This window comes from Martes martes, assembly GCF_963455335.1.
Source record: "Martes martes genome assembly, chromosome: 1".
NCBI lineage: Eukaryota > Metazoa > Chordata > Mammalia > Carnivora > Mustelidae > Martes > Martes martes.
Window position 1 is genome coordinate 156,566,261 of NC_137888.1, and position 144,179 is coordinate 156,710,439.

At 43.3% G+C, this 144,179-nt stretch overlaps 1 protein-coding gene and 1 pseudogene across 2 annotated transcripts; both read left to right on the forward strand.

Moving 5' to 3' along the window:
* Nucleotides 1–15,481: 15,481 nt before the first annotated feature.
* Nucleotides 15,482–83,309, forward strand: LOC308347404 (cytosolic 10-formyltetrahydrofolate dehydrogenase-like; annotated as a pseudogene). Its single transcript has 15 exons — nt 15,482–15,507; nt 29,415–29,559; nt 31,391–31,510; nt 34,154–34,266; nt 36,512–36,662; nt 37,818–37,888; nt 40,916–41,063; nt 42,404–42,491; nt 69,631–69,724; nt 72,069–72,187; nt 73,429–73,530; nt 76,297–76,435; nt 80,001–80,149; nt 81,257–81,455; nt 83,254–83,309. The product of its transcript is annotated as a cytosolic 10-formyltetrahydrofolate dehydrogenase-like (transcript).
* A 26,961-nt stretch (nt 83,310–110,270) lies between these two features.
* LOC308356706 (zinc finger protein with KRAB and SCAN domains 7-like) lies at nt 110,271–120,796 on the forward strand. Its single transcript, XM_080825896.1, has 5 exons — nt 110,271–110,802; nt 114,380–114,548; nt 116,040–116,131; nt 116,450–116,576; nt 118,279–120,796. The coding sequence occupies exons 1-5, from the start codon at nt 110,389–110,391 to the stop codon at nt 119,733–119,735; spliced, it is 2,259 nt and encodes a 752-aa protein (XP_080682022.1). The 5' UTR covers nt 110,271–110,388; the 3' UTR covers nt 119,736–120,796.
* The last annotated feature ends 23,383 nt before the right edge of the window (nt 120,797–144,179 follow it).

A 144,179-nucleotide genomic window follows, 5' to 3' on the forward strand; every position in this document is an offset into this window, starting at 1 on the left:
ACCGTCTTGATGATGACGGCTTTGTAATAGAGCTTGAAGTCTGGAATCGTGATGCCACCAACTTTGGCTTTCAATATTCCTCTGGCTATTCGAGGTCTTTTCTAGTTCCATATACATTTTAGGATTATTTGTTCCATTTCTTTGAAAAATATGGTTGCTATTTTGATAGGGATTGCATTAAATGTGTAGATTGCTCTAGGTAGCATAGACTTTTTCACAATATTTGTTCTTCCAATCCAGGAGCATGGAACATTTTCCCATTTCTTTGTGTCTTCCTCAATTTCTTTCATGAGTACTTTATAGTTTTCTGAGTATAGATTCTTTGCCTCTTTGGTTAGGTTTATTCCTAGGTATCTTATGGTTTTGGGTGCATTTGTAAATGGGATTGACTCCTTACTTTCTCTTTCTTCTGTCTTGTTGTTGGTGTAAGGAAATGCAACTGATTTCTGTGCGTTGATTTTCTATCCTGACACTTCACTGAATTCCTGTACAAGTTCTAGCAGATTTGGAGTGGAGTCTTTTGGGTTTTCCACATATAGTGTCATATCATCTGCAAAGAGTGATAGTTTGACTTCTCCTTTGCCAATTTGGATGCCTTTAATTTCTTTTTGTTGTCTGATTGCTGAGGCTAGGACTTCTAGTACTATGTTGAATAGCAGTGGTGATAATGGACATCCCTGCTGTGTTCCTGACCTTAGCGGAAAAGCTCTCAGTTTTTCTCCATTGAGAATGATACTTGCAGTGAATTTTTCATAGATGGCTTTGATGATATTGAGGTATGTACCCTCTATCCCTACACTTTGAAGAGTTTTGATCAGGAAAGGATGCTGTACTATGAAAAATGATTTTTCAGCATCTATGGTTCTTGTTCTTTCTTTTATTAAAGAAAATGTATCACATTGATTGATTTGCGGATGTTGACCCAACCTTGCAGCCCTGGGATAAATCCCACTTGGTCGTGGTGAATAATCCTTTTAATGTACTGTTGGATCCTATTGGCCAGTATTTTGGTGAGAATTTCTGCATCTGTGTTCATCAAGGATATTGGTCTATAATTCTCTTTTTTGACGGGATCCTTGTCTGGTTTTGGGATCGAGGTAATGCTGGCCTCATAAAATGAGTTTGGAAGTTTTCCTTCCATTTCTTTTTTTTGGAACAGTTTCAGGAGAATAGGAATTAATTCTTCATTAAACGTTTGGTAGAATTCCCCTGGGAAGCTGTCTGGCCCTGGGCTCTTGATTGTTGGGAGATTTTTGATGGCTGCTTCAATGTCCTTACTGGTTTTGGGTCTGTTCAGGTTTTCTATTTCTTCCTGGTTCAGTTGTGGTAGTTTATATGTCTCTAGGAATGCATTCATTTCTTCCAGATTGTCAGATTTGCTGGCGTATAGTTGCTCAGAATATGTTCTTATAATTGTTTGTATTTCCTTGGTGTTGGTTGTGATCTCTCCTCTTTCGTTCATGATTTTATTTATTTGGGTCCTTTCTCTTTTCTTTTTGATAAATCTGGCCAGGGGCTTATCAATCTTATTAATTCTTTTAAAGAACCAGCTCCTAGTTTCATTGATTTGTTCTGTTGTGGTTTTGTTTTTTGTTTTTTTTGGGTTTCTATTTCACTGATTTCTACTCTGATCTTTATTATTTCTTTTCTCCTGCTGGTTTTAGGCTTTCTTTGTTGTTCTTTCTCCAGCTCCTTTAGGTGTAGGGTTAGGTTGCATATTTGAGACCTTTCTTGTTTCTTGAGAAAGGCTTGTACCGCTATATATTTTCCTCTCAGGATTGCCTTTGCTGTGTCCCACAGATTTTGAACCGTTGTGTTTTCATTGTCATCTGTTTCCATGAATTTTTTCAATTCTTCTTTAATCTCCTGGTTGACCCATTCATTCTTTAGAAGGATGCTCTTTAGCCTCCATGTATTTGAGTTCTTTCCAACTTTCCTCTTTTGATTGAGTTCTAGCTTGAGAGCATTGAGGTCTGAAAATAGGCAGGGAATGAGCCCAATCTGTTGATACCGGCTGAGACCTGATTTGTGACCCAGGATGTGATCCACTCTGGAGAATGTTCCAGGTGCACTAGAGAAGAATGTGTATTCTGTTGCTTTGGGATGGAATGTTCTGAATATTTCTGTGATGTCCATCTGGTCCAGTGTGCCATTTAAGGCCTTTATTTCCTTGTTGATCTTTTTCTTGGATGATCTATCCATTTCAGTGAGGGGAGTGTTTAAGTCCCTTACTATTATTGTATTCTTGTCGATGTGTTTCTTTGATTTTGTTATTAATTGGTTTATATAGTTGGCTGTTCCCCTGTTAGGGGCATAGATATTTAAAATTGTTAGATCTTCTTGTTGGACAGACCCTTTGAGTATGATATAGTGTCCTTCCTCTTTTTTTTTTTTTTTTTTTTTAGGACAAAACTACACACTAATATTTTTATTTGGTAAAAACAAGTATTTTTCAGGGGCGCCTGGGTGGCTCAGTGGGTTAAACCCTCTGCCTTCGGCTCAGGTCATGATCCCAGGATCCTGGGATCGAGCCTCGCATCTGGGCTCTCTGCTCAGCGGGGAGCCTGCTTCCCCCTCCCTCTCTCTGTCTGCCTCTCTGCCTACTTGTTATCTCTGTCTGTCAAATAAATAAATAAAAAATCTTTAAAAAAAAAAACAAGTATTTTTCAGTTATTTTTGTTTAAATTTACTTATTAGTTAATAGACAATGATTTAGATAATCTACATATATGCATTTTAATAAAACAACATTTTTCACTGTGCATATTATTTCTGGCCAGTATAACTATTTATTTCCTGATTATTACTGAACGTAACTTAATTTTTTAAAAATTTTTTATTTATTTTTAGCATAACAGTATTCATTGTTTTTTCACCATACCCAGTGCTCCATGCAATCTGTGCCCTCTCTAATACCCACCACCTGCTTCCCCCAACCTCCCGCCGCCCGCCCCTTCAAAACCCTCAGGTTGTTTTTCAGAGTCCATAGTCTCTCATGGTTCACCTCCCCTTCCAATTTCCCTCAACTCCCTTCTCCTCTCCATCTACCCTTGTCCTCCATATTATTTGTTATGCTCCACAAATAAGTGAAACCATATGATACTTGACTCTCTCTGCTTGACTTATTTCACTCAGCATAATCTCTTCCAGTCCTGTCCATGTTGCTACAAAAGTTGGGTATTCGTCCTTTCTGATGGAGGCATCATGCTCCATAGTGTATATGGACCACATCTTCCTTATCCATTCATCCGTTGAAGGGCATCTTGCTTCTTTCCACAGTTTGGTGACCATGGCCATTGCTGCTATAAAAATTGGGGTACAGATGGCCCTTCTTTTCACTACATCTGTATCTTTGGGGTAAATACCCAGTAGTGCAATTGCAGGGTCATAGGGAAGCTCTATTTTTCATTTCTTGAGGAATCTCCACACTGTTCTCCAAAGTGGCTGCACCAGATTGCATTGCCACCAACAGTGGAAGAGGGTTCCCCTTTCTCCACATCCTCTCCAACACACGTTGTTTCCTGTCTTGCTAATTTTGGCCATTCTAACTGGTGTAAGGTGGTATCTCAATGTGGTTTTGATTTGAATCTCCCTGATGGCTAGTGATGATGAACATTTTTTCATGTGTCTGGTAGCCATTTGTATGTCTTCATTGGAGAAGTGTCTGTTCATATCTTCTGCCCACTTTTTAATATGATTGTCTTTTTGTGTGTGTTGAGTTTGAGGAGTTCTTTATAGATCCTGGATATCAACCTTTTGTCTGTACTGTCATTTGCAAATATCTTCTCCCATTCTGTGGGTTGCCTCTTTGTTTTGTTGACTGTTTCTATTGCTGTGCAGAAGCTTTTGATCTTGATGAAGTCCCAAAACTTCATTTTCGCTTTTGTTTCCTTCGCCTTTGGAGACATATCTTGAGAGAAGTTGCTGTGGCTGATATCAAAGAGGTTACTGCCTATGTTCACCTCGAGGATTCTGATGGATGCCTGTCTCACATTGAGGTCTCTTATCCATTTCGAGTTTATCTTTGTGTACGGTGTAAGAGAATGGTCGAGTTTCATTCTTCTACATATAGCTGTCCAGTTTTCCTAGCACCATTTATTGAAGAGACTGTCTTTTTTCCACTTTATATTTTTTTCCTGTTTTGTCAAAGATTATTTGACCATAGAGTTTTCGGTCCATATCTGGGCTCTCTACTCTGTTCCGCTGGTGCATGTGTCAGTGTTTATGCCAGTCCCATGCTGTCTTGGTGATCATAGCTTTGTAGTAAAGCTTGAAATCAGGTAACGTGATGCCGCCAGTTTTATTTTTGTTTTTCAACATTTCCTTAGCAATTCGGGGTCTCTTCTGGTTCCATACAAATTTTAGGATTATTTGCTCCAGCTCTTTGAAAAATACTGGTGGAGTTTTGATTGGAATCACATTAAAAGTATAGATTGCTCTGGGCAGTATAGACATTTTAACAATGTTTATTCTTCCGATCCAAGAGCATGGAATGGTCTTCCATCTTTTTGTGTCTTCTTCAATTTCTTTTAGGAATGTTCTGTAGTTCCTCGAGTACAGTTCCTTTACCTCTTTGGTTAGGTTTAATCCGAGGTATCTTATGGTTCTTGGTGCCATAGTAAATGGAATTGATTCTCTAATTTCCCTTTCTGTATTTTCATTGTTAGTGTATAAGAAAGCCACTGATTTCTGGAGAGTGGCTTTGTATCCTGCCACATTACTGAATTGCTGTATGAGTTCTAGAAGTTTGGGGGTGGAGTCTTTCAGGTTTTCCATATAAAGAATCATGTCATCTGCGAAGAGAGAGAGTTTGACTTTTTCCTTGCCAATTTGGATACCTTTTATTTCTCTTTGTTGTCTGATTGCTGTTGCTAGGACTTCTAATACTATGTTGAACAAGAGTGGTGAGAGTGGGCATCCTTGTCGTGTTCCTGATCTCAACGGGAAGGCTGCAAGCTTGTTCCCATTGAGGATGATATTTGCTGTGGGTCTTTCATAGATAGATTTGATGAAGTTCAGGAATGTTCCCCCTATCCCTATACTTTGAAGCGTTTTAATCAGGAACGGATGCTGGATTTTGTCAAAAGCTTTTTCTGCATCAATTGAGAGGACCATGTGCTTCTTCTCTCTTCTCTTATTGATTTCTTCCATCACATTGATTGATTTGCGAATGTTGAACCATCCTTGTAACCCAGGGATGAATCCCACCTGGTCATGGTGGATAATCTTTTTCATGTGCTGTTGGATCCTGTTTGCTAGGATCTCGTTAAGAATCTTAGCATCCATATTCATCAGGGATATTGGTCTGAAATTCTCCTTTTTGGTAGGGTCTTTGCCTGGTTTGGGGATCAGGGTAATGCTGGCTTCATAAGAAGAGTCTGGAAGTTTTCCTTCTGCTTCCATTTTTTGAAACAGCTTCAGGAGAATAGGTGTTATTTCTTCTTTGAAAGTTTGAGAGAATTCCCCAGGGAATCCGTCGGGTCCTGGGCTCTTGTTTTTTGGGAGGTTTTTGATCCCTGCTTCAATCTCGTTACTAGATATCGGTCTATTCAGGTGTCAATTTCTTCCTGGTTCAATTTTCGGAATTTATAGTTTTCCAGGAGTGCATCCATTTCATCTAAGTTGCTTAGATTATTGGCATATAATTGTTTATAATAACTTCTGAAGATTGTTTCTACTTCCTTGGTGTTAGTTGTGATCTCTCCCTTTTCATTCATAATTTTATGAATTTGGGCTTTCTCTCTTTTCTTTTGGATTAGTGTGGCCAATGGTTTATCGATCTTATTGATTCTTTCAAAAAACCAGCTTCTAGTTTCATTGATATGTTCTACTGTATCTCTGGTTTCTACCTCATTGATCTCTGCTCTAATGTTGATTATTTCCCTTCTTACGCGTGGAGTTGGTTTGATTTGTTGTTGATTCTCCAGTTCTTTAAGGTGTAGAGATAGCTGGTGTATTCTGGATGTTTCAATTTTTTTGAGGGAGGCTTGGATGGCTATGTATTTCCCCCTTAGGACCGCCTTTGCTGTATCCCATAGGTTTTGGAGTGAAGTGTCTTCATTCTCATTGGTTTCCATGAATTGTTGAAGTTCTTCTTTGATCTCCTGGTAGATCCAAGCATTCTTAAGCAAGGTGGTCTTTATCTTCCAGGTGTTTGAGTTCCTTCTTAACTTTTCCTTGTGATTGAGCTCTAGTTTCAAAGCATTGTGATCTGAGAATATCAGGGAATAATCTCAGTCTTTTGGTATCGGTTGAGCCCTGATTTGTGACCCAGTATGTGGTCTATTCTGGAGAAGGTTCCATGTGCACTTGAGAAGAATGAGTATTCTGTTGTTTTAGGGTGGAATGTTCTGTATATATCTATGAGGTCCACCTGGTCCAATGTGTCATTCAATGCTCTTGTTTCTTTATTGATTTTTTGCTTCGATGATCTATTTCTGAGAGAGGCGTGTTAAGATCTCCTACTATTAATGTATTCATATCAATATGACTCTTTATCTTGATTAATAGTTTTCTTATATAATTGGTTGCTCCCATATTGGGGGAGTAGATATTTACAATTGTTAGATCATTTTGGTGGATAGTCCCTTTAAGAATGATGTAGTGTCCTTCTGTATCTCTGACTACCGTTTTTAGCTTAAAATCTATTTTATCTGATATGAGAACTGCTACCCCTGCCTTCTTTTGAGGCACATTGGCATGAAAGATGCTTCTGCATCCCTTCACTTTCAGTCTGGGTGTATCTTTAGGTTCAAAATGGGTCTTTGTAGACAACATATGGATGGGTCCTGTCGTTTTATCCAATCTGCAACCCTGTGTCGTTTTATGGGTGCTTCTAGGCCATTCACATTGAGAATGATTATTGAGAGATACGTTTTTATTGACCTTGTGTTATCTTTGAAGTCTTTCTTTCTTTCGATTGTCTCTATATTTCTGTTCAATGCTATTCTTAGGGTTTTTCCTCTTTTATAGAACCCCCCTTAATATTTCCTGCAGCATCAGCTTGGTGGTTGCATAGTCTTTTAAGCCTTGCCGGTCTTGGAAACGCTTTATCTCTCCATCCATTTTGAATGTCAGTCTTGCTGGATAAAGTATTCTTTGCTGCATGTTCTTCTTATTTCGTGCCCTAAATATATCTTGCCAGCCCTTTCTGGCTTGCCAGGTCTCTGTGGACAGGTCTGACATTATTCTGATGGGCTTTCCTCTGTATGTAAATAGCTTCTTTGTCCTAGTGGCTTTCAAGAGATTGTATCGACAATTATGATTTCTCAATTTTACTATCAGGTGCCTGGATGTTTTTTTGGAATCTATAATCTTGGGGGGAGACCATTCTGCCTCTAGTACATGAACGCTGTTTCCATTCGCGCGATTGGGAAAATTTTCATGAAGAACTTGTTCCACTATATTTTCTAGACTTCTTTCTTTCTCCTCCCCTGCAGGTATTCCAATAATTCTGACATTGGAACATTTCATGGTATCATTTAGTTCCCTGATTCTGTTTTTGTGGCTTCTAAGCTGTTTGTTCCAGGCTTCCTCCTGATCCTTTCTCTCTATCTGTTTGTCCTCCAGATCACTAATTCTATCTTCTGTCTCAGTTACCCTAGCTTTTAGAGAATTTAGATTAGATTGGAACTCATTGAGAGCATTGTGAACCTCATCCCTGGTGGCTTTCAGCTCTGCCCTAAGATTGTGAACATCATCCCTGGTTGCTTTCAATTCTGCCTTAATCAATTCTGTTTGGTCATCCATGGCTTTCTCCAACCTAGCTATTGCCTGGATAATTGTTAGCCTGAATTCTCTTTCTGACATATTGTCTATGTTGATAGCTGTTAGCTCTGTTGCAGAAGGCCCATCCTCTGTATTTTTCTTCTGTTGGGGATTCTTCCTCCTAGTCATTTTGGTGAGAGATGACTGAACAGATGTAGCTGGATATATCGAACATGGTGCAGTCAAGGTGCACCCTGGAACACTTCTGAGCATTCAGGATTCCCCACCCAAATGAGAGAAAAAAGAAAAGGAAAGGAAAAAAGAGAGAGAGAGCGAGAGACAGGAAAAAAAGGGAAGATAAAAGAGAAGGTTCAGCCCAAATTGGCCCCAAGGTAAGATTTATGAAGTATACAAACAAAAACAGAGAAACTAAAGACTGATAAAAGTACATGACAAAAGAAAAAAATATATATATACACATATAAAAGCAAAAAAAAAGCACGAACCTCATCAAAAGGAACCCCAAGTATAGGATGTATAGACTATCAGGACAAACACAAATACACAGAAACACTGGCGGAAGAAAAAGATGGGAGCATGGTTATAGATTCTCAGTGTGGGCGAGGAAGGTTATTTTGATTCTTCCTGGATGTTATCTTGATATCTTTGTTAAAGGACTCAACTTTCCTAAGATAAGGGGGGATTAAAAATTGGTTTACCTATAGGGGGTAGCATTGATTGGAGAAAGGGGGTTACCTTGAAGTTTAACTCTATATGAATATTAGAAAATAAAAATAAAAAAGGAATTACTAGACTAAACTAAACTAAAATTTAAAAAAAATTAAAAAAATAAAAAAGCTAAAGGAAAACACAGGTGTGTGTATCAAAAAGTTCAGGTTAGAAGTTTATTATGGAATTTGATGTACTGGACATCTCACTGTGATGGTAAATAGGTTAAAAAATTATCTATATAAAAAAAGAACAAAAAAAGAACCAGAATAATGGGAACGAGTTAAAAATAAAAGTTGTATCTCTGAAGTAGTGGTGGTTGTTCTCTTGTAGTCTTTTTTTTTTTTTTTCTTTCCTGGTTTGTTTTCTGGGGGAGGGGTCTGCCACGTGGGTTTTCAGTCAATGATGTTCCCTGAGTTAAGTCCTCCCGCCCCCCTCAAGGGGGTGGGCTCTAAGGAAACCGGTTATTTCAGGCTTTTGTTCTCTGGAGGTTTTTATGTTTGTTCACTTCTTTTCTCTCACCTTGACAGCTTTTAGAGGAAAGCAAACTGCACCCCGACCTCCCTCTCAGAGAGAAGCCTCAGTCTGCTCCCCTGTGGGTGCTGCAGAGCCCATATAAATTCCCCCTTGGCCACTGGCAGAGCAGGTTCCTAGTTGCAGTCCCTGGGGACGCAGGATCTCCTGCTTGTATGCAAAACCATGGCAGTAGCGGCTATCTGGACAGCTCCAGACCGCCAGAGAGGTTCCTAGCAGCAATCGCACACTGAGATTTTCCCGCTGGCTGGGGCTGGGAGTGCCTGGGCTTTTCCGGTCCAAGAGCACAGGGCTTGTGTGCACCTCTCCCAGGGGAGGGTGTGGGGTGTGAGCATCTCAGGCTGATAGTAGGTGCGCGTTCTGCCATCTGGTGGGGCTCCCAGCCCCTCAAGGGAGCGGGACTCCAGGCGTTTTCCGGCACGCTGGCAGCTCAGGGACCAAGACCTGGTTTCTCTGCCACACTCTCTCCGGCTCAGCGCCAGGGGAGGCTGTCCTGGGTCCTGGGACTTAAGCCCCTTTCCATAGCAGCCCCTATTCCCACAATTTCCCCCCGGGAACCTTTGCTCTTTTTGAGTGCTTTCAACCAGACTCCAAGTTAATGCTGGTCCCCAGACGCAGGGCACTCTCATATTGGGGTATTCCTTTCCAATTCGTCGCCTCTGGTGGCTCCCCCCCCGCTTTTGTTTATCTTCTGATATCAGTCCGATGTTCCCACTCTGCTTTACCTGCCCACTGGCATCTTCTGCCCCCCGTAGAGATCCAGACGTGTATAATTCTGATCTCAGGCTGATTTCATGGGTGATCAGAGTTCTTTGGTAGGTAATCAGCTCACTTTAGGGTACAGGTTGAAACGGCGCCTCCTCCTACTTCCCCACCATCTTGTCTCCCCTGAAAAGAAATAAATGTTAAAAAAATAAATAAATATAAAAGAAAAGGCCCCAAATTGCTAAAGAAATGTTGAAAAAGAAAAACAATGTTGGCGGCATCACGTTGCCTGGTTTCAAGCTTTACTATAAGCTGTGATCACCAGAACAGCATGGTACTGGCACAAAAACAGACACATAGACCAGAGGAACAGAATAGAGAGACCAGATATGGATGCACAACTCTATGGTCAAATAATCTGTGATAAAGCAGGAAAAAATATCCAGTGGAAAGCATACAGTCTCTTCAATAAATGGTGCCAGGAAAATTGGACACCTATGTTTAGAAGAATGAAATTCGACCCTTCTCTTATACCATACACAAAGATAAACTCGAAATGCATAAAAGACCTTAACCTGAGGCAGGAGTCTATCAAAATCCTTGAGGAGAACATAGGCAGTAACCTTTTCGACACTGGCCACAACAATTTATTTCAAGATATGTCTCCAAAGGCAAAGGAAATAAAAGCAAAAATGAAGTTTTGGGACTTCATCAAGACCAAAAGCTTCTTCACAGCCAAGGGAACAGTCTACAAAATAAAGAGGCAACCCATAGAATGGGAGAAGATATTTGCAAATGACACTGAAGGTAAAGGGCTGATATGCAAGATCTATAAGGAACTCCTCAAACTCAACCACACAAAACAGATAATTATGTCAAAAAATGGGAAGAAGCCATGAACAGACATTTCTCCAAAGATGACATACGAATGGCTAACAGGTACATGAAAAACTGTTTATCATCATTAGCCATCATGGAGATTCAAATCAAAACCACATTGAGATTGCACCTTACACCAGTTAGAATGGACAAAATTAACGAGACAGGAAACAACAAGTGTTAGAGAGGATGTGGAGAAAGGGGAACCCACTTACACTGTTGGTGGGGATGCAAGTTGGTGCAGCCACTTTGGAAAACAATGTGGAGATTCCTTAAGAAATGAACAATAGAGCTACCCTATGACCCTGCAACTGTACTACTGGGTATTTACCCCAAATATACAGATGTCGTGGAAAGAAGTGCCATATGTACCCGAGTGTTCATAGCAGCAATGGCCAGAATCGCCAAACTCTGGAAAGAACCAAGATGCCCTTCAACGGACGAATCTATAAAGAAGACATTGTCCATATATACTATGGTGTATTGTGCCTCTGTCAGAAAGGATGAATGCCCAACATTTGTATCAACATGGATGAGACTGGAGGAGATTATGTTAAGTGATGTAAGTCAACAGAGAGAGTCAAGGATCACATGGTTTCACTTACTTGTGGAGCATAGGGAATAACACAGAGGACATTGGGTGAATGAGTGGAGAAGTGAGTTGGGGGAAATTGGAAGGAGAGATGAACCATGAGAGACTGTGGACCTTGAGAAACAAACAGGGTTTTGGAGGGGAAGGGGTGGGGTTTGGTGAGCCAGGTGGTGGGTATTATGGAGGGCACGTATTGCATGGAGCACTGGGTGTGGTGCATAAACCGTGAATTTTGCGATATTGAAAAAATGAAATAAAATTAAAATATAAAAATAAATAAATAAATAAGTAAATAAATAAAATAGATTGTCAGGAGATGCTAAGGATATGTCACATCCTAGAATGAAATCTTGACTTTTTTCCTAGCTCAGCAGCTGTAAAGCCAGGCCCATCCTCCTTAAGTAAGATACTTGTGTACATGATTAGCAAAAAGTTAAAACAGAAATGACTATGTTAGACAAGATGAATGTGTAGAGTACAGTAGGGATGTCCAGCCTGCTCCAGGTTAGAGAGGTGTTTGAGTAGCAAGAGTTCCAATAGGCAGGGATGGATCTCCCTGTGTATATGTTCCCTGGGACCCGTGTTATCCTGGGCTGTATCCTGAAACCCCAAACACGTTGTTATGTGTAGTTGTCATTCCTTCTAGCCTTCAAGGTGTGCTACTCTCTCTACCACATAAACTGGTCCCTAGGAAATTTGAAACAGGTCCAGCACCCATGTCACCCCTTATCCAAATAAATGCTTTTCCACACTTGGTCTACAGAGCATAGGCACATGAGAATTATGCAGATGAATAGGTATAAGGTTTTATGATAAGTTCTGAAAAAGACACAAACAAGTTTTCTGGATAGGAAATAGAGGTGAGGAGAAAAATTAGGCATGAGGAGACTTGCCACATCCAAGTCTGGAGGAAAATAGAACATGAGTCCTTCCATCAACTGCCCTTTGAGGACTGTGCCCACAGGGATTGAACCACAGCCTTAAACCACCTGCCTTTGGGGAAAATTGCAGAGCAGGAAATGGGGATGGAATGCTGTATCTGTGGTCACCCAGTTGGCTCCAGGATTACAAAGGTCAGGGCTAGATCTTCATTTCCCATCTAAACAAGGCCCATGCATGGTCCAGCCTGAGAGGAAGATGGACATTGGCCAATTTTAAGAAAGCTATTCCCTGGGGGCATCTGGGTGGCTCAGTGGGTTAAAGCCTCTGCCTTCGGCTCAGGTCATGATCCCAGGGTCCTGGGATTGAGCCCCGCATCGGGCTCTCTGCTCAGCAGGGAGCCTGCTTCCTCCTCTCTCTCTGCCTGCCTCTCTGCCTACTTGTGATCTCTGTCAAATAAATAAATAAAATATTTTAAAAAAGAGAGAGAGAGCTATTCCCTGTGGCCAAGCATTTGCTTCTTAGGCTCCAAAGAACCAGATCCAACCATGAAGGAAAATATGGTCAATGGCCCAGAGGGTTTTGGTCTAAAAAACCCAGGATGGAGATGAGGGATCCTACTGGTGAAGCTGTTTCTTGTTAAGGTGTACCTCTTGTGGAGGTGTACCTCCCCCACAGCAGTAGGACTGCTAGGAGTAGAGGCCCAGGAAAACACCCCCTTAAAAGTAGCCTGGCAGGCCATGGTCCTGGGCCCTCAGCTGTAAGTCCTTGGCCTTTGGTATGGCCAGCCCCTGGGCATGTGACTCGAGGCAGTAGTGTCTCCAAGCCCAGTGGTATTTATGAGGTTGACCTCAGTGTCAGAGCCTGGCTGGGGAACCATTATACATGTGACATACAAAAGTATGAATTGGCAATGTTATCCATAAGGTTTCTGGTCAACAGACTTAAGAATAGTTAAGTTTTGAGGGAGTCAAAATGTGGATACGTGTATTTTCTTTTTACTGTTAGGGTCACTGTCTCTAATCCCGGCATTATTCAAGGATCAAATGTATATGCAGAACTGGTTTTCACCATGTCCATCATTTCTAAGCTATCCAAGCCACCATCATTTCTCATCTGGAATACTGCAATGGCCTCTTAATCTCCCTGCTTCTACTCTCACCCACCTTCAGACTGTTCTCAATAGAGCAGCCAGAGCAAATTTAAAAAAAATTTTTTTTAAATTACTTTTCAGTGTAGTAGAATTCATTATTTATGCACCACACCCATGCTCCATGCAATACATGCCCTTCACAATACCCATCACCAGGCTGGCCCAACTTCCCACCCCTCACCCCTTCAAAACCCTCAGGTTGTTTTTCAGAGTCCATAGTCTCTCATGGTTCATCTCCCCCTCCAATTTCCCTCAACTCCCTTCTCCTCTCCATCTCTCCATGTCCTCTGTGTTATTTCTTATGCTCCACAAATAAGTGAAACCATATGATAATTGACTCTCTCTGCTTGACTTTTTTCACTCAGCATAATCTCTTCCAGTCCCGTCCATGTTGCTACAAAAGTTGGGTATTCATTCTTTCTGATGCAGGCATAGTACACCATAGAGTATATGGACCACATCTTCCTTATCCATTCATCCGTTGAAGGGCATCTTGGTTCTTTCCGCAGTTTGGCGACCATGGCCATGAACATTGGGGTACAGATGGCCCTTCTTTTCACTACATCTGTATCTTTGAGGTAAATACCCAGTAGTGCAATTGCAGGATCATAGGGAAGACAGAGCAAATTTTTAAAATGTTATGTCATCGATGTAAGCTTCCACGTGTGGTTTTTTCAGAATGACCAGGGGCTATGAGCAAGAAATCCACAGAATTTGTAGAACAAGTTTCTTGGCTACTTTTGTGTCTAATAGCTAATAAACTTTAGATATGTGGCAAGAAAAGAAAAAGGTAAGGTCATGTCACTCCTCGGTTCCATAACCCTACAATGCTATTCCTGACACATCCAAAGCCCTTATGGTCTATAAGGTCTGAAATGTGCCCTCCACCTCCCTCCTGATTCAAGGACTGTGCTCCTGATGTTCCCTCTATTAGGAATACTCTTCCCCCAGATGTATTTATTTATCATTGCATCCCCTCACCTGAAAGTACGCCTTACGAGGCAGCGAGTTCATTTTCTTCACTACCTCATCAGCAGCGTCTAAAACAGTGATGTACCAGGCACCCCATAGTGCCGTCTTTATATGCTACCGGTAAATAGGAACTGATTCTGGCTTTGCGGCTGAAAGGCGTGGCATATGTGGAAGGAAAGACGACTTTCCTGGAGCAAGGAATGTGACTTCAGGGAGCCTCTCAGATGGAGAGAGGCTGTCTGGCCCCCAAGCTGATAGATTCTTCTTCCCGGCCTAACCAGGTCTCCTCCCCAGGCTCCAACCCTTCTAGCGCCCTTTAGAGTCAATTGGCTGAACTCTCGGAGCCCTTTCATCCTCGCAGCCAATGACAGGGCAAAAACTATGCGGGAGGCGGTCCCACGGTTCCAGCGAAGCTGGCCGACTCCTGACGGGTGGGTTGCTCCCACCTCCAGGGCACAGAGATTCCGAAACCTCCAGCGGCCTAGAAGGGCCAGGGGGTCAAGTTGAGAGTTAGTGGAGAGTCAGTGACACAGTTGCGTCTCCGCTGTGTTCCGAGATGTGAGTCGGGACCTTTGGATGAGGGGTATGGAGCAGCCTGGCGTCTGGGTTCTGTCCGTGTTCTGGGAGAGGGTGGGTGACACCGGCCGGGACCCAGGCTTCTGCGCAGCCGCCGCGGCGACGGGGAGGAGGTCTCTCTAGGGGTAGTCGAGGGCCCTCGTTGGCGCTGTCCCTTTGTCTGGGGTCTCATCTCCCACACCGCGTAGCCGCTCGCTCTGATAGGGCTGACAGTGGTTATAGAATTTTGCCATCCCCGCGCCTAGCCAGCAGGCCGCCCTGGTAATAGGGGTCTAGGGCCCAGCCAGGCTCCAAGGACTCCACAACCCCAGCTTGAATCGGATCACCAGACCAGTCCCCTTTGTGTTCCCAGTGAGCAACAGAGTTTTGCAGGAGATTACTCATTCATTCATTCAGTATTTACTGAGCACCTACCACTGACTGCTAGGGCCGGGGGGTGACAGTGTATACAAAGCAAAGACGTTTTCTGGTAGGGAAGAAATGGAGCAAGCTTGAAGGGCTAGAAGCCAAGTCTGGAAATCTGGAGAGGTTGAAAACACAACACAGATTTTGAGGGCTAGGAATCCTAAGAACCAGGTAATCATTAAAAATAAGCAAAGAAACCAGGAAACATTCACCTTTTATCCTCCCTTTAAAGACTTAGTTTTTCCTCTCTAAAGACACTTGACTCAAAGTTTCCTTCTCATCTCCTTGCTGTAAACTTAGGCTGGAAACCAGGATTGCAGTTGGAATGCATTTTGCAGTTAGAGAAGGATATGGAGACGTCGATATCAAACAACAGGTGAAAAGGAGCAGCTGTAGTTTGATGGAATGAGGGTTACCTTCAGACACAGAAGATTTGTTTCTTACCAGCCATACGACCATGTCATTCAATCTCTGGGAGCTGCATTTCCTCATCTTCAGAATGGGAATGATCATCCTTGCTTTTCATAGTTCTATAGGAAAGGAAGTTACCCAGGGAAGGGACACCACCCTGAGTGTCTGCTTGGAGTTGAGCTCTCAGAGAACGCAATCTTCTCTCTTCTGTTTACAGTGATAGGACACCCTCTTAGGAACTTCCTCACCAAACCCAAGGAAGAGATCAGGCAAGATTTGTGCTGGGCAGATTCTTCAGAGTGAGGCTGTGCTGGCCAGGTGAGACCTATACTGTGAAATTAGTTATCTGGGGACAGGAATCCTGCTGACTAGAGGAAGGCCCATGGCTGAAAGGGAGCATTTCCGGATGGCTATTTATTGAGGAGGAGAGAACCAGAGGAGTGGGAGTGAGGTCTTTGGACCTTGAGGAGTACAGTTTGGGGATGGGAGGAAAGGTGATATAGTTGAACTCAAATTTGGATGTTAGGAGACTTGAATTTGAGTTGCAGCTTTCTTCTAAGTTTGTTTCCCCATCAATATGTTTTGATAGAAGACACTGGGAGATCTGGGTGATTCCTTCCAGCTCTGACATTCTGAGAATCTCTGAGTAGTTAAATAAGTCAGTCTAGAATTGGGGCCCCTGGATGGCCCTGTTGAGACAGCATTGCCAAGACTGTATATATAGTGTCATGGTGTTCAGATAATATGAAGGACAAAAGGGATGAACAAGTGGAGAAGGGATGGTGGTGGTCATGTGTGAAGGGTGCAGTTCTTATCACCCCTACACCCAGATAGAATCAGAATCTTGAACTTGTTTAAGATTTCAAATCACACAACATTTACTGAACCCTCTTTGTGCTAGGTACTTCGTGGAACTCCACCCATGAATACCATGGGCCTTGCTCTCGGGGGCTTAGAGCTTAATGTGTACTTGTGAGGAGGAGTGACAGAGACATACACCCAATTCTAGTATAAGGCAGCCCTAGTTTATATTACAGATTTGTTACGGAGTTTTTTTGTTTTGTTTTGTTTTGCTTTCCTTTTTTTTGTTTGTTTGTTTTTGTTTTGTAAGGACCTATTTTATATTTTTATATATTAGCAAGAGGCTTTCATTGAGGTTAAACAAAAACCTTATTGTTTAACCCTGCTCCCCTTCCCCCAGGGGATTCACTTAAAAACAAGTCCCGGAAACCAGCTCCAGGTAACAAAGCCCAGATACAAAGGTGGGTCAGGCCAGGTGGAGACATCTGATCAGTAGGGGTTTGCATACTGTCTCCCTAGCTACCAAGGAGTATGGGCCCCCGCCCTTTGGGAACCCTTTTGGCGCCAATCCTAATCAAGGTGTAATAGGCTGATTCAAATGTCTACTAGGGTAAATTATAATTCAATTGGTCACCTAGCATCACTGTGGAGTTTCCTGTGTGTTACAATCTCATTGGTCACCTGTGCGTGGCCAGGCCCGACCGCATGGCCTTTGCCCTTAAAAACTGGACTGAAACAGAGAAGGGTCGCCCTCTCTTTTAAGAGGTGCGGCCCCGAATGTTCGGTTAGATTCTTGATGCTTGGCGTGAAATAAAGCTTTGCTTGACCTTCGCTTTGTATCAGTCTCGCTCCTTTAATCACGGACCCGTTATTGGGGCATAACAGTTTTTTTTTTAATAAAGATTTTTATTTATTTATTTGACAGACAGAGATCACAAGTAGGCAGAGAGGCAGGCAGAGAGAGAGGAAGGGAAGCAGGCTCCCCGCTGAGCAGAGAGCCCAATGCGGGGCTCGATCCCAGGACCCTGGGATCATGACCTGAGCTGAAGGCAGAGGCTTTAACCCACTGAGCCACCCAGCTGCCCCTGTTTTTTTTTTTTTTTTTTTTTTGAAGTACAGAAATTTCTGTGTGGTCAAGTCTATCTGCTTTTGTTATGATGTCAGTCTTTGTTTTATGCTTAAGGCATAGGCCTTTGTTTCCTGAGATCAAGTAGTCCCCCGATATTTTCTCCCAGTTTTTTTTTCCTTTCAATTTATGTATTTCATTCATCTCTCTTTGTGGAATTTTTCAGGTATTTCCTCTTACTCGTCACTCTTTTGCAGCTAATCAGTAACCAAGGACCATGTGACTACTGCTATCAGAAACCCAAATAGGCAGGTGATGCTGATGAGTTAAAGGAATGCAACCTCTCAAGGTAAAACCTCTTTCTCTCTCCTTCTGGGAATAGGACTGTGCCCTTTGGTAGTTTCTCACAGCCTGAAGGGAATGGTGCTCCTAAGATCAGAACACCCACCCATCAGTCTCAGGGATTTATAGATCAGAGATTTGTGGGGCCTCGTTTGTTCTCATCCATCTGCTAGTTGTCTCTGAGATTATGCCTTTGTTCACAGTTGCTTCAATGTCCCTAGTGTCCTGCTGGCCTCGTGATCTCATCTGTGCCTCCTTTTACTTCTCCAGCCAAGAGTTCACCTTCTCTCTTAGTGCCTGGGAATTCTTCCAGGCTTTCTGAGGGAATTTCCCATCCAATCAGGCAGAGGACAACTTGTTAGGTTTCCTTTTGACCAACCTCTCCTCAGACTGACCCTCCCTGATCTTCTGATAAGTCTTGCTTCCCTCTCAGTTCCCCGAGAATCACCCTGGGCTTCCTTATGGCACATTCTTGTGCATTTCTCTTTTCCCCTTCCTGCTCTTCTAACCAAAATCTCTATCTCAGTGAGCTAATATATTTGCCCAACTCCCTTTGTCCCCTCTGTCTTATTCTCAAATTTGCTTTCCTGACATATTCTTCTTCTTCTCATCTAAAGTGTTTTCCTACATCTTCATCTTTCTTAGTGACATTGCCATTGTTGATAATCAGACCTGGATCTGATAACCTTGAATTCTTTCTTTCAGTCATCCTCTGTATCCAGTCTAATACAAGTTTATATTTTCCTGGAAATTGCTGGATTTCATCATTCTTTTTCCTATCATTTGTTCATTCATTTCCCATTCATTTGTTCATTCATTCAGCAAACACTTACTGGACACCTAGAGAGTGGCAGACCTTCTAATGGTCACCCATCCTGCATTCCTAAAGTTGTCTCCCAACTCATTTCCTTTCCTCCATTCTTTTTTTTTTTTTTTCACTTCTAATCTATCTGGGCTAATTTTCCTAAATCATTTTTTAAAAAAACATGTTTAATTTAAGTATAGTTGCTATACAATATTATACCCTAAAGCGTTCTTTTCCTAATTCCACTTTTAGGTAGGATGATATGATATCTATTGTCCAAACTGGAATATTTTCATGAGTTAAGGGGACCACTATTAATAATGATGCTGGAATGATGCTGGGAACTGTATTCTTGACAAGTGAGAGTGAGAGAGGGGAACAGCAAGGTAGAAAAAAGAATATAGAGTGGGGAACTCTATATAGAGTGACCATCAAATTTACCCATACATGCCCACAATTTCAGTGTTCTTGCTTATATCGCTTCATGCAACTTAATTCTTTCATCTGTTCATTCAAAAAAATTTTTTTGGTGCCTACCTTGTGCTTGAAACTATGCTAGATGCTGGGAAGACAAAGGTAATCAAAATGGACAAAATCCCTACCATCATGAAGCTACGTGGTAGTGTAATCTCCCACTTATTTCTGAGTACACTGTCTTTCCCTCCCCAAAAATCTTCTTTTAGAGGAAACTGTGTTCTTGACAAGTGAGAAACTCTCTTTAGTGTCTCTTGTATGGCAAGTCTACTAGAAACTAACTCCCTCAGCTTTTGTGTATCTGAAACGTCTTAATTTCTGCTTCATTCTTGAGAGATAGTTTTGACAGGTATAGAATTCATAGTTAACATTTTTTTCTTTCAAGACTTTAAATATGCCATCTCACTGCTTTCTGGCCTTCGTGGCTTTTGAAGGGAAATCAGCTTTTAATTTTATGGAGGATTCTTTGTATGGTATGGGTTAGTTCTCTCTTATTGCTTTCCAAATTCCTTCTTTGTCTTTGGGTTTCAGCAAGTTGACTATCATGTGTCTTGGTGTAAATCTTTTTGAGTTCATCCTCATTGGAATTCATTGATCTTCTTGGATGTGCTTATTCTTGTGTTCCCTCAGATTTGAGAACTTTGGGACATTATTTCTTTTTTTAAAAAAGATTTTATTTATTTATTTGATAGAGAGAAATCACAAGTAGGCAGAGAGGCAGGCAGAGAGAGAGAGGAGGAAGCAGACTCCCTGCCAAGCAGAGAGCCCAATGCAGGACTTGATCCCAGGACCCTGAGATCATGACCTGAGCTGAAGGCAGAGGCTTAACCCACTGAGCCACCCAGGTGCCCTGGGACATTATTTCTTCAAATATTTTTTCTGCCCCTTTCTATCTCTCTTCCTCTTTAGAACTCCTAAGATGAGAATGATGGTAAGTTTGATGATGTCCCTCAGACTCTGTTCCTTTCTTATTCATTCTTTTTTCCCCCTCTCTTCTTCATACCGGATAATTTCAAGTTCACCAATCCTTTCTTCTGCTTGCTCAAATCTGATGTGGAACCTCCTTAGTAAATTTTTTTTTTTTTAAAGATTTTATTTATTTATTTGACAGACAAGAGACCACAAGTAGGCAGAGAGGCAAGGCAGAGCGAAAGGAGGAAGCAGGCTCCCTGCTGAGCAGAGAGCCTGATATGGGACTCGATCCCAGGACCCTGGGATCATGACCTGAGCTGAAGGCAGAGGCTTTAACCCACTGAGCCACTCAGGTGCCCCCTCCTTAGTAAATTTTTTATTGTAGTTATTGTACTTGTCAGCTTGAGAATTTCCTTGGTAAATTTTAAAAATTTCTGTCTTTATTGATATTCTCATTTTTTTTTCATACATCATTTTCCTGATTTCCCTTAGTTCTTTGTCCAATGTTTCCTTTAAATCATTGTACGTGGGTGCCTGGGTGGCTCAGCGGGTTAAAGCCTCTGCCTTCGGCTCAGATCATGATCTCAGGGTCCTGGGATCGAGCCCCACATCGGGCTCTCTGCTCAGCGGGGAGCCTGCTTCCTCCTCTCTCTCTCTGCCTGCCTCTCTGCCGACTTGTGATCTGTCTATCAAATAAATAAATAAAATCTTAAAAAAAATCATTGTACGTATTTAAGACAGTTGACTTAACATCTTTGATGAATAATTCTAATATCTGGTCTTCCTAGAGAATGATTTCTTCCAGATCCCATAAATCAGCTATATATGCCTGTTTCTTTGTATGTTTTACACTTTTTAATTCAAAACTGGACATTTTGAAATTTTGACATTTTGTAATTATGAAAATGTAATTGTCTCACTCCTCAGTGATTGCTAAATCTTGCTTGTGGAGAGTTGGAGCCATCCATCTGTGGCTTTCCCAAACTCTCTTTTCTCTTTCTTTTTTTTTTTTTTCTTTTGTGAAGTGTGTATTCTTTGTTGTATGTAGAAATTAAAGTTTCTGTTGTTATCTCTGTGGCCAGCCAGTGACCAAAGATTTCTTAAATGTCAGTGTCCCACAAGAGCGGAAAGAGTAATGTCTCTTTAAATTCCCTGAAGTTGCCTCAGCCAGTGGGAGTTAGGGGGGATGGGTTAAAAACCCTAGCATAACAAATAATATAGAGGACAAGGGTAGATGGAGAGGAGAAGGGAGTTGAGGGAAATTGGAAGGGGAGGTGAACCATGAGAGACTATGGACTCTGAAAAACAACCTGAGGGTTTTGAAGGGGCGGGGGGTGGGAGGGTGGGGGAACCAGGTGGTGGGTATTGGGGAGGGCACAGATTGCATGGAGCACTGGGTGTGGTGAAAAAACAATCAATACTGTTATGCTGAAAATAAATAAAAAATTTAATTAAAAAAAAAAAACCCTAGCTGCCAGCATTTTTGCTGACCCCTCGGTGATCAAAAAGAGCATCAATACTCAGATCACACAATATGCATATACAGAAGACAAGGTCCTTATTGCCCACACTGGCTCAGAAAGCTGCATCAGGAACAAAGCCAGCTTTCCCCACTGCCTCCTAACACCAGGATGGGGACTAATACATCATGAAAGGTTGAAATTATTGATGTTTACAGCCTCTTCATCACATTCTTTCCTGGATGTTGCAAGTGTTTGACTAGACTCCAGAGCTTTGATTTGGGTGATTCTGCCAGTTCAACAGTTGTTTAGGTGGAGGGATGGATCTTTGGAGCTTCAGCTCTACCATCTTCTGTCTATATGTAGGTTTTTATTTATCTTGAGTAAATACCTAAGAGTGAAATGGTATTTCACTTGTATAAACAGTATATGTTTAATTTTTAAGAAATTGCCAAAAAAAAAAAAAAAAGAAATTGCCAACTGGGGAATGCCTGGGTGGCTCAGTTTGTTAAGCCATTGCTTTTGGTTAAGGTTCTGATCCCAGGGTTCTGGGATTGAGTCCCGCATCGGGCTCCTTGCTCAGAGAGGAGCCTGCTTCTCTCTCTGCCTCTGCCTGCTTGTGCTTTCTCTCTCTGACAAATAAGTAAATAAATAAATAAAATCTTAAAAAAAAAATAAAAAGAAACTGCCAACTGCTGTCCAAAATGGTTTCCAAAGTACTATTTTAAACCCCACCAGCAGTATATGAATTCAGTTGCTCTACATACTTACTAATAATTGGTATGGTCAGACTTTTGTTTAATTTAATTTTAGGGGTTCCTTTTGTTTTTGTTTTTGTTTTTTACATTTTGTGTTTAAATTCAGGTTAGTTAGCATATACTGACTGTATTACTAGTTTCAGGGGTAGAATTCAGTGATTCTTCTGTTGCATATAACACCCAGTAATCATTATATCACGTGCCCTCCTTAATACACATCACCCAGTGACTCCATCCCTCACCCACTCCCCCTCCAGCAACCCTTAGTTTGTTTCCTAGAGTTAAGAGTCTTTTATGATTTGCCTATCTCTCTGTTTTTTTTAAAATTTAATTTCTTTTCAGTGTAACAGAATTCATTGTTTATGCACCACACCCAGTGCTCCATGCAATATGTACTCTCCATAATACCCACCACCTGGCTCCCCCAACCTCCCACCCCCCGCCCCTTCAAAACCCTCAGATTGTTTGTCAGAGTCCATAGTCTCTCATGGTTCATCTCCCCTTCCAATTTCCTCAACTCCCTTCTCCTCTCCATCTCCCCATGTCCTCTGTGTTATTTCTTATGCTCCACAAATAAGCGAAATGATATGATAATTGACTCTCTCTGCTTGACTTATTTCACTCAGCATAATCTCCTCCAGACTCATCCATGTTGCTACAAAAGTTGTGTATTCATCCTTTCTGATGGAGGTATAATACTCCATAGTGTATATGGACCACATCTTCCTTATCCATTCATCCATTGAAGGGCATCTTGGTTCTTTCCACAGTTTGGCGACCGTGACCATTGCTGCTATGAACATTGGGGTACAGATGGCCCTTCTTTTCACTACATCTGTGTCTTTGGGGTAAATACCCAGTAGTGCAATTGCAGGGTCATAGGGAAGCTCTATTTTTAATTTCTTAAGCAATCTCCACACTGTTCTCCAAATTGGCTGCACCAACTTGCATTATCTCTCTGTTTTTATCTTATTTTATTTTTTCTGTCCTTCCCATATATTCTGTTTTGTTTCTTAAATCCCACACATGACTTAAGAAACAAAGGAGAGGACTGTAAGGGAAGGAAGGGCAGCAGTGTCAGGGGATGGGGTAAATGGGTGATGAACATTAAGGAGGACATGTGATGTAATGAGCACTGGGTGTTATATAAGATTGATGAATCACTAAACTCTGCCTGTGAAACTAATACTACACTATATGTTAATCACTTGGTTTTAAATTAAAAAATCCACGTGTGAGTGAAATGATATGGTATTTGTCTTTCTCTGACTGACTTACTACATTTAGCACAATACTCTCTAGTTCGATCCACATCATTGCAAATGGCAAGATTTCATTCTTTTGGATGGTTGAGTAATATTCCTATGTGTGTGTGTACACATACATATCCTGTGTCTTCATTATCCAATCATCTATCAATGGACATCCAGACTCTTACCATATTTTGGCAATTGTGGACATTGCTGCTATAAACCTTAAGGCGCATATGCTTCATATCACTAATTTGTATCCTTTGGATAAACACCTTGTGGTGCAACTGCTGAGTCATAGGGTAGTTCTATTTTTAACTTTCTGAGGAACCTCCATACTGTTTTCCAGAGGGCTTCACCAGTTTGCATTTCCACCAACAGTTTGCATTTCCCTTTCTCTGCATCTTCACCAACATCTGTTGTTCCCTGACTTTTAATTTTAGCCACTTTGACTTTCGTGCGGTGGTATCTCATTGTGGTTTTGGATTGTATTTCCCTGATGCCGAATGAAGATGAACACTTTTTTCATGTGTCTTTTGGCCATTTATATGTCCTCTGGAGAAATGCCTGTGTCTTCTGCCCATTACTTGACTGGGTTTTTTGTTTTTTTTGGGTGTTGAGTTTGAAAAGTTCTTTATAGATTTTGGATACTAGCCCCTTTTTCTGAAGAAAGATTTTATTTTCTCATGAGAGAGAGAGAGGGAGTGCACAAGTAGGGGGAGGGGCAAAAAGAGAGGGAGAAGCAGACTCCCTGCTGAACAGGGAGCTTGGCGTGGGGCTTGATCCCAGGACCCTGGGGTCATGCTTATCCAACTGACTGAGTCACCCAGGTGCCCTGGATACTAACCCTTCCTCATTTGAAAATATCTTCTCCCATTCTATAAGTTGCCTTCTAGTATTGTTGACTGTTTCCTTTGCTGTGCAAAAACTTTTTTTTTAAAGATTTTATTTATTTATTTGACAGACAGAGATCACAAGTAGGCAGAGAAGCAGGCAGAGAGAGAGGGGGGAAGCAGGCTCCCTGTTGAGCAGAGAGCCTGATGTGGGGCTCGATCCCAGGACCCTGAGATCATGACCTGAGCCAAAGGCAGAGGCTTTAACCCACTGAGCCACCCAGGCGCCCTCTGCAAAAACTTTTTATCCTCACAGAGTCCCAATGGTTCATTTTTCTTTTTGTTTCCCTTGTATTTGGAGACGTGTCTAGCAAGAAGTTGTTGTGGCTGAGGTCAAAGAAGTTGCTGCCTGTGTTCTTCTCTAAGATTTAAAAAAAATATTTTATTTATTTACTTATTTATTTATGTATTTATGAGAATGAATGGAGAATGAGAGAGAGCAAGATAATGAGCGAGAGCATAAGTGGGGAGGAAAGAGATAAGCAGGCTCCTCATGAGCAGGGAGCCTGATGCAGGGCTCAGTCCTAGGACCCTGGGATAGTGATCTGAGCTGAAGGGAGACTCTCAACTGACTGAGCCACCCGGTGCCTCTCCTTTAGTATTTTCATGGGTTCCTGTCTCACCTTTGGATATCTCATCCATTTTGAGTTTGTTTCTGTTGATGGTGTAAGAAAGTGCTCTAGTTTCATTCTGCCAGGGCTGTCCAATTTTCCCAGCACCATTTGTTGAAGAGATTGTCTTTTTTTCTATTGGATACTCTTTCCTGATTTGTCAGTTTAGTTGACCATCAAGTTGAGGGTCTATTTCTAGGGTCTATATTCTGTTCTGTTGATCTATTGGTCCGTTTCTGTGCCAGTACCATACTGCCTTGATGATTACAGCTGCATCATATAGGTTGAAGTCTGCATCATATAGGTTGAAGTCTGGCATTGTGATACCACCAGCTTTGGTTTTCTTTTTCAACATTCTTTTGGCTATTCAGGGTACCATGCAAATTCTAGGATTATCTGGTCCAGGTCTCTGAAAAATTTTAATGGCATTTTGATAGGGATTGCACTGAATGTATAGATTGCTCTGGTAGCATAGACATTTTCACAATAATTATTCTTCCATGAGCATGGAACATTTTTCCATTTCTTGTGTCTTCCTCAATTTATTTCTTAAGTGTTCTACAGTTTTCAGAGTAGAGATTCTTTACCTCTTTGGTTAGGTTTATTCCTAAGATATCTATCTTATATATAGATATATAGATATCTTATATCTATTCTATCTATATCTATATCTATCTATATATATAGATATATCTATATCTATATATCTATATCTATATCTATATATCTATATATATAGATATATAGATATATATAGATATCTTATATCTATTCTATCTATAGATATAGATATAGATATAGATATATAGATATCTTATATCTATTCTATCTATATCTATATCTATATCTATATCTATATCTATAGATAGAATAGATATAAGATATCTATATATCTATATATCTATATATATAGATATATCTATATAGATAGATATATCTATCTATATATATATAGATATATATATATAGATATATATCTATATCTATAGATAGAATAGATATAAGATATCTATATATCTATATATCTATATATATAGATATATCTATATAGATAGATATATCTATCTATATATATATAGATAGATATAGATATAGATAGAATAGATATAAGATATCTATATATCTATATATATAGATATATATAGATAGATAGATATAGATATATAGATAGATATAGATATAGATAGAATAGATATAAGATATCTATCTTATGGTTTGGGGTGCTATTGTAAATGGAATCAATTCCTTAATTTCTCTTTGTTCTCTCATTGTTAGTGTAATGAAATGCAACTGATTTCTGTGTATTGATTTTGTATCCTGCCACGCTAATGAATTGCTATATGAGTTCTAGCAATTTTGGGGTGGACATACATAAAATATTATGTCATCTGCAACAAGAGAGAGAGTTTGACATCTATTGTGTTCCTGACCTTAAAGGAAAAGCTCTCAGGTTTTCCCTGTTGAGGATTCTGTTTGCTATGGGCTTTTTGTAGATGGCTTTTATATTGAAGTATGTACCCTCTATCCCTATACTGTGGAGAGTTTTAATCAAGAAATGATGTTGCATTATATGTCAAATGCCTTTTCTGCATTGACAGAGAGCATCATATGGTTCTTTCCCTTCTTTTATTGATGGGATGTATCACATTGGTTAATTTGTGAATGTTGAACCACCCTTGCAGCCCAGGAATAAATCCCCCCTGGTCATGGTGAATAAGCCTTTTAATGTACTGTTAGATCCTATTGGCTAGTATGTTGGTGAGAATGTTGGCACCCATGTTCATCAGGGATATTAGTCTGTAATTATCCTTTTTGATGGCATCTTTGTCTGGTTTTGGGATCAAGGTAATGCTGGCCTTATAGAATGCGTTTGGAAATTTTATTTCCATTTCTATTTTTTGAAACAGTTTCTGAAGAATAGCTATTAACTCTTCTTTAAATGTTTGGTAGAATTCCCCTGAGAAGCCATCTGGCCCCGGACTCTTGTTTGTTGGGAGATTTTTGATTACTGATTCCATTTCTATGCCAGTTATGGATCTGTTCAGGGTTTCTATTTCTTCTTGTTTCAGTGTTGGTAGTTTATATGATTCTTGGAATTTATCTGTTTTTTCCAAATTGCCTAATTTGTTAGCATGTAATTGTTCATAGTATTTTCTTATTATTGTATTTCTTTGCTGTTGGTTGTGATCTCTCCTCTTTCATTCATGATTTTATTTATTTGGGTCCTTCTTCTTTTCTTTTTGATAAGTCTGGCTACAGGTTTATCAGTCTTATTCTTTCAAAGAACCAGCTCCTAGTTTCATTGATCTGTTCTACTGTTCTTTTGATTTCTATGTTCTTGATTTATGCTCTAATCTTTATTATTTCTGTTCTCCTGCTGTATTCAGGCTTTATTTGCTGTTCTTTCTTCAGCTCCCTTAGGTTTAAGGTTAGATTGTGTAAGGTTAGATTGAGACTTTTCCTTCTTCTTGAGGAATGACTGTATTGGTATAGACTTGCCTTTCAGGACCACCTTTGCTGCATCTCAAGTGTTCTTCATTTTCATTTTCATTTGTTTCCATGAATTAAAAAAAAATCGTCTTTAATTTCCTGTTTAACCCATTCATTTTTCAGTAGGATGTTCTTTAACCTCAATGTATTTGCAGTCCTTCCAAAGTTTTTCTTGTGGTTGACTTCACATGTGATTTGAAAATATACATGGTATGCTCTCAATCTTTTTTTACCAGTTGAGGCCTGATTTGTGACCCAGTATGTGATCCCTTCTGGAGAACATTCCATGTGCATTTGAGAAGAATGTGGATTTTGCTGCTTTAGAATGAAATACTCTGAATATATCTGGTAAGCCCATCTGGTACATTGTGTCAATCAAAGCCCTTGTTTCTTTGCTGTAATTTTGCTTAGATGATCTGTCCATTGCTGTGAGTGGTGTGTTAAAGTTCCCTAATATTAGTGTATTATTATCACTGAGTTTCTTTAGTTTTGTTTTTTTTTTTTTAAGGAATGATTCTGTAATTTTATTAGCTTTTTAAAAATTTTTATTTTACTTTTTTGGTGTTCCAAGATTCGTTCTTTATGCACCACATCCAGTGCTCCATACAATACGTGCCTTCCTTAATACCCACCACTAGGCTCACCCACCTGCCTCCCCTCCAAAACCCTCAGTTTGTTTCTCAGAGTCCAAGTCTCTTATGATTTGTCTCCCCCTCTGGTTTCCCCCAACTCACTTCTTCTTTCCTTCTCCCAATGTCTTCCATGTTATTCCTTATGCTCCAGAAGTAAGTGAAACTATATGATAATTGACTCTCTCTGCTTGACTTATTTCGCTCAGCATAATCTCCTCCATTCCCGTCCATGTTAATGCAAAAGTTGGGTATTCATCTTTTCTGATGAAGGTATATTACTCCATTGTATATGTGGACCATATTTTCTTTATCCATTTTTTTCTGTTGAAGGGCACCTTGGCTCTTAACACAGATTGGCGACTGTGGCCATTGCTCCTATGAACATTGGGGTACAGATGGCCCTTCTTTTCATGACATCTGTATCTTTGGGGTAAATACCCAGTAGTGCAACTTCAGGGTCATAGGGTAGCTCTATTGTTCATTTCTTAAGGAATCTCCACATTGTTTTCCAAAGTGGCTGCACCAATCTGCTTTTCCACCAACACTGTAAGAGGGTTCCCCTTTCTCCACATCCTCTCCAACACTTGTTGTTTACTCTATTGGTAATTTTGGCCATTCTAACTGGTGTAGATGGTACCTCAATGTGGTTTTGATTAGAATTTCCCTGATGGCTAATGATGATGAACATTTTTTCATGTGTCTGTTAGCCATTTGTATATCTTCTTTGGAGAAGTGTCTGTTCATGTCTTCTGCCCACTTTTTGATGTGATTATCTGTTTTTTGAGGGTTGAGTTTGAGGAGTTCTTTATAGATCTTGGATATCAGCCTTTTGTCTGCAGTGCCTTTGCGAATATCTTCTCCCATTCTGTGGGTTGCCTCTTTGTATTGTTGACTGTTTCCTTTGCTGAGCAGAAGCTTTCAATCTTTTTTTTTTTTTAAGATTTTATTTATTTATTTGACAGACAGAGATCACAAGTAGGCAGAGAGGCAGGCAGAGAGAGAGGAGGAAGCAGGCTCCCCACTGAGCAGAGAGCCCGATGCGGGACTCGATCCCAGGACCCTGGGATCATGACCCGAGCCGAAGGCAGAGGCCTCAACCCACTGAGCCACCCAGGTGCCCAGAAGCTTTTGATCTTGATGAAGTCCCACAAGTTCATATTTGCTTTTGTTTCCTTTGCCTTTAGAGACATGTCTTGAAAGAAGTTACTGTGGCCGATGTCGAAGACTGAACCCCAGTTCTAAACTAACACTCACAGTTGGGTGTTCAGATAAAGGTCCGTTCTGAGAATTTGTGTTTGGCCCCATGACCTCTGCCCCTACAATGCAGTTCTGCCAAAGCTCTTCCCATTCTCCTCCTTTCCCATCTTCTTTTCTACAGAGTGGTTGAGGAAGTGAAGGAGCTGTGTGATGGACTGGAATTAGAAAATGAAGGTATTTACATGGCAGACACCTTTGGGGACTTCACCCAACTATTAGTGAGAAAGCTATGGGGGGACGACAAAGACAAGTGCATCATTGAGTATGTGAGTCTTCCTCCCCTTCCTGAGGGGCCCTACAGACCCCTCAGACACCCATATCTGTGGATCCACAATGGCACATGGGGGAGACCTGGACATCAGGAAGCCAGGGCACCTAAGAGCCACCTTCAGTGTCCCAGGCTCTTCCTGGTAACCAGTACAGTTAGGCAAATAGAACAGAGGAGATTGTTATCTACAGGACCAATTCTGAGCCTCAAGACATGAAATGAGGATTTATTTATTTGTTTGTTTATTTTATTTATTTATTTATTTATTTATTTTGAGAAAGATTGAGTGTGAGCCAGAGTGGGGAGAGGCAGAAGGAGTGGGAGAGAAATAATCTTAAGCAGGCTCCACACCCAGCATGGGGTCAATCTCATGACCCTGAAATCATGAGCTGAGCTGTAATTAAGAGTTGGATGCTTAACTGACTAAGCCACCCAGGGGCCCTGAGACTAGGGTATTAAGAAGAGACTTTTACAGTATACTTCTCACTCTCCTTCTCCTTTGGTGGTTTTTCCCAGTAGTGGCCTCATCTCTGCTGTGGCTCCAGCCCCTGCCAGATCACCTTGTCGGGACTCTTGCTCCTCTGGGGACTCTAGACCCTAGTTCTGGTACCACCACTTCCTTGTCCTTCTAGTCTAGTAATGGCTGGGACTTCAAGCTGTTGTCAGTCTCTGGGTCAATCTCTGGATTGACTCCTGGCCTCTCAGCTCTTTCATCACCTGTGCAACCAGTTGCCTGAATTAAATTCCCTTTGTGACAAGGCCAAAAGAGGGAGATAAAGGGAGGGAGAGAGGGAGGTAGAGGGGAGAGATTGAGAGAGAGAGAGAATGGGGAATTGGGGATATTTGTCTAATAAGCAAAACAAGTGATCCTGTACATTTGACTTGTATATATGGAAGCATATTGATATAATTGCATATTTGCATATGTGATTGCATGTCTGTTCCAGATTTTATTTATTTGAGAGAAAGTGAGTGAGAGAGAATGAGCTGGGAGAACAGCAGAGGCAGAGGGAGAAGCAGACTCTTCACTGAGCAAGGAGCCTGATGAGGGGTTCAGTCCCAGGATGCTGAGATCATGACCCTAGGTGAAGGCAGATGTTTAACGGACTGAACCACCCAGGTCCTCCACAAACTTATTTTTAAAACAAATTCTTGAAAAATCATCCTGAGGTATCTTGGTAGGGTACCCAGCTCCCATAGGACTTAGCATTGGGGTTAGTTTATTTGCAACAAAAGATGAAGAAAGTTTCCATCTTGGCCAACTAGGTTCACATTGGGATTGTGAACAAGGTGACTAATGAACAAATTTCAGGAGAGGAATGACATCCCAGAGGATGCCATTCAGTGTGAAATTTCAGGTCTTTGGGAAGTGAACAGTGAAGTTGGCATCATGTCTGGTGAGTCACAAGTGTCTCTCTGCCAGCTGGCACTTCCTACATGTGGAGGCCAGGCAACCAGCCTGAGGTCACACAGCTGGTAAATGGCAGGAATGGGGTTGTAGCCTAAGCAGTCTGTCCTCAGATTCTGTGCCATCTCTTCTTATCACTCAGCTGCCACTCTGGGCCAAGGAAAGCAGCAGGACCCAGATTCAGCAAAAGAGACCTGAAAAGGCTGAGGATCCTTGAGCCCTGGCCCCCTTGGCACTGTGTGTGTGTGTGTGTGTGTGTGTGTGTGTGTGTGTGTGTTTGTGTGTGTGTCTGGTATGTGCACAAGTGGTTATTATTTGACTGTGAGTTTCCTGTGTCTCTGTGAGGGTTTGTATCCATCACTGATGCACCTTGTGAAAAGTCCACACTGCAAGCTAACACCTGCAAAAACTCCCTTCCCAGGTGGAAAAGTCAGTGAACAAGCTGATCCTCCAAACGCCCCACCAGCTCTTCATTGGGTGCATGTTTGTGGATGCTGAAGGTGCTAAGACCGATGAGACCATCAACCCTACAGATGGAAGTGTGAGTGCAGACCTAGCATGCACTCGTACCTTTTCTCCTCCCTACTCACCCCATAACCTCTTCTCCTACCTACTCCCCCACCTGGCATCTGGGGATTCTGGCCCAGGGGGGGTCTTTGCTTGGATGCAAAAGGGTTGCAGTCATTTTCCAGTCTTCCCTATAAGAATGGCCCAGAGGGGAGAACTGGCAAGGAGTCAGGAGGACTCTAAAAGTCTGGAGCCTGCTTCAGAGAATGGGAACAGAGTTAAACCCTGCTCCCTGCCCCAAAGAGGAAATGAAGCCATTCACTCCTCCTCTTACATACTTCAAGAATAGCCATAGCATGGCCCCTACCTTCTTAAATATTTGTACACCTCACTGTTGGGAAATTCTTCCTTGAATATCCTGTGTTTGTCAGACTGTCTTGACCGTGGTCCTCTTATATCATGACCCAGTACACACATATTGTATTCTTTTACACATACACCTACCTGAAACAACACTTACTCCTAAATGTGCATACTGATAGTTTTCCATTCTGTCCCACCCTATAGCATCTCTCAGGGCCTGCAGAAAACAGATGGCACACACAAAGTGGGTCATTTGAGAGGAGTTTAAAGAAAGTGAGGGACAAAGGGGTGGAAAGGGTATGGCGACACGTACAGGGGGTGCAGTGCTCTCAGGCAGAAATTGGGAACTGTTACCATCTTGAGGCCTGTATTGAGAATCCCAGAAGGTAGGTTGTGTGGGCAGGGCTGCCTGAGTGATAGGGCCTTGGGCAGGGAGGGTGCAGCCTACCTCTGGTGACCAGGAAGGTGCTAGCCTCACTCCTCCTACTTCTGTCTCCTCCTGGCTTTCCCTTTGGCCAAGCCCAGGTGGAAGGAGGTGTGAGAGCCTGCCCTGTAGTGCATGTGGGCACTGTCAGGACACAGCAAGGATGGGGACAGGAATCGTTCTGCCACAGTCAATGTCTAGACTATTTCACTTAAGAAATAAACCTTCTAGGGGGCACCTGGGTGGCTCAGTGGGTTAAAGCCTCTGCCTTCGGCCTAGGTCATGATCCCAGGGTCCTGGGATCAAGCCCCATATCGGGCTCTCTGCTCAGCGGGGAGCCTGCTTCTCCCTCTCTCTGTCTGCTACTCTGCCTACTTGTGATTTCTCTCTGTCAAATAAATAAATAAAAATCTTTAAAAAAAAAAAAAAGAAATAAACCTTCTACCTGGGACTCACTAAATTAATGGGTTCTGTTCTTGGCTTGAAAACACTGGGCTGATCCTTAGCCTTGTAGCAGGAGCCTGAGTCTGTTTTCCTGTTTGGGATTAGTGGCAAGTGCAAAGAAGGATCCTGGTATGTGGAAACACAAATAAGTCTCTCTGAAGGCCCTTGCATTTCTTCATTGTGCACACCCTTCCAAGGCTCTCCCATTGGCTGACCATGCCCTCTGAGCCCTCCCAGGTGGCCAGGGGAGTGGGTGGTGTGGGGCTTCTGTGTACACAACTCACAACTCACCAGACACAAGTAGCCTTGAAGGGAAAGGTGTCCTTGATGGAGGGGACAGTGTGATAGATGAGAGGGTGCAAAAGTCAAGGTGCTGATCAGATCGGAGCAGCAGGCTGGCAAAGCTAACAGATGGTCCTGGGCAGGCTCAGTACGGCATTTACCTGGAGTGGCCTGGACCAGAGGAGGAATTGGGCTACTTGATGCAGAAGCCAGCAAAGGAAGGATGGGGCCTGTTCTGTCTGCTGGCACTTGCCCAGCTTCACCCTGACTGCTAGAATCTCACACTTCTCTGTCTTGTTTTTTTTCCTTAAAGCAGGGCGGAAGGAATTCTTTCCCCTTAGTTCCATCAGAAATCTTAGGAAAGGACTTCGCATTGTTCCAGCTTGAGAGAATGGGGTGGGAGTGAGGCCTGGAGGAGAGATACTGCTTCCCTAGAACCAAGTGGTCCCAATGGGAGAGAAGCAGCCACCCCCAAGGAAGTGGGGTAATATTTCCAGAAGTGTGCTGCTGGGCAGATGAACTAAGCAATGTTGAAAAGACTGGTGAACAAGCTGGTTTCAGGAACTTGGCTTTTCTGCTCTGGATCCTGGGGAAGTTGTCAGGCATATAGCTTGGTCACGATATGGTCCAAATGTGCTTGTCATCTGGTGGGAGAGAGAACCTGTCTTGGCCTTGCAGTCAGAATGCCATTTTTTTTTTTCTATTCTAGAGGCCAGATCCACCAGGACAGCCCCCAGTACAGGGGACCAGAGAGGGGGCCTGTATGGTTTCAAAATGGAACAGAGATGGTGGGGTTTAGGTCAGGCCAGCCTGCGTAACTCAAGTTAGTTTCAAGACACCTTGAAGAGTCCATCAATTTTAGGAAGCCACTGGCTTCCTAGAGCCCTCAGGTTAGGCAGAACTAAAATGTGCAAGCCCAGGCTTATGGTGCTGAACCTTCTGGCCCTGACGCAGGGACTGCCATGGCACAATGTGCCAGCCAGAGTTTTTTCCTTGATGTTCTCTACTACCATCTAGTGACCTATGCCATAATAGCACCACTAGCCACACCACAGTGAGGGATTGTTGGTCCCTGCACAGCTGTAAAGAGTCCTGGACTGCCTGGACACATATCTTGAGGCCAGGCCTGAGAGCTCCTAATAACCTGGTCCCTGCCTCATGTAGTCTCCAAGTCCCCATGGTGGAGGTGTGCCCATTGCTGGTCCAGGAGAGGGCAGCCCCTCGTTCAATGAGGAAAATAGGACCATGGGTAGATACTATGGAATACAGAATGCATGGTAGGGATAAGTTGGGAAGAAAGAACCAGAGAGGAGTGTTAGAGAAAGTTACCAGACAGCCCTCAAGAACCACTGAGGGACAAGATTGAGACTCTCAGGAACCTGGAGAGCCAGTGTGGGACCACCAAGGGCTGGTGGGAAAGTCTGTGGGAAGTTGTCACCTTGTGTTCAGACACTTCCTTAAGTCCACAGCCAGGAATGTGGTGGTGGCCCATGCTGCTGTTAGGGAGCCAGGGGTGCCAGGCTGAGCGTGCCTGACACCCCATCCTTGCCCTTCTTCACGTCCATCCTGCAGACCTGGGGGGTGATGGAGGTTGCTCCCCCTGCTTTCCCCACTGGCATTATCTGCAGCTTAACAAAGTGAACAGTAGAAGAGTCCCACTCTGCTCTCCTTGAAGAGCCTCCCAAATGGTATGCTAGGGTGGTAGCTAGGTGGTAGATTTATGACATGGCCACATCACATGCGTGTGACATTGTCTGGCAGAGTTGGAGGGATTTGGGGCTGTTCAAGGGAAAAGATATGACCATGAGAAGTAGTAATGTGCAACAGACTTCATTGGATGGTGCCCCCATAGTAGGAGGCCCTCCAGAGATTTTAGTGGGGGCTCCTACCCAGCATGGGAGAGGTACAAGGGAACTCTTGGGGGTCAGGAGATCCTGGAGGGGGCTCCCATGTCCTGGCAATGTTGTTCGGTAGCAGAACAGGAGTGTCTGGGTCAGAGGGCTAGGAAGGGCAGCAGTTACAACTGTGTGGTCCATCTCACCAATAACGTCTGTCAAGTGAGGTTCCTGGAGGATGCAAAGCAACAAGGCTCTAAATGGCTAAAAGTCTACTTGTTTGGACTATTTTTAAAATAACAAAATAACTGGTTGCATATATCCAGCAAGCGTCTGACAGGTCTTACCATGCGATGAAGACGTGAACAACCTAGGGGCCAATACACAGAGGCCATCTTTGGCTTATTTGTAATACAGATTTATACCTTAGGCACATCTGTTTTTCTAGTTGATGAAACCCTAGTTCTTGAAATGCCACAACATGGTGTTTTCCTTATCTGGTCTAGAATAGTTCTCAAAGAGTGACTGACACCTTTGTTATTCTTAACTGGAGAATTACCTGGGTATATACTGTCTCTGAAGTAACAGTGTGGCTCTGCCACTAGGTTGTTTGTGTCTGTTTGGTCCAGTTTCACTCACCAGCCTTGTGCCGCATGCTGACTATGTGGCTGGTGGGTGTACGAGGTCCAGGAGGGAGCAGGAGACCAAATACTGTCCCAGCCCTCAGGGGGAGGCAAACAGTACTGGAATACTTGTCTAAGTGGGTATCTGTGATAGTCAGGCGAGGTTTGAAGAAATATGGAGGGTGCTAGGAGGACACTGCAGGGAGATATGATTGATGTGGGGTGAAGGCTGGCTTCCCAGAGAGTGTGAGTGTGTACTTGGGGGGTTTAAGACATGCCACAGCTATGTGCGGAGTGGAGCAGCTCAGCAGGCTTTGGTCCCAGACTCGTCTCTGGGCGAGAGCTCCCGCATGTACAAGATTGAGAGCTGCTCTAGATCTGTGATCTCCACCTTCCCCTGTCCACCCTGCCCCCTGGGCACCCTACTCCCTGAGCTCCTTTACGTCAGGGAAGGGGGCAGAGTCCTAATTCCCAGGCTGCCCCTAGCAGCATACCCACCAGAAGCATGGGAGGGCAGCTGGCTGTCAGAGTGCTCCCACTTAAGAAGGGCTATGTAGATGAACCTTCCTTTGAATCTCTCCCATCATCCACCCTACCCCACCTTCCCCATAGATGCCATCCTTGGGGGCATACTCCACCAGATTGGCTGGTGCTTGAAACCAGATATGCTTTCCTCTGGTCAAGGCTGTTAAGAGACAGAGAGACAGAGAGGGTGGCCTTTTGGAATGGTGACCTCCTTATTAGAGAGGCAGAGGGACTGTTTTGCAGGATCATTTGTAAGCATCATTATGAAGTAGTTAATCCATCAGTATTTTAGGAAGGAAGAAAGGAAAAGAAAGGAGAGAGACAGAAGGGCACCATTCTCACACTCATCCTGCCAAGGAAACCATACTGTCCCATCTCACAGATGGGAAAATTGAGGTCAGCATTCCCAGAACTGTGGCAGAGCTGGGAGTGCAGGGCAGAGCCCCTGACTCACTGAAGGAGGGCCTTCAAAGAACAGGCCAGGCTGCTCCAGGCCTGAGCCCATCTCCCTCCTCTCTGCACCCCCACCCCTTGGCCAGGTTGTCGGACCTTGTGGAACAGCATCAGGAGGAGCTGACCGCCATTGAGGCTCTGGATGCAGGTGCTGTCTACACATTGGCCCTGAAGACCCATGTGGGCATGTCCATTCAGATCATCCACTACTTTGCTGGCTGGTGTGACAAGATTCAGGTGAAGCTGAGGCTCCTGCCCACCAAGTGAGTTCACACAGACAGACTGGGCCCAGCAGGAAACTGAGGGCAGTACATTAGCCTGCCTGTGGCATAAGAAATGACCATAGCTTATTGGCTTAAAATAACCCCATTGATCAGCTCTCACTTCTGCAGATGGGAAGTCCAGGCAGGCTGGGCTGTGTTCCATGCCAGGGTTTCCTAAGGACAATGTCAAGGTGTGTCCAGGCTGGACTTTGGCTGGAGGCTCTGGGGAGACCCTGCCTGCAGGTGCATTCAGGCATTGGCAGAGTTCAGCTCCTTTTGATGCAGGACTGAGGCCCAGGTCCTTGCTGGCTGCCGGCAGGGGCTGCTGTCAGCTACTGCAGGCCTTGCTCTGGCCCTTGCCCCAGTCCTCCATCCCCTTGCTGTTTTCAGGCTTGGCATCCATCTGCCATGAACTGGAGAAAACTTTGCCTTTGTAGGGGCTCCTGAAGTGGTGCTGGGAACACCTACATCATCTCCTCTTCCTAAGGTCAACTGACCCATTCTGCATCTTTGCAGAAGGAGTAGCTCACCATCTCCCAGATCCCAGGGATCAGAGTGGGACCATGAGACCCATTTTCAGAGATTTGCCCACTACAGGCAGTGATGGGGTTCATGGGTCTGTGCCAGATTTGGGGCTCATGCCTTGTGTCCTCTCCATGGGGTGGAGGGGTGCAGGTATAATGGAAGGCCTACCTTCTGCTCCTCCTGCTATTGTGTCATTGCTGGCTGGAACTGCCCCCAACCTGGGCCCTCCTGGGCTAGCATACCCCCCAGAGGCAACTTGGCCTCTCACTCCCTTTTTCTCTGCCCCAGTGTCAAAGCCAGAGATCTTACCTGTACCAGGACCAGCTTCCCATCTGAGGACTCTGCCAGGCTCTGTGCAGCAGGCATCTTGCACCTGTTGGCTGCCCACTCCACCTGTGTATGGAATTCTCAGATGCCCCTGTCATACATAATCTGTAAGGTTTGGGTCTCTTACCTGTCTGGTTCATGGGGGCTGCAGGACACAGACAAGACTCTTGAATTCTGAGCTCCAGGCACAGTCTGGCTGTCCAGGGGGAATGGGTGAGGAAACAATGGAGCTCTCTCCCAGTGATGCCCCACCCTGCCCACTCTGTGCTTCTTCCAGGGCTCCACCATCCCTATCAACCATGCCAGACCAAACTGCAAACTGACCTTGACCAAGAAGGAGCCTATTGGGTGAATCACAGCACAGGGTGAAGATTTGCCACACACTGGGTGCTTTCCATATGGTATGTTGTGTGGGCACTCATCCCCTTTTTGCATGCCTATCCTACGTCTATTTATTTGACAGTCATTACATGCTGGGCAGTTCAGGTGCTGGAGATACAGTAATGATCAGAGCTGATTCATTCCCAAAGTGCCTGCTGTGTGCCAGGCACTGTTGTAATGACTTTGTAAGTATAATTTTACTGAATCCCCTCAATAACCCTCTAGCAGTCAGGCTCATAGAGGGTGCACCTGAAAAATTTTATCTGGGAAGATTATAATGATGAATGTGCATAAAAACAAAGAACTACACAGAACCAAGGAATAGGAACAACATAATAGAGAAATAGGCAAAGGATAGGAACTGGCACTCCAAGGGGGAAAGTCAAGTGTTCACTGCACACAGAACAGACTAGGAATGGGGGAAATGATTTACACCCAGCAGTGAGGCCCAATAGCCTAGGGAGAGAGAAGCCCCCTCACACTGCTTGGGGACAGAAGAGGGGCTCCACCCTGTGAAAGGCAGCTTGCCATTGACTGTTCAGTCCCCAGATGCACCCCCGCCACACGGCATGGCTGTGGTGGCTCACTAACAGAGGTGCACTGGGAGACCAGCCCGAGAGCACTCCCAGCAGCTCTGCTGGGGCCATGACAGCAGAACATGGCACAGCCCCTGCTGAGTTCTGCGGCATCCTTACCAGGCATGGTGTGCAGCTCTGTGAAGGCGTGGGGCAGAGCTAGGGGGACTCCAAGGAGCAGGCCCGAGAGAAACTTGTGTGAGGAAAGCACACTGAGGAATGTCCTCTAAAATCAGAGGCTCAGTGTGGTCAGCACCCAGCAGGCCTTCCCACCTGCTCTGTGCCCCCAACAGTGTGGGGGCACCATCACCCACCAGCAGGGACCTCACATTCTCATGACCCCAGTGGTCAGAGCCACTTGGCTTCCTGGAGAAGGGAGTGTTTCAGAAGGAATGGGTTCAAATGTCATTTGGGTCAACAGAAATGAGCACAGATGGATACACCAGGTCCTGAAGGACAGGCCTGCTGGTGAGGGAGGCTCCTGTCAGGAGAGTGGGCTTTGGACACAGTAAACCCTCTCTTGTAGCCCACAGAGAGGAGCAAGGCTGGGGGGAGATGGCACAGACTCCAGGGCAGGGGTGCCCACACTTGCCTTTCCCCCAGAGGGCACAAAATGGAGGGAGTGCTCCAGGACAGCCCCCCACAACAAAGAACTCCCCAGCCAAGATGTCAGAGTGTGGAGTGAGAGCCCTACAGGGCCGGAGTGCTTGGAACCCCTTCCTTTGGCACAGGCAACGGGAGGGTCTGGGCCAGGATACCAGGGCCCAGGTGAACACAGGCTGCCAGACACATGAGTCTGTAAGGTCACTGATCTTCCAGGCACCTCCCAGGGAGTCTGTCCTGTCAGACTGAGGAGGACGCTGATGCTGAGCCTCCCAATGAGGTGGGGGAGTGGGGAGGTTTTCCCTATATCGACAGGTGTAGGAGTCTGCTAGGGCCATCATAACAAAGTACCCAAACCAGGAGGCTCAAACGCATTTACTGTCTCGGCATTCTGGGGCTGGAAGTTCTAGATACAGATGTCAGAAGGTTGGTTTCTTCTGAGAGTATGAGGGAGAATCCACTCCAGCCCTCTCCCCTAGCTTCTGGGCTTTATCAGCAATCTTTGGTGTCTCTCTATCTCTGCCCTCATGCTCACATCGTGTTCTCCTTCTGCTTGTCTTTCTCTTCACATGGCCTTGTTTTTATAAGTGCATCAGTCATTTTGGGTTAAGTACCCTATTTGAGTAAGACCTCATCTTAACTAATTATATCTGGAACAACCCTAATTCCTGAAGTTAGGATTTCAACAAGTGAATTTTGGTGACTACTGATAAGCCATGGCAGTGGGACCTCCCTGATGTCTTTTTTCCTTTGGAGCCTTCACAACCCTGAAGACCTTACCCCCTTCCCTGGGAACACTCGCTGTCCTCCCTCCACTGTCTCACCCTGCTGGGTGTACTGGGGGTGGGAGTGGTTCTCCCAAACCCTCAGTGCACCCATTGCTCCCAGGAAAAGTGCTGGTCCTGTTGGTCCTGCTGTTAGCATTCGTCCACACTTTTCCCCTCACCTGGGTTCAGCTAAGAAGTCATCTTTTGGGGAAACATTCTGATGGTGATGATGATCATGAATATGATGATGATGAAGAAAACAAGTCATGTAGTCTGTGCGGAGCTCTTGTGTGGACAGGTTCAGTAATTGTCTGACACTGATGAGGATAGTGCCCCACATCTTACAGGAGTTAGGGGAAAGTAGGGCCACATGCCTGCTAGGAACACACGTGTCATCATTAAGCCCCCCAGGACTGTGGGGGCCTCCTCTTCATGGAGACACTGCTCAGCATGGCTTTCTCTGGGGCTGAGGGGTGCACTGGCACTGTACTGATGGTACCATCTCTTAATGCACGGCAGGCAAGCCTTATGAGGCCTCCCAGGTTGACTGCTTCCTTCTCTCCATGGGACTCATCCCGGGCCTCAAGCCTAGGAAGACCCTCACCGGCTTCCTCCTGGCCCAACATGTGATCCTAACCCTCTCCCATAGCCTCTCAGACTGCTTGTGTGATCCTTGGCCTTCTCCCAGGCCCTGCCTGCCATCACCTCCCCATTGCCTGGTGTCACACCCTACTTAACTGTCCCTAGACAGGTCTCACAGCTCTCATTAGAAACTTCCCTGCCATCATGCCCTGCTGGGAAGAGGGGCTACTGCCAGATCGAATCAAACATACAACCCCATCAGGGACTGGAAATCCAGGCATGAGCTATCTCTTCGGGGACCTTTGGCTCCATATCAGGAAGCCTGGTGTGAAGTGGAGTGGAGTGGAGTCGGGTGGAGTGGAGTGGAGTAGGGTGGAGTGGAGTGGAGTGGAGTGAGTGGAGCAGAGCCGAGTGGGAGTCAGGCTTGGGAGAGAAGACACCACTGGCAGGTGCACTCTGGCCCCCAGGCTGTGTGGAGACATGGAGTTCCGCTTAGTCCTGCTTAGTCCAGAGTCCCGCATAGTCATCCCCTGGAACTACCCCCTGATGATGCTCTCCTGGAAGACGGCTGCCTGCCTGGCTGCTGGAAACACAGTGGTAATCAAGCCTGCACAGACGGGTGTGGACGTGTTCCGGACAGGGCCTGTGGGCTCTAGAGGGTATTGGTAAGCACCCTATAAAGGAGACAGGTGCTCACCCAGGACTGGTTTCTCCTCAAGGGAGGAGGGGTACTGCTGATGAGGGCTGGCCTTCTGGGGGGTCCATTCATAGTCAGAGGTGGCATGCGGCAGGGACCAGGGGGCTGTAGGCAGGTTCTGTTCTTTCAGCGGTAGGGTGACCAAGTCAGGTTAGCTGACCCTGTACCTATATCTGCTTGGTGAACATCCACAGGTGCCAGCACTCTGGGTTTGGGGGAGCAGAAACCGTGTTTGGTAACCCTTGTCCAGGCCTCATGCTCTGAGACTGAAGCCCAGCCCCTTATAGAGAAGCTACAGAGGTAGGACCTTGGGGTCACTCAGACAGTCTGGAAGGGCCTGAACAGGGTCCTCCCAGGATGAGGACACCCCCTTAATGAGCCTCAGCTGCAGTAGCAGTCCCTCCCCTGCCTGCCCCCAGTGGTGTTAGGAACTGAAGGCAAGATGCTCCACCACAGGGCTCTGGACAGTGTGCCCCGGAGGTCTCTTGCTCCCCTGGCTGCTTTGGGGCAGTTTGGCTCCAAAAGTATTAGAATTTAAAAACCAATAATAACAACAGTTGACATTTACAGTATTCATGCTGAGTCAGGAACTCCTAAGGCATTTTAATATATAACAAATTATACTAAAATTTTGCATGTATTTGCTTATTAAGGATCACAGCAAACCTCTGAGTTGACCCATAACTCCCCTGTTAATGTGGGGGTGCTGTACATAGATCCAGGCGATTGTCCCTGGAAGAGCCCCCGACAGGCCTGTGTTCTCCGAGGGCCAGAACCCCACAAATGTGATTCTGAGGCTTACTGGTAGGTGGGGTACAAGCCAACATTTACAAGGAGTATTACCTGGGCCCGAAGAGGAATGGCTGCTGGCAGGCCAAGAGGAGAGGAACAGCCTCCAGCAGTGAGGAGGTAATCAGAATCTGGCACTGAGGTACATCCAGGCTGTCCCGGGACTCCCTACTGCCTGAGTGAAGAGGGTATGAATGTTTAGGAAGAGGCCAGTCCTGGCCACAGGGCTGGAGCCTGCCAGGAGAAGACACTAGAAGGTACCCGAGGTAGCAGGCCTTACTCCCAGCTTTCCACTGGAGCTGTGGGGGAAGCTGGCTGGGTTGGCAGTACCCTCTATGATGGGGTATCCCCTCGAGGGTCTTCCCTCCATGACTGCTTCTCCCTGTTTGTTACCTAGGCTGCTGGGAGAGGATGGAAGAACCTCACTTCCCAATCCCTCCTGACCCAGTCTTCTTTCCTGCCTCCTCAGGTGACCACACTCATAGCCTTGAAGTTTGCAGAGTTGACCTTGAAGGCTGGCATTCTGAAGGGTGTGGTCAACATCCTCCCAGGATCTAGTAAGGGATGTGGACATGGGCATCTGGGCACCTGGCTCCAGGCAGCTGGAGATGCCCTTGGTCAGAACAGGGCTTGCTGAGAGAGGTACTCTAGTGGGGCAGAGCAACCAGGGACACAGTGATCCAGTGGGTGTGGCCAGCCTGATGAGGAGATGCCCTCTCCTGTGGTGGGAGAGACACACTCCTGGAAGTGTTCTAGCTTTCAGATGCTTCCCCAAATGTTTTCCATTTTTTTTGTATGTCTATATGTGCTCTGGCATAACTTACATAACTTGGGAAATATCTTCCCTTGGAAGTTTGAGAGAATTTATCTAGGCTTAGGGCATCTGGGGAGGTATTACATGAATTGCTTTTTTAGTTTCTTCTGTGGTTAGTAGTCTAGTTTATTGGAAAAGTTGTCTCTTCTTGTGCACATTTTAAAATATATTGACCTAGAGTTGTATTAGTAATGTCTTATAAGTAATTCCTTTTTGAGTCTCCTTTTGATTGTTAGAATATCTCCTTTATACTTTACAGTTTTTCTTTCTCTTTTAAAATTGATTAAATTTGTGAAAAGTGCTTGTTTGTCCCCAAACTCCCCTCAAAAACAAAAACAGCTCTCAAATTTCTTTACCTGTTGCATCGCTGTTCTGTTTTTTTCTCTGCTTTCATCATTATTTCCTTCTGTGTTCGCCTGTGTGTTTTTTAATATGTTTTTGAGTTGAAAGTTTAATTCATTTATTACTGCTTTTTTGTCATTTCAATAAGGAAATCATTCAAAGAGAGCTTTGGTGACATCTCATACCTTTTGATTGACATTTTCATTATTATATAAATGTTCCTCTTTATTTTTCATATTTTTGTCTTACAGTCTACTTCATCTGATAATAGCTACTCCAGCTTTCTTATGGTTTTTGTTTGCATGATATATATTTTTTTTATCCTTTAAATTGCAACCTATTTTTATCTGATGTCTCCTTGGACAGCAGGTACTTGGATCTTGTTTTGATCCAGTGTCACAGTCTCTGGCTTTCTGACTGGATTGTTTAATTCATTCACATTTACTGTTATTATTGATAGAGTTGGATTTATGTCTGCAGTTTTACTTTTTGCTTTCTGTGTCTCCTGTCTTTTGTTTCTATTTCTCTTTTATGGTTTTCTTTACATTGAATGAATATTTTCTTTTTTTTTTTTTAAAGATTTTATTTATTTACTTGACAAACAGAGATCACAAGTAGGCAGAGAGGCAGGCGGTGTTGGGGGCGGTGGGAAGCAGGCTCCCTGCTGAGCAGAGAGCCCAATGTGGGGCTCTATCCCAGGACCCCGAGACCATGACTTGAGCTGAAGGCAGAGGCTTAACCCACAGAGCCACCCAGGTGCCCCGAGTGAATATTTTCTAGTGTAACATTTTAATTCTTTAAATGACTTTTTCACTATATTATTTTTAGTTATTTTCCCAATGGTTACTCTAGGATTTACCATATGCTTCTTAAGTCATCAAAAAATACTTCAGATTTATGCTAACTTAATTCCAGTGAAATATACAAATGCTATTCCTACCTAGCTCTAGTATTCCTTCTCCCTTTCTGTGCTGTTTTATCACATATTTTTGTGTACTCATCACTTTGTTACATTGCTATAACTTTAAATAATTTTATATAACTATGTCTATGGAAGAAGTTAAAAAGAAAGGAGGGCAAATATATAATTACAGCATTTGCTGTATTAACCTCATTTACATTTCTGGTTCTCTTCATTTGTCCCTGTTCCTGAATTACTCTGTTATCACTTTCTCATTCCATTTCCTTACTATCTCCTTTATGCTATTATTGTCAAATATATTTCATTTGCATTTGTTAGAAATCCAACAATACAATCATATACATATTTTTTTAATCACATACATATTATTCTATAAAATTGCTTTTTAGCTCATTTAAGAAAGGAAAGGAAATATTCATTTAAGCTGTCTTTTATAATTATATAAACCTTTACTGGTGCTTTCTGGTGGATTCAGATTATTGCCTATGTGACTTGCTTTTAACTTGAAGAACTTCCTTCGGTATATTTCTCTTAAGTGAGTCTGCTGGCAACAAATTATCAAAGTTTTTGTTTATCAGAAGATGTCTTTATTTTGCCTGTATTTTTGAAAGATAACTTTGCTGAATATAAGATTCTTGGTTGACAGTTTTGTTCTTTCAGTATTTCAAATGTATCATCTCACTCCCTTCTGGCTTCTATTGTTTCTGATGAAGTCAGCTATTAATCTTATTAAAATTCCTTTATATACAATGAGTCATTTTTCCTTACTGCTTCTTTTTTTTTTTAATTTTGGTCATATTCATATTTATTTTTTTCTTTTTTTTACATTTTAATTCCAGTAAAATCAACATAGTTAACATAAGGTATCAGTTCCATTAGCTTCAGGTATACAATATAATGATACAATTCTATACATTACTTAGTGCTCATAGTGATAAGTGTACTCATAAACACCTTCACCTATTTTACCCATCCCACCACCCACCTCCTATTTGGTAATCATCAGTTTGTTCCTTTTATTTTATTTTATTTTATTTTATTTTATTTTATTTTATTTTATTTTCAGTGTAACAGTATTCATTGTTTCTGCACCACACCCAGTGCTCCATGCAATACATGCTCTCCCTAATACCCAGCACCTTGCTCCCCCAACCTCCCACCCCCTGCCCCTTTAAAACCCTCAGGTTGTTTTTCAGAGTCCATAGTCTCTCATGGTTCACCTCCCCTTCCAATTTCCCTCACTCCCTTCTCCTCTCCATGTCCCCATGTCTTCCATGTTATTTCTTATGCTCCACAAATAAGTGAAACCATATGATAATTGACTCTCTCTGCTTGAATTATTTCACTCAGCATAATCTCTTCCAGTCCCATCCATGCTGATACAAAAGTTGGGTATTCGTCCTTTCTGATGGAGGCATCATACTCCATAGTGTATATGGACCACATCTTCCTTATCCATTCATCCGTTGAAGGGCATCTTGGTTCTGTCCACAGTTTGGCGGCCGTGGCCATTGCTGCTATAAACATTGGGGTACAGATGGCCCATCTGTTCACTACATCTGTATCTTTGGGTTAAATACCCAGTAGTGCAATTGCAGGGTCATAGGGAAGCTCTTGTTTTTAATTTCTTGAGGAATCTCCACACTGTTCTCCAAAATGGCTACACCAGCTTGCATTCCCACCAACAGTGGAAGAGGGTTCCCCTTTCTCCACATCCTCTCCAACACATGTTGTTTCCTGTCTTGCTAATTTTGGCCATTCTAACTGGTGTAAGGTGGTATCTCAATGTGGTTTTGATTTGAATCTCCCTGATGGCTAGTGATGATGAACATTTTTTCATGTGTCTGGTAGCCATTTGTATGTCTTCATTGGAGAAGTGTCTGTTCATATCTTCTGCCCATTTTTTGACATGATTATCTGTTTTGTTTGTGTTGAGTTTGAGGAGATCTTTATAGATCCTGGATATCAACCTTTTGTCTGTACTGTCATTTGCAAATATCTTCTCCCATTCCGTGGGTCGCCTCTTTGTTTTGTTAACTGTTTCCTTTGCTGTGCAGAAGCTTTTGATCTTGATGAAGTCCCAAAACTTCATTTTCGCTTTGGTTTCTATCGCCTTTGGAGACATATCTTGAAAGAAGTTGCTGTGGCTGATATCAAAGAGGTTACTGCCTATGTTCTCCTCAAGGATTCTGATGGATTCCTGTCTCATGTTGAGTTCTTTTATCCATTTTGAGTTTATCTTTGTGTACGGTGTAAGGGAATGGTCGAGTTTCATTCTTCTTCATATTGCTGTCCAGTTTTCCCAGCACCATGTCCATGTATTGAAGAGACTGTCTTTTTTCCACTGGATATTTTTTCCTGTTTTGTCGAAGATTATTTGACCATAGAGTTGAGGGTCCATATCTGGGCTCTCTACTCTGTTCCACTGGTGCATGTGTCAGTGTTTATGCCAGTCCCATGCTGTCTTGGTGATCACAGCTTTGTAGTAAAGCTTGAAATCAGGTAACGTGATGCCGCCAGTTTTATTTTTGTTTTTCAACATTTCCTTAGCAATTCGGGGTCTCTTCTGGTTCCATACAAATTTTAGGATTATTTGCTCCAGCTCTTTGAAAAATACCGGTGGAATTTTGATTGGAATCACATTAAAAGTATAGATTGCTCTGGGCAGTATAGACATTTTAACAATGTTTATTCTTCCGATCCAAGAGCATGGAATGGTCTTCCATCTTTTTGTGTCTTCTTCAATTTCTTTTAGGAATGTTCTGTAGTTCCTCGAGTACAGTTCCTTTACCTCTTTGGTTAGGTTTAATCCGAGGTATCTTATGGTTCTTGGTGCTATAGTAAATGGAATCGATTCTCTAATTTCCCTTTCTGTATTTTCATTGTTAGTGTATAAGAAAGCCACTGATTTCTGGAGAGTGACTTTGTATCCTGCCACATTACTGAATTGCTGTATGAGTTCTAGAAGTTTGGGGGTGGAGTCTTTCAGGTTTTCCATATAAAGAATCATGTCATCTGCGAAGAGAGAGAGTTTGACTTTTTCCTTGCCAATTTGGATACCTTTTATTTCTCTTTGTTGTCTGATTGCTGTTGCTAGGACTTCTAATACTATGTTGAACAAGAGTGGTGAGAGTGGGCATCCTTGTCGTGTTCCTGATCTCAACGGGAAGGCTGCAAGCTTGTTCCCATTGAGGATGATATTTGCTGTGGGTCTTTCATAGATAGATTTGATGAAGTTCAGGAATGTTCCCCCTATCCCTATACTTTGAAGCGTTTTAATCAGGAACGGATGCTGGATTTTGTCAAAAGCTTTTTCTGCATCAATTGAGAGGACCATGTGCTTCTTCTCTCTTCTCTTATTGATTTCTTCCATCACATTGATTGATTTGCGAATGTTGAACCATCCTTGTAACCCAGGGATGAATCCCACCTGGTCATGGTGGATAATCTTTTTCATGTGCTGTTGGATCCTGTTTGCTAGGATCTCGTTAAGAATCTTAGCATCCATATTCATCAGGGATATTGGTCTGAAATTCTCCTTTTTGGTAGGGTCTTTGCCTGGTTTGGGGATCAGGGTAATGCTGGCTTCATAAGAAGAGTCTGGAAGTTTTCCTTCTGCTTCCATTTTTTGAAACATCTTCAGGAGAATAGGTGTTATTTCTTCTTTGAAAGTTTGATAGAATTCCCCAGGGAATCCGTCAGGTCCCATGCTCTTGTTTTTTGGGAGGTATTTGATCCCTGCTTCAATCTCATTACTAGATATCGGTCTATTCAGGTTGTCAATTTCTTCCTGGTTCAATTTTGGGAGTTTATAATTTTCCAGGAATGCATCCATTTCATCTAGGTTGCTTAGCTTATTGCCATATAACTGTTGATAATAACTTCTGATGATTGTTTCTACTTCCTTGGTGTTAGTTGTGATCTCTCCCTTTTCAATCATAATTTTATTAATTTGGGGTTTCTCCCTTTTCTTTTGGACTAGTGTGGCCAATGGTTTATCGATCTTATTGATTCTTTCAAAAAACCAGCTTCTAGTTTCATTGATACGTTCTACTGTATCTCTGGTTTCTACCTCATTGATCTCTGCTCTAATCTTGATTATTTCCCTTCTTACGTGTGGAGTTGGTTTGATTTGTTGTTGATTCTCCAGTTCTTTAAGGTGTAGAGACAGCTGGTGTATTCTGGATGTTTCAATTTTTTTGAGGGAGGCTTGGATGGCTATGTATTTCCCCCTTAGGACGGCCTTTGCTGTATCCCATAGGTTATGGAGTGAAGTGTCTTCATTCTCATTGGTTTCCATGAATTGTTGAAGTTCTTCTTTGATCTCCTGGTTGATCCAAGCATTCTTAAGCAAGGTGGTCTTTATCTTCCAGGTGTTTGAGTTCCTTCTGAACTTTTTCTTGTGGTTGAGCTCCAGTTTCAAAGCATTGTGATCTGAGAATATGCAGGGAATAATCTCAGTCTTTTGGTATTGGTTGAGCCCTGATTTGTGCCCCAGTATGTGGTCTATTCTGGAGAAGGTTCCATGTGCACTTGAGAAGAATGAGTATTCTGTTGTTTTAGAGGAATGTTCTGTCTTTATGTATGAGGTCCATCTGGCCCAATGTGTCATTCAATGCTCTTATTTCTTTTGGATTTTCTGCTTGGATGATCTATTACTGAAAATGGTGTGTTAGGATCTCCTACTATTAATGTATTCATATCAATATGACTCTTTATCTTGATTAATAGTTTTCTTATGTAATTGGCTGCTCCCATATTGGGGGCATAGATATTTACAATTGTTAGATCATCTTGGTGGATAGTCCCTTTAAGAATTATGTAGTGTCCTTCTGTATCTCTGACTACAGTCTTTAGTTTAAAATCTAATTTATCTGATATGAGAATCGCTACCCCGGCCTTCTTTTGAGGCCCATTGGCATGAAAGATGCTTCTCCATCCCTTCACTTTCAGTCTGGGTATATCTTTAGGTTCAAAATGCATCTCTTGTAGACAACGTATGGGTGGGTCCTGTCATTTTATCCAATCTGCAACCCTGTGTCATTTTATGGGTGCATTTACGCCATTCACATTGAGAGTGATTATTGATAGATACGTTTTTACTGACATCGTGTTAGCTTTGAAGTCTTTATTTCTGTAGATTGTATATTTCTGTTCAATGATATTCTTAGGATCTTTCCTCTTTTATAGAACCCCCCTTAATATTTCCTGCTGTGTCGGCTTGGTGGTTGCATAATCTTTTAAGCCTTGCCGGTCTTGGAAACTCTTTATCTCTCCATCCATTTTGAATGTCAGTCTTGCTGGATAAAGTATTCTTGGCTGCATGTTCTTCTCATTTAGTGCCCTGAATATATCTTGCCAGCCCTTTCTGGCTTGCCAGGTCTCTGTGGACAGGTCTGATGTTATTCTGATGGGCTTTTCTCTGTACATAAGGAACTTCTTTGTCCTAGAGGCTTTCAAGAGGGTCTGCCTACAATTATAATTCTTCATTCTTACTATTAGGCGTCTCGAGGACTTTTGAGAATTTATAATCTTGTGTGTGGGGGGGACCGTTCTGCCTCTAGTACATGAACGCTGTTTCCATTCGCGAGATTGGGAAAATTTTCATGAAGAACTTGTTCCACTATATCTTGTAGACTTCTTTCTTTCTCCTCCCTTTCAGGGATTCCAATAATTCTGATGTTGGAATATTTCATGGCATCATTTATTTCCCTGATTCTGTTTTCATGGCTCCTAAGCTGTTTGTTCCAGGCTTCCTCCTGATCCTTTCTCTCTGTTTGTCCTCCAGATCACGAATTCTATCTTCTGTCTCAGTTACCCTAGCTTTTAGAGAATTTAGATTAGATTGGAACTCATTGAGAACATTTTGAACATCATCCCTGGTGGCTTTCAGTTTTGCTCTAATCAGTTCCATTTGGTCATCCATGGCTTTCTCCAACCTAGCTATTGCCTGGATAATTGTTAGCCTGAATTCCCTTTCCGACTTATTGTCTATGTCGATAGCCATTAACTATGTTGCAGAAGGCCCATCCTCTGTATTTTTCATCTGTTGGGCATTCCTCCTCCTAGTCATTTTGGTGAGAGATGGCTGAACGGATGTAGCTGGATGTATCGACCATGGTGCAGTCAAGGTGCACCCTGGAATGCTCTGAGTAATCAGGATTCCCCACCCAAACGAGAGAAAAAAGAAAAGAAAAAGAAAAAGAGAGAGAGAGAGAGAGAGACAGGAAAAAAAGGGAAGATAAAAGAGAAGGCTCAACCCACATGGACCCCAAGTTAAGATTTATGAAGTATACAAACAAAAACAGACAAACAAAAAGACTGTTAAAAGTGTATGCCGAGAAAAAAAATATATGTATATATATAAAAGCAAAAAAAGGAAGAACCTCATCAAAAAGAACCCCAAGTGTAAGATTTATATACTATCAGGACAAAGACAAATACACAGAAATACCGGCAGTGGAAAAAGATGGGAGAGTGGTTATAAATTCTCAGTGTGTGCGAGGAAGTTTATTTTGATTCTTCCTGGATGTATCTTGATATCTTTGTTAAAGGACTCAACTTTCCTAAGATAAAGGGGGATTCAAAATTGTTTTACCTAAAGGGGTAACATTGGTTGGGGAAAGGGGATTACCTTGAAGTTTAACTCTATGTGAATATTAGAACATAAAAATAAAAAAAGAATAAACTAGACTATACTAAACTAAAATTTAAAAAAAATTTTAAAAAATAGTAAAGCAAAAAAAAAAAAAAACCACTGGTATATGTATCAAAAAGTTCAGGTTAAAAGGTTATTATGGAATTTGATGTACTGGACATCTCACTGTGATGGTAAATAGGTTAAAAAATTATCTATATAAAAAAAGAAAAAAAAAGAACCAGAATAATGGGAACGAGTTAAAAATAAAAGTTGTATCTCTGAAGTAGTGGTGGTTGTTCTCTTGTAGTCTTTTTTTTTTTCTTTCCTGGTTTGTTTTCTGGGGGAGGGGCCTGCCACCTGGGTTTTCAGTCAATGATGTTCCCTGAGTTAAGTCCTCCCGCCCCCCTCAAGGGGGTGGGCTCTAAGGAAACCGGTTATTTCAGGCTTTTGTTCTCTGGAGGTTTTTATGTTTGTTCACTTCTTTTCTCTCGCCTTGACAGCTTTTGATGGTTTTTGGAGGTTTAGAGGAAAGCAAACTGCACCCCGACCTCCCTCTCAGCGAGAAGCCTCAGTCTGCTCCCCTGTGGGTGCTGCAGAGCACATAAGCTCCCCCTCGGCTGCTGGCAGAGCAGTTCCGAGTTGTGTCCCTGGGGATGCAGGATCTCCTGCTTGTACACAAAAGCATGGCAGCGGCGGCTGTCTGGGAAGCTCCAGACCACCAGAGACGTTCCAAGCAGAGATCGCACGCACACTGAGATTTTCTCGCTGGACCGGGCTGGGAGTACCTGGTCTCTTCTGGTCTGAGAGCACCAGGTTTCGTGTACCTCTCCCAGGGGAGGGGGTGGGGGCGAGCGTGTCTCAGGCTCTGATAGCAGGGTGCATGGGTCTAAGAGCGCCGGGCTGGTGCCTTCATGCACCTCTCTTAGGGGAGGGTGTGGGGCACGCGCCTCAGGCTCTGATAGCACGGTTAGGCATTCTGCTGTCTGGCGAGGCTCCCAGCCCCTCATGGGAGCAGGACCCCATGCATTCTTGGGCGTGCTTGTGGCTTAGGGTCCAAGACCTGGTTTCTCCGCTGCACTCAGTGCCGGGGGTGGCTGTCCTGGGTCTGGGGGCTTAAGCCCCTGTCCCTACCGCCACAATTCCCACAATTTCCCCCCATGATCCTTTGCTCTTTTTCAGTGCTTTCAACCAGATTCCAAGTTAATGCTGGTCCCCAGACACAAGGCACTCTCGTACTGGGGTATTACTTTCCAATCGGTCACCTCTGGTGGCTCCCAACCCCTTTTGTTTATCTTCTGATATCAGTCCGACATTCCCACTCCGCTTTACCTCCCCACTGGCGTCTTCTGCCCCTGTAAAAATCCAGACGTGTATAATTCTGATCTCAGGTGATTTCACGGGTGATCGGAGTTCTTTGGTAGGTAATCAGCTCACTTTAGGGTACAGGTTGAAACGGCGCCTCCTCCTACTTCCCCGCATGTTGTCTCCCCCTCCTTACTGCTTCTTTACTGCTTTGTATTTTTCACAATTTTTACTAAGATCCATTTGGAAGTGGGTCTTCTTATGGTTATTTTACATGGAATTCATTGAATTTCATGGATTTTTAGACTATTTTTCATGAAATTTGGGAAGTTTTCAGCCATTATGTACTCTAACATTTTCCTTTGCTCCTTTTTCTCCTTGCCTTCTGGTACTCCCTTTATAGGTATGCTGGTATGTTTAATGGTAACCCACTCTCCTCTGAGGCTCTATTCATTAATATTTTTTTCTCTGTGTTCTTTAGATTACATAATCTCTAACTATCCTCAAGTCCATGGATTCTTTCTTCTGCCAGTTCAATCCTACTGTTGAGCCCATCTACTGAATTTCTTATTTCAATTACTATACATTTTAGTTCCAAAATTTCTATCTGTTTTTTCTTAATTTATTGATTATTGTCTACTTGATGAGACATGGCCATCATAGCTTCCTTTATGTACGGTCTCCTTTAATTGTTTGAACACACTCATAATGGCTGCTTTGAAATCTTTGTTAACATAACATCTGGGCCCCCTCAACTTATATTGCCTTCTTCTTTTTAAAAAAATTTTATTTTTTCTCATGATAGGTTACACTTTTCTATTTCTTTGCTTGCATCATAGCTTCCTTTGTTAAAAGCAGGATAACTTAGAAAATGTATTGTACCAACTCTGGATATTGACCCTCTTCTTCCCTTTCCAGAACTTGTTCATTCTTTGCTTGTTTAGTGATTTGGCTAGGCTATTTATGTGAAGTCTGTTTTCCCTGTGGTGTATAGCCAGTGATGTGACTCCTCAGGGAGCACAGCCTTGAGCAGAAGATGATAGCAGTTTTAGTGGGGCTCTCTTTGACTCTCTTTTTCTGTGGTTTCCATGTTAAGCTATCTGCCTCTTTTGGTATCAGACTCAACAGTTCAGCTCCATTAACTACAGTCTAATTGCTCTAGTGTTTTCCACAATGCTCTGGGTCATAAATTGCTCTACAGATCCAATTAAATTTGGGACTCTTTGCAGGGGTAATTATTGAGGCCATCCTTTGAGGTTTGTTCTTACCAAGAGAGCACTTCCCTGGTTCTCTCTGGTAAACTAACCGAGCTGTAGTTTACCCTATTGCTGTCAAAGAGCTGTCAGCCTTCTCTTAATTGCTCACCCCCAAAATCTCTGTTGTTTTTCAGAATGCCCTTAGATTTGAATTTTCCACAGTTTCAAATAAAGTTAGTATCTGTATTCTTATAGAATGCTCTTTGCCCACCCCAAATCTCAGAACCAGTGCCTCAGGTGTTGGGCCCTATGAGGATCCAGATGAGGTTCCAGTAGTCTCAACCTGCCACACCCAGGTTAGAGCCTTCACTTTATGAGTGGGGACTGGGTGGAAGCCATACTTCCCAGGAATTTGGCTTCTAAAACTCAGATTGGAGGAGATGGAAAATGGTGATGGACTGCCCCCTCTTAATAAGATGTCATATCCCTGAACTGGCAGCTGGAGGAGAGGAACTATACCTTCATGACCATACCTGGGGTGGAGTTTCCATCATGTGAAGGGAGACAGGAGATGTGGAGGGAGAGAATTATTCATGGCACAAGTACCACAGACTCTCATTGTTCCTCCTGAGATTTAGTAGACATACATGAATAAATGTTTCTTCACTTGCTATTTGGAAATTTAGGAAAATTTCCAGAGACTTTGAAATTTTTTTAATGATTTTTACCAATGATACTTATTTCACTGGGAATTGTCAACAGAGCTCCTCATGTTAGCCTTCAGAAGTGACTCCATCCTCATAACTTGTGAATTTGTTGTTTTCATATTTTTATTAGTTTTTGAAGCTGACATTTTCAATTTTTTTAATTTTTTAAAGATTTTAAAAATTATGTTCACTGATTCATTAGTTGTGTATAACACCCAGTGCTCATCATGACACCTGCGCTCCATAATAGCCATCACACAGCTACCCCAGCCTCCCCCCCCCTTTCTGTAACCCTCAGTTTGTTTCCTGGAATTCAGAGTATCACATGGTTGTCTTCCCCTTCAGTTTTCCCTCCCTTCCCCTAATGTGCTCTGTGCTATTCCTTATGTTCCAAATAAGAGTGAAACCATATGATAATTATCTTTCTCTACTTGACTTATTCCATTGTCAATGCAAATGTTAGGTACTCATCCTTTCTTTTTTTTTAATTTTTATTTATTTTTTACATTTCTTTTGAGTATTCCAGAATTCATTGTTTATGCAGCACACCCAGTGCTCCATGTAATACATGCTCTCCATAATACCCACCACCAGGCTCACCCAACCTCCCACCCCTTTGCTCCAAAACCCTCAGATTGTTTGTCAGAGTCCATAGTCTCTCATGGTTCACCTCCCCTTCCAATTTCCCTCAATTCCCTTCTCCTCTCCATCTCCCCATGTCCTCCATATTATTTCTTATGCTCCACAAATAAGTGAAACCATATGATAATTGACTCTCTCTGCTTGACTTATTTCACTCAGCATAATCTCTTCCAGTCCCATCCATGTTGATACAAAAGTTGGGTATTCATCCTTTCTGATGGAGGCATCATACTCCATAGTGTATATGGACCACATCTTCCTTATCCATTCATCCGCTGAAGGGCATCTTGGTTCTTTCCACAGTTTGGCGACCATGGCCATTGCTGCTATGAACATTGGGGTACAGATGGCCCATCTGTTCACTACATCTGTATCTCTGGTGTAAGGTTCTATCTCAGTGCGGTTTTGATTTGAATCTCCCTGATGGCCAGTGATAATGAATATTTTTTTCATGTGACTGTTAGCTTTTTGTATGTTTTTCATTGGAGAAGTGTTGGTTCATGCCTTTTGCCCATTTTTTGACTGGATTATTTGTGTTTTGGTTGTTGAGTTTGAGAAGTTCTTTATAGATCTTAGATACCAGCCCTTTGTCTGTTTCATTTGCAAATATCTTCTCCCATTCTGTGGGCTGCCTCTTAGTTTTGTTGACTGTTTCCTTTTCTGTGCAGAAGCTTTTTATCTTGAAAAAGTCCCAAAAGTTCATTTTCGTTTTTGCTTCCCTTGCCTTTGGGGATGTGTCTTGAAAGAATTTGCTGTGGGTTATGTTGAAGAGGTTACCACCTATGTTCTCCTCTAGGATTTGGATGGATGCTGTCTCACATTGAGGTCTTTCATCCATTTTGAGTTTGTCTTTGTGTATGGTATAAGAGAATGGTCCACTTTCATTATTCTGCATGTGTCTGTTCCATTTCCCCAGCAGCATTTATTGAAGAGACTCTTTTTTCCACTGGATATTTTTGCCTGAGTTTTCGAAGATTAGTTGACCATAGAGTTGAGGGTCCATTTCTGGGGTCTCTATTCTGTTCCACTAGTCTATGTGTCTGTTTTTGTGCCAATACCATGCTGTTGTGATGATCACAGCTTTGTAATACAGCTTGAGGTCAGGCATTGTGATGCTCCCAGCTTTTGTTTTCTTTTTCAACATTCCCCTGGCAATTCAGGGTCTTTTATGGTTCCATACAAATTTTAAGATTGTTCCAGTTCTTTGAAAAATGCCAATGGTGCTTTGATATGGATGGCATTGAGAGTATAGATTGCTCTGGGCAGCATAGATATTTTAGCAATGTTTATTCTTCCAATCCATGAGTATGGAATGTTGTCCCATCTGTTTGTGTCTTCCTCAATTTCTTTCATAAGTGTTCTGTAGTTTATGGAGTATAGATTCTTTATGTCTTTGGTTAGGTTTATTCCTGGGATCTCATGGTTTTTTGGTGCTATTGCAAATGGAATCAATACCTTAGTTTCTCTTTTTTCAGTTAAATTCTTGGTATATAGAAATGCATCTCATTTCTATACAGTGATTTTGTATCCTGCCACATTGCTGAATTGCTGTATGAGTTCTAGCAATTTGTGGGTGGAGTCTTCTGGGTTTTCTGCATAAAGTATCATGTCATCTGCAAAGAGAGAAAGTTTGACTTCTTCTTTGCCAATTTGAATGGCTTTTAATTTCTTTTTGTTGTCTGATTGCTGAGGCTAGGACTTCTAGGACTATATTGAAAAGCAATGGTGAGAGTGGGCATCCCTGTCATATTCCTGACCTTAAGGGAAAAGCTCTCAGTTTTTCCCCATTGAGAATGATATTTGCTGTGGGCTTTTCATAGATGGTTTTTATGATATTGAGGTATGTTCTTCCTATCCATACACTTTGAAGAGTTTTAATCAGAAAAGGATGCTATATTTTGTCAAATGCTTTTTTTGCATCAGTCGAGAGGATCATGTCTTTTCTTTTATTAAATGCTTTATCATGTTCATTGATTTGCAAATGTTAAACCACCCTTGTGTCCCAGAAACAAATCCTACCTGGTCTTGTTGAATATTTTGGCATCCATGTTCATCAGGGATATTGGTCTGAAATTCCCCTTTTTGGTGGGGTCTTTGTCTGGTTTGGGGATCAGGGTCGTGCTGGCCTCATAGAATGAGTTTGAAAGTTTTTCTTCTATTTCTGTTTTTTTGAAAAGCTTCAGTAGAATAGGTGTAATTTCTTCTTTAAGTTTTTGGTAGAATTCTTCTGGGAAGCCCTGGACTCTTCTGTTTTGGGAGGGTTTTTATTAGTTTTTCAATTTCCTTGCTGGTTATTGGTCTGTTCAGATTGTCTGTTTTTTCCTGTTTCAGTCTTGGTGGTTTATAAGTTTCCAGGAAGGCATCTGTTTCTTCCAGATTGCTTCATTTGTTGGCATATAGTTGCTGGTAATAATTTCTTTCTTTTTTTAAAATTTCTTTTCAGTGTACACTGGTAATAATTTCTAATATATTTTTCTATTTCCTTGTTGTTAGTCATGACTCCTTCCCTTTCATTCATGATTTTATTGACTTGGGTCCATTCCCATTTCTTTTGGATAAGTCTGGCCAGAAGTTTATCAATCTTATTAGTTCTTTTATGTCAGCAGCTTCTAGTTTCATTGTTCCGTTCTACTGTTTTTCTGGTTTCTGTTTCATTGATTTCTGCTCTAATCTTATTTCTCATCTCCTGTTTGATTTAGGCTTTATTTGCTGTTCTTTCTCCAGGTCCTTTAGGTTTAATGTTAGCTTGTGCATTTGGGATTTTTCTACTTTTTTTAAAATTTTTAAATTTTTTTAGTAAACATATAATGTATTTTTATCCCCAGGGGTACAGGTCTGTGAATCGCCAGGTTTACACACTTCACAGCACTCACCATAGCACATACCCTTCCCAATGTCCATAACCTCACCCCCTCTCCCAATCCCCCTCCTCCCAGCAACCCTCAGTTTGTTTTGTGAGATTCAGAGTCACTTATGGTTTGTCTCCCTCCCAATCCCATCTTGTTTCATTTATTCTTCTCCTACCCCCTTAACCCCCCATGTTGCATCTCCACTTCCTCATATCAGGGAGATCATATGATAGTTGTCTTTCTCCGACTGACTTATTTCACTAAGCGTGATGCCCTCGAGTTCCATCCACGTCGTTGCAAATGGAAAGATTTCATTTCTTTTGATGGCTGCATAATATTCCATTGTGTATATATACCACATCTTCTTTATCCATTCATCTGTTGATGGACATCAAGGTTCTTTCCATAGTTTGACTATTGTAGAAATTACTGCTATAAACATTCGGGTGCACGTGCCCCTTCGGATCACTACGTTTGTATCCTTAGGGTAAATACCCAGTAGTGCAATTGCTGGGTCATAGGGTAGTTCTATTTTCAACTTTTTGAAGAACCTCCACGCTGTTTTCCAGAGTGCTTGCACCAGCTTGCATTGTCACCAACAGTGTAGGAGGGTTCCCCTCTCTCCACATCCTCGCCAGCATCTGTCATTTCCTGACTTGTTAATTTTAGCCATTCTGACTGGTGTAAGGTGATATCTCATTGTGGTTTTGATTTGTATTTCCCTGATGCCGAGTGATGTGGAGCACTTTTTCATGTGTCTGTTGGCCATCTGGATATCTTCTTTGCAGAAATGTCTGTTCATGTCCTCTGCCCATTTCTTGATTGGATTATTTGTTCTTTGGGTGTTGAGTTTGCTAAGTTCTTTATAGATTTTGGACACTAGCCCTTTATCTGATATGTCGTTTGCAAATATCTTCTCCCATTCTGTCAGTTGTCTTTTGGTTTTGTTAACTGTTCCCTTTGCTGTGCAAAAGCTTTTGATCTTGATGAAATCCCAATAGTTCATTTTTGCCCTTGCTTCTGTTGCCTTTGGCGATATTCCTAGGAAGACGTTGCTGCGGCTGAGGTTGAAGAGGTTGCTGCCTGCGTTCTCCTCAAGGATTTTGATGGATTCCTTTCTCACATTGAGGTCCTTCATCCATTTTGAGTCTATTGTCATGTGTGGTGTAAGGAAATGGTCCAATTTCATTTTTCTGCATGTGGCCATCCAATTTTCCCAACACAATTTATTGAAAAGGCTGTCTTTTTTCCATTGGACATTCTTTCTTGCTTTGTCAAAGATTCATTGACCATAGAGTTGAGGGTCTATTTCTGGGCTCTCTCCTCTGTTCCATTGATCTATGTGTCTGTTTTTGTGCCAGTACCATGCTGTCTTTATGATGACACATTTGTAATAGAGCTTGAAGTCCGGAATTGTGATGTCACCAACTTTGGCTTTCTTTTTCAATATTCTTCTGGCTATTCGAGGTCTTTTCTGGTTCCATATAAATTTTACGATTATTTGCTCCATTTCTTTGAAAAAAAAAAAAAGGTTGCTATTTTGATAGGGATTGCATTAAATGTGTAGATTGCTCTAGGTAGCATAAACATTTTCACAATATTTATTCTTCCAATCCAGGAGCATGGAACATTTTTCCATTTCTTTGTGTCTTCCTCAATTTCTTTCATGAATACTTTATAGTTTTCTGCGTATAGTTTCTTAACCTCTTTGGTTAGGTTTACTCCGAGATATCTTATGGTTTTGGGTGCAATTGTAAATGGGATTGACTCCTTAATTTCTCTTTTTTCTGTCTTGTTGTTGGTGTAAGGAAGTGCAACTGATTTCTGTGCATTGATTTTCTATCCTGACACTTCACTGAATTCCTGTACAAGTTCTAGCAGATTTGGAGTGGAGTCTTTTGGGTTTTCCACATATAGTATCATATCATCTGCAAAGAGTGATAGTTTGACTTCTTCTTTGCCAATTTGGATGCCTTTAATTTCTTTTTGTTGTCTGATTGCTGAGGCTAGGACTTCTAGTACTATGTTGAATAGCAGTGGTGATAATGGACATCCCTGCTGTGTTCCTGACCTTAGCGGAAAAGCTCTCAGTTTTTCTCCATTGAGAATGATACTTGCAGTGAATTTTTCATAGATGGCTTTGATGATATTGAGGTATGTACCCTCTATCCCTACACTTTGAAGAGTTTTGATCAGGAAAGGATGCTGTACTATGAAAAATGCTTTTTCAGCATCTATGGTTCTTGTTCTTTCTTTTATTAATGTATTGTATCACATTGATTGATTTGCGGATGTTGAACCAACCTTGCAGCCCTGGAATAAATCCCGCTTGGTCGTGGTGAATAATTCTTTTAATGTACTGTTGAATCCTATTGGATAGTATTTTGGTGAGAATTTTTGCATCTGTGTTCATTAAGGGTATTGGTCTGTAATTCCTTTTTTGATGGGATCCTTGTCTGGTTTTGGGATCAAGGTAATGCTGGCCTCATAAAATGAGTTTGGAAGTTTTCCTTCCATTTCTCTTTTTTGGAACAGTTTCAGGAGAATAGGAATTAATTCTTCTTTAAATGTTTGGTAGAATTCCCCTGGGAAGCCATCTGGCCCTGGACTTTTGTTTGTTTGGAGATTTTTTGATGACTGTTTCAATCTCCTTACTGGTTATGGGTCTGTTCAGGTTTTCTATTTCTTCCTGGTTCAGTTGTAGTTTATATGTCTCTAGGAATGCATCCATTTCTTCCAGATTGTCAAATTTGTTCCGTAGAGTTGCTCATAGTATGTTCTTATAATTGTTTGTATTTCCTTGGTGTTGGTTGTGATCTCTCCTCTTTCGTTCATGATTTTATTTATTTGGGTCCTTTCTCTTTTCTTTTTGATAAGTCTGGCCAGGTGTTTATCAATCTTATTAATTCTTTCAAAGAACCAGCTCCTAGTTTCATTGATCTTTTCTATTGTTTTTTTTTTTGGTTTCTATTTCATTGATTTCTAAACTGATCTTTATTATTTCTCTTCTGCTGCTGGGTTTAGGCTTTTTTGTTGTTCTTTCTCCAGCTCCTTTAGGTGTAGGGTTAGGTTGTGTATTTGAGACCTTTCTTGTTTCTTGAGACAGGCTTGTATTGCTATATATTTTCCTCTCAGGACTGCCTTTGCTGTGTCCCACAGATTTTGAACCATTGTGTTTTCATTATCATTTGTTTCCATGAATTTTTTCAATTCTCCTTTAATTTTCTGGTTGACCCATTCATTCTTTAGTAGGATGCTCTTTAGCCTCCATGTATTTGGGTTCTTTCCAACTTTCCTCTTGTGAATGAGTTCTAACTTCAAAACATTGTGGTCTGAAAATATGCAGGGAATGATCCCAAAGTTTTGGTACCAGTTGAGACCCGATTTTTGACCCAGGATGTGATCTATTCTGGAGAATGTTCCATGTGCACTAGAGAAGAATGTATATTCTGTTGCTTTGGGATGGAATGTTCTGAATATATCTGTGTTGTCCACCTGGTCCAGTGTGTCATTTAAGGCCTTTATTTCCTTGTTGATCTTTTGCTTGGATGATCTGTCCATTTCAGTGAGGGGAGTGTTAAAGTCCCTTACTATTATTGTATTCTTGTTGATGTGTTTCTTTGATTTTGTTATTAATTTGTTTATATAGTTGGCTGCTCCCACATTAGGGGCATAGATATTTAAAATTGTTAGATCTTCTTGTTGGACAGACCCTTTGAGTATGATATAGTGTCCTTTGTCACCTCTTATTATAGTCTTTGGCTTAAAATCTTATTGATCTGATATAAGGATTGCCACCCCAGCTTTCTTCTGATGTCCATTCGCATGGTATATTGTTTTCCACCCCCTCACTCTAAATCTGGATGTTTCTTCGGGTCTAAAATGAGTTTCTTGTAGGCAACATATTGATGGGTTTTATTTTTTTATCCATTCTGATACCCTGTGTCTTTTGATTGGGACATTTAGCCCATTAACATTCAGATAACTATTGAGAGATATGAATTTAGTGCCATTGTATTGCCTGTAAGGTGACGGTTACTGTATATTGTCTCTGTTCCTTTCTGATCTACTCCTTTTAGGGTCTCTCTTTGCTAAGAGGACCCCTTTCAATATTTCCTGTAGAGCTGATTTGGTGTTTGCAAATTCTTTCATTTTTTGTTTGTCCTGGAAGCTTTTTATCTCTCTTTCTATTTTCAATGATAGCCTAGCTGGATATAGTATTCTTGGCTGCATATTTTTCTCGTTTAGTGCTTTGAATATATCATGCCAGTTCTTTCTGGCCTGCCAAGACTCTGTGGATAAGTCCGCTGCCAATCTAATATTTTTACCATTGTATGTTACAGACTTCTTTTCCCAGGCTGCTTTCAGGATTTTCTCTTTGTCGCTAAGACTTGTAAATTTTACTATTAGGTGACAGGCTGTGGACCTATTCTTGTTGATTTTGAGGGGGATTCTCTGCACCTCCTGGATTTTGATGCTTGTTCCCTTTGCCATATTAGGGAAATTCTCTCCAATAATTCTCTCCAATATACCTTCTGCTCCCCTCTCTCTTTCTTCTTCTTCTGGAATCCCAATTATTCTAATGTTGTGTTGTCTTACGGTGTCACTTATCTCTCTAATTCTCCCCTCGTGGTCCAGTAGCTGTTTGTCTCTCTTTTGCTCAGCTTCTTTATTATCTGTCATTTGGTCTTCTATATCACTCATTCTTTCTTCAGCTTCATTTATCCTAGCAGTAAGAGCCTCCATTTTTGATTGCACGTCATTAATAGCTTTTTTTATTTCAACTTGGTTAGATTTTAGTTCTTTTATTTCTCCAGAAAGGGCTTTTATCTCTCCAGAGAGGGTTTCTCTAATATCTTCCATGCCTTTTTCGAGCCTGGCTAGAACCTTGAGAATCATCATCCTGAACTCTAGATCTGACATATTACCAATGTCTGTATTGATTAGGTCCCTAGCCTTCGGTACTGCCTCTTGTTCTTTGTTTTGTGGTGAGTTTTTCCACCTTGTCATTTTGTCCAGATAAGAGTATATGAAGGAGCAAATAAAATACTGAAAGGGTGGCAAAGACCCCAAGAAAATGCACTTTAACCAAGTAAGAAAAAAACCCAAATCAGGGGGGGAGAAAGGGGATAAAAAGAAGTTGAGAAAAAAAAAGTAAAAAAGAAAACAAAGAAAAAATATAAAAAAGAAAACATATATATATATATATATATATATATATATACACATATTAGATAAACTAGTTAAAAAATATTAAAAAAGAAAAGGGTAAAAGTTAAAAAAAATTTAGCAGAAGGAAAAAAAAGTAAAATAAAAAAATATAAATTAACTGCAAGACTAAAGCATCATGGGGAGAAAGCCATGAGTTCCATACTTTGCTTTCTCTTCCTCTGGAATTCTGCTGCTTTCCTTGGTAGGTGAACTTGGTCTTGGCTGGATTTCTTGTTGATCTTCTGGGGGAGGGGCCTGTTGTAGTGATTCTCAAGTGTCTTTGCCTGAGGTGGAATTGCACCGCCCTTACCAGGGGCTGGGCTAAGTAATCTGCTCAGGTTCGCTTTTGGGAGCTTTTTTCCCCTGAATGTTTTCTGTAGAGTTCCGGAGGATGGGAACGAAAATGGCGGCCTCCCAGTCTCTGTCCCAGAGGAGCCGAGAGCTCGGGGCCCCACTTCTCAGTGTGCCCTCAGAGAAAAGAGCCCAATCACTCCCGTCTCCCTGGCCTCTGGCCGCACTCCAAGCTCACCCAGCCTGTGACCGGTTCAAGGTAACCCTGAGCTGAGAGTTCACTCCTTGGCTCTGTCTCTGTAGCCAGCTTCCCCTGTCTAATACCTGTGAGCTCTGCGACACTCAGACACCCCTGATCCTTCTGTGACCCTGCGGGACCTAGGGCCACACTGGCCCCGCGTGGGCTTCACCCCGATTTAGCCTCTGGAGTGATGTCTCTCAGTGGAGCAGACTTTTAAAAGTCCTGATTTAGTGCTCCATTGCTCCGCCGCTTGCCGGGAGCCAGCCCCTCCTCCCATGGTCTGTCTTCCCATCGCTTTGGATTCAATTCTCCGCCGGTCCTACTTTCAGAAAGTGGTCGATTTTCTGTTTCTAGAATTGCTGTTCTTCTTCTCTTCGATCTCCTGTTGGATTTTTAGGTGTTTGCAATGGTTTGATAAGCTATCTAGCTGATCTCCTGCTACCTGATGTAGTCTCAGCCTGCTACTTCTCCGCCATCTTGACTCCTCCCCCCAGATTTTTCTACTTTTTTGAGAGAGGCTTGGATGACTATGTATTTCCCCCTTAGGACCACATTTGCAATATCCTGTGGGTTTTGGACCGATGTGTTTCCACCTCTCATTCATTTCCATGACCTGTTTAAGCTCTTCTTTAATTTCCTGTTGACCCATTCATTGTTTAGCAGGATGCTCTTTAACTTCGAAGTGTTTGAATTCCTTCCAAATGTTTTCTTGTGATTGAGTTCCAGTTTCAAAGCATGTCGTCTGAAAATATGCAAGAATAATCTTCTGGTATCAGTTTAGACCTGATTTATGATCCAGAATGTGGTCTATTCTGGAAAAAGTTCCTTGTGCCCTGGAGAATAATGAGTATTCTGTTTTAGAATGAAATGTTCTACAAAGTCCATCCACTCCAATGTGTCTTTTGAGGTTCTTGTTTCTTTGTTGATCTTTTGCTTAGATGGTCCATCTAATTCTGTGAGTGGAGTGTTGAAGTCTCTTACTATTAATATATTATTATCAATATATTTTTTAAAATTTTCATTATTAGTTGGTTGATACCATTGACTGCTCCCCTGTTGGGAGCATAAATATTACAATTGTTAGATCTTCTTGTTTGATAGAAACTTTAAGTATAATACAGTGACCTTCTACATCTCTTATTATGGTCTTTGTTTTAAAATCTAATTTTTCTGATATGAAGATTGCTACCCTGGCTTTCTTTTGAGGTCCATTAGTGTGGTAGATGGTTCTCCTTCCTCTCACTTTCAACCTGGAGGTATCTTTAGATTCAATATGAGTCTCTTGTGGACAGCATATGGATGCGTCTTGCTTTTTTATCCAATCTGAAACCCTGTGTTTTGATGGGAATATTCAGCCCATTTACATTTAGAGTAACTATTGAAATATGAATTTAGAGCCCAGGACCTGATGGATTCCCTGGAGAATTCTATCAAACTTTCAAAGAAGAAATAACACCTATTCTCCTGAAGATGTTTCAAAAAATGGAAGCAGAAGGAAAACTTCCAGACTCTTTTTATGAAGCCAGCATTACCCTGATCCCCAAACCAGGCAAAGACCCTACCAAAAAGGAGAATTTCAGACCAGTATCCCTGATGAATATGGATGCTAAGATTCTCAACAAGATCCTAGCAAACAGGATCCAACAGCACATGAAAAAGATTATCCACCATGACCAGGTGGGATTCATCCCTGGGTTACAAGGATGGTTCAACATTCGCAAATCAATCAATGTGATGGAAGAAATCAATAAGAGAAGAGAGAAGAAGCACATGGTCCTCTCAATTGATGCAGAAAAAGCTTTTGACAAAATCCAGCATCCGTTCCTGATTAAAACGCTTCAAAGTATAGGGATAGGGGGAACATTCCTGAACTTCATCAAATCTATCTATGAAAGACCCACAGCAAATATCATCCTCAATGGGAACAAGCTTGCAGTCTTCCCGTTGAGATCAGGAAAACGACAAGGATGCCCACTCTCACCACTCTTGTTCAACATAGTATTAGAAGTCCTAGCAACAGCAATCAGACAACAAAGAGAAATAAAAGGTATCCAAATTGGCAATGAAGAAGTCAAACTCTCTCTCTTCACAGATGACATGATTCTTTATATGGAAAACCCGAAAGACTCCACCCCCAAACTTCTAGAACTCATACAGCAATTCAGTAATGTACCAAGACACAAAGTCAATGTAGAGAAATCAGTGACTTTCTTATACACTAACAATGAAAATACAGAAAGGTAAATTAGAGAATCAATTCCATTTACTATAGCACCAAGAACCATAAGATACCTCGGAATAAACCTAACCAAAGAGGTAAAGGATCTGTACTCGAGGAACTTCAGAACGCTCATGAAAGAAATTGAAGAAGACACAAAAAGATGGAAGACCATTCCATGCTCTTGCATTGTAATGCCTGTAAAGTCCCTGTTTCTATAGATGTTCTTATTCTTTCTTGTCTATGTGATTGTTGGCGTTTCTCTTTGTTTACAGAATCTCCCTTAATATTTCTTACAGGGCTGCTTAGTGGTCTGTAGGGTTGTTGTCCTCTTGTTCTTCCAGCTGTTTCTGGGAAAGGGCCTGGTGCATTATTTCTCAGGCAACCCTGTGTGGGTGGAGTTACCCTGCCCCACTGTCAGGGGAATAGGCTCAGTGGAAACCAGTCTTCTTGTGCTTTTTTTCCCCTGGCAACTTTTTGTGCTCCTTCTGAGGGGTAGAGCAAAAGTAATCACACCCAAACCTCTGGCCCAGAGCAGAAAATTCAGCCTGCTATCTTTAATAAACCCTCCAGGACAGTCTCCTTTTCTGTATGCACCATTGAAAACCATAGCCTCCCAAAGTGTGTGCCCGCAGTGACTCAGAGGTTGTCCTAGGGGCCCAAGCCTGTCCCTGTCTTTTGTGCTTTTAAAACTGTGAGTGGCTGTGGGCTCATCCTCTCACCCACAGCCCCTGGATCCTATGTGGGCAGTGCTCTAAGATCCTTTCCAAGCCTCTACTGCTCTGTGAGTTTTTGCCTGGTTGTGGGCCCAGGCTCCTGATTTTTTCAGGCTGCTCAAGAGAAGAGCAATTCTCAACCAACCTGGCTTGCAGTTTGTGGTGATCTGAGCTGGGAAACCATTCCTGGGCTCACTGACCATAAGCTGTTTCCTGGATCCACTGCTCAGGTACTCTGCTGGTCCAGGAAGCCCCTTTGGCTCTGAAGCTTCTGCTATCCCAAGACCACAATGCTCTCCTAGAATTCTGCCTTTTCCTTTCCAGATCCCCTTTCCGAGAGGTATGTCACTCCTTAGAGCAGATTTCTAAGGGTTCTGATTTTGTGCTCTGGGGTTGTATCACTTTCCAGGCACCAGCTTCTGGTGGCTCCCTCCCCCTTCTGTTTATCTTCCTATATCTCCCCACTCTGCACTTCTTACCTTGCAAAAAACAGTGCTTATCTGCTTGTAGAGATCCAGATTATATATTCTTACATCTCAGACTGATTTCATGGGTGTTCAGATTAGTTTGGTAGAGATCCAGCTAAATTGAGGGGATCAGTTGAAATGGGGTCCCATACTCCACCATCTTGTCTCTTCTATTTTATTATTCTTAAGTAACATGCAAGTGTAGTTTTGTTATCTTCTATGATCCAGTAAGTAAAACAACTAAAGGAAGTTCCAAGGTTTTTTTCTAAAATTCTCTTATTTTCTAGTTTTGTTATGTCATGATTAGAGAATATAGCCTGTGTATTTGTTTGCTAGTGCTGCCATAACAAGGTACCACCAACAAGAGAGCAAATAAAGTCACATTCTGAGGGCCTGGGGCGTTAGGATATCAACATATGAATGGGGTAAGACACAACCTAACCCATAATAGTTGTAAACATTCTGATTTCTAAAATGGAAAATTTCTGGGGCACCTGGCCAGGTCAGTCAGTGGAGCATGCAACTCTTGATCCCAGGATTATGAGTTCTAGCCCCACACTGGGTGTAGAGATTACTTAAAAACAAAACCTTTAAAATGGAGAATTTCTTTGTAATCCAATATATGATACCTTCTTAAAAATATTTCTTTGCTAGTGTAAAACAGTGATATTATTATTATTAGTAGTAGTAAATACACTTTATTTTTCAGAGCAGTTTAGGTTCACAGAAATATTGAGTGGAAAGTGTAGAGAGTTCCTATATACCTCATACCCCCTATGCACACAGCTTCCCCCACTATCAACATCCTACAAATGTGTAGTGACATGCCTCTACCATTGTGGTATACAGAGTTGTGTCACTACCCTAAAACTTCCTTGTGGTCCGCCCACTTATCCCTCCCTCTCTCCAGTCCCTGGCAGCCATCAATATTTTACTGTCTTCATAATTTTTCCTTTTCCCAGAATGTCATATAGTTGGGGTCATAGGGTATATAGTCTTTACAGGTTGGCTTCTTGCACTTTGTAATATGCATTTAAGTTTCTCCACATCTTTTCATGGCTTGATAGCTCATTTCTTCTTAATGCTGAATAATATTCCATTGTCCGGTTATTTATCTGTTCACCTACTGAAGGACATATCAGTTGCTTCCATGTTTTGGCAGCTGTGAATAAAATGCTAATAACATTTGTGTGCAGCGTTTTATGTACACAAGTTTTCAACTCAATTGGTAAGTACCAAGGAGTGTGATGGATGGATCTTAGGGTTAGGTTATGTTTACTTTTTTTTTTTGTTTTAAGATTTTATTTATTTGTTTGACAGAGATCACAAGTAGGCAGAGAGGCAGGCAGAGAGAGAGAGGGAAGCAGGCTCCCTGCTGAGCAGAGAGCCCGATGTGGGGCTTGATCCCAGGACCCTGAGATCATGACCTGAGCCAAAGGCAGAGGCTTAACCCACTGAGCCACCCAGGTGCCCGGTTATGTTTACTTTTGTAAGAAATGGCCAAACTGTCTTCTAAAGCAGTTGTACCATTTTGTATTCCCACAACCATGGATGAGAATTGCTGTTGCTCTATATCCTCTCCAGCATTTGATGCTGTCAGCATTTTGGATATTGGCTATTTTGAAAAGTGTGTTGTGTTGTTTTAATTTGTAATCTCTAATCATATATGTTGAGCATCTTTACATATACTCATTTGCCATCCATATATCTTTGATGAGGTGTGTGTACAGATATTTGGCCCATTTTTTAATTGGGTTGTTTATTTTCTTATTGTTGAGCTCTGTCTATTTTGGATAACAGTCCTTTATCAGTTTATATCTTTTGCAAATATTTCTTTCCCAAGTAGTTATTTTCTTAGTATCAAAATCACTTAGAGAACTGTGGCATCTGGGTGGCTCAGTCAGTTAAACATCTGACTCTTGGTTTCAGCTAAGGTCATGATCTCATGTGTCATGGGATGGAGCCCTGTGTTGGGCTCTGCACTCAGTGGGGAGTCTGCTTAAAGATTCTCTCCCTCTGCCCCTTCCCACACTTGTGCTTTCACTTTCTCTCTCTCTTGCTAAAATGAATAAGTAAATCTTAAAAAAAATCACTTATAGAGCTTCAACTATATTTGAAGCTTTAACAATATTTAGAACTTTTACTACCTAGAGAAGATGCAAGTATCCTACTCCAAACTTACTAAACCAGAATTTTCTCAGGTACACCTGGGCACATGCAGTTTTATGAGCTTGGAGGCAAGGGGGCTGTGGAAAAGGAGGGATTGGGTGGGTGGAGAAGCCCAGGACTGGGCAATTGACAAGGTGGGGGGGGAGTGTCAGGACTGACTCCCAGATTCTTGGCTTTAATAACCGGTTTCAATGAGAGGTTGTTTACTAAAATGGAGAACCCGGAGGAGGAGCACGTCTGGGAAAGATTAAGAGTTTGGTTTCAAATATGTTGAATTTGAGAGGCTGTTAGATATCCAAATGGAGATGCCGAATAGTTAGATGAATCACAAATGGATCCAGATCCCAGACACATTTAGAGGATGATGTGTCTGAGATGGCATTTGAAGAGGTGAGCCAGGGTGGGATCAGCTTAGGAGACAGTGTGTGTTGAAGAAAAGAGAAGATGACCTCATTTAACTTAGTCACCTCTTTTTTTTTAAGGTTTTTTTTTTAAATTAATTTATTTTTTATTTATTTGTCAGAGAGAGAGAGGAGCGAGAGTGAGCACAAGTAGACAGAGTGGCAGGCAGAGGCAGAGGGAGAAGCAGGCTCCCTGCCGAGCAAGGAGCCCGATGTGGGACTCGATCCCAGGACGCTGGGATCATGACCTGAGCCGAAGGCAGCTGCTTAACCAACTGAGCCACCCAGGCGTCCCACTTAGTTACCTCTTTAAAGACCCTGTCTCCAAATACAGTCAGATCTGAGGTACTGGGGGTTAGGACTTCAACATAATGAATTTTGAGGGGACACAATTCTGCCTGTGGCATGCAACAAGGCCCAGTGAGCCCTGGGCACTGAGGACACTAAGCACTTGGGGTGCAGCGACCAGAGTTCTGGCCTCAAAATGGATGTATGGAGGGTGGTGGAGCTTGTACCTCCCCCTCAGCACCTGGCAGCCCCCTGACCCCTTGCCCACTGTCACCTACAGGCTCACTGATTGGCCAGAGACTCTCAGACTATCCTAGTGTGTGGAAAATTAGGTTCACAGGTTCCACAGAGATGGGAAAACATATCATGAAGAGGTAGGTGGTTGAGGGTACATCTGATCACAGTGTTGGGATATGGACAGTGCTGTGTGTGAGCTTCACGCAGGTTGTGACTCTGTGTCTGGGTTTCTGACAAGCCCTTGGTGAGGTTGGTGCAGCTGCTCTGTGGAGCACACTCAGACCACGGTGCTGCTGAAGACTGAATGCAATTTGGGGCCACGAGCACAAGTACAGAGCTGCTCTGTACTGAGTTGTGCTTCAAGTGTAAAAGGTCCACCAGATTTTGAAAACTTAGTACACAAAATGCCTCGTTAATAACTTCTTATATTGATTGCAAATTGAAATGATATTTTTAATTAATTGGGTTAAATAAAACATGTTAGAATTACTTTCATTGGTTTCCTTTTAGTTTTCTTTTAAAACTTAAAGAAATTTTGTTTAGTTTTTTAGTTGGTATTAAAGAATTGCTATTACATATGTGGCTGGTATTTGAGGTGTTTGTTCTATTCTATTGGACAGCCCTGTTCTAGAACATTCTCTCATCTCTTACTCCTTGGACTTGCCTCAGGCAGCTAGAGTTGTGTTCCTGGCTCTGTCACCAATTTATGATATGACCAGGGCCTAACCCTGACCCAGGCCTCAGTTTCCCCATCAGTTCAGCAAAGGTAGTTTGCATTCTCCATGGTACTGGTCTATGTAGCTGATGAGCTTGGAGAGGGCTGGACCACAATACAGTACCTTGTAGCCCTGGCATCCCCAAGACAACCATGGGATGCCTGAGCCCCACCCCACTGAAGCTGAATTCAAGGGTTGGGTTTCAGGCATCTGTACTTGAGTGAAAGGTACAAATAGAGAGGAGCTGGGCTTCTGTTGGGCATACTGATACCTTTCTGTGAGGTCATGTGACCACCCTCCTCTGTCTCTGTTGTAAGACTCATGCATGAGACTTCCTGAGGCAGTCCAGCTATGATATGAAAATTCCATGGAGAGAAAGGCTTCTCTTGTGTTAAAACAACATCTCCTTCTGGTCCCCAATGCAGAGCAGTGTTCCTTCTCCCTGGACTCTTCTGCAGGCTCTGACTCTGCTCTCCATGGTCCCCTCTGTGCATCACAAGATGGGATTCTCTACCCCTTGGCCCCAAACCTGCTCTGTGAGCCAGGGTGCAGCCTGGACCCTGAGTGGTGCCATGGTTAATCACAACAGCTTTACATGAGATCCTCTTCTGGGTCAGGAGCCACAGCCAGTGTGGCTGGTGAAGTATGTCTTTAGGGTCAGTAGAGGCTGATGTCACAGCCTGTGAGGAGGCCAGATGGAGCTGTACTGATTCATTTTGAGTGCAGGAGAGTAAGCCTCAACACTGAAGAGAGGGAGGCTGACCATGGTGCAGGACTGATGGACACAGTGGGAAGGGTAGCTGCAAGCAGTCACAGTGGCTCATTCACCTGTCATTATTCTAGAGCTAGCTGGTATAGCACTCCTGTGCTGTATAGGGGTGTGTGCTAAGGCCAGAGAGAGGGCTCAGTAAATGTCAGGTCTGAGGACTCCAGGGCAGGAGGGCTTGGGTAAGCATCCTGTCATTGTGGGACTGCCATCTTCTGGAGGCTTTCCAAGACTACTGTGGCTGGTGCCTGAGGTGGAAGCCCTCTTCCTGGGTCAGTCCTGAGTGAGGAGCACCCCTCCCCACCCTGTGCCATGCCTGTCTTTCCTTGGGCGAGTCCTTTGGGTGTCCCTTGAGAGGACAGTATCAGTGAGTCCACTTTGTGCCCACCATGTAGCATGCACAGGATTCCCAGCTTCTCTCTGCACCTGTCACTGAAAATCTGAGCTGCCAGAGTCCCTGTGGCACAGCAGCTGCCCCAACTGGGGACTGGTTCTGTGTTTGGTTTATTCTTGGATATTTACCAAACACTGCTGCATGACCAGACAAATGCCTGCCTGCCCCGGTGGGACTTATGCTTTGATGGGCAGGGTTGGACACAAGTAAAATGTGCAGCAAAACACAGCAGGCACAGAGCACAGGGGCATGCCATTTATAGGGGGCAGTCGGGCAGGTACCCCAGCAAGGGGATGGAGCAGAGGCCAGAATGAAGTGAGGAACCAGCTTTGAGGATATCTGAAGGAGGAGTGATCCAGAGAGGGCTGTGTGAGCAAAGGCCCTGTGGTGGGTGTGGGCCTGGGTGTGGAAGAGGAGGAAGGCAGCACTGTGGCAAGGGGAGGGAGTTAAGGAGAGCTGATGAGCATGGAAGCAGGGAGAAACTCCTTCTGAACCCCTGCTTTTTGAGCAAAACATGCTTTGCAGCTTCCTTTGGCCCCTCCACCTGGAATCCCCGTGTCTCAGTCTCCCAGGGACCCAGCCCTACCAATCTCTGTCCCTTTCAGCTGTGCCCTGAGTAACGTGAAGAAGGTGTCCCTGGAGCTGGGAGGGAAGTCGCCCCTTATCATCTTTGCTGACTGCGACCTCAGCAAGGCTGTGCAGATGATGAGGGCCTGTCTTGGGGGTGGAGGTGGGGCACCCATCTCTGATTCTATGGTCAAACTTACACATTTGGCCTAGACTGGCAGGAAAGGACCTAGGGGACAAGGAATGACATATGCCTTCCAGGAAACAAATTTCTCAAGAAGTTTCATAACTATCAGGATTACTCAGATCAGCTTCACAGAATGATAAATGTAAGCCACAGTTCCATCTGTTCTGAAATCAGCATGACAACTTTTAGTTTTTCCCATGTCCACTTGCCCAGCTCCTCCACTGACTCACTGGGCAGCCTCAGGCAAGTTACTCAATGTTTCTAGGCTTCGTGTTCTCACCTGTATCATAGGGAGAATACGCCTGTGGTTATTACAGGGATTCAATAAGCTATGAAGTCTGAAAGGCTAAGAAGATGTGGCGGGTGCTGTGTGTCAGTGGTTCTTTTGTTCATGTTGTCATTGTCATTGTTATGCCTTGGTACCCCTTTCCACACCTGTGGGAACAAGTCAGTTCAACCAGGTGTCCAAATATGCCTCATTCCCTCTAAGTCTCACTGTGCCTTAGAGGACAATGTGATGCCCAGCATAGACATGAAAGGGAGTGCAGCTTCAGATAGGGAAACTGAGAGAGGCAAGTCCATTTGCAAAGGGTCTTGGCACCAGTGCCAAGGCCATTACTTCAGGGCCAAAGCCCCAGGCCATGTTATTGGGCAGTGCAGTCCCAGCTGCCAAGAGTCAAGCTCTCGCTCCTCCCTTGCCCCCCCCACCCCCCCGCCCACCAAATAGGGCTTCCAGGTCCAAAATGCAGGCTCCCTTGAGCCTCTGAGGACACTTATTCTGGACTGCTGTCAGGAATTCTCTCAGGTCTAGGCTGGCACGCATTCCCTCCCAAGACAGGGGGCTGTCTGCCTGCCTTTGCCTGTCATCTGCTGCCTGCTCCAAGCTAACAGACTCTCCGGGCTCAGCCCCAAGAGTGTGGACTCTGACTCCTCCTGCATCACCCCAGGGAGCATGCCTGAATACAAGGTCTCCTCTCTACGCCCTCTTGTCCTGCACAACCTGGACACAGGTTTCCCCCCAAGGGATGGGACTCATCTCTCCTCTTGAGGTGACTGAAGAATGAGTAGAGCCTATATGTCCATTGCTGGCTGGGCCTGGGCTGCCATCCCATTGGAGATTAGGACACACACATTCCTCCCCTTCCCTATAAGAAGGTGGTAGCTGGGCCTGGTGGGATTTGGGGTACTGGCACCCCAGGAGCAGTTGTGAGCCAGCATCCTTATCCATTCTCCAAAGGGGGAAAACTGCATTGCAGCAGGACAGCTTTTTGTAGAGGACTCGATCCATGACCAGTTTGTGCAGAAGGTGGTAAGTTCTGCTGCAGAGTCTTCACTGGGACGGCTACCTATGCTTCAGGGGTAGGGAGCAGGGAGGCGGGGCTGGACCAGGTGGAGTTGGGCACTGTCCATCTGATTCAGGAACGCCTCAGGCAAAACTGTATCTTTTTTCACATGTTTTTTATTATTTCAGCAAGAAATGGTAACCCTGGAGCTCAAACTGACATAACCAAAAAGGGTCTGTCCTACGTCAGCTCCCCAACAGTGAACCCTTAGCCAGGAATTCAGGTGAATATGGCTCACTGTGGGTGAGCTGTCAGGGGAAGCCTGGGGGTAGGAGGGACCAGAAGAGGACAGAGACAGGACATGGTCTTAAAGTGACAACCAGCCCTAGCCTGACCCACAGATAGAAGCTCTGGAGCACAAATGATACCTCTTAGGTATACCCCTGGGGTCAAGGGGTCAGGCTTTTATCCCCTGTCAACAGTTGCTGGCTATGAGTGTTTGTGGGCTAGAAGAGGTCTCCCTGGGACCTGGGACCAGCAGCAGCTATGAGAGGTGGGTGGGTACTCACAGGTAAAGAGGTTGGGGTGTGGCACTCAAATCCTGTCCTACATTCTTACAACACAGGACCAGAGTGGAGATTACTGTGTCCCCCCTGACTCTGTTGGAAAAAGCTGTGGGGGAGGATGCTGGTTGGTGTTACGGGTTCCAGGTCCATCCCTGGTCCATTCAGTGATTGTAGGGCCTGCAGAGCTCTGGTTGGCTAAGCTTCAGCCAAGAACCCTTCCCCACATCCTGGCGAGCAAAGTCTGATCCCAGCGGATATGAGAGAAGATGCTGGAACACATTCCCTACGTGCTGTAAAAAAACTGTATTTAGGAAGCCAGGAAAAAAGACAGAGCAGGACTGGGACAAGGCGAGGCAGCTGTTAGGAAGGCGTTCTGGAGAGGGTCTTAGATAACGGGTAAAAATATGAAAGGCAGTGAGGAAAGAAACAGGATTTCTAGAAGGGAGTGTAACAGCTTTTGCCACATGACAATCTACTCCCAAAACTTGATGGCTTTGGGTAACAGCCGTTCATGCAGTCATGGTCCCGTGGGTGGGCACTGTGGGCACCAGCCCAGGTTAGCCTGAGCTTGCTCGTGCATCTGCAGGCAGCAGGGGCTCTTGGTGGCTGCATTGGGATGGCTCATCTTTGTCCCTGCAGTCCTTCATCCTGTAGTGTGTGCTCAGACACATGCTGGGCCAATGGCAGGACTCCTAAGAGTGAGAACAGGAGTGTAGAGGCTTCTTGGGACCCCTCAAGTTTGCTTCTGCCACATTCTGCCTGCCCAAACAAGTCACAGATTAGGCCAGATTCAACCCTATCCCAATGAGAAATGAATGCAATGCATAACCCACTCTCACTGTAATTTGGGAGCTGGGCAGCCTGGTGAGCGAGTCCTTTGCTGCAACAGGCCCAGCATAAGACTAGCTGAATCTGGGGGCACAGGTGGGAAGTCATGATGGAGGGCATCATTAAGTGGCTGCTCACTGAGTGGGTGTAGTTGTGGAGAACATAGCTGGGCAAGCCCTGGTCCCCTCCAGGTCTGCAAAGGAGTCATCAAACCCCCACAGGGTGAGGGCAGGGGTCAGAATCCCAGGAGAACTGTCAGGGTAGTTTCAAGTCCCAAATATGGGAAGTGAGAGGCACATCCAGGACACAGAATTACTGCTTTTGGCATCTTAGGGATGGAGTTGGGGGTAGGGAAGAGTTGGTGGCCAGGTGGGAATAGGGAAGGAGACTCCCTTCAGCACAGAAGGACTAAGGGGTCCTTGGAGAGAGGGTAGGGGCTGGTCCTTGGGGGCCTGAGTGTCTTCTGATTAGGCCTGGCTGGGGGGTATAAAGCCTGAATGGAGGGGTGAAGTAGCCCTGGGCTCAGAGGAGGAGGCAGCCAATCAGACCTGACCTTGATGCACCTACAGTGAGGGTGGAAATGACCTTGTTTTGTCTTAAGAAACTGAGGAAGAATCCTGGAGAGAGGTGGCAAAAACAGGAGGGGTGAACCGCAGCCAGGAGCCCAGAAGGTCTGAGGTCTACCTCCCACTGGTTGTGCCATCTAAGTTCTTTTCCATAGCACAAAATCCCATATTCAAGGGCTTTTCTGACTCTCTGCATCCAGCCCCAGAATCCATTAGATACCATGTAGCACATCTTTTGTGGAGACCAAAACCTATGTCTCCAAGGGGTAAATCCTAGACCTACCTTTAGGTTGACTGAGGCAACAGGGAACCTTTCTGGAGGAGGGGAACTTGAAGCTGTGCTTTGAAGCAGGAAGATGTGGGAGGAGTGGATGGACTCAAGGTCCAGACTTCGCCACTTAGTCTTTTCCTCTTGTCACCAGGGCATTGTGGCAGGATGTGTGTCTCCCTGCCCCACGACCACTCCATATTCTGGAGGGCCCAGACAAGTGATCTCTCAGCTTCTCAGTCTATGAAGCTGGGTGTAGGACCACTATAGGGACACACTCTTTGCTGACCCATGTCTGGCCCTCACCCTATCCCTGGACACCTCTGTTTTCTCAGCCTGTCTGATGCTAGGCTTGGGTGTCCTTGCACATTGGAGGCATTTGGGGTTTCAGCCTGGAAGGCAGATTTGGAACCAGAATAGAGACTTGTCCTGAGGGTGTGTGAACTTTCTTCAGGGCCCAGTGGCTGGTCACCAAACATGCAAACCTGTTAGGCGAGTCAGGTTGGAAATATCATCAGAAACCATAGTGCCTGACCAGGACCTGACTGGGAGGACTCTCCACAAGTAGAAGAGGTGAGGAAGATGAAGATAGGCAACCATCTAGACCAGGACACAGCCATGGGCTGCAGAACCACCAATCCTACCTGCAGAAGCTGGTAGAGTACTGCTAGTGTGGCATAGAGGAAGGGGCCACACTGGTCTGTGGTGTGAGTCAAGTCTCTTAGCCAGGTCAGTCAGAGCACTCCTGGCTCACTGGGAGGGCAGGCAGCATGGCCTCTGGTCTCCTGCCCCACTCTAAATGGAGGTATCTGAACTCCACAAACTCCATGGTTAGGCTTCCAGAGCTCAGGGCTCATCTGGGATGTGGGCTGTGGTGGCCTTGGTTATTTGGACCCCAGCCATGTTGTATTGGCAAGGTGAAGACACTTTGAGCTGAAATCTAGTCAGTGCTAGTTTAATCCATATCATAGGGGACTTTGATTAGCCATAAATATCTCCACATCCTTGAAGTTCTTTCCTCCCATGGATTCCATGGCACTGGCTTCCATGGCTTTCTGTCTTTGCTGTTACTTCTCAGTGGTCACTTTTTGCTGAACCTCCATTTCCACCTGTGCCTTAAATGGAGATATAACCCCAAGTATATCCTGAGCTTGGAGTGCTTCTCATGGCAGACCCTTTCCCTGGAGAGTCTCACCCCCTGCAGTGGCTCGCACCCTCCCAAGTACCTGTCTCTAGGCTCCTCCTCATCCAGAAATCCTGACCACCTAGACACCTCCACCAGCATGTCTGCAGGTCCTTCAGATTGAACAGGTACCAAATTCATCACATCATCTGAGTGTCCTGACCCAGACATACACTTGCCTCTCTAGAATCTTCCATCTGGTCAAGTCACTGGAGCCAGAGGAGCAGGGGCTGTGGCATAGACTATTCGAGCTGCTTCCTTGTCAGACTGCCCACCACAAGGGGACAGGCACCACATCTGGCTTCTATACCATTAGGTCCTTCATGCCAGCACTGAGACTCACACCAAATCTGAGTTAATCTTATGGAAGGAAGGAGGGAAGGAAACAATGAATTCTAGATTCCTCTCTTTTCCTGACTCCTACTTTAAATTAACTGCCTCATTCTCTTAAATTAAAAATCTTTCTTCTTCCCCTGCATCCCTGCTGCCATACTGCCGACTCTGCAGCTTGTTTTGCCTGTACTATCACGTCTGCTTCCCAAGGAACCTCTTGTACTGTGCTAACCCTTTACTCATGGTAGCTGCCAGAAGTCTGATTATGTCTCCCCCAATGCTGAAGCAGCTTCTGCAGTGACCCATCCTCCTGCAGCAGCAAGCTCAAACTCCTCACTTCTTGTGCAGGGTCTTCCATAGTTTGTTGCTAACTGGCCTGCCCATGACTCTTGCTCCAGCCACGTTTTACTCTCTCTGAGTACATCTCACATTTTCCTGATCACCAGGCTTCTGCTGCTCCTCTGATTAACAAACCTCTCCCCATTTCCTCAGCAGCTGGCGAATTCATCAGCCAGCTCAAATAAATCTAAGCACAGACTATATGTATTCCCGTGTCACAGATGCTCCCTGGCACTTCATACAGTGACAATTTTTTAGCCATTAATGGCCACCCCTTTCCCTGCTCTCAGTACATTTGAGGCTCCATGTAGCTGGAGTTCAGGGTCTGATGGGAGAGAGCAAAACAAAGGCATGCTTTGCAGAACAGCTCTGGTGGTGCATCACAGAAACCAGGACACTGGGGAGCAACTGTCACCACCTCCTGGCCTGAGGGCCAAGAGGAGGAAGTAGAATTCCTGGAAGCTGGTGATGGGCAGAGCTGTGAGTTACAAACCTAGCTGGTTGTCAGAGGATGGGGGAGCCTCATTGGGCAGAGTCCAGAAGGGCAAAGAAGAGTGCAGAAAGAAGAGGAAACAGAGCCCAGCCAGTGCAGAGCCTCCTGCACCTGATGGGCAGCTCATTTGCAGACTGAGAGCATATAGGCCATACCACATGAGTCAACAGGTGTTCATACCAAATGTAGCTTTGAAAAATTGTAATTAATGTTAAAACATAGTTTTTAATGTATGAAAAGTATGGAATACTTTATTAAGTTGCTTTTAAAGTTAATTTCTTTTCCTAAAAACTGGAAAGAGAAAATTTCAAGTCTTTCAATTTTCCTTTAGTCAGGCTAAATTACATCTCAGTCCAGTAGAGTCTCAAGGTCCCTGGGCTCTGTGTCTAGAGGTGAAATAGAGGAAGCATTTTTTTTCTTTTTTTCCCCAGTATTCCAAGATTCATTGTATATGCACCACATCCAGTGCTCCATGCAATACATGCCCTCCTTAACCCCCACCACCAGGATCACCCATCCCATCACCCACCTCCCTTCTGAAACCCTCAGTTTATTTCTCAGAGTCCACAGTCTCTCCTGGTTCACCTCCCCCTCTAATTTCCTTTAATTCACTTTTCCTTTCCTTCTCCTAGTGTCCTCCATGTTATTCCTTATCCTCCACAAGTAAGTGAAACCATAATTATAATTGACTCTCTCTGCTTGACTTATTTCACTCAACATAATGTCTTCCACTCCCATCCATGTTGATACAAAAGTTGGGTATTTATCCTTTCTGATGGAGGTGTAATATTCCATTGTATATATGGACCATATCTTCTTTATCCATTCATCTGTTGAAGGGCATCTTGGCTCTTTCCACAGTTTGGTGATTGTAGACATTGCTGTTATGAGCATTGGGGTACATATTGACCTTTTTTCCCACTACATCTGTATCTTTGGGGTAATGACAAATAGTGCAATTGCAGGGTCATAGGACATGTCTCCAAAAGCAAAGGAAACAAAAGTGAAAATGAACTTTTGGGACTTCATCAAGACAAAAAGCTCCTGTACAGCAAAGGAAACAGTCAGCAAAACAAAGAGGCAACCTACGGAATGGGAGAAGGTATTTGCAAATGACACTACTAAGGGCTGATATCCAAGATCTGTAAAGAACTCCACAAACTCAACACCCAAAACCAGATAATCACATCAAAAAATGGGCAGAACACATGAACAGGCACTTCTCCAAAGAAGACATACAAATAGCTAACAGTCACATGAGAAAATGTTCATCATCATTAGCCTTCAGGGAAATTGAAACGAAAACCACATTGAGATACCACCTTACACCAGTTAGAATGGCCAAAATTAGCAAGACAGGAAATGAGAAGTGTTGGAGAGGATGTGGAGAAAGGGGAACCCTCTTACACTGTTGGTGGGAATGCAAGTTGGTGCAGCCACGTTGGAAAACAGCGTGGAGATTCCTTAAGAAATTAAAAATAGAGGAAGCATTCCTGCTGTCACAAGTGGTTCCATCTACAGCCAGGGCTTGTAGGGGCAGCAGTCTGGATGGAAGGAGGAGCAGGAGGCTATATCCTGGCTGAGAGCACTTGCCCATGGACCTGGGGCATCAGCACCAGCACCAGGGAGCCAGAAAGCAGGGAGACAGTACTGAGAGGTCTTGTGTCCAAGGCTCCCCCCTCTGCCCAGCTCAACCTACTCCACAGGGACTGATGGAGAGCCATCTGAGCCATCTGAGGGGCTGCCACAGACCAACACTGAGTTGCTCATCTTCCTCAGCAGCATTTACTTGAAAGGGTTGTGAGGATCCTGAGAACTCATATGTCTGGGGCAGGAATGCCACCCACCATCTGTAGCAGCCAGGTGTCACAAACCGCAAGATGTGTGCATGGTAGCTGGTGGGGCCCAGGCCTGGCTGGGGAGAGGTCTGCATACCTGCAGACCATGGACTTCTGTCTGCCCCCTAGGTTTCTTCTTCGAGTAGACTGTTTTCATGGACGTGGAGGACCACATGTTCATAGCCAAGGAGGAGTCCTTTAGGCCCATCATGATCATCTCTCGGTTTGCTGATGGGTAGGAAGTCCTGCTTATGTCTCTTGAGAGCCTGATCCTCTTCCATGCCTGCCTGGGGTCTTTGTTTGAGCTTTGTGGAGGGGAGTGCAGAAGGGAATGCAGCCTAGCTTCCTGCGGAGTCCATCTCAGCTGCTGAGTTAGGAGAGCTCCAGAGGATCAGCAAGGCTGGGTCCTACTGAGAGTGTCTTCCTTGTCTCTCTGATGCCTCTCACAGCATTCTGGGTTCTGTTCTTATCCACTGCTGTGTAATAAACCACCCCAAGCCCCAGTGGCTTAGAATCGCAAGTTACTTAATTCAGTTGCAAGTCTTCAATTTGGTCAGGGTTCCATGTGGCTGGCCACCTCTGCTCTGTGCCATGTCAGAGCAGCTACTCCCTGGCACCCAGCTCCCTCAGAGAGGCCAGGTGGAAGATGCAAGCCTCCTCAAGAGCCATCAGTGGGCCTCAAAAAGCCCAGAACCTCACTTCCACCAATCCTGTTGGTCCAGCTGGGGTCAGATCTGGCCCAAAGGGAGAACTGGACTGGCCATAATTGCTCTACCACAAGCTGTTTTCCTGACTATTATTTTTCAGAATAGCACCTTTCAGCAGATTACAGATTGGTATCTCATCCTCAATATGCTATACTTCCAACTGTCAAAAAATTATCGAAATTTTCTTTACATGCTGATTGTATTAGAAGGAGATAATTTTCTCCCATCTACCAAGCATTGTGCCCAGTCTCCAAGCCTATGATGTCTGTGGATGCCCCCAGTGTGGCTGCCCAAGGAATGCCTTTCCATGTATGGTGGGTTCCCAGCCTGCCCCCTTCCCTGGGCTCCCATCCCCATCTCTATAAAGTGAGGGACTCACCCATGATAACCAAAGGGACTGACTCCACTCTGCCTCCTCTCTCATTCTTTCCTCTTTGCTCGGTTGGTCTATCTCCTCCATACTTTCTGTAGACACAGTGTGTTTGCTTAGAGGGTCCTATGTGGTGGGGAGCTTGGAGTGGGCCGAGCCCGCCCCACTCCCCCCTGGGAGTAAGGAGTGCAGGTCTTTCTGTGTCCCATCTGCAGTGTGGCCCCATGACCCTCCTCACAGAGTTCTTTGTGGGTTTTCCATGCAGTGATGTGGGCACTGTGCTGTCTTGGGCCAATACCACAGAGTTTGGCCTGGCCCCTGTCATCTTCACCAGGGACATAAAAAGACCCTCTATGTTCATGATAAGCTGGAGGCAGGCACTGTGTTTGCCAACACATACAACAAGATCGACGTTGCCGCTCCCTTTGGAGGGTTCAAGCAGTCCAGCTTTGGCAAAGACCTTGGTAACCTAATCCTGAACATCGGTTAAGACTTCTTGGCACCAGGCCCTGTGCTGGGGGCCAGGCGTGTAGCGTAGAGAACTGGGGGGGGGGGACAGGGGATAATTAAGGCAGTAAGCAAGATCTTGCTAGGAAGTGAGGAGTGCAGGAAGTGGATGAGATAGAGTGATCTGGCAGGAAGACTGGGAGGATAATTTTAGTGGGGACCAGGGTGGGCCTCTCCAAGGAGGTGGCACCTGTGCTGAGGTGCGAGTGGCTGGAGAAAGTGGTAGGAAGACCTGAGGGTATGTGTTCCTGGCAGAGAGGACAGCAGGTCCTGAGAGAACCAGCTTTGGTCTAGGAGCTGCAGAGAGGGGTCTGAGTGCAGGGATGGGGAAGTCTGGAGGGGAAGAGGCTGGGGAGGCAGGCAGGGACCCAGAGAGCAGGGCCCTGGGGGCTACAGTTAGAGTCTCATCCACAGAAAGAGGGGAAACCGTGGAGGCCGAGTATGGAGCCCAGTGGGGCAGTGTGTCACTAATGTAGAGACACTGTCACCCAGGCAAGTAGCCAAGGGCAAGCCCCACCTGGCCTGCCAGGGGAAGTGGAGGTCTGGTCTGGCACTCATCTTTCCGTGGACTGTGGTGTGATTTAGGATGAGTGCGGCCCTCCCCATCCTGCCACCATGGAATCCAGCAGTTGAGGACTGACTCCAGCTGGGGATCCCAATCTAATGCCCAGCAATGTTGGTGGGGGGCAGGGGAGGGCAGGGTCTAGGAGAGCAACTGTCTCCCAGAGCCTTCATCCCTGAACCCAACTCAGGATCTTCAGGGAGGTTTGAGCAGAGGCTTGACCATAGAGAGGTTGCTATTTCGTTTTCTACCCCTACTCCATCCTTAATACCCTGAAGAAAACCCCAAGGAGGCTTGTGAAAGAAGCCCCAGCAACATCCCCGCAAAGTCTGACACTGAACACTGCACACAGAGGTGGGACTCACACTCAGACATAAGCATATACATGATGTTGGACAGTCCTGCTCCCTTTGTCCCTGTTTGCCTCCTCTTCCTGCCCCTGCTTCTTGGTTCCTCCATGGGAATCTACAAGGACCACTGTTATTCAGGAGGCTGTGGGTGCCAAGTCCCCAGGATCTGATCTCTGTCACTTATGGCCCTACCCCTGAGGTGCTCCCACTCATCCTCTTTGCTGCCAGCTCATCCTGTGTCCTGTGTATATAAACCAGGCATCCCCAGTAACCCATCAGGATTTGAGCCAGAGACCTCAGCAGGCCCTGGCTGGTGAAGTGTGGATCCTGGAGCCAACCTTAATAGGTGGGGGAGATGTCAGTCAACTGCAGGCCCCACATACTGGTTGTGGGGCTGAACCCACCAGTTGCAGAACACAGCCAAATTCTGGGTGCCTGTGACTCTCTTTCCCAATAGGAACATGACCTGGAATTAGATGGGGGCAGCAGTGGGGACAGACAATGGGCTGGCACCTCTGGGTAGTAGGAGGGCACCAGAAGTCCCCTTGACTGCTCTCAGGGTGATGGGGCTGCCATTTCTCTAGAGGAGATAGAGCAGGGAAATTTCTGGAAGAGTTGCCCCCAATTAGTCTGTATTCTGATGCCTGCAGTGGAATCCTTACCACTCCCCACCCCACAACTGAGGGCAGATCTGTCAGGGCCTTGGTTTCTCTTTTGTAACTGGGGCTGACCCCACATGGTTGCTGCAGGGATGTGTGAGATAAAAACACTGCAACAAGGTGTGGCCAGCCCTAGGGGCCACTGCGAGGATGACCTTTCCCCATGGTATGTGCTGTCTTGCAGGAGAGGTGGCCCTGAATAAGTACCCACGGGTCAAGACTGTTACTTTCAAGTACTGAAGAAAGGTCTCCTGCAAGAAAGCCCCCCTCGGGGCGCCTGGGTGGCTCAGTTGGTTGGGTGGCTGCCTTCGGCTCGGGTCATGATCCTGGAATCCTGGGATAGAGTCCCACATTGGGCTCCCAGCTCCTTGGGGAGTCTGCTTCTCCCTCTGACCTTCTCGCCTCTCATGCTCTCTCTCTCAAATAAATAAATAAAATCTTAAAAAAAAAAGAAAGCCCCCCTCTCCACGACGTATCATTGCCCTCCACAACCTGGTCTGAACTGGTCCTGCCTTCTCGGGGGGAAGCCAAGCTTGCTTCCCTGGAGTTCCCACCCTCTCACCTCTCCTGAGCATGTAGCACTTTCACAGGAAATGCTGGGAAGCCTCCTGCGTGTACCCCTGTCCCCACTGGGACATCCCTGCCCCTCAGAAATCACAGTGACCTTTGGCTGGTTGAGGAAGTGGCCCCAGAGTGAATAAAGGTTATGGCCAGTGGAAACCCTGTGTCTCTCCATTCCATCTGTGGGTGCTCCTGAGTGGCCCTGTCAGTCCCAGTACTCATGTGCATTGCCCAAGGAAGGTGCTCTGGGGAGAGGTGCACCAGTGAAACATGGGCATGCATCAGCTAGGATGAAGCTAGGCATGGGAGACATCTGTGGGGTCACTTCTGGGAAATGCAGAGCAGAGGAAGCAGGAAGGGCAATAGAAACCTCCTGCTGTGATTCAGCTCTGTCTTCCTGGCACTGTGCTGCCCCAGGCTGGCCTTTCAGACCTGGGGGCCTGGGGTTCCATCTTTCCTTCTATTGTGTCTTCTGTGACTCTCTGTAGATTCCCCCCTGGCCCCAGCATCCTGCTCTCTTTCTCCTCTCACCCTGAAGGACTCTGGGGCCCTCTCTTCTTCACCCTCACCCCCTAGGTCCCAAACATTACAACTCCACATACCTGCTGTTGCCTCACTTTATCCCACATGGCACTCTCTGCTTGACATTTCAACACCCCATTCCACTTGGCTCTGCCCCTTTGGGCTCCACACCATCTGAAATTCCTCTCTTCCCCCTGCAGTTTCCCGGGCTTTGCTAGGAACATCCTGGCCCAGGCTTTGCTCATCTGGCTTCCCTGCTAACAGCCCTTCCCAGCAGAAGAGCAGGCAACATGTGGAGCACAGGCCCATCTGAACCCAAATAGAGCCAAGAAACTCTTTTCTTTCCTCTTCAGATACACACAGAGAGCTTGGTTTCAGCCAGGGTGCCTCCCTACAGTTCCACTTGAGACCTCTGGTTTAGATGTTCAGGGCTGGGCTCCTACTTTTATAGCTTCCCCTCTCTTCAAGAATTCTCCTGGAACGATAAGGTAAGTATATAAGAAAAACCACCCTGCTTTCCCCCTCCTATCTAGTTCCTTCCTGTTGTGACTTCTTTACTTTTATACAGAACACTTCACTTCTGACACTTCCGGTCACATGTGGGGCCTGTTTCCCACATTAAGCAATTCTCTATGACACCAACTGGGTGTCTTACAATTAACTCAATTCTGACACTCTCCACCCAGAGATAGTGTCAGATACCACAGGTTAAGAGCTCAGTCCCACAAAACTGTTCCCACCCACTTTAGATGCCAGTCACAAGTAGCAGATCTCTAGGTTGCCCCACAACTTCTTTCTGATTTGGCTACAAATTGGAGGTTCCCATGTCTCCCACCTGGAGTTACATTAATTTTCTAGAGGGTCTCACAGAATTCAGAGAAACCTTATGTTTCCCAGTGTAATAAGGATATGATAAAGGATACAGATGAGCACCCAGATGAAGGGATGCACAGGGTGAGGTCTGGGAGGGTCCTGAGCACAGAAGTCTCTGTACCTGTGGAGTTGGGGTGGGTGTGGATGTCTTTGCCAACCTGGAAGCTCTCCAAACTACTAGGATTTTCATGGACTCTTCTTCACATATTCATGACCAATCATTAACTCCATTTCTAGCCCCCTCTTCTCTCTGGAGATTGTTTGGAGGTAGGGTCTGAAAATACCAAGCTTCTTTTTTATTTATTTTTATTTTTTATTTTTTTATTTTCAGCATAACAGTATTCATTTTTTTTTCACCACACCCAGTGCTCCATGCAATCTGTGCCCTCCCTAATACCCACCACCTGGTTCCCCCAGCCTCCCACCCCCCACCCCTTCAAAACCCTCAGGTTGTTTTTCAGACTACAGACTCTGAAATACCAAGCTTCTGATCATGGCTTCATGTTTCTGGTGACCAGTCACCACCTAGGAGCCCAACCAATCACCTCAATAGAATAAAAGATGCTCCTAGCATGCTTCTCATTTAGGAATTTACAAAGGCTCTGGGAACCCTCTGTCAAATATGGGGTCAGAGACAAATATTAATGTTCTTACCACTTAGGAACTGACAAGGACTTCAGGAGCTCTGTGCCAGGCACCAAGGGCAGAGACCAAAATGCATTTTCTATTGACTCACAGCAATAAGGGTGAGACTATTAGTTTACCCATTTCCTTTATCTCCTTCTTTCTTGAGTTATAGAACACCAAATTTTACATGGGCACATGGCTGATCTGAAGAAAAACAGAATTCCCAACTTCCTTTCTAATTAGGTGATGGTCATGGAACTGAGCCTAGCAGACAGGATGTGAATGGAAGTGATTACCTGCTCCCCCAGAGACATGCCCTTTAAAGGGAGATCATGCTATTGCTCTCCCTCTTTTCCTCCCCTTAGTCTGGCTGGAAGCAGACCCAGGAGACAGGGTGGTGGGCGTTTTCCAACCATGCAGTTATGGCAACACCTGTGGAGAGGATGAGCAGCACACAGTAGCAGACACCTGAATCCCCAACATCGTGGAGGTGTATATCAACCAAGGTGACTGGTACATGGGGGAAATAAACTTGTCTTCTTGTGATTTTTTAATGCATTTATCTTTTCCATGTTAACCGAGGAGTTAAAGGCATTTTAGAAACATAATAAAACAAAAAATCATGAGCAAACTGGGGCAAAGAGGAATGTGGCAGAAGGATAAAATCAGGAGTGTGCTTGGTATCAAAACTGCATGCTGTGAAATTTTATGCCATTTTGAAGTTGGACCCCAATTTAGCTCAGAGATTTCTAGCCAACAAGAGTGTGAGAGAACTGGACCTGTGATCTAACTCACAGTGTCCATATGAGAGAAGAAACAAACTAGTTTTTTTTTTTTTTTGAGTACAGAAAGAAACACATTTTGTGAGTCCTAAAAAAAAAAAACAAAAAACAAAAAACCCCCAAAACCACAAAAAAAACCCACACAAAAAAAAAACAAAAAAAATTTTATCATGATGAACACTCCTTTATACTATTTTATAGTAGGATGTTAAGCTGCAGACTTCTGTATCTTATGATCTTTCCCAAAGTAGGCGCAGCACATGTTGACCTATTGGCAGCCCAAGGGACCAACATGGTGGCATGGTTGGAACACTACAGACTCTTCCAACTACATTGGGGTGAGGTGGGGAGAAGAATGGGCTCTAAAGCCCAGTTATGCTCTCTGTTGATCTGACTTGATCTAAATATAATGAGCCAGAGGAAATAGAATTCACCAGAAGCCATTTCAGACAAAGCCTTGCATTTCTTCAGAAGAAATGTTCTGATGAGGTAAAAAGGGGCTGGTGGGGATATTCAGGATCAGAAGATGACCACAGGCTTGCTCTATGTAATACAGGGAAGAGGACTTTGAAATATGTGTAGGGAGGAGGTGGACCTGGTAAAAGTTACAGGGGGAAGGTGGGGAGGGTGACCCCCCCAGTGGTTGAGGCAAATGGTCTTTGGAGGATATTTGGGAGTGTGTGGTGGAAATTTCTTTCCCTTCTCTCTCCAGGCTCAATTCCTTACTATTCCCTGTGCTTTCCTGTGAACTGCTCTTCTTGGGCAAACCACAAGGAAGAGATGGTTTGTGTACCCAAGGAGACACAGGAAGAGGAGAGTGTAGGAGCAAAGAACACTCCAGAGAACAACTGGTTATGTAAGAACACACTTAGGTACATGGTTGGGTTGCATGTTCATCAGTAATCCTTCAAAAGCACTGCTTCTCCCAAGGGAATGTGTAAGACACATTGCGCACTGAGTCTCTGGAGGGCACTCTAACCACAACTCCAGTGTCATGGGCTTCTCTGAGCAGGGCCAAGGAGTGAAGTGTCCTTATAAACTGCATTTCAAATGGATAAAGGAGTTCAACAATATATTAGAAACATGACACATTACAAAGAGCATCACATTGAAATCCTTCCTTCCATACAGTAAGTAGTCTTGCAGAATACATGCATGAGACCAGTTCACTTAGAAACACAGTCCTGGGAGAGACAAGATGGTGGGGAAGTAGGAGGAGGCACCATTTCAACCTGTACCCTAGAGTGAGCTGATTACCTACCAAAGAACTCTGATCACCCATGAAATCAGCCTGAGATCAGAATTATACACGTCTGGATCTCTACGGGGGCAGAAGACACCAGTGGGCAGGTAAAGTGGAGTGGGAACATCAGACTGATGTTGGAAGATAAACAAAAGGGGGAGGGAGCCATCAGAGGCGACCGATTGGAAAATAATACCCCAATACGAGAGTGCCCTGCGTCTGGGGACCAGCATTAACTTGGAGTCTGATTGAAAACACTCAAAAAGAGCAAAGGATCACAGGGGGGAAATTGTGGGAATTGGGGCTGTTAGGGACAGGGGCTTAAGTCCCTGGACCCAGGACAGCCACCCCTGGCGCTGAGCCAGAGAGAGTGTGACGGAGAAACCAGGTCTTGGTCCCTGAGCTGCCAGCATGCCTGAGAATGCAAGGGGTCTGGCTCCCATGAGGGGCTGGGAGGCTTGCCAGCTGGCAGAAGCATAGACTTTTTGCATTCTCCACAGGAGCGCCACGCCGCACTATCAGAGCCTGAGACGTACACACCCCACACCCTCCCCTGAGAGAGGTGCTCTCGGACCCAGAAAGACCAGGCACTCCCAGCCCGGGCCAGTGGGAAAATTTCAGTGTGCGATCGCTGCTTGTAACCTCTATGGCAGTCCGGAGCTGCCCAGACAGCCGACGCTGTCATGGTTTTGGGTACAAGCAGGAGTTCCTGCGTCCCCAGGGACTGCGACTCGGAACGTGCTCTGCCAGTGGCCGAAGGGGAACTTATGTGCTCTGGAGCACCTAGCGGGGAACAGACTGAGGCTTCTCTCTGAGAGGAGGTTGGGGTGCAGTTTGCTTTCCTCTAAACCTCCAAAAACCATCAAAAGCTGTCAAGGCGAGAGAAAAAAAAATGAACAAACAAACATAAAAACCTCCAGACAACAAAAGCCTGAAAAACCGGTTTCCTCAGAGCCCACCCCCTTGAGGGGGGTGGGAGGACTTAACTCAGGGAACATTGCCTGAAAACCCATGTGGCAGGCCCCTCCCCCAGAAAACCAACCACCACTACTTCATAGATATAAATTTTATTTTTAATTCGTTCCCAGTATTCTGGTTCATTTTTTTATAAGGATAATTTTTTTAAAGATTTCATTCACTTATTTGACAGACAGAGACCACAAGTAGGCAGAGAGGCAGGCAGAGAGAGAGAGAGGGAAGCAGGCTCCCTGCCGAGCAGAAAGCCCGATGTGGGGCTCGATCCCAGGACCCTGGGATCATGACCCGAGCTGAAGGCAGAGGCTTTAACTCACTGAGCCACCCAGGTGCCCCTAATAGATAATTTTTTAACCTATTTGCCATCACAGTGAGATGTCCGGTACATCAAATTCCATTATAACCTATTAACCTGAACTTTTTGATACAAATACCTGTGTTTTTCTTTTGCTTTTCTATTTTTTTAATTGTTTTTAAATTTTAGTTTACTTTATTCTTTTACTTATTTTTTTTGTTAATTTTTTATTTATTTTCAGCATAACAGTATTCATGGTTTTTTTCACCACACCCAGTGCTCCATGCATCTGTGCCCTCCCTAATACCCACCACCTGGTTCCCCCAACTTCCCACCCCCCACCCCTTCAAAACCCTCAGGTTGTTTCTCAGAGTCCATAGTCTCTCATGGTTCACCTCCCCTTCCAACTTCCCTCAACTCCCTTCTCCTCTCCATCTCCCCATGTCCTCCATGTTATTTGTTATGCTCCACAAATAAGTGAAACCATATGATAATTGATTCTCTCTGCTTGACTTATTTCACTCGGCATAATCTCTTCCAGTCCCATCCATGTTGCTACAAAAGTTGGGTATTCATCCTTTCTGATGGAGGCATCATACTCCATAGTGTATATGGACCACATCTTCCTTATCCATTCATCCGTTGAAGGGCATCTTGGTTCTTTCCACAGTTTGGCGACCGTGGCCATTGCTGCTATAAACATTGGGGTACAGATGGCACTTCTTTTCACTACATCTGTATCTTTGGGGTAAATACCCAGCAGTGCAATTGCAGGGTCATAGGGAAGCTCTATTTTTAACTTTTAACTTCCTGAGGAATCTCCATACTGTTCTCCAAAGTGGCTGCACCAGCTTGCATTCCCACCAACAGTGGAAGAGGGTTCCCCTTTCTCCACATCCTCTCCAACACACGTTGTTTCCTGTCTTGCTAATTTTGGCCATTCTAACTGGTGTAAGGTGGTATCTCAATGTGGTTTTGATTTGAATCTCCCTGATGGCTAGTGATGATGAACATTTTTTCATGTGTCTGGTAGCCATTTGTATGTCTTCATTGGAGAAGTGTCTGTTCATATCTTCTGCCCACTTTTTAATATGATTGTCTGTTTTGTGTGTGTTGAGTTTGAGGAGTTCTTTATAGATCCTGGATATCAACCTTTTGTCTGTACTGTCATTTGCAAATATCTTCTCCCATTCCGTGGGTCGCCTCTTTGTTTTGTTGACTGTTTCTTTTGCTGTGCAGAAGCTTTTTATCTTGATGAAGTCCCAAAAGTTCATTTTCGCTTTTGTTTCCTTCACCTTTGGAGACATATCTTGAAAGAAGTTGCTGTGGCTGATATCAAAGAGGTTACTGCCTGTGTTCTCCTCGAGGATTCTGATGGATTCCTGTCTCACGTTGAAGTCCTTTATCCATTTCGAGTTTATCTTTGTGTGCAGTGTAAGAGAATGGTTGAGTTTCATTCTTCTACATATAGCTGTCCAGTTTTCCCAGCACCATGTATTGAAGAGACTGTCTTCTTTCCACAGGATATTTTTTCCTGTTTTGTCGAAGATTATTTGACCATAGAGTTGAGGGTCCATATCTGGGCTCTCTACTCTGTTCCACTGGTCCATGTGTCTGTTTTTATGCCAGTCCCATGCTGTCTTGGTGATCACAGCTTTGTAGTAAAGCTTGAAATCAGGTATTCGTGATGCCGCCAGTTTCATTTTTGTGTTTCACATTTCCTTAGCAATTCGGGGTCTCTTCTGATTCCATACAAATTTTAGGATTATTTGCTCCAGCTCTTTGAAAAATACCGGTGGAATTTTGATTGGAATCACATTAAAAGTATAGATTGCTCTGGGCAGTATAGACATTTTAACAATGTTTATTCTTCCGATCCAAGAGCATGGAATGGTCTTCCATCTCTTTGTGTCTTCTTCAATTTCTTTTAGGAGTGTTCTGTAGTTCCTCGAGTACAGATCCTTAACCTCTTTGGTTAGGTTTATTCCGAGGTACCTTATGGTTCTTGGTGCTATAGTAAATGGAATCGATTCTCTAATTTGCCTTTCTGTATTTTCATTGTTAGTGTATAAGAAAGCCACTGATTTCTGGACATTGACTTTGTATCCTGCCACATTACTGAATTGCTGTATGAGTTCTAATAGTTTGGGGGTGGAGTCTTTCAGGTTTTCCATATAAAGAATCATGTCATCTGCGAAGAGAGAGAGTTTGACTTCTTCCTCGCCAATTTGGATACCTTTTATTTCTCTTTGTTGTCTGATTGCTGTTGCTAGGACTTCTAATACAATGTTGAACAAGAGTGGTGAGAGTGGGCATCCTTGTCGTGTTCCTGATCTCAACGGGAAGACTGCAAGCTTTTTCCCATTGAGGATGATATTTCCTGTGGGTCTTTCATACATAGATAGATGAAGTTCAGGAATATTCCCTCTATCCCTATACTTTGAAGCGTTTTAATCAGGAACGGATGCTGAATTTTGTCAAAAGCTTTTTCTGCATCAATTGAGAGGACCGTGTGGTTCTTCTCTCTTCTCTTATTGATTTGTTCCACCACATTGATTGATTTGCGAACGTTGAACCATCCTTGTAACCCAGGGATGAATCCCACCTGGTCATGGTGGATAATCTTTTTCATGTGCTGTTGGATCCTGTTTGCTAGGATCTCGTTGAGAATCTTAGCATCCATATTCATCAGTGATATTGGTCTGAAATTCTCCTTTTTGGTAGAGTCTTTGCCTGGTTTGTGGATCAGGGTAATGCTGGCTTTATGAAAAACTGTCTGGAAGTTTTCCTTCTGCTTCCATTTTTTGAAACAGCTTCAGGAGAATAGGTGTTATTTCTTCTTTGAAAGTTTGAGAGAATTCCCCAGGGAATCCGTCGGGTCCTGGGCTCTTGTTTTTTGGGAGGTTTTTGATCACCGCATCAATCTCGTTACTAGATATTGGTCTATTCAGGTTGTCAATTTCTTCCTGGTTCAATTTTGGGAGTTTATAGTTTTCCAGGAATGCATCCATTTCATCTAGGTTGCTTAGCTTATTGGCATATAACTGTTGATAATAACTTCTGATGATTGTTTCTACTTTCTTGGTGTTAGTTGTGCTCTCTCCCTTTTCATTCATAATTTTATTAATTTGGGCTTTCTCTCTTTTCTTTTGGATTAGTGTGGCCTATGGTTTATCGATCTTATTGATTCTTTCAAAAAACCAGCTTCTAGTTTCATTGATACGTTCTACTGTATCTCTGGTTTCTACCTCATTGATCTCTGCTCTAATCTTGACATACCATCTTAAACCAGTTAGAATGGCCAAGATTAGAAAGACAGGAAACAACTTGTGTTGGAGAGGATGTGGAGAAAGGGGTACCCTCTTATACTGTTGGTGGGAATGCAAACTGGTGCAGCCACTTTGGAGAACAGTGTGGAGATTCCTCAAGAAATTAAAAATGGAGCTTCCCTATGACCCTGCAATTGCACTACTGGGTATTTACCCCAAAGATACAGATGTAGTGAAAAGAAGGGCCATCTGTACCCCAATGTTTATAGCAGCAATGGCCACGGCCACCAAACTGTGGAAAGAACCAAGATGCCCTTCAACGGATGAATGTATAAGGAAGATGAGGTCCATATACACTATGGAGTATGATGCCTCCATCAGAAAGGACGAATACCCAACTTTTGTAGCAGCATGGACAGGACTGGAAGAGATTATGCTGAGTGAAATAAGTCAAGCAGAGAGAGTCAAGTATCATATGGTTTCACTTATTTGTGGAGCATAACAAATAATATAGAGGACAAGGGTAGATGGAGAGGAGAAGGGAGTTGAGGGAAACTGGAAGGGGAGGTGAACCATGAGAGACTATGGACTCTGAAAAACAACCTGAGAGTTTTGAAGGGGCGGGGGGTGGGAGGTTGGGGGAACCAGTTGGTGGGTATTAGGGAGGGCACAGATTGCATGGAGCACTGGGTGTGGTGAAAAAACAATGAATACTTTTACGCTGAAAATAAATAAAAAATTAAAAAAAAAAAAAGAAAAGGCATGAGGAGATGGCAAATCAGAGTACTGTTTGCTTAGGTGTCAAACCAGGAATTGCCTGGGGTAGGGGATTCCAGGCAGTGATGTCACTTCTGTTACCACAGACTGCAACAGAACTTGGAACCCCTGCAACCAGGCACCCACATTCTAGTGTAGTCCATATCAGGGTTACTTGGCTAGAGAAATCTGACATGGCAAGATATTCTCTTGCTGCTTGTCTACTTTCCAGGGCTCTGTCTTCCAGAAACTCCAGGGAATTGGCTTTTTCACATGCTGCAGACATTGGCACAAAACCTGGCCCCCAATACCTTAGGGTATTTGGCAGGAGGTGTCATAAGGTACTTAATACTGAGCAGACTAGGCAATGTACACCTTTATGAACCATCCAAGGGCAGCTCCATCCCTTCCTTTTGAGTTTTAGGGAAAGAGGAATGTAAGGGCCTACTTATTAAGAGGGAGCCATATTGTTGCAGTGAACTTAGATTGACCCTACCCCTCCTAGAAGAACTTCCTTCCAAAGCCTAGATACAAGGGTGGGTCTGGCCAGGTGAAGACATCCAATCAGAGGGACACGCATATATCTACTAGGGTAAATTGAAATTCAATTGGCCGCCCGTGTGTAACCTAGCACTTTTCTCTGTGTATTGCAATCTCATTGGCTACCTGTGTATAGCCTGGCTAAAAGTGCCTCTATAAAAGTTGGTTTGTGAGGCTAGTAGGAGTAGTAAGACCGCCAGAGCAGTAAGAGCTGTTAGAGTCATTGGGAGCAGCCTCATCTGGGGAGTGGCCTTGCCAGAGCAGCCTCCTTCCAGGGAATGGCCTTGCCAGAGCAGCCTCATTGGAGTGGCCTCGCCAGAGCAGCAGCCCCATCTGGGGAGCGGCCTCGCCAGAGCAGCCTCATTCCAGGGAGTGGCCCTGTCCGGGGAGCGGCCTCGTTGGCAGTGGCCTCATCAGGAGCAGCATCATGGGGAGCAGAGGCTGCATCATCGGGGCTGTCGTCCTCATAGTCGTCATCCCCTCTTCCTCGTCAGGAGCGGCCTCGTCTGGGGAGTGGCCTTGTTGGAGCAGCCTCGTCCAGAGCAGACTTCTCCGGAGCGGCTTTCTTGGAAGTGGCCTTGTCGGGGTCATTGTCATTGTCTCTTCATAAGAGACGGCCCCTACCAGTCAGTTTGATTCTCAATGCTTGGCGTGAAATAAAGCTTTGCTTGACCTTCAAAAAAAAAAAAAAGATATTAATCAGTTACATGTAACACCCAGTGTTCATCACAAGTATCTTCCTAATTACCCATCACCCACTTAGTCCTCTGCTCTCTTACCTCCCCTCCAGCAACCTTCAGTTTGTTCTTTACATACAAGAGTCTCTGGGTGCACCTGGGTGGCTCAGTTGTTTGAGTGACTAACTCTTGATTTCTACTCAGATCATGATCTCAGGGACATGAGATGAAGCCTTGTGTCAGGGCTCTGTTCAGTGTGCTTGAGATTCTTTCCCTCTGCCCTTCTCCAAAGCACATGCACTCTCTCTCTCTCTCTCTATATATATATATATATATACACACACACACACACACACACGTGTGTGTGTATGTATATATTGAACTGTAAATATATATAAATAAATAGATAGACACATATCTAAACACAAGTAAATAAAACTTTAAAAAAAGAGTCTGTGATGGATTACCTCCATTTTTTTCTTTCATACCTTGTGTTCATTGGTTTTGTTTCTTAAAGTTCACATATGAGAGAATTCATATATTTCTCTTTATCTGAATGACTTATTTCACTTAGGATATTACACCCTAGAAACATCTACATTGTTTGAAGTGGCAAAATTTCATACTTCCATGATCTGTAATTCCAACGTGTGTGTGTGTGTGTGTATATATATATATAAACATTTTAATTATCCAATTATCTGTCAAGGGACATTTGGTTCTTCCCATATTTTGGCTACTGTGAACACTGTTGGTATAAACACTGGGTTGCAGGTGCCACATTGATTTACTATGTTTGTATCCTTTGAAAAAATACCTAGTAATGCAATTCCTGGGTCATAAGTTAGCTCTATTTTTACCTTTTTGAGGAAGCTCAATAGTGTATTCCAGTTGGAGCACCAGTTTACATTCCCAACAGTGTAAGAGGGGTCCCCTTTCTCTACATTCTCCCGATGTCTGTTTTTTCCTGAGATTTATTTATTTATTTATTTATTTACCATTTTGACTGGTGTGAACTGATATCTCATTGTGGTTTTGATTTTTATTTTCCTGGTGCAGAGTGATGTTGAAACTTTTTTCATCTCTCTCGTGGCCATTTGTATGTCTTCTTTGAAATAATGTCTGTTCATGTCTTCTGCCCATTTATTGACTGGATTATTTGTTTTTTGTGTATTGAATTTGATAAGTTCTTCATAGATTTTGGATTCTAGCCCTTTATCATTTTTTAATTTAAATTCAATTAGCTAACATACAGTACATTAGTTTCAGATGTAGAGTTCAGTAATTCATCAGTAGCATACAACACCATATAACACTAGTGCTCATCACATCACATCACATCGCATGCCCTCCTTAATGCCCATCACCTGATTACCCTATCCACCCACCAACATTCCCTCCAGCAGCCCTCAGTTTATTTTCTAGAGTTAAGAGTCTCTTATGGGTTTTCTACCTCTCTGATTTCTTCCCATTCTTTTTTCTCTCCCTTCCCCTATGATCTCTGTGCTATTTCTTTTTGCCTCATATGAGTAAAACCATATAATAATTACCTTTCTCTGACTGACTTATTTTACCGAGCGTAATACCCTCCAGTTTCATCCATGTCAGTGCAAATGGTAAGATTTCATCATTTCTGTTGGCTGCCTAATATACCATTATACATACATATGTATATCTATATATCTATATCTATCTATCTATATAAATGTTTTCATATATATGAAATGGATAAAGAAGATATATACATATGTATCTTATCTATCTACCTATATATATGTATTTATATATATGTATGATTGATATATATATAGATATATATTGATATATTGATATATATCATATATATACATATATATACATATTATATATATATATCTATATATATCTATATATATATCTTTATCCATTCATCTGTTGATCAACATCTCCACTCTTTCTATAGTTTGGCTATTATAGACATTGCTGCTATAAATACTGGGGTGCAGGTGCCCTTAGGAGCAATACCTTTGTATCTTTGGGGTAAATACCTAGTAGTATAATTGCTGGGCCATAGGGTAGCTCTATTTTTAACTCCTTGGGGAATCTCCATACTGTTTTCCAGAGTGACTGAACCAGATTGTATTCCTACCAATAGTGTAAGGGGGTTCCCCTTTCTCCCCATCTTCCCAATGTCTGTTGTATCTCAAGTTGTTAATTTTACCCATTCTGACTGGTGTGAGGTGGTATCTCATTGTGGTTTGGATTTGTATTTCCCTGATGCCCAGGGATGTGGAGGATTTTTTTTCATGTGTCTGTTGGCCATTTATATAGGCAAATTAAATAAAAATTATATACATGCATACATGCTTGTATATACATTAAATATAAAATAGGGAAATGGCTGTTCATGTCATCTGTCCATCTCTTGACTAGATTATTTTGTTTTTGGATGTTGAGTTTGATAAGTTTATAGATTTTGGATACTAGCACTTTATCTGTTAAGAAATTTGCAAACATCTTCTCCCATGTTGCCTTTTAGTTTTGTTGCCTATTTCCTTTGCTGAGCAGAAGATTTTTATCTTGATGAAGTCCCAATCATTCATGTTTGCTTTTGTTTCCCTTGTCTTTGGAGATGTGTTTAGCATGAAGTTGCTGCAGCCATCGTAGAAGAGGTTGTCTGTGTTCTTCAGGATTTTGATGCATTTCTGCCTCACGTTGAACTCTTTCATCCATTTTGAGTTTTCTCTTCATGTATGGTGTAGGAGAATGGTCCAGTTTCATTCTTCTACATGTGGCTGTCCTATTTTCCCAACACCATTTGCTGAAGAGTCTGTCTTTTTTTCCCCATTGGATAGTCTTCTCTACTTTGTATAGGATTAGTTGACCATAGAATTGAGGGTCCACTTCTGGGTTCTCTTCTGTTCCATTGACTTATGTGTCAGTTTCTGTGCCAATACCATACTGTCTTGATAATTACAGCTTTGTAATATAGGTTGAAGTCTGGCATTATGATGGCTGCAGCTTTGGTTTTCATTGTCAATATTCCTTTGCTAATTGGGGTCTTTTCTGATTCCATACATATTTTAGGATTATATATTCCAGCTCTGTGAAAAACACTGATGTTATTTTGATAGGGATTGAATTTAATATGTGGCTTTCTTTCAGTACCATAAACATTTTAACAATATTTGTTCTTCTAGTCCATGAGCATCGAATTGGTGTCTTCCTCAATTTCATTCGTACATGTTCTATAGTTATCAGAATATAGATCCTTTACCTCTTTAGTTAGGTTTAGTCATAGGTCTTATTGTTTTTGGTGCAATCATAAATGGGATCAATTGCTTGATTGCTCTTCTGTCTCATTTTTAGTATATAGAAATGAAACTCTCTTCTGTGCATTTATTTTATATCCTACCACTTTGTTGAATTCCTGGATCAGTTATAACAATTTTGGGGTAGAGTCTTTTGGATTTTCTACATAAAGTCTCATGGCATCTGTGAAGAGAGGGAGTTTAACTTCTTTGCTACTTTGAATGCCTTTAATTTCCTTTTGTTGTCTGATTGCTGAGGCTAGGACTTCTATTACCATGTTGGAAAACAGTTGTGAGACTGTGCAACCCTGTCATCTTCCTGACCTTAGGGGAAAAGCTCTGTTTTCCCCCATTGAGAATGATATCTGCTGTTGGCTTCTTGTAGATGGCTTTTATGATATTGTGGTATGTTCTCTCTATCCCCACACTGTGTAGAGTTTCAATCAAGAAGGGATGCCTTATTTGGGCAAATGCTTTTTCTGCATCAGTTGAGAGGATCAGATGGTTTTTTTCCTTTCTTTTGTTAATATCCTATATCACATTGATTGATTTGTGCATGTTCAACCACACTTGTAGGCCAGGAATAATTGCCACCTGGTTGTGGTGAATAATCCTTTTAATGCACTCTTTGATCCTATTGGTTGGTATCTTGGTGAGAATTTTGACAACCTTGTTCACTGGAGATATTCATGTGCAATTCTCTTTTAGATGGGGTCTTTGTCTGGTTATGAGATCAAGCAATGTTGGCCTCATACAATAAGTGGAAGCTTTTCTTCCATTTCTGCTTTTTTGAAAGAGCTTCAGAAGAATAAGTATTAGTTATTATTTAAATGTTTGGTAGAATTCTCCTGGCAAGTCATCTGTCCCAGGATTCTCGTTTGCTGGGAGATTTTTTATTACTGCTTCAATTTTCTTGCTGGTTATGGTTTTGTTCATGTTTTCTATTTATTTACTATTTCAGTTTGGTAGTTTATAAATTTCCAGGAATTCATCCATTTCTTCCAGATTGCCTAATTTGTTGGCATACAGTTTCTCACCGTATCTTCCTAAAGTTGTTTTTCTTCAGTGTTGGTTGTGATCTCTCCTCTTTCATTTATGAATTTATTAATTTGGGTCCTTTCTATTTTCTTTTGGATAAGTCTAGCTATTTTTTAAGTCTTATTAATTCTTTCAAAGAACCCACTTCTAGTTTCATTGATATGTTCTACTGTCCTTTTGGTTTCTTTTCATTGATTTCTGCTCTAATCTTTATTATTTCTCTTCTCCTGATTGGTTTAGTCTTTATTTGCTGTTCTTTCTCCAGGCCCTTTAGGTGTTAGCTTATGTATTTGAGACTTTTCTAATTTTTTTGAAAGAGGCTTGTATTGCTATGTCCTTCCCTCTTAGGACTGCTTTGGCTGCATCTCAAAGGTTTTGAACAGTTGTGTTTTCATTTTCATTTATTTCCCTGAATTTAAAAAAATTCTTCTTTAATTTCCTGGTTAACCAATTTATTGTTTAGTAGGATGCTCTTTAACCCCCAAGTGTTTGAGTTTCTTCCAAGTTTACTCTTGTGATTGTGTTTAAGTTTCTCAGCATTGTGGTCTGAAAATATGCCGGGAACAATCCCAAACTCTTTGTTCTGTTTGAGACCTGATTTGTGACCCTAATTATGTTATCTATACTGGAGAATATTCCATGTGCATTTGAGAATGTGTATTCTGTTGTTTCAGGATGGAAAGTTCTGTATTTATTTGTGAAGTCCATCTGGTCCAGTGTCATTCAAAGCTCTTGATTCCTTGTTGATCTGCTTAAATGATCTGTCCATTGCTGTGAGTTGGGTGTTGAGTCCTCTACTATTATTGTTTTATTATCAACATGTTTCTTTAATTTGGTTATTAATTGGTTTATAAAATTGGCTGCTCCCAAGTTTGGAGCATAAATATTGATAATTTTTAGATATTCTTGTTGGATAGACCATTTAGTTATGACATAGTGTCCCTATTCATCTCTTACTATGGTCTTTGGTTCAAAATCTAATTTGTTTAATATGAGAACTGCTAGTTCAGCTTTTTTTTTTGAGGTCCATTAGCATGATAAACAGTTTTCCACCCACTCACATTCTATATGGAGGTGTCTGTAAGTCTAAAATGAGTTTTTTGTAGCCAGCATATGGATGGGTCTTGCTTTTTATGCAATCTCTGTCTTTTTAGCCCACTTATATTCAAAGTAACTGTTGAAAGATATTAATTTAGAGCCATTGTATTACCTGTAATGTCCATTTACTGTAGATTGTCTCTTTTGCTTTCTGGTCTATGTTCCTTTTGGGCTCTCTCTTCACTTACAGGATCCCCTTTAATATTTCTTGCAGGGCTGGTTTAGTGATCACAAATTCCTTTAATTTCTGTTTGTCCTGGAAGCTCCTTATTTCTCCTTCCATTCTGAATGACAGCCTTGCTGGATAAAGTATTCTTGGTTGGATGTTTTTCTCATTTAGTACCCTGAATATATCATGCCTGCCCTCTCTGGCCTACCAGTTCTCTGTGGATAGGTCTGCTGCCAGTCTAATTTTCCTACCCTTGTAGATTAAGAACATCTAGTCTCAAGATGCTTTCAGGATTTTCTCTTAATTTCTGAAATTTGCATGCTTCACAGTTATCTGTCATGGTGTTGATCTATTTTTATTGATTTTGAGGGGGTCTCTATACCTTTTGGACTTGAATGCCTTTTCCTTCCTCAAATTAAGGAACTGTCCCTCTCTTTCTTACTTCTTCCCCTAGGGCCTCAGTAATTCTTTTTTTTTTTCTTTATGGTATTGTTTGTTTCTCAAAGTATCCCTTCATGGTCCATTAGTTGTTTTTCTTTCTTTTCCTCAATCTCCTTCCTTTCCATCATCTTGTCTTCTATGTCACTGACTCTTTCTTCTGCCTCATTTACCCTAGCTGTTAGAGCATCCATTTTAGAGTGCTTCTCAGTTAAAGCATCTTTAATTTTGGCCTTCTTAGATTTTATTTGTATACTTTTAGATTCTCTAGTGTCTTTTATGCTTTCAACCCCAGCTAGTAACTTCATAATCATTACCATGAATTCTAGCTTTGATATTTTATTTATATCTATATAAATTATATCTGTGGCAGAGTATACCTCTGATTCTTTTAAAGGAAAAAAGGGAAAAAATAAAAGGAACATTTTAAACTGAGATATAAAAAAATCATGAAAAAAAAAAACCCCTTGAATTCTATATATTATATATTATTTTCCCCTAGCTCTGGAGTTTTGCAGTTCTGTGTGCTCTGTAAACCTGGTGTTCACCTGATGTTCCAGCTGTTCTTCTGAGGGAGGGACCTGCTGTGCTGATTCTCAGGTGTCTTTGCCTGGGCAGAGTTCCATCACCCCTCATCAGGGGGCTGTGCTCATTGTAAGCTGTTTCTGGTTGCCTTATGTGGTTTTTGCTTCCCTAAGGCTTTCCCTACCAATATAGAGGATGAAAATAAAAATAAAAATGGTCGTGCCCCAATCTCCAGCCCAGAAGATGAAATATCTCAGGCTCCTCTTTCTCCCTCAGTGAAAAGCAGTCTTCACTGTTTTTAAAAAAAAAGATTTTATTTATTTATTTGACAGACAGAGATCACAAGTAGGCAGAGAGGCAGGCACAGAGAGAGAGGAGGAAGCAGGCTCCCCGCTGAGCAGAGAGCCCGATGCGGGCTCGATCCCAGGACCCTGGGATCATGACCTGAGCTGAAGGCAAAGGCTTTAACCCTCTAAGCCACCTAGGCACCCCAGCAGTCTTCACTTTTCTGTGTGCCAAATTCTGCAGACTCCCGAGATGAGCACCTGTGCCGATTCTCCTGTAGAAGGTGGAATTTTGCTATATTTCTGTCCTTTGCAGGGCACCTATATGGAGAGTTGTCACCCAACTTTGTTGTGGTTCAGTTTATGGCAAACTGAGCTGAGAGCCCACTCCTGGGGTCACTGACCTTAGCTAGTTTCCCCACTCTGATGCCTAGGAACTCTTCCAGCTGAGGCACCCCCATTCTTTCAGTGACCTTAGGAATCCTGAGACCACATTGTCTCATCTAGGATTCTGCTCCACTTTGCCTACTGAGAACCTTTCAGGCAAGGACATGACTCACTGGAGCAGACTTGTGAAAGTTCTGATTTTGCACTCCGAGGCTGTGTCACTTTGTTACCACAAAGTGGTAACCTTACAGTAAATTAAGGTACAGTAAAGTACCACCTTACAGATGTTTATCTCCCCTTCCTTCCTTCCCCCCCTCCATTTATATTCTGATATATACCCTAACATTTAGTTCTCTAGACCTCCTACCTTGCAAAAAGTGGTCACTTTCCTATTTGTAGAATTCCAGCAATTCTTTTCTTACATCTCAGGTTGAGTTCATAGGTGTGCAGAATGATTTTATAGTTATCTAGCTAAATTCATGGGGCAAGATGAAACAAGGTCCCCTCCTCTTCCACCATCTTGCCTCCTTCTGTGCCTGTAATTCTATATTGAACTGGATTTATTGTTCTAGGTGCACTTATCAGAGATTTTGGACTTGAGTAAACTGAGGCAGTAAACTGCTTGATTAGTTGACTAAAGACTGTTTTAATAGAAGATATATCTGCTCCTGCATCAATCTGTTGGGATAGAATAGATATGTATATTTAATAATAGCCTGAACTCAATGGAACTGACATTCCAGAAATTGCTTGAAGTATTGTAGACTTAGAGGAAGGGATCCAAAAACATAGGTGAAGTCAGGTATAAGAAGTTTGTTTTTCAGACAGTGTTTCTAGAAAATTTTAGTGGTTACTATCTGCTATATGTTTTTTTATATAATTTTTATTTATTTTTTAAAATTTCTTTTCAGTGTTCCAGAATTCATAGTTTATGCACCACACCCAGTGCTCCATGCAATACATGCCCTCCACAATACCCACCACCAGGTTCACCCAACCTCCCATTCCCTTCCCCTCCAAAACCCTCAGTTAGTTCCTTAGAGTCCACAGTCTCTCATGAGAGACTGCTATATATTTTGAAATTAGAAGAGTTCACAGCAGTATGAAATTGCTTGGAATTCACGTGTGTGATCAAGATTAATGAGATGAAACAAAATTTTGGCAAGAGTGCTAGAAAATTCCAAACTTTCTCTCTTCTAGAGAATATCTGTAACATTTATTTTAGTCCTAGAAGCAAAAAGCAAACACAAGCCAAATTCCAATCATAACTGACCTTTTGGAATTGAGAAATTTCTACTAGAGCTTTACTCTCCAAACTTTGTTGTGTATCCTTATGATTGGAAATGACTGAAAAACAAGCCCCTTCTCACCCTAAAAAGTACTTAGATAAGTATTAAACTTTTCTTCATTGTTACCTTTCTCCCAGGCTCCATCCATTTCTGGGCAGTGGAAGGAACCAGAAATGACAGAGAAGTGGATGATAGGTGGAGGTTTAACTCATTACAAGTGAGAAACCCTTAAGGACAGGCTTGTTCCAGGCACTATGAAAAAAGAGGAGGAAACAATACTCCTGCCCACCACTAAATGGGGAGAAACAGCTTGGCCCTTCCAGAATGCCTCCTTCAAGGAGGAAATATCCACTCACTTACTGAGTTCTGCATGTTTAATCTGTAAAAACACTGTGTGTGCAACACCGGTGTTATTGGGGTAGAGGGTTATGCACTAGATAGTCTTAGAAAAGATACACACTTAGCCATAGAAGAACGGCAAGGGCAGATGGAGGCATCCTAGAGGCCTCATATGTAGAGGAATACAAATTCCCTAGAATATCCGGATTCATGTTCTTGTTGGTTCTCTTCTGATTGTTCAAGCAATAATAAGAAATGTTAAGTATTGCCTGTTCTCTAAAGTGATGTTAGAACAGGATCATCAGGAGATATTATGGTGGTTTAGAGGCACAGAGATTTTATACATCAAAACTAGAAATCACATCACTGTTTTCTTTTTTTTAATTTCCTACAGCTTATAACAAGAAATAACCTGAACTGAAATAATGATTATCCCTTCCTGAAAATGTGTATCTCTTGACATTTGATCAAGTTGTTGTCTCTCTTCTGACACCTGTCCACATCCCACTTCAAGGCTCAATCTAATGCCATTCCCTTTGAGGCTGACTGTGATCCCTTTCAAAATTAATCCCTCCCTTGGCTCTCTGAACTTCTTTTATGTTGGGTATCATATACTGCCTTTTGCTAGTCACCCATAACTGCCTTGACATTTTTCAAGGTCTACTCTCCTATCTAAGTAAGACCCTAGTAAGGTATGATCTTACTCCCCATCTCCCTCCTAGAATCCAAAGTTTCTTACACAGATGCCTTCCTTATGTTTATACAGTGCTTATTAGGGCATGTCAAAGGTCACAACTTACCTCACTTAGTACTCCTAACTTGGGAGATGTCAGCAGGCATGGATTTTTTTTTCTCCCATTTCACAAATGAAGAGACTTAAGACTCAGTGGCCACACAATTTGTCCAAGATCACAAATCCCTGACAGTAAGAGACAGAGCTCAGAGCTGCCATACTTATAAGCCTGGAAGTAAATCATTGAGATGCTTCTGGAAGAATTTAGATTTCAGATCTGAGATCTAACAAGCCCAGAAACTGAAGGATTAAGACCAACCGTGTCAAATCTATTATTTCCAAGACCAAAATGGTGCTTTTGGAGAAACAAGGTCACAGATTTTGGCTCAGAGAGAGATGTCTCTAGAATGAGAGGCAGATCTTGGTTCATATTGCTCTGTGGCTCAATTTCCCCACCTGTGAAATAAGAAGGTGATGGCTAGCCTACCTATCTGAAGGATCCTTCGTGCAGTCCAGGAGTCCTCTCCATCAACTATGGTGGCTGGGACTAGTGGGTAGAATGGCCTGAAAATTCTCTTTCCACTTCGCAGATTTGCAGCAGGAAGGGCCAGAGGCTGAGCTGGAGCTCCAGTGAGAGGGTTGGGGTTGCAATGACAGACCAAAAGCAGGGGTTTCACCAGAATATAGTACAGGGGTGTATAGTGCATACTTTCCTAAAACTACTGGAGTAGATCCTCTGGGAAGGAAGCATGGCAAATTGGGATGGTACTAGGTGTGGAGGCAGAGGCCAGCACTTCCACCAACACACTGGTTGATGCATTGGGACCACTGGAAGGTCTCCATCACTCTCTGGACCAGTCTCCCCATCTGTGTCACAAGTGAAGGTCAATGCCAGCACCAACAATGGGCAGAGGCAGCCCGCGACCACAGTTCCCAGTGCAGGGCTGGGACATGGCACACACACCAGCAAAGCTGACTCCTGACAAACTGCCATCCCATTAGTAAGTGGCTTTGAAAGAGTCCTGAAGTAAAGATGCTCCAAAAACAGTTCCCTCATGGTCTTCGGGTCCCTGGAGCAACTTTCAGTTCTGTCTAGGAAGCTCAGAGCCCTGCTTATCTCTTTGGTCTCCCTGTCTGGGATTGGCTCCCAGGGGGTAGGACTGTGAGGGTCCCTGAGGCTCAAAGTTGAAGAGAACAGTCCGTGCCCCCCTCACCGTGTTAACTCAAAGCCATATTTTATTAGTGTCACTGGCCCTGCTCATGCTCATAACATGCTGGAACACCATTAACAGGAATAGAGTAATAAAGAACAGGAATGAATGGGGTTATAGAAAGAGAGCCTCCTGGAATAGAAAGAAGAGAAGACATCTATAGATTTGAATTCAAAATCTTCCTTGCCCTTTTCAGCCAGTAAAAATATTACCCAGCTAGCAGGACATTTGCCAAGCCTCACCTGTAAACTAATGATCCTGTCTTACTGAGGCACTGGGATTACAAAGCAAATAAGCAGATATAAAGTATGTCCCTGTCTCTTTCCCTTGAAGTCTATCAGTATAGCTGTCAATCACAATCCAGACCTATGATTTTCCTTCCCTGATTAAAAAGCCTTCCACAGCAATTCAGATCAAGGACCTATTTCTTAGAGATTAGGCCAGGCACACCAGGGAAACAAAGGTAGCCTGACCTTTTCTTCCAGCCAAGAAGACAGTCACTAAAAGCAGCCAAGCTTGGAGTCTGTGCCTGGGGACTCAAATGTGAACAAGAGAGACATGGTATCAGCTCACATAGGGATTACTTTACAGTAAATGAGGCTGACAAATTAACAATGTTAACATAGTGTGACAAATAAGGACTGTGAGAAACACAAAAGAAAGGGAATCTCCTGGAGAAGGAAGTTTCTCAGCTAAGTCTTGAAGAACAAGTACAAGTTTTCAAGGTAATGGGAGTGTCTCTGCTCTTGGCAACATCCATTCCCATTCAAGCACAATAGCTGGGGGTTCCTGCCCATATTCTAGGGACCTACCTTTTTTTTTTTTTTTTTTTTGGGACCTACCTTATTTTTAAGGTGTATAAGAGTTCCTAGTTGTTGAAGAGAGGGCTTTGCATGCAGATAATGTCACAATGTCTGAGCAGTTTGGGGAAAGAAAATCTCCAGACCTGACTGTGCTTCTCTCTTTGCTGTTATTATTATTATTACTACAAACAAATGGGTCAAAGACACAGCAGGCCTTGGCAGTAATCTGGATACAGTGGATAAAGAAGTGGGAGGAAACATACTAGAAAACACCTCTTATACATACAGTGTGCCAAGAACCATTCTAATACACACACACACACACACACACGTGTGTGTGTGTGTGTGTGTGTGTGTGTATTCTCATCCAATCCTCATATTAATGTTATGATTTAGGCACTATTCTTATCTTTATTTAACAGATAAGGAAGCTGTAGCACAGAAAGGCCAAGTAATTAGACCATGGTTACCCAGCCCATGGTATGATATCCAGGGTTCTAGTTTGGGCTCCTGGGTGAATGGTAGTGCCTTTCATGGTGATGGGAACATGGGTGAAGCTGAATGAATGCTGCTTTAGGCATATAGAATTTCTGTTACCATACCAAAAATTACTCATAATTTCTGTTACTCATACCAAAGCTTGTGTGATGCTTTGTCAGAGAGGTCAGGGTGGTATTCCCTCAGATCTCTTTGGCCCAAATGCAGGTGTCCCAAGATGCTATATGGGAGGCATCATGTAGCATGTCTTTCCCACTGAGACTCAACCCAGTCACAGTAGATCAGACCCACAGTGCTGGCCACAGAGGGACCTATGAAGTTTAGACATACCACCCTGATGAAGCTAGCCCTCACAGACAATGAAAGCCAACTGCCTGAACATGAAACAGCTCTAAAGAATAAGAAAATTCAATCTTGCTTTCCAGGTCCTGTGTCTACTACATACTCCAAAGCAACTAGAACTGCAGGCCATCACACGATCAGGGAAACCTGAAAACTGGAGTTGACAACATTTGGGTTAGCCTTAAGAGAGTTCTTGCTTAAGAGCCTTGAGTCTCTGAGGCTTTAATGGACCAATGGACTATATCCAGTGGCAATGACAGGCAGAAGCTAGGATGAGATAGCCAAGACCTCCCTATGCAGTTTCTAAATGTAGGGGGTGACCTTGATAGCAAAAGGACACCCTTTAGGGTGGGCGGGCAAAAACTATTCCAAGAGACTTCCTTACAGCTTGTGAAAACTGTGCAGGTCTTCTGATGCCTCTGTTTCTGTCCTGGCTTTTGCAAGAAATTGAGGGATGTGTCCAGTCCAGAGGCTGGCCCAGAACACCCTTGATATATTGCTGATGCCTGGATATGCCAGGACACTGCTATTTTGCAACCTGTAAATGATCTAACCTTCTAGGCTACAGCAAGCTACATAAGATACAGCTACTTCTGTGGAAAAGTGGCTGATCTTATCCTCTGCCCTTCACCCATGGCCATTATACCTAGAGGTTGTGGCTTCAGGGCTCAATCATGTTAACAGCAGGAACCTGTTCACATCCTGCTTCTGTATGCAAACCATTCTTCCAGGTGAAGACCACCTGGGTAGCTCCTGACACCCAGATACTAGGCAAGTGCATCTAGATTATGTTGTCCCCTTACCTTTCCACTTTTTATCAGCTCCTTGGACCCCAGATTGCCAGTGCTTAACTTTAGGAAAGATTAACCACATCCATCAGCCAAAATACCAGTCACTGGGCCTGTTTCTTCATTAATAAGATGGAGATGCGTGTACACTGAAACTCTTATTGGGTGAAAATGCCATGGGCATCACATGTAGTATATACCAGGCCTTTTGCTTTGTAGTGTCTTTTTGTTATCTCTATCATCTTTCAAAGCCCTGTGAGGCACATATTATGCTCTACATTTTTCAGATGTCAGAAATGGTCTCAGAAGTTGGGTATATTCCCCAAGGTCAGCAGAAGGGGCAGGGGCAGAGCTGGGGTGCAGCTCACACTTCGAATGGTCTGAGAGGGAAAGGTACCTAGCCTGAAACCTCACTTGAGGCCCCACCCTCTCTCGGTTCCGAGGTGGCCCCGCCTAGCCCGGTTGCAGGTTGTACTGGCGACCGCCTTCCAGGTCACCCTTCAGAGCACAGGGAAGTGCGCGCCCACCTTGGCCACCGAGAGTTCCGGGATCCTGGAGGGGCCGGAAGTGGGTCCTGTTCTCGCTTCCGGCTCGGCCATTGTTTTCGCTCCTGCAGGCCGCGGGTGTTTTCCGCATGCAGGGGTCGCTGCGACTGTACACCGGTGAGCGGAGCAGGGGCGGGGAGGGAGGTGCTGTCCGGGCTGGGGTCGCTGGGTTGGAGCCGCGGCCGCCCGCAGGCCTAATCTGCGACGCTGACCCGGTGCACGCTTTGCCTCCGCGGCCGGTGGCGCGGTCCCTGTGACACTCTGAAGCCGCCAGTTGTAGAGCCGCCTCTTTGTCCCGTCCCCTTGACCAGTGGTGCCTGCCCTGGAGCATGGCGTCTGCCGGTACAGCGGAGAAAAAGGCAGACATGGCCAGGTGAGCTGCGCCGCAGACGCCCTGGTTTAATGCAAAACGTAGGTGGATATTTTCCCAGCCTTGCGCTGAGAGACCCCACAAAGCGTCAGAAGTGGGTTAGACAGTCTTGAAATTAAAAACGTGAAGTGTCACTTGGAGACCCAAAAGTGCAGAAGAGATTAGCTGCGGAGCATTCGGAACTAGTAGGAAAATGATCAGAACTTTTTACAGGTGTGGGGATCTCAGAGCAGAGTTAATAGGCTCCTCTCGTCCTCCTCCCCCCCGCCCTTCTTCCTCTTTTTTTCTTCTTCCGCCTGCTTGCTTGCTTGCTCTCTTCGTTCGTCCGTTCCTTCCTTCCTTATTTCCTTTACTTTCCTTTATTTTCTCCTTTCCTTTCCTCCTCCCTTCCTTCCTTTCCTCCTCCCTTCCTTCCTTTCTTAACAGAAATTGAAGCCTAGAGAGTTGCTTACCAAGGGTACTGAGATGCATGGTGACCATCATTGATGCCCTAGTTTCCACTAAGGTACTGATTCTCTGAGTTTTACCATATATTAAGTGGATAAAAGCTTTTCCCCCACTTCAGTATCAGCTAAATGAACGATATTCATTCGTTTACTAAAGGTGTACCTCTGTGTGCTGTGTACACACACACACACACACACACACACACACAAAGAGGACTGGAAACCTGTAGGTGACACCCCCATTGCCCTCTGTCCCTGCCCTGCCCTTTGAGTCTTTCCCCAAAGTGGGGGAGACAGCAGTGTAAATCACAAACACAGTGTGATAAGTGTTCTAGTAGAGGTTTGAATGAAAAAGGTACTGTGGGCTCACTGAGGCAGTAATCACACCTAAGCCTGAAGAGATCAGGAAGGTTTTCTAGGGGAGGTGGTTGAGTAGGAATAGGTCTGGAATTTACTGATTCCATTGGGTTTTTTTGGTGGCTGTCTAGCAAGAGGGTGTGAGTGGCCAGTTGTGCATAAACTAATTAAAACAATTGTGTTTTAATTAGAAGTACAGAGAAGAAGGCTACCAGCTTTCTTCCTGCCTGGGACAATCAGGAAAGCAAGCATTCAGGAGGAAAGGGTATTTGTTTTGGGTCTTGACAGATGAGTAAGAGTTTGTCAAAAGCTGAAGAAGAAAAATCCAAAGAGGACAAGAGAATATGTGGCTTCTGGCTGTGTCTCCAGAGCTTTAGTGCCAAACTTTGTTGTACATCTCTGTCACAATAGAGAAGAGTAGAAGAGCTTTGAGCATTCACTTCCCACATAGGTTTACTTATAAATTAAATATATGTATTGTTTTATGAATTTCAATACACATTATAAAACATACACTAAATAGGAGTTAAATAACAACTTAGTGTGTTCTTAATATACCCTTTGGATCATCTTGCATATTCCTTACTTGGAGATTATTGCAGCTTCTCTAGCCTGAGTACCTGGAGAGAGTGGTAAGGGTATGTCTAGAACAGGGCCCAAGGCCAGGTGGTGAAGGGCTGTGACTGCTAGGCATAGACATTAAGGTTTCATCCTGTAGATTCTGGGAGCCACTGAAAATTTTAAGAAGGGAAGTCCCTTAGAGAGATGCTTAGAGACTGCCCTGGTTGTAAACTACCTCCCCCACTTTTCTTCCTGGAGTTTATTTATTTATTTTTTTAAAGATTTATTTATTTATTTGTTAGAGAGAGGGAGTGAGAGAGAGAGAGCATGTGAACAGGGGGAGGGTCTGTGGGAGAGGGAGAGCAGACTCTGCACTAAGTGCCGAGCCCTATGTGGGGCTTGTTCTCATTACCCTGATATTATGACCTGAGTGGAAACCAAGAGTTAGACACTTAATGAACTGAGCCACCCAGGCACCCTTGGAGCTTTGGTTTTTAACTGTGGATGGTCTGTTGTCAGCCCGGGGCTGAACACTCTGGGACTCTGATTTCTCTCTTGATGTTTTTTTAGGTGACACCCCCATTGCCCTCTGTCCCCAACTCTGAAAACAGCCCCTGAGACCTGAATTACAGAGCATCATTTTAACTGGACAAACTGCAGCTGAAACAAGCTTTTCTTGGAGGTCACAATGACCACCCAAGGCAGGGGGACTTTAGGCCTCCTCCCTAGGGGTGCTGTTCTTCAGAAACACGAGGGGCGCCAGACCATGAAGCAGGAGCCAGGGAGCCAGACCTGGGGTCAGGGCTGCAGTCTCCAAAAGAACCACCCTCCTGTCTGTGAAATTTTCCGGCTACACTTCAGGCAGTTATGTTACCATGAGATGTCTGGGCCACAGGAGGCACTGAGCCGGCTCCGGGAGCTCTGCCAGTGGTGGCTAATGCCAGAGGTACACACCAAGGAGCAGATCCTGGAGCTGCTGGTGCTGGAGCAGTTCCTGAGCATCTTGCCTGGGGAGTTGCGGACCTGGGTGCAGCTGCATCATCCTGAGAGTGGCGAGGAGGCTGTGGCTGTGGTGGAGGATTTTCAGAGACACATAGGAGAGGTGAGCAGATGAGTCCAGAATGGCATCTGGAACCCTTCTCTAGGGTTCTAGACTGATTTATCCTAGGCTCTAGGCTGATTTATCCTTAGGATTCCTGAGCCAATTCCATGGAGAGGGAAGAAATAGTTTTGTACTTCAAGTCATGAACAAAAATTCAATTCCCAGAGAAGCTCTGTGCATCACTTTGGGAATAATGTGTTGTGACCCTCTCTTCAACCTGGCGATCCACACAGTACTCCTGGCAGGTAGAGAATCTGCCCACTGTTTAGAAGGGACTGTGGTAGGGAGTAGATTTCTGCGTATGTTGATAACATGGGCTTTCATTTGAGAAGTTGTGGTTACTTACTTCCTTGTACTTCTCAGTCTGTTATCTCTCTTCCCGGATTTTAGGTTCTTTAGGAGAGGTGACATTTCTGGGCCTCATAATCATTGGTTTCTTTTCTAACTTTCCAAATCCAACTGGGGTCTCCTTCCTTCCTTCCTTCCTTTCTCTCTTCCTTTCTTTCTTTAATTCTCATTTTGGTTTACCCTGTTTCCTAGGGTTTTCTCAAATTTAAAGCCAAGGTAATTTAAATTAGAGGAAAAGTTGGAGAGCCAGCAGTGTGATAACAGTGGGAAATCTGGCTTCTAGGACCACAGATCTAAGTAGCTCTGTGACCATGTGTATCAGTCAGGGTTTAGCCAAAGAAGCAAAACCAGTAGGAAATGATATATATTATATATTTATATTTGTATATATATATCTATAGCATTGCTACAGAGTGACTTAAGTGATTATGAGGACTGGCCCGGCGGTACAAGTTGGAAATCTGTAGAACAGGCCATCAGGAAGGGCCAGCTGAAACTCAGGCACAGCCTGAAGCTGCTGTCTACATGCAGAATTACTTTTTCATGGAACTTCCAGCTCTAATTTTAAGGTTTTTGTAACTGATTAAATCAGGCTCATCCAGATGATCTAGGATAATCTCCTTTACTTAGAGTAAACTGAACATGGATATTGATTATATGTACAAAATACCTTCACAGCAACACCCAGTTTAGTGGTAAATTGACACCTAAATCAGTCTATCTGATAAGTCTAAAATTGCTCTCTTGTACTAACCAAGGAGGGTGAATTAGGGTTCCCTCTACTTTTACTCCTTTGCACTTTATTATGGAAAACCAGTATATGAAATATCCCAAGTACCCCAAAAAATAGTTAAAATATGTATGTCTAGGGAATCAATTCCAGTTGATTGGAGTCTGAGGGCTACACCTTTTTCCAAGGTACCAGCCCACCCATTTGGCATTGAATCCATTGCCAACCACTATTTCTTTGGACACAAAAATAAACACAGGAATAAATCAGTCATCACCAGGGTCTAGAGAGCAACTAGATTCAACCATGGGCAGAGACCAGTGGCTGAATAAAGTGTTTTTGAGTGCCATTTAGTGAGGAGGCTGGAAGGAAAATTTCTCTTATTTCCCACCTTTGTTTGCCTAACTTGAAGAGAATGCCCCCTCCATTAAAACTTAAGCTTTTATCCAGGCACCCTCAGAAAAAGGTGACTGAGTCACAAACTCAAGAGAGTGACTTAACAGTTGACAGAGCAGCTGCACACTATTGGCTCCTGCTTAGGAGTAGGATCTTTGGACTCTATATGTTACTCTGCCTTTATTTTCGGCTTAAGTTTTTCTGATGTGGAAGACATGAGAATGGGACTATCTTTCCTACCATGGGCTCAGAAAAAATGTATTTGTGGCTAAATGAATAAACAAGCTTTTTTGTGGCAGTTTGCCAGGAGTAGATTAAGGAATATCAAGGCATATCAGAGTCACTCTGCTCAGCAGGAATGAGCATGTGCATGTGTGTACTTTGGGGCTGGAGAGGTTGTAGAGCAATTCCTGTTGGGCTGCAGAATCATGCAATTTGCAAAATGCTTTTACATCCTATATCTTATTTTTGTTCCTAGCAGGCTTACAAAATATGAAAATAATAATCATATCTCCATTTGACAAGTGACACAAGCTCAGGGAGATTAATTGACTCATCTCAAATGGTGATTAGTGAATATTCTCTTTGTCCAAGAGATTTAACTGAAGTATGGTTATTGCTGATTACTACCAAGTGTGGGAATCAGAATTTTCTAGCACCCTAGGTTCTAAGCCACTAGTTTCCCCCTAGTATCTTGCTGTGGAGTGCCATCTTAGATGAAAATTGGAATGGGTTTTCATTCCTAAAAGAAAAGAAACTTGGGAGTCTGAGTCCTAGATAATGAATAAGAACTGACCAGCATTTAATTGTTAGTGAATTTCAAGGTTGTGTTGTCATGATGCAGCTAAGTTCTACCTTCTTCCAATACCCACAGCGACTGTATTTAAGAGCTGTAACACCCATTTATAAGAACTGTTCCATGGAGACTCCAGGGAGCCTTCTGGTTCTATCACTGTGCTAGAGAGACATACAGTAAAGGAGAGAGTCCCCTTATATCTCAGCAGATAAAACCCAATGAGGCAAATCCAGCAGGATTTGTGAAGTTGTTTTCACCCTAGGCTGTACTGTGTACGTGGCAGCGCAAGCAAGTGAGCCTATAAATGTGATTCATTTAGATGGTGTTTTAGGTTTTCAGCTCCAAATGCTGGTGAAAAAGTAACTATGAGATTGTGAGGAGCTGGTTTGATGACAATAAGCAAGGGTTAGAAATACCTCTACTCTGAGGTGTTCTCAAGGTCTCTAAAGATTGGTGTTACCTCATCTTATTTGACTTTTTATAAACGTTATTTTGGAGGGATAGTACATACTGAATACTGGTTTTGCAGATAACTCTAAAAACTAGTAGTAAGTATCAAGAGGGGAAAAAAAAGTATCAAGAGAAAATCATCAGCAAATTTTAACTGAACACCAACATTGGGCCAAGCATTGTTCTAGGAGCAAATGATCAAGACAGAGTTCTTACACTCAAAAAGCTTATATTTCATTGGGGGAGAAATAGACAATAGAGGCATAAATAAGATAATGTAAGGGTTAAGACATACAGAGACTGTAATCAGGTAGTTTGAGAGAGAGTGACTACTACAACTTTGCTTTGTCACTGTGGTTAGAAATGGCTTCTTCGAAGAGGAATGTTGCTGAGAGAAATTGGAAAAGCTTTCTTGAGGTTTGTCAGCCACTATTCTGGGATCTTGCTTCTGCTGTCAGCCTCAGGTACATGCACCTGTCATTTTATTTTCTAGGTACTTCTGATTGGTCTCTTCTGTAGACTAAGGTCATAAGGAGTATGGAGAATTGTTCTCCTGGCTCCTTTTTCTAGATTGTTCTTCATAAGCAAATTTATGTCTGAAGAATTGACAAAACGGGAATGGTTATATAATCTGGGCTTCAGGCTTCTACCAAGAGGTTCAACAGAAGTATAGCAAGCAGGATGGCAAGTTGTAGATCCTGTTTTGACAGTTTTCCCCCCAGTAGGCTGTACTGGTGGGTCTGGAAGGACATTGGCTGTTCTTTTCCTGGCTTCTTTCTGGGGGTGTTTCTTAGAGGTTTGGGTTTCTAGGCCTTGGAGGATGCTCTTTTGATTCCAATTATAATTCCTGTCTTTAGGTTTCAGCTCCTGTACAGGAACAGGAAATGCATTTGGAGGAGATGACAGCCCTGGGTACAACAGAGGAATCTCTTCCTACCTCATCCTTCAGTGAGAGTTCAGGCTCTGGAGCCTGCCTGGAGCCTCCTCATGACCCAGGGACACACCTCCTCCCCATTGGGCACTCTGGTACTCCTCTCCTCAGCCCTGGCTTCAAATCCTGCCTCCCTTTTCTCCTCAAGTCTCCTTTCCTTTATTTCCCTATAACCCACCCCATTGGAATCCCTCATTGCCTTGCCCTATGTCTTCATTTCCTAGTGACTTTGTCTGTTTCTTTTGCTTATTCTCTAATCATTTGTGTATTTAGCAAGTTTTTGTCTAGCACATGTCAGAGGCACTGTTGGGAACCGGAGAGATATAGTACACAGTTCTTGCTTTCAAAGAACTTGTTATCTAGTTGGCAGAGTCAGTCAACTGCAAGAAGAGTTGTCCTTGTAAGATACATTGAGTGATATCTGTCCCCAGGTATTTGATGCCATGAAAACAAGCAATATGGGCATTGTAAACATTGAGCAAAATCGTTACGGTCTGGGTGGGTAGGGGAGGCTTCATGGGTGAGGTATCTGTGGGATGTGACTGTGAAAAATGGGGGAACAAATTGAAGCAGGGAGAAAAGTGGTAGGCACCAAAGTAGAGGATATAAATAAAGACTAAGTGGGGGTTCCCTGGACCCCACACTGAGGTGGAATGAGGAAGAACTGTTTTGGGGAGCACAGGGTCTGCCAGAACAGGGCCTAACAACTGAGGTTAGGAAAATTTTGCTGGATGGGGGTTGATGTGTTAGAAACAGTATTTTGGGAGAATTATCTGATGCACGTGTTTGGGATGAATGGTGAGACCAGTGGTTGGAGGACTCAGTAAGAGGCCAGTGTGCCAGAATGGATGTGAGGTGGTCATTGCCTGAGCAATGCTGAGTGGAATAGAAATTGAGAGACAGGAGATACATTGTGCAGGAAGAATTCATGGGACAGTAAGAGGAAGGAGAATTATGGGGCTTGGCCAATATTTGGATTCATTGACAGAACTTGGAAAGTCAGGAAAGAAAGATGGTAAGAATGTCCATTTTTGACTGAATATAAGATAAAGAGGGACACCCAAATGAAATGTCCAGTAGGCCACTGGAAGTCTGTAACAGGGGTCTAGAAGAGAGCTGGAACTGGGAAAGCAGCAGTAGAGCATTGAGAGTCTGTGAGATCTCTGCCAGAGCAAAAAGGGAAGCTTTGAGGCCCAGCACCTGCAGCGTCCATAATGAGAAGCCAAAAAAAGGAAGGGAAATCAGGAATGAAGGGCCAGAAATGTGAGGGGCAAATCAGGTTGGGCTGATGCCACAGAAGCCATGGGGAGAGAAAGTGGGCCCAAGTCTAGCTTCCTTCAGAGAGTTTGAAGCGAGTGAGGGCTGGATGGAATGGGTAATTCTCAGTTGGACCAGGGAACCCTCTTCACCCTCAGAGTAAAACCTGCATGTAAAATTCACAGCGCAGTCAGAATAATGCCTGTATGGAAGAGGGATGAGAGGCAGTGTGTGGAGCTGCCTGGGTTCTCTTGAACCCACTCCCTGGGATACAGACCTTATTGGAGCCAAGGTAGGACTTGTCCTCATAGCTCTCTTTCCTCTCTCAGGTCAGTGTGCTTCCCAGGTGCCTGCCCTTTTCCAAGCTGGGAAGTCAGGAGATCAGGCAGCAGCAACTGTGCTTCAGATGGTCGGGCCCCAGGTGAGCTGAGCTCTGTCTTCCCTGAGTCCCCAAATCTGCAGCCTGGGAATAGCTAGTGCTCATCTCCAGGGCACTGGCCAATTCTGAGATTAATCCTGTGATTTACCTTCCTAATTACTTCCTCTGGAATTGGGTCCTGCTTGCTGAGTTCATGGATTCTGTCTGGCCCTGGACTTGTCCTCTTATATGTGTCATCCCAACTTCTCTCCCTCCCTCATCCCTTTACCCACCAGGGCCCCACCTGGGCTCTTGGTACCCTGATATGTCTGCTCTTCAGGCCAAGGAATATCCCTGAGCAGTAAAAGCTTGTCATTCCAGGGATCTGCAGCATACCAGTTCCTGTCTGTGGACTATACTGAGAGGAAGTGGAAAGGTCCAGCCCTCAGTCAGAGAGCTGTGTACCGGAGCATCATGCCGGAAAACTATTGCAGCATGGCCTCAATGGGTAATGATTCTGTTCCCCAGTAATATAGTCTGCATTCTTTTCTTTACATTTTGCAAACATGAGATAAGGTAGAGAGAATACTATAATGAACCTCTCTGTGCCCATCACTCAGCCCTAAGTTATCAACTTTGTCTTTACCCCATTGTTAATTGACCTAGGGTGGTTTGGTTAGAATTTGTAGTTGTAAGGAATAGGGGTCTACTCACGTTATTTAAGTACTGAACTGTATTACTTACAATAAGTAAGTAATAAGTAATAAGTAAATAAGTAATAAGTAAAATAAATTTTATGCCAGGGAATGTAAGGCAGTTGCTCCCTGCATATCTGTTTTGTCCTCCCACTGCCACCCATTTTCTTCGCTCTGAATCTCTTATCCTCTCATAGCTTCTTCTTCAAGCTCCTAATGGCTTGGCTTGGCTTCTCTCCATGCCTCATTTAGTTTTCTTTATTTTGCCCTATTTCCAGCTCAGATTTTACTGAGAGAGGGCCTTCCAGGGTGGTTTGGCCATTAAATATCATCTCTGTTTGGACAGAACTTTGCCCCTGGCCACAGCAGAGGCTGAGGGGTAACATACAGAGAAGCTACACTTGGTCCTGGTGCCCAGGTCTAGTCAGTTGTGGTCTGAGATATATTGAAACCAGTTACTCAGCACAAAGCATGGCTGCCTCAGTTTCCCCTTTGGGAAAAACTGAGGCAGGACAGCTTCCTGGAAAGGGGTGTTTTCAGGGCAGGTTCTCTGGTTGGCAAGTCTAGCACAGTAGCCAACTCTGGAGAGGGTGGATAGGCTTAGGAGTCCAGGAGCCATAACTTTCCATATGCTGATGCCATGATGGCTTGTGGCCCAGGTTAAGATATGATTAAAAGAACCAACAGTTTATGTTCAGACATGACTGATTGCTTGCTACTTCCACTTTTTCCAAATTCAAAAGGAAATATTCAACTGTGTAGTTTCCTTTGATTCCAGATTATCAAGATACCAAAGATATATTTTGACTTGTGTTTCAAATTATTGGTCCCTTTCTTAATTTTTATAGGAATGTAGTACTTGCAGTACTGACTTCTACCAGTCTAGTGCACCAGAGACTAAGGGAATCTCCACTTTAAGAACTTTGCTGTCCCTTCCACAATACTTCTCCCCCATCATTTCTGAACCTGTGTTTTCTCTGAATCTTCTCACTGTCCTCACATATGAGAATCACTTTTTTGGTACATTTTTTCCTAATTATGTTTGCCCATACTGTTTCCCATATTTGATTTGAGGTATTTGCCTCTCCCTTCTCTCCCCACTATCTTTACTGGGAACCATGGAACCATACAGTGTCATGATTGGAAAGGATGTTAGAGTTCATCATTTTACTAAGTGATTTCTGTAAGATCACACCACCTTTACAGTCCACTGTCTTGCCTTCCAACTGCCTTTTTAATTGGATAATTAAGTGGGGCAGTTAAGAGCTGTCAGGACAGAGCTCTGTCCTAATAACTTTTCTTCCATCCTCCCCCACTGACCATCTTTCCCCTCTTTGTCTTTCTGTCATGAAGAAAAGCTTGAGCTATTTCCCATCTTTCTCTTGTTCTTAATATGTCGTCTCTTAATGTGTCCCCTAATGTGAAGGTTTTTTCAGGTCCATAGACTCCTAATGATTCTGTTTCATCAGCAGAACAAGAAATGAATAAAAGTTGTTTTCTTCTTTCTCTTGGCAGCAGGTGAGACTAGGATGCAGCATTCAGAGTTGCCTGCAAAACAGGAAGTTTCTAAAGAACCAATGTCACCTGATGGGACATCTGGAGGCCTCTGTGGAGTAGTTTCTGAGGAACTAGAATCAGGAGATGCCTGTGAAGGTACTTTAGAAAAGCTGGAAGGGCAACCCTCAGAGGAAGAAGGAAGCAGACTGGAAAATGATTTCTTCAAAATAACATGTGAAGATAAAAATAAATCCATAGAGGATGGATGTGATGAATATAATAATGAACTTGGGAAACGTCTAGATCTGTCCTCTAGTGCTGTAGAATGTCAAGGAATTCTGAAGGGACAGAAATTTTATCAGTGTGATGAATGTGGTAAAGCTTTCAATCGAAGTTCACACCTCACTGGGCATCAAAGAATCCACACTGGAGAGAAACCCTACGAGTGTAATGAATGTGGTAAGACCTTTAGGCAGACATCTCAACTTATAGTTCATCTCAGAACCCACACAGGGGAAAAGCCCTATGAGTGCAATGAGTGTGGAAATACTTACAGACACAGCTCCCATCTTATTCAACACCAGAGGCTCCATAATGGTGAGAAACCATATAAGTGTAATGAATGTGCAAAAGCCTTCACTCAGAGTTCCCAACTGATTGACCACCAGAGAACCCATACTGGGGAGAAACCTTATGAATGCACTGAGTGTGGTGAGGCCTTCATTCGTAGTAAAAGTCTTGTCCGACATCAGGTAGTTCACACTGGTAAAAAACCTTATAAGTGTAGTGAGTGTGGGAAAGCTTTCTGTTCCAACAGAAATCTTGTTGATCATCAGAGGATCCATACTGGGGAGAAGCCTTACGAGTGTAATCAATGTGGCAAGGCTTTCAGTCGGAGTAAATGTCTTATTCGACATCAGAGCCTCCACACTGGGCAAAAACCATACAAATGTAGTGATTGTGGGAAAGCTTTCAATCAGAACTCTCAGCTTGTTGACCATGAGCGAATTCATACCGGAGAAAAACCTTTTGAATGTAATGAGTGTGGTAAGGCATTCAGTCTCAGTAAATGTCTTATTCGACATCAGAGACTTCACACAGGTGAAAAGCCCTATAAATGCAACGAATGTGGAAAATCCTTCAACCAAAACTCACACCTTATTATTCATCAGAGAATTCACACTGGTGAGAAGCCTTATGAATGTAATGAGTGTGGGAAGGTCTTCAGTTACAGCTCCAGTCTCATGGTACATCTGAGAACCCATACTGGGGAGAAACCCTATAAATGTAGTGATTGTGGGAAAGCTTTTAGTGACAGCTCGCAGCTCATTGTGCACCAGAGGGTTCACACAGGAGAAAAGCCTTATGAATGTATTGAGTGTGGGAAAGCCTTCAGTCAGCGTTCCACTTTTAATCACCACCAGCGAACTCACATTGGAGAGAAGCACTCAGGTCTGGCTCGCTCAGTTTCTTAAGATATGATTTTCTAAGGAATTAATTAAGCTTTTTTTTTTCTTTTTTCTTTCTTTCTTTTTTTTTTTTTTAAGAAAGCTCTCTTAAAACTGCTCATCAAAATGTACCAATCCTTACATGCTTCCTGGTGATTCATGAAGTTGGGAGGGTGGGAGTCACAGTGTAATCATTTTCTGCCATTAGGGGGAAGTAAGGACTACACATTTCATATACTTGTTTATTCATTCATTCATTCTTTCTTTTGAACTGTTGAAAAAAATCAAACTCATTTCTCAGTTCTGCATCCTATAATCAGATTTTGTGCTTTTCAAGGACAGAGATTATATGTTTCTTATTCTACTCCACCTCCTTTGTTTTACTACTTACATAGGTCATATTGCAAGATGGATTCATTCTTTCCTTTCTCTTGGCTAAGGCTCTCCCTATATAGTTTATAAACTTCCACTTTAATTCAGGCCCTTATCACTTTTGTTCCCTACATATAAAAGCTTTCTTTTTCCTCTTGACTAATGTATGTCCCTTAGATTCTTCCAGAGCCCTCTCATTTCTGAAAGACCCTCTTAAAATGCCTTTTCTTCCCTCTTAAATTTCTATTCATTTGACCTCAGTGCTTCCAATTAGTTGGTGCTACAATGTGCAACTGTTGTTAAATTGTCTTGCCGGTTATTCTGAACTTAACGTGTATTTGTATACTTTCATATCAACTTATTGTAGGCTTTTTAAGGCTAGGTATGGTATCTGTTCTTTTAGCATATAGATAATTTTCACATAGTAGTTGTTTAATAAATTTTTAAAACTCTGCTCTAAGTTGCACCATCTTTAAATTGGGTATGAGATCCCCTTCCCCACCCCAATCAGATTAGAGGCTTCTAAAGATGGAAGTGGGGCAGTGCCCGGGTGGCTCAATGGGTTAAAGCCTCTGCCTTCGGCTCATGTCATGATCCCAGGGTCCTGGGATCGAGCCCCGCATCGGGCTCTCTGCTTAGTGGGGAGCCTGCTTCCCTTCCTTTCGCTCTGCCTGCCTCTCCTCCTACTTGTGATCTCTGTCAAATAAATAAATAAAATCTTTAAAAAATAAAAATAAAGATGGATGTGGTATCTCATTGTAGCATATCACATACAGAGGCCTCATTGATATTTTCTATGTATATTCGTGGACATCTCACCACTGTTACTTCATTGTTGGTTTCTGATAGATACTCTATTGTGTTTAGGAAGTTTCCTTCTATTTCTGTTGTTTATTTGTTTGTTTTTTTAAGTAGTCTCCATGCATATGTGGGGCTTGAACTCAGGACCTCAGGATCGAGAGTTGCATGCTCTATCGACTGAGCCAGCCAGAAGCCTCTCTATTTCTGTTTTTAGAAAAAGGAAGATAGTACAGTAGTTAAGAACACTGATTTTGTGCTTAGTGTCCTAATTCAAACCCTGGCTCCTCCACATTTCTAGGTGTGTAGCCCTGGGCAAGTTACTTAGCTTCCTTGTGTGTCAGTTCTTCCATCTGTAAAGTAAAGCTATGTTTGTTAGGATAAAATCAGTTAATCAGTGTTAGGCATTTAGAACAGTACTTGGCATTTAGTACCCACTATAGCAATTATTACTATTCTTAGAGTTGCTAAGTTCTGTCTCGTTTTTAAAAAAATCTGTTGGTATAATTTTATGGGTCATGTTCTTCATTTTTGTACATCACTTTTTTTTTTTTTTTTTTTTTTACTTTCTGAATGATTGAAATTTCTTTGAAGTCCTGGGATAAAATCCATTTGTTCGTGGTGATTTTTTTTTTTTTTTAAGTAGAGAACTAGGTTGAATTTACTGAGGTTTTCCTGGCTTTTCAAAATGTATTTGGAGTTTATTTTTCTTTTATTTTCTGAAAGAGTTTGCATAATGTGGGAATTACTCATTAAAGGCTGAAAGTAGTAGCTAGATCCTTTTTTGGGGAGGAAGGAATTGGGAGAGGTGTATCCTTAGCAACATTTTTATTTTATCAATGGTTGTACTCTAGGTTTCTCCCTCTGTAAATTTTGGTAATATATATCTAGAAGTCATTTTTTACTGGATTGTCAAACAGTGGCATAAAGGACTCCACTTTATCAGGCTGAATTTATACCCAGGAAATAGTTCAAGTGGTCGAATATGAGGTAAAGGTGCTAGGAGCTGGACGCTTGCCCTTTTACCTCTTACACGCACAGAAAGAAAATATGCCATACCTATACTCTACATCCCCAACCCTAATTATTCAACTTTTAAATTCAGTAGGAAAAGTTAAAAGATTATGGGTACTAAGAAGTTGCTGAGTATTGTTCCCCATTGGGAGACATTTCTATCAAGGCATTAACCTCCTGGAGTGCTACAGAGGATACATTCCTGAAAACCTCTTAAGTGTTAGGGACAAATTGTGAGTAACCACAGGTTAGCTTTTGCTTCATGGGGGAAAACAATCCCCTGACCCTAGTATTAGGACATGTTCTAGCCTGATGGGGCTTTGTGGAACCACTTGTCCTAGCTGTGTGCAAAGAAAGTGTTATGTCAGCTGGCTCTAAGTAACTAATAGTGCAAGTGTTTGACCTAGGATAGGACAATGTAGATATTCCTTACTGAACCACAATAGTCTTCCTACTAATGTATGCACAGGACAAAGTAGGATGAGGTACAGACCCCCTTTTAAGGCATGTGAATGCTTTATATGAAACTACAGTAGGAAAGAAATGTGTGATGACCTACCTCCTTTTCTGACTTCTCCGTCTTCCTCAAGTTTTGCTTTGTTAGGAATTGTTGGCTGACTAAAAACATGTCTTTCATCTTAGGTGGCCCAGTCCATAGACTTAAAAGTTTCTAAGAATGAATGTACAGGTGGCATTTTCTGATGTCTAATAGGCTTTTCCACCAAATCCTTCCTGTTGCACTGTCTTCTGTATGGGTGATGCATTTACAGTATATTCAGTTTCCCATATGGATTGTGGGTGGAGATGCACAAAGCCAGTAATTATCCAAGATTTGGTTACAATTAGATCATTGGACAAAGTAATCACAGAACTATATATAATGAGGAATGGTAATCACAGCTGCATGTTCAAGACCATAGGGCATAAGTATACATGCCCAGCCATTATAGATTGTATACATTGATTATATACTTTGAGTCCCATTTTAGAACAATTAAATGCTATATCCCCTTACTGAGACGGTCTGTGTTGCTTCCTAGGGGAGGAGGGGCCAGAACAAATGCAATTTTATCATACCTCTAGTGACCCTGGCAAGTCATAGAGTATGTCCTAATGTCAAAAAGGGACCACCAGTGAAACTCTGCAGTCAGCATTCAGGCTGCTTAGGTAATGGGCAAAAATTGATGACATTCAAGCTCTTCCTTGGGAACCACACCACCGGTGCCCGTTAATATATATCCTAGTGAGTAGTACCGGAAGAATGAGATAGTTGTGGTTTTTCTTTAAGAGATCTTTGATAGAGACCAATTGAGAAACTCTAGACAATTCACCCCATCCTTTCCTAGGTTTTCCTCTTAAGAGTGGACATGTGGGATACTTGAACATCAGGACCAGGAACATCTGGGCAATTTCCAACCATCTGCAAGAACAAGGGAAGATGCATATCTGGTCAGGAGCCTCTGATTTGCCCAGAGCAATAACCTAGAGTAAAAGTTATGAACAGTTTCTATTGGGGCAGAGGTAGAGGTGTGCCTTACCTGCTCTGCCCCAAGCAAGAAGCTATATATAGCACATCTTTCTCCATTCATCTGTCAATGGACACAGGTTGCTTCCATATCTTGGCTATTGTAAATAATGCTACAATAAACATAGGGGTGCATATATCACTTGAAGTATCTTTTGATCCTTTCTAATAATCTGAGAGACATATCCTCAAAAAGATTGTGAGTTCCTAAACAGAAGCATTGAATTGCAACCATCTTGATCAATAAAGTAAGACCTGAATAACTTGATATTATCTTCAATTACCCAAATATGAGTTGGAATATCTTTGGCTGGCAGATGCCATGATAAAGATGGAAATTGTTGAATATTTAGGTAATTGTGACCCTCAAAATACCCAGATTCTAAATAGTGATGTTTTGGACTGGATGAATAGATTTCTGTCAGAAAGAAAAAAAAATACACTTGTAGATGAAAGCAACAAGCTGAAAAAGAGACACTGGAATTTTATTTTTAATATGGGTCCAAGTGATTCTTATGTTTTCTAAAATTTGAGAACAACTGAGCTAGGGTATTAATGAGTAATCATTACCTCCTGGGAGCAAATGTGAAGTTACGAGCTTGAATCACAATTAATGACCCTTCCTTCAGATAAAAGAATACATGAAAAGCAAGACTAAATTGATCATAACTGTCTTAATATACACAAATATTTTTTCTTAAGTGTTTCCTGATATAGTGGCAATAGTGTCATGGACTCGAGTTCTACTTTCAGCATCAACTGAGGGTTTCGAACTTGTGTTAGTCTTACTATTAATCTGAATCTCTGTTTCTCAGTGTCCTCCTTGAAATGTGGCAGCATTGTGAAACCTATGTGAGCTAGTGGATAAGAAACTCCTGGTGTGTTCTTATTCCAACTGTTTCACATTTCCTCTTGATGTCTAGTTGGCATCTTACACTTAACACATTCAAAGCAAAACTATTGATCCTTCTCCCAAAAACCATTCCTCTTTCAATCTACTCTATTTCTTTCTAAAAGGGAAAATTGTTCTAGTTGCTCATATCAGTGACTGTAGAATCATCTTTAACCAACAACCAGTTCATTAGCAAATCATGTTTCCTTCCATGCCTTGAAAATACAGTTGACCCTAAAACAACACAGGTTTCAATGCATCCACTTATATGTGTGGGTTTTTTTAAACCTTTTTTTATTATGTCCTGTTAACCAACATATAGTACATCATTGTTTTTTAATGTAATGTTCAACAATTCATTATTTTTGTTTACCCCCAGCAAGTTTACTGAGAAAAATTTTGGAGATTTATGATAGCTGGAAAAAAAAACAGAAGAACAGGTAGCCTGAGACTGTCTAAGTTGCTTCCTAGGGGAGGAAGGGCCAGAACAAATGCAATTATAACAAAAAATAACAAAAAATATTGAGAAAAAGTTATTATTGTAAGAATACAATAGATGTGTGCTAGAAGTGGCAGCAGCAATGATAGGCAGGCCTGAGAAGGGGCACTAGGACCCTAGTGGGAGGGGCAGGTGAAGACAGGTGAAGACAGGAGGTGAAGACAGGAGAATCTGCATACATGGTGGGGGCTCCATTTCAGAGGTGCAGGGAGCAGCAGAGAAGGTGCAATTGGCATCTGCTTCAGCTGTCACTGAGGCCTTGGGCTGCAGAGGGCCTCCTCTGGGAAGAACTTTACCATAAATGAGGACAGGGACAGCAGCTGTTTCTGGAGCTGGCCAGTCAGGAGATGGACTTCTCATGCACACTCTGCCCAGTGAGATGGAGGATGTTGGGCAGTGGTTTGGGGACCTGGCAGCTCAGCCCTGCCTGATACTTGGGAGTGAGCAGGGGTCAGTCAGGCAGATAGGTGGACAGGACTGGGGACAGTGATTGTGAAGAGGTGACTGAAAAGGACTCTGACAGGGAAGCAAGGGGGATGAAGTGAGCTGTGTGCCCTCTAAGATAAAGTATGCACAGAACTGCCCCTCCATTGGAATCCAGGGTGGCCATGGTGCCCTGGCAGTCCTGTGTCTTCCTGCATCTCTTATGCTGTGTATTCCTGCTGGGGGCTAGAGGGACAGCTGGAGGAGGAGCAGACCTTACTGGAGGCAGGAGGAAAGAACTGGAAGGCTGTCTAGTGTTGCCATTGAAGATGGCCTTCGTGTCACCCGGAAATGCATTGAGCATGACTTGGAGTGCTGCTTCCTCCTCAGAGGCCAGGTATTTTGCAGTGATTATAAACCCACCTCTGGGGGGGGGTTGGTCTCAGAGGGTCCTTTTGTCTTGTCTGCAGGGGTCTCCAGTCTTGTCTTCTGCTTAGAAGGATAAACATCTTCTGTTTCTGAGGTTAAGTGCACCTGAGGAGTTCCTCCAGGTGTGCCTCATGGTTACATGTGCATCCTTTCATGCTGGCTCTTCTTCTGGGAAACCACTGAAGCTGCAGCTGGACACCAAGGGCCTGTCTGGCTCACTGTCGATGAGGACCTCTGGAGCACCTGGGCCTGCATATGGCTAGAGTGTCCTCTGCATCTGTGAGAAACAGGATGTGGAGCTGTATGAGATTATATGGGATGTTGTTTGGGACAGCTTTTACAAGAGATGTAGGATTTCTTGTTGGACATACTTTTGAGCTCACAGGGCTGATGGTATCTCTGAAGTACACAAGCTTTTAAAGAAGGAAGAGAAGCGTGCATGGATCCCCAGAAACTGAATGAAGTTTCCATCAGGGTGCCTTCCCTAATAGCCCTGCTTCTCCATGTTTGTGGGTTCCTTCTGCTGTCGGCAGTCCCTTTTCCAGGCTCTCTGAGATCCCTCAACATGACTTCTCTGTGGACTGGCATTGGGTGTATCTGGATGCTGTGGGTGGCATAGTAGATACTGAGTGCTCTGTACTCCAGAGGGAGTGAGACTGCACAGTGTACATGCTGAGCCACTGGACATATTTGCATTAGGAGAGAATAGTACTGCCTTTCCTTGATGGCCTTGCCTGCCAATTAAGGCAGAATCCAAAGAAGCTCAAAAGTCACATTGGAAAATGGTGCCATGAAGTTAGCCCCTATCTCCCAAAAGAGTTCTCATGGGGTCAGGGTACCCAAGCACACAGACAGCTGCCAATCAGGTAGGGATCCTGCAATATCCCCTCCTCAGTACTAGTGCCTGCCATGTGTCCAGAGGGATGCAAAGCAGGAGGAGGTGAGCTGTCCTGCTGGCATGAGCAATGGGGGTCCTGTGTCTTCACTCATTTGCCAGATGCCTGAATTAGGGTGGTCATATCCAACCCCAAATAACTCATCACACCTAGATACTCAGAGAGGAAAGTCTCTGTTGACTTCAGCAGGTTGGGAGGGCAGGGTTGTGTCCTGCAGAGTAAGATGAAGAAATCTCCAAAGGCGCTCTTCAGCAATAAATCAATGTACCCACCTTCTCCAATCCTGTTCATGGTGGCCCTATAGGTACCCAGATCCCTGCCTCCAACTTAAGCAACTGCTGGAGAACATAGCCCTTCCTGCTCAGGAGCATGCATGGATTGGGTCCTGGTTCCATGGGGGATGTGCTCAGAGCATAATCTAGTGGGCTGAATGGATTATGACCATACTCTTGTCTACTTCATGGTGGCAGGCAACAGCAGCCAAACCAGCATTGTGGTTGATTCCACCGTGGATGCACCGAGTAAGTTGGGGAAGGGATGAGCCACATGTGCCTTACCTGTCAATGGCAGGCATCCCACATTCAGAATTGCTCTTCATGTTTCTCCTGTAAAACATCAGCCTCTGCTACTTCTGTAGGGTCCTGTAATAGAGAAGTTTTTTTGATATCTGAAAGGAAGGGAAGAGTCAGGCATGACCAGAAACAACCAGGATAGGAAAACACCCATGTGGGACATGACCAGGTCAGGACCAACCAGCCTTCTCTGGGGCCCATCCAGCTTAGCTTAGCTTCTGACCCCAATCTGGATCACTGCTGGGCCATTCAGGATGGCTCACCATGAATCAGTGGTGCAGGCCCAGGTTCAGGGGCCAGGGCAGTACTAAGAAAGGGGGAGAGGGGAGCTGCAGAAACATTTCCTAGACATTGAAGTTGCAAGGCCTCAAGTCCCTGGATGAGACAAAGCTCCTCAGGGTGAACTTCAGAAAAAGAAACAATGGGTGAAATCTCTAAAGAGGAGCTGTCTATTGCAAAGAGAGAAAACAAAAAGAGACAAAAGGAAGAAAGGTGTTACAGGCATCATGTTGCTGTATTCATCTGAATCCTCTGAATCTGCAAAGTAGTCTTTGAGTGGATAGGGCACTGATGATGTGGGGGTGACCATGGGAAAGGAAGTTGGAGTTAGTGGAGCAGACCCTGCTGCTCCAGGAAGGAAGTACCCTGAGTTCTGGGTGATTGGCCCTCAGCTCTGAGTCCTCTCCAGGCTCTAGCCCTCTATGTCTTCAGGGAGGGAGTGGGTGTCTGTTCTCTGACTAGCTTTTCCAACCTCACATTCTCCCCATGACCAGGATGGATGCCTGTGTCCTCCTGTCCCTCCTGCAGGAGATCACTGTCCCCATGAGAGTCTGTGCCTATTACTACCTTCCTCCCTCCTGGCTCCTCTCCTGCCATGTTCCCCTTTCTCGTCCTCTCCTAAGATATGCTTCATTTCCTTTCTACTGTCAAACTCCACCAATCCCATTGTTATGAAGAAGGGAAGCACTGGAGGACAGACAGTCCATGTACTGGTGCCCACTCACTAAATCCACTGATTCTTCTTGTTGGGGAGTTGCTGTCCTGGGTCTGAGATTGCAGAGGACCTTGAGGGAGAAAGTGTCAATTACCTCCATGTAGCCTGTGTCTTTCTGAGTCTGACATGAACATACTCAGGAGACATTTTCACCTGAAACAACCCCCAATATTCCTAGAAACGTTACAAAGGGTGAGTGAACGTTAGAGGATGCTAACTTGTCCACTTTTCCTTATGACATATGGCCCCATAAACATACATTCTTGGCCAGGGCTTGGCCCGACCATTGAAAGGAAAGCACTGAGCTTGCCTGAGGAAAGATCACAGGGTGCTCATGACAATGATGTGATAGGGGGCAGGGCCAACATCACATGACAGGAACCTTTGGTACTGAGAGGAGCAGTGACACCTGGAACTGCTGCCCAGAGGTTCTGCCCTCAGGTCAATGACAGGTGACAGGTCAGTGGGGCTGTGAGTACAAGTGTTTGAAACAGGCCCAGTAGTCCTCCACACAGACCTCTAGAGTTCCTGCTCTCCATGGAGGATCTGCCGTGTGGTCGCTCATGGGCCTCCCTCAGATGGAAGTTCATGCACCCACATGACTCTGGGAAAGGACACTGGAGCATATGCAGTGATGCCAGAGATAATATTCTTTAACATATGTGGGTGTGTGAGTGGTCCTTAAGGAGCAAGCATGACAGACACATGATGTTACAAGTCCTAGAATTCTAGCTGAATGGTAAAGTTTTCTCTCATTCACCACCCGGTACACACTGGAACCTTGTCTCTGGGTCAGGTGTCTGTGAGAGAGTTGTGTCCCTGCCAGAATACATTCACAATAAGTCACTAATGGAATGGTCCCCTAATCTCTGGGGCACAATTCCCAAGAGGTGCCAAGCAAACAAAACCATGATCAGACATTTAGCAGTGGAAGAGGGAGGGGAGTACAGGTTTCATGGGAACAAAAGTTGTAGAGAGCAAAGCAAGAACAGACTTTTTCCAAGACAGCACACTCAAAGTCTACAGACACAGTTCCCCTTCCTATTATGTGATTAAGATATGAAGTGAGCAAATCAGTCTTCTATACCTATTTCCCATTCTGATTTCAGAGGCACTTTTGCAGTCTCCAGATCAGTGGTTGCAACCTGACTATTACCTGGAACCCTCTCCTGTTGATTCTTACCTGAGTACTGTTTGGACCTGGAAAGTCTTCCCCGCTGTGGTTGGAATCATTGTCCAGGATCTTCAGAAACAAATCTATAGAGACACAGACATGAGCAATCCTGTTATTAGAGAGAGGGGCCCAGCCATTCTTCCTATTCTAGTTGAGGTTGTGGTGAGTCATCCAGCATCTCCCTGAATTTTTCCATGGGTTCCCAGAAGTTTGTTAAGCTTAGAGGAATTGGAGCCCTTCAGTAAGACATTGATCACAGTTGTGAATCTGAGATGTGATAGAGATGCTACAGGAATCACCAATCACACTCAGTTGTTTAAGTTTATTATAGCTCTAACCACCAAACGTAAGGACCCATTTCCAACTCTTAGGGATACACATGAAATGTGACTAGTGTGACTGAGCAATATGATGTTTCCTTTCCTTGGAATTAACTGAGTTAATGAATGATGGAATGAAATCAGTTATACGCAAAAAGATACAGTCTAGTGGCTATCACCCTGGATAGCAGAGCTGTAGACTCCAAAGTTGAAGATATAAGTGCCCATCCCTTCATTGTTCCTTGCTGAGTAGTGTGCTGGCCTGATGGGATCATTCATTTGCAGTTATTTCCTGAGACTGTGCACACAAGCCAGTTACTCTTTGAGGTCCTCCAATGCCAAAACAGTAAGGTCAGTGACCCAGGTCTTAGTAGCAGCAATGTACCTTTCAGTGCAATCCCTATCAAAATCCCAATGTCATTTTATAGTAGCAGAACAGATAATATCAAAATCCCCAGGGAACTTCAAATAGCGAAAACAATCTGGATTACGAGAGAAGAGTGGAAGCTCCACTCACCGTGACTTAGAACACATTGCAAGCTACAATACTCTAACCATATGGTTCTGCCATAAAAACAGAAGGGGAGAACAATGGATCAGCATAGAGAGCCCCCAAATGAACACACATACATGGGCACAAGATCCTCAGCAAGGAAGCCAAGACATGGAGAAGGTTAGTCCCTTCAACAATGGAGAGAATGGAAAGGGAGAAGACATGTGCAAATTGACATTGCAAAAGGAGCTAATATTCAAAATACATAAGAAATTCCTGAATGTGAATTGCAAAAACAGCCCAAGAAAGCCACCCACCCAGTTTAATCATGGCAGAAAGACTTGAATGGACATTACTTCAAAGAAGATGTACAAATGGCCAACAGACATATGAAAACCTGCTCCACATCCCTGATTTCCATCGATGTACAGATTCAAAGGACAATGAGATATTACCTCACTTGTTCAGATGCCAGTTACAGAAAGAAAAGAAGGAAAGGAAAAGGGAGGGGAGGGAGTGGGAGGAGGCTAAAGAAAGATGAAAATAAAAACAGAACCATAGGGAGTATTGATGAGAATATGGGAAATGAGAACCTTGGTACACAGTTAGAATGTAAAATGGTACAGACATAATGAGTGAAAAACAATAACAAGTATTTCAAAGAAATGCAAATAGAAGTACAGCATGATCCAGTGGTCACACTTCTGTGACCACTGGGCATAGTATGAGGGGAAAGGAAACCAGCCTCTCTAGGACAGAGCCGCAACATTATAAGCACTGCAGCATTCTACACAATAGCCAGGAAATGGAAACAGCCCCCTTGTCCATACACAAGTGAACTGAAAAATTGATGAAGAAAATGTTGTACCTAAGTACAGTGGACTATTATTCCACTTAAAAAGAGAAGTGAACTTATCATGTGCAGAACCAGGAATGAGCCCACAGAGCCTTATTCTAAGCATAATATACCAATCACAGAAACAACTACTATGTGTTTGCATGACCATGAGGTGTGTAAAATAGTCAAAGTCATAGAAGCAGAGAGCAGAGGATTGGTTGCCAAGCACTGGGGGAGAAGGAAGTGGGGAGTTGCTTTCATGGGCTTTGGTCCTGCATGAGAATTGGCCCCACCTCTGACAGATGTTGACATGCATGGTCCTATGTGGGACCTACCTCCACACCTTTCACAAACTCTGGACTCTCCACAAGCATGTGGGTTTTCTCTCTGTGGTCCTCATTAATGACTAGTCTTCAATGGGCTGTTACACACACATGAGGTGCCCTGGGTTATTTGTCCATGGAGTCCACTTAAAATGTTGGGCAATATTGTGACCTTGTAAATGAGCATCTCCAGGTATGACCTTGTAAATGAGCATCTCCAGGTATGTAATGGATGTGGGACTTGCTCTGTGACTGATGGTCCCATAGCTGAGTGATAAGTGTTGATTGGTGTCCCAGAGCACTGGGACGTGGGCCTGGGTTCCTATTTTTGCTTTTCCACATACAAGGCAAGAATTGGGCCATTCATCCCTGCAGCATCTCCTTCTGAGAAAAGGGAGTTTTAAGCAATCTCCAGGTATAGCTGTGTTGAAAGAGGAAGGTGGAATTGTATGTGATGCATTTATATGCATTGTATGTGCAGTGTTGATGAGATTTTCTTTTTTTGTAGAAGTTTGACTACTGTGTAAGTGGGAAATACCTTCCGAGGTATTTTTTCCGAGGAAAAAGATACTCACACACACACACACACACACACACACACACACACACTGACAGTTGCACCACACAGATGCACACAGCCTGCCCCAACCCTCACAAACCACAAACCACACCACCTACATGACCTAGCACCTCTGGGAATGTAGAACAAAGTCATAGTTCCTTACAGGACAGTTTCTCTCATTAAATCTCAATGCCCATTCCCAAAAGGAATGCGGAATCAGGGTGGATTCCTGCAGAGTGAAGCAGACAAGCATTTCTCACCTTCTTCATCAGTAATGGTTGGTTTGAAAAAGAGGATTTTTATAAAAACCTGACCTGTATGTTCTTCATCCACTTGGCAAAAAGATAACAGTAAGAGGAATGCATCACACTATACAGTGTTTACACAGGTGTTTGGTTCTATTTTGGAAACCAAATGGCAATGATGGGTTGAGTCAATGGCCCCAGAACAAAACACAGTGGACAAGGACAACGCTTGAGCATTTCATACAAGATCTTGCAAGACCATTTTGTTCAGGAAACCAAAAATCCAAAGACAAGCACTTCTGAGGAAAGTGCTCACTATCATACAACTTGTAGCTGATGTTGTCATTCAAAAATGCCCTATTGTATCAGGTATCACACTCTCACTTGAAACTCTCTGCACTGATATTAGATATATCACCTGAGATGTCCAGGCTCTGACTTTAATAGCTTAGTTCTCTTGAAGAAGAAAACAAAATGTCTCTCTTAGACAAAAAGAGCTTACTTTGGAGAGGGTTGGGGCTTCTTCCTATGGCATCCAGCCAGGAAGCTCTCATACGAGGCCTCTGTGGTAGCTAGGAGGATGATTCTGCTCAGCAACTAGCCAGGGAGTTTTGTTGGATGTGGAACAGTGTGGGAGTGTACATATGGGTGGTGAGTAAGGATGGACTGAGCTTCTGCTGGCACCTCCTCCTTGGTGGACAAAGAAAGGCAGAGTGAGGAACAGAAAAGAAACAAGAAACTGAAACGTTGGCTTTCTTGCTGTGGGGAGACTATTCGGTATGAGAGTCAGTCTAAAAAAGGATTAAGCCTATACTCTGGTTTCTCTTCAGATCGTATAAATCTTTCGCCTTTTACTAAAAAAGGATTAAGCCTAACATGCATGCTCTGTTGTAATGACAGGGTCCCATGACCTCTCCGGCATCTTTGAGGTTCAGCTAAATTGCCACTCTCTTGTTTGTATGCCAGTTCTTCTCTCAGGATGCCCATAGGCTGCTACTGCACTGATCATGTCTCTGTAAGACTTTCTACTTTACTGGGAGACTGAAATCAATCCTAGGCAAATATCCTATTATAGTTGTTCACGAATCAATTATTCTAAAGGAAATCACTTATGGAAGACTTGAAATACTGACATCACACCATTTAAAAATGCCCGTTTTAATTTTTCTTTTCACTGAAGTTCAAGTTTGTTAATATATAATGTAGTTTTGGTTTCAGGAGTAGAATTTCATGATTATCCATCATGTGGTATCCATGTTTCCCTTCCAGTCTTCCCATCCTATGTAATATATGTGTGTGTGTGTGTGTGTCTGTGTCTGTGTGTCTGGGCATGTTTGTGTGTGTCCATTGAGTCAGGGACTAATTATCATGGATGGGCCATCAAGCCAGTGGAAAGTTCATTATGGAGACGAGCCAAGGAGCATGGGCTGACACTCTAACCCAGCTGTGCAGGGAGTTTGCAACAAGGGTGTTAGGCACCAAGCTCACAACTGAGGTTTCCACTGAGTTCCTATTTCCCACTGTCCCTTAGGTGTGTGATTGCAGGAGTCAAGCATTTGTAAGGCTTATAGAAATGTCCTCGGATACACTGAAATCTCTCCCAGCTTCTTCCATGCCTCAGCCATGACCAAGCAATGACCCCAGCACTGACAGATGTTATTTGCACTGTCTTGCATGCACGCTCTTATCCCTTAGAATCTGTGGGCTGACCAGGACCATGCGAGCTTTCTAGGTGCATTGCACATCAATGCTGGGCGCCATCAGCTGTGAAGTGCCCCTATAAGTACCCTGATTTATGTGGCCACTGAGGCTTCCTTCTAATGTTTTGGCAGTCTGGAGGATCTCTGTAAACTCTGATACTACCAGTCATGGACTCGGATGCAGAAACTCCCTTGCTCTCTAATGACCCTGTGGCTGAGAGATATGTGCACGTCAGTAACCCAGAATATCAACAGTGGGACCTAGGTCTTGGTTTACACCGTGACCTTTCCACTGTGACCTTGACTTCCAAGGAAGTCAAGAACTAGGGCCATTCATGTCTGCCCCATCTCAGGTCATGGAAAGGAATACTGAAGGATTCCCCAGATACAAATGCAGTGAAGGAGGAATGTGTCAATGTAGGCAAAACATGCACATGAGGAGTGCTTTCGTTTTTCTCTTTAGAAAGCCAACACTTGCACAGTGCTGGTTAAGTGAGAGAGAGAGCCTGAGGAAATGTGTGTATGTGTGTGTGTGTGTGTGTGTGTGTGTGTGCATGCACACACATACACCCCCCCATACACTCATGCAGTCATGTTTACAATCATGCTGCATAGACTCATACATAGACAGCCTTCCACCCTCATACACAAAAACCACATCTAATTTAACGACTTCCTTCTAGAGTCTGTGGAACATGGTTATAGTTTTTACAGTAGAGGTTGTGATAGATACAGTGATAGATCACTGATTCCCCTACTCACGTTGTCTGTGGGAACCCGGAACCTGGGTGTTTCTCCAAAGGAGTCAGGGCAAACCCACCTTCTGCATCACCTGGATTATGTGTGAAAAAGGACTGTCTCTAGGCTACATACAATTTTAGGTTCCTCCTGCCTTCACCTGCAAATAGAGAAAAGAACCACTGTGAGGATCACACCCTTGTATACAGTGTTTTCCAGTGATTTCAGGAAACCACAACATATACAGGCTCGATGGCTCCCTCAAATTAAAGAGGACACCTATGGAAGAGACTTGAACTTTCCATGGCAGTAGTCCATTCTATCAGCAATACAACATTCTTTTTCAGGAAACAAAAGTTTCTGTGAATGAAAAGGCTCACTACTATACATGTTGTAACTGATGCTGTCATTTGTATTACCTTTTGTTTCAGCTCTCAGTTCTATACATAGCTGTCCAATTTTCCCAGCACCATTTATTGAAGAGACTGTCTTTTTCCCACTAGATATTTTTTCCTGTTTTGTTGAAGATTATTTGATCATAGAGTTGTGGGTCCATATCTGGGGTCTCTACTCTGTTCCACTGCTCTGTGTGTCTGTTTTTGTGGCAGTACCATGCTGTCTTGGTGATCACAGCTTTGTAGTAAAGCTTGAAATCAGGCAACATGATGCCTCCAACTTCTACAGGCCTACTGTGACCAATGAAGAAGGTGAGAAATGCTCGTCTGCTTCCCTGATTCTGCATTTCTTTTGGGAATGGGTGTTGAGATGTAATGAAAGGAAGTGTCCTGTAGGGAGCTATGGCCCTGTTCTACATTTCTGGAGGCACTAGGCCATTTAGGTGGTGTGGTTTGTGGTTTGTGAGGGTTGGGGTTGGCTGTGTGTCTCTGTGTGGTGGAACAGTCCATGTGTGTCTGCCCATGTGTGTCTGTGTGTTTGTTTCCTCAGCAGGTATTTCCCACTTACACAACAGTCAAACTTCTACAAAAAAAGAAAATCTCATCAACCCTGCACATACAATACATATAAATATGTTGCATACAATACCACTTTCCTCCCTCAACTCAGCCATACCTGGAGATTGCTTAAAACTCCCTTTTCTCAGAAGAAGATGCCACAGGAATGAATGGCCCAAGCTCTTGACTTCTGTATGGAAAAGCAAAAATAGGAACTCAGGCCCATATCCCAATGTTGTAGCTCTGGGCCGCTGAACAGCATTTATCACTCAGCTATGGGACCGTCAGTCACAGAGCAAGTCCCACATCCATTATATACCTGGAGATGCTCATTTACAAGGTCACAATATTGCCCAACATTTTAGGTGGCCTCTGTGGACAAATAACCCAGGTCAGCTCATGGGCATTTAACAACCTGCTTAAGACTAGTCATTAGTGAGGACCACAGATAGAAAGCCCACATGCTTGTGGTGAGTCCAGAGATTGTGAAAGGTGTGGATGTAAGTCCCACATAGGACCATGCATATCAACATCTGTCAGAGGTGGGGCCAATTCTCATGCAGAACCAAAGCCCATGAAAGCAACTCCCCACTTCCTTCTCCCCCAGTGCTTGGCAACCAGTCCTCTGCTCTCTGCTTCTATGACTTTGACTATTTCACACAACTCATGGTCATGCAAATATATCGTACTTGTGTTTCTGTGATTGTCACATTTCAATTAGAATAAGGCTCTCCAGGCTCATTTCTTGTTCAGCAAATAGGAAGTTCTCCTCTCCCTTTGAATTTGGAATAATATTCCACTGCAATTAGGTACCACATTTTCTTCATCAACTGAACACTGGGGCTGTTTCATTTTCCTTGCTATTGTGTAGAATGCTGTGCACATATATCCTAGAGATGCTGGTTTCATTTCCCCTCACACTATGCCCAGAAGTGTGACTGCTGGATCTATTTGCAGTTCTTTGGAAAACATGTTACTGTTTTCATTCATTATGTCTGTACCATTTTACATTCCCACTGTGTACAAAGATATTTCCCATATTCTTATCAATACTCTATATGCTTCTCTCTTTATTTTCTTCTTTCTTTCCCCTCTTTCCACCCCTCATTTCCCCTCACCTTTTCTTTCTTTCTTTCTTTTCTTTCTGTAACTGGTATCTGAACAAGTGAGGTGATATCTCATTGTCCTTTGAATTTGCACATCCATATGTCTGTTGGCCATTTGTACATCTTCTTTAAAGTAATGTCTATTTAGTCTTTCTCCCATGATTAAACAGGGTTAGTAGCTTTCTTGGTTGGTTTTTGCAGTTCACATGCAGGAGTCTCTTACATATTTTGAATATTAACTCCTTTTGCAGTGTGAATTTGCACATGTCTTCTCCCTTTCCATTCTCTTCATTGTTGAAGAGACCATCCTTCTCCACGGTATATAGTCTTGGAATCCTTGTTGGAAGATCATGTGCCCATGTACGTGTGTTCATTTGGGGACTCTCTATACTGATCCATTGTTCTCCCCATCTATCTTTATTGCCATATTGTTCTAGTACCATATTGCTAGAATACTGTAGCTTGCAAAGTGTTTTAAGTTAATAAGAGTGGAGCTTCTACTTCTCTCACATGTTTGTGATTGTTTTCACTATTTGAGGTTCCATGGGTATTTTAGCACTATCTGTTCTCTTTCTATAAAACGTTTGGGATTTTGGTAAGGGTTGCATTGAATTGTACATTGCTTCTTCTAGGACCTGGCTGGTTGACCTTAATTTTTTGGTGTCCCAGGTGCCTGGGTGACTCAGTGGGTTAAAGCCTCTGCCTTCGGCTCAGGTCATGATCTCAGGGTCCTGGGATTGAGCCCCACATCAGGCTCTCTGCTCATCAGAGAGCCTGCTTCCTCCTCTCTCTGCCTGCTTCTCTGCCTGCTTGTGATCTCTGTCAAATAAATAAAATTTTTAAATATATATATATACACACACACACAGTATATATGTATATATATGTATGTGTGTATATTTGTGTATGTATATATGTATATATACATATATGTGTATATATGTATATGTATGTATATATGTGTGTATATATATAGTGTGTGTATGTGTGTGTGTGTGTGTGTGTGTGTGTGTGTGTATATATATATATATATATATATATATATATTTATTTATTTTTGGTGTCCCACGACCTCAAAGATTACCTGGCACATGTGCACAGTCCCAGAAAATACCAGCAAATGAATGATCCCATCAGGCCAGCACACTATTCAGCAAGGAACAATGAAGGGATGGGCACTTATGACTTCATCTTTGGATTCTACTATCTACTATTCTGCTATCCATATTGCTGGTGACTAACCTGTATTTCTCTGTGTATAACTGATTTCATTCCATCATTCATTATCTCATTTAATTTCAGGAAAGAAAACATTAGATTGCTCAGTCACACTAGCCACGTTTCATGTTTATCCCTAAGAGTTGGAATCAGTCATTAAGTTTATTTGTGAAAGGTATAATAAGCTTGAACAACAGAGAGTGTGAATGGTGAGTCCTGTAGCATCTCTATCACATCTCAGATTCAAAACTGATCAATGCTTTATTGAAGGGCTCAGATTCCATGAAGCCCAACAAACCTCTGGGAACCCATGGAAAAATTCAGGGAGAGGCTGGATGACCCACTGCAACTTCAGCTACACTAGGAGGAATGGCTGGGCCCCTCTCTTCAATAATGGGATTGCTTATGTCGGTGTGTCTATATATTAGTTTATGGAGCTACTGGAGGATAATTCCATCTGGAGGGGGGATGACTGTCCAGGCCTGAAAAGCACTCAGGTAAGGATCAAAGGGAGAGTGTTCCAGGTAACACTCGGGTTGCAGCTGCTGATCTGGAGACTCCAAAAGTGCATGTGAAAGAACCAAGATGCCCTTCAGTGGATGAATGGATAAGGAAGATGTGGCCCATATATAATATGGAGTATTATGCCTCCATCAGAAAGGATGAATACCCAACTTTTGTATCAACATGGACGGGACTGGAAGAGATTATGCTTAGTGAAATAAGTCAAGCAGAGAGAGTCAATTATCATCTGGTTTCACTTATTTGTGGAGCATACCAAATAACATGGAGGACATGGGGAGATGGAGAGGAGAAGGGAGTTGGGGGAAATTGGAGGGAGAGATGAACCATGAGAGACTATGGACTCTGAAAAACAATCTGAGGGTTTTGAAGGGGAAGTTGGGTGAGCCTGGTGGTGGGTATTATAGAGGGCATGTATTGCATGGAGCACTGGGTGTGGTGCATAAACAATGAATTCTGGTACACTGAAAAGAAATTTAAAAAATTAAAAATTAAAAAACAAAAAAAAACCCAAAAATGCATGTGAAATCAGAACTGGGAAATAGGTGTAGAAGTCTGATTTGCTCAGTTCATATCTTAACAACATAACAGGAAGAGGAATTGTGTCTTTATGGTTTGAGTGTGCTGTCGTGGAGAAAGTCTGTTCTTGCTTTACTGTCTAAAAATTTGGTTCCCATGAAACCTACACTCCCCTCCTCTTGCCACTGCTGAATGTTCAATTTTGGTTTTGTTTACTTGGCACCTCTTGGCAATTGTGCCCAAGAGATTTGGGGATCATTCTGTTAATGACTTATCATGTTTGGATTCTGGCAAGGATACAACTCTCTCACAGATGCCTGACCCGGACACTGAGTTCTAGTGTGTGGCATGTGGTGAATCATATTTCTGTCATGCTTGCTCCTCCTTAGGGACCACTACCACATCTGCATTTTAAAGAATATTCCCTCTCCTATCACTGCACATGCTCAAGTGTCTTTTCCTGGAGTCATGTGGAGGCATGTGCTTCCTTCTGAGGGAGGCCCATGTGCAGCAGCACTGCAGATGCTCCATGGATGACAGGAATTCTAGAGAACTGTGGGTGGGGCTGCTGGGCATGTTTCAAACACTTGTGCTCACAGTCCCACTGACCTGTCAGTTGGCATTGACTTGACCCAGGGCAGAACCTCGGGGCAGCAGGTCCAGGGGTCACTTTTTCTCTCAGTACCAAGTGCTCCTGCCAGATGGTGTTGGCCTTGCCCCCTACCACATCCTTTTCATGACCACCCTGTGACCTTTCCTGAGGCAAGTCCAGTGCTTTCCTTCCAGTGGCTGGAGCAAACACTGTCAGGTAATGTATGTTTATGTGGCCACAAAGCTGTCCATTTCCCAGGACCTCACTGAGAGACTAAGGGAAATAGGAAAAGTTACCATCCTCTAATTTTCACTCACTCTTTTAGCAGTTCTAGGAATTGGCTTTTTTTTTCAGGTGGAAATTTCTCCTGAGTATGGTCATGTTGGGCTCAGAACAGACACGGTCTATATGGAGGTGGTTGGTACTTTCTTCCTCAAGGTGCTCAGCAATCCCAGACCCAGGATAGCAACTCCCAAACAAGAAGAATCAGTGGATTTAGTGAGTGAGTGTCAGCACATGGGTTGTCTTTCCTTCAGTGCTTCCCTATTTCATAACAATGTGATTGGTGGAGGTTGACAGTAGAAAGGAAATGAAGCATATCTTAGGAGAGGATGAGAAAGGGGAACATGCCAGGAGAGGTGCCAGGAAGGAGGAAGGCAATAACAGGAACAGACTCTCATGGGGACAGTGATCTCCTGCAGGAGGGACAGGAGGACTCAGGTATCTACCCATTCCTGGTCATGGAGAGAATGTGAGGCTGAAAAAGCAGGTCAGAAAAAAGAAACCCACTCCCTTCCTGCAGACATGAAGTGTTGGAACCTGGGAAGGACTCAGGGCTGAAGACAAATCATCCAGAATTCAGGGTACCTCATCTGTACAGCATCAGGGATTGCATTCCCATCTCTACTAACTGTGTGATTTCCTTTCCCATGGCCACCCCAACATCCTCAGTGCCATATTCACTCAAAGACTACTTTGCAGATTTTGAGAATTCGGATGAACACAGCAACATGATGCCCATAATACATTTCTTCCTTTCATCTCTTTTTGCTTTCTCTCTTTGCAATGCATAGCTCCACTGTATATCTCTCACCCATTGTCTCTTTTTATGAGGCTCACCCTGAGGAACCTGGTCTCATCAAGGCACTTGAGGCCTTGCTTCTTCAGGGTCTAAGACATATTTCTGTAGCCCCCTCACCCCTTCCTTAGCGTTGTTGTGGCCCCTGAACCTGGGCCTGCACCACTGATTCATGGTGAACAGTCCTGAAAGGGCCAGTATTGATCCAGGCTGGGAGTCAGAAGGGCTGAGCTGGACGGGCCCCAGAGAAGCCTGGCCCTGACCTGGCCATGTCCAACATGGCTGTTTTCCTACCCTGTGTGGATCTTGTCATGCCCAACTCTTCCCTTCCTTTCAGATATCAAAAACTTCTCTGTTACAGAACCCTAGAGAAAGAGCAGAGGGTGAAATTTTGCAAGAGCAAAACAAAGACAAATTGTAAATATGGGGTATCTGCTATGAAAAGGATAAGACAACCCAGTCCATATGTTGCTCACCCCTTTCTGAAATTTCTTGTTGTGTCTACAGTGTAATCAGCTAAAATGCTGGCCTGGCTGCTAGTGTCTGTTACCATGAAGTAGACAAGAGTATGGTCATAATCTATGCAGGCCACTATAGGATTCCCTGAGCACATCTTCCAGAGAACCAGTACCCAAACTATGGAAGCACCTGAGCACTCTGCCCTCCCAACCTGGTAAAGTCAGCAGAGAGTTGCATCTGTTAATATCTAGGGATGATGAGGCATCATGATGGGGATTGGCCCTGACCACCTCTGATTCAGGCATCTGACAAATGAGTGAAGACAAAAGCCCTCTAGTGCTCATGCAAGCAAGACAGCTCACCTCCTCCCACTTTGCATCCCTCTGGGCACATGGTAGGCCCTGTTATTGAGGAGGGGGACATTGAAAAATCCCCACCTGGGAGACAAGATGGCAGGGAAGTAGGAAGAGGCACCGTTTCAACCCGTGCATAATCTCTTCCAGTCCCATCCATGTTGATACAAAAGTTGGGTATTCATCCTTTCTGATGGAGGCATCATACTCCATAGTGTATATGGACCACATCTTCCTTATCCACTCGTCCGTTGAAGGGCATCTTGGTTCTTTCCACAGTTTGGTGACCGTGGCCATTGCTGCTATGAACATTGGGGTACAGATGGCCCTTCTTTTCACTACATCTGTATCTTTGGGGTAAATACCCAGCAGTGCAGTTGCAGGGTCATAGGGAAGCTCTATTTTTAGAATTCTTCAGTTGCAAATAACACCCAGTGCTCATTACATCAAATACCCTGCTTAATGCCCATCACCCAATTACCATATCCCTCCACCCACATCCCTTCCAGCAACCTTCAGTTTGTTTCCTAGGGTTAACAGTCTCTTCTGGTGGCCTCCCTCTGTGTTTTATATTATTTTATTTTTTCTTCTCTTCCCTTTCATTTATCTGTTTTGTTTCTAACATTCCACATCTAAGGGAAATCATACGGTATTTGTCTTTCTGCTAAAGTTAATTTTTTATACAATTAATAGATTTCCAGTTCGTGGTCTGGTATATATGGAGTTTATACATCAGCACTTCTGTCATTGCAACAAGGGAAAAGCTGAATAATCTGAAAATCAACAATTCTTCAAAAACCTAAGCAGAAAACTGCAATCTCAGGGCAAAATGCCATCACAGAAACTGGAAGCACAGGTGAATACAAACCAGTCACAGCCTCAGGAGCACTGGCCTCAGCAGGTGCCAGGATCTGGGCTGCAAATTCATACTACGACTTAGGAATCTTGGAAGCTCTGTGGGAAGGACTGGGAAGTTAAAATCTCTGGGGTGGGTAATTTTGGTGGAGAATTCTACATTCCCACAATTGAGTAGCTGCCCCTCACACCCTTGTCAGGATGAAGTTCAAGGAAAAGTCCTTCAATTTCTGGCTGGAAGAGAAGAGAAGCAGTCATTATGGAACACACCCAGTGTCCTCTGTTCCCCTTAAGGAATCCTTCCTTTAAGTGAAACTGTTTTAGCAGAACAACCACTTTGGGTTTTCCCAGAACATAACTGGCCTGGGGCAAGGAAATCTCCAAATCTAGATCCCTCCAGGTTTCTATGTGGAGGAAGGGTACCAAATCCAGCTCCCTCTGCTGTTACCTTTCCTAATGGGAACAAAGGTTTGAGAATTACTTGTAAAGCCAAGTCCCAGGGACACATGTTGTTAAACCCTGAGAACTAATAATACTACACAACACTTCCACTTCCTTATGCCATCCTGATGCATTAATATGGCCCTGGTATCAAAGTATAATTTCAACTCAAGAACATCAACTCTCACATATTACTGAAGAAGAAGTAACAAGGAAAACCCGAAGCAAACAGGAGAGACAACAAAGGCCTCTTTCAAAATACAAAACACCTCAGAGAAATTTATAGCTTCAAGCACCTAGGGCTTGCAGTAAATAGTGAACAAAGGAATGACACCCAGGGCATACAAAGTCATATTAAAGACAGTTTACTTAATTGTTTTTTTTTTTTTTTTTTGCTCCATGCATCATGTCTTGATTTCCACCAAAAATCACAAAACATGTTAAATGGCAAAAACACCACATTATGAAGAAACAGATCCCTCATTAGAACCAGACTAGCTATGATCAAGATAGTGGAATTGCAAAGCTGGAAATTTTAAACAAAGATATTAAATATTTGAAAGGCTCCAATGGAAAAGTGGACAGTATGCAAGAACTGAAAGGTCCTATAAGCAGAGAGGTGGAAATTCTGGGAAAGGATCAAATAGCAATAGCAGGGAAAAATATCATCATAACCAAAAAGGAGAATGCCATTTAGTGAGCTCTGGAGTGAGGAAAGTTCAATAAGCTTACAGATATGACACCAGAACCTTATAGTAAAATTTAACAGTGAAAAGACTGATGAAAATAGAATAGTCAAGAACTGTGGAACAATGACAAAAGATGTAACATCTGTGTACAGGGAGTACTAGGAGGAGAAGAAAACACACAACAAAGAATTAGTAGAAATATTTGAAGTACTAATGACAGAAAATTTGTTTTCCATGTACCTGAACTACAAATCCAAATCTCAGAAAAGTCCCAGCAAGTTACCTATCAAGGAACCAACAACTTTGCATATGATGTAAGATTGGGAAACATTAAGACAAGAAGTAAACCTTGAAAGAATGCCAGAGGTGAGAGAAACTTCCTTGTAGTAAAACAAGTGTAAAAATTACATTGGTTTCTCTTCAGCCAGACAAAAAAAGAAGCAAAAACAGAGTGGGGTGACACATTCCAAGTATTTAAAGAAAAACACTGTCAGTCTGAAATTCTGTATTTATCAAATTTCTGCTTCAAAACTACCCAATATCAAGGACTTCAGGACATTGTGTCCGTTATAATTCTTGCTGGGATTTGAAGTGCTCTGTTTTCTATTAGCCACTGGAGAAATCAGATGACAATGATCTTTAAATAAGTAATCATAAACTGGGCGGGGGGGAGTGAAGGATAAATAAAGACTTTTGAAAAAAAAGAAAGATACACTCCTTTTTTCTCCAGGGGACCTCTCTGGCAAGATATATTAGGATAAGTTAATTGACAAAGATAACAATGTAGAGCAGAAACTTAGGTTCAATCCAAAAATAGTGTTAGAGAAGGAATGAATGATGACAAAATTAAATAGATATCAGGGGTTTTATTTTCTTTTT

Coding starts and splice junctions, on each gene's coding strand:
- LOC308356706 (XM_080825896.1), top strand. CDS start 110,389: ATGACCACCCAAGGCAGGGGGACTTTAGGCCTCCTCCCTAGGGGTGCT. Junction 116,132..116,449: donor TTCAGATGGTCGGGCCCCAG/GTGAGCTGAGCT, acceptor TTGTCATTCCAG/GGATCTGCAGCATACCAGTT. Junction 116,577..118,278: donor TTGCAGCATGGCCTCAATGG/GTAATGATTCTG, acceptor TTCTCTTGGCAG/CAGGTGAGACTAGGATGCAG.